The sequence below is a fragment of the Phocoena phocoena genome, chromosome 17, assembly GCF_963924675.1.
Source record: "Phocoena phocoena chromosome 17, mPhoPho1.1, whole genome shotgun sequence".
In the NCBI taxonomy this organism is placed as follows: Eukaryota; Metazoa; Chordata; class Mammalia; order Artiodactyla; family Phocoenidae; genus Phocoena; species Phocoena phocoena.
The window spans coordinates 61789036-61933214 of NC_089235.1; the positions used below are offsets into that span (position 1 = coordinate 61789036).

General features: G+C 40.5%; 1 protein-coding gene across 3 annotated transcripts; it reads right to left on the reverse strand.

Moving 5' to 3' along the window:
* Window positions 1-42200: 42200 nt before the first annotated feature.
* ENPP2 (ectonucleotide pyrophosphatase/phosphodiesterase 2) lies at window positions 42201-117888 on the reverse strand. 3 transcript variants are annotated; one of them, XM_065895407.1, is made up of 26 exons: window positions 117823-117888; window positions 117499-117601; window positions 107783-107938; window positions 103281-103406; window positions 101178-101238; window positions 98970-99067; window positions 98676-98755; window positions 97804-97923; window positions 90616-90671; window positions 85627-85692; window positions 84613-84685; window positions 77940-78048; window positions 74979-75104; window positions 71762-71793; window positions 70930-71057; window positions 67963-68050; window positions 67711-67798; window positions 66405-66589; window positions 63367-63418; window positions 56057-56131; window positions 54608-54744; window positions 53463-53598; window positions 52699-52776; window positions 49389-49521; window positions 47352-47508; window positions 42201-42801 (listed from the first exon to the last, which is right to left on the reverse strand). In XM_065895407.1, the coding sequence occupies exons 1-26, from the start codon at window positions 117853-117855 to the stop codon at window positions 42631-42633; spliced, it is 2667 nt and encodes an 888-aa protein (XP_065751479.1). In that variant the 5' UTR covers window positions 117856-117888; the 3' UTR covers window positions 42201-42630. The 3 variants fall into 3 exon arrangements, with proteins under 3 accessions (XP_065751479.1, XP_065751478.1, XP_065751480.1); XM_065895406.1 differs by lacking the exon at window positions 56057-56131 and adding an exon at window positions 80066-80221 and having other exon boundaries at window positions 42631-42801; window positions 117823-117855; XM_065895408.1 differs by lacking the exon at window positions 56057-56131 and having other exon boundaries at window positions 42631-42801; window positions 117823-117855.
* Window positions 117889-144179: the final 26291 nt, after the last annotated feature.

Consider the following 144179-nt stretch of genomic DNA (forward strand, 5'->3'; position numbering starts at 1 on the left):
AGTTGATCAGCGCATACAAAATTCTGTATGTATGGGGTAGAGGAAGAAAAAGTTTGAGAAAATACGTATTCCCCAAACGAGAGCTTCCTAAACTTTAATCATCCATGTTCAGGGCAGCAAACTGTGAAATCATCCTCTGTCCCTAACTCCCTCTATTGGCACCTCTCCCTGCTCTGTGCTCAGTGCGACTTACAACCCTCAGCTTCTTTTCATTTTCTCCATATTTTAACTTTCTCCTAGCTTCACAAGTTTTCTAACCCAAGCTCTTCCGAGAACCTTAGAATCCTTCTTCCCTCAAGTTTTCATTTAGCTTTCTTGTTAAATCCAAGATCAAGATGCTCCTGGGTTCCATTTTTCTTTTCAATTGTGGTAAGAATACATAACATGAGATCAAACCTCTTAACGAATTTTTAAGTGTAATCACAGTATCGTTATCTACGAGCACAATGTTGTATGCAGATCCCTAGAATTTTTTTTTCTTGCATAACTAAAACTTCACACCCATTAAACCACATCTCTCCATTTTTCCCAACCCCAGCCCCTGGCAACCATCATTCTGCTTTCTGCTTCTATGAGTCTGACTATTTTAGACACCTCACATAAGTGGAAACAACCTAAATGTCCACTAATGGATGAATGGGTAACAAAATGTGTGTATGCATAAATGGGATATTAATCAGCCATAAAAAAGGAGGGAAGTCCTGCCATATGTAACAACATGCATGAAGGCTGAGAACGTTATGCTAAGTGAAATAAGCCTGGATCCATTCTTATAGCTGGCCTTTGAGTGTGGAAACCTCCCTAAGGGTTATTACTCATCTTTGTGTACCCAGTACATAGAACACACTTAATATCGTTGAATGCATACATGACGGAATGAATGAATTTGGCTTTACTAAAATTCTTACCACCAGATTTCTACTAGATGCTACCTGCTTGTTGATAATCCCTGTATCTATCAGTAAACAGTTCCTTATGAAATGTCCACAGCAACTGCTCCAAATCTTTTACACATTCCTCACACCCTGTGCCATTTAAGTCCGCTTTTAGTCAACCTGTTCTCTCCTCTGAGGCTCCCCAGAGAGAACAATCCTTGCATGTAACCATTTAAGGTTATTCCTCACAACCTCCAGCTCCTCCCTGGAGTTTTCTGCTGACAGAAACCTTTTCCAAATCACACTATTATGATTAAGTCCACACTTTTTGCTACCGAATGTCTAAAACATATTTTGAACCACATGGAGCCATTTTTAAACCCAATGTTTTTTCACAGAGGTCTTTATTCCCCTTCATTTTACCAGCCTCTAGAACTTGCTTTATGAAAAGCCAAAGAAAAAAGAAAAATCTATGTAGATATATCAACCAGTTTTAGTCTGAAAAGATTTGCTTCTAGAAGCCTATCAATTTCAAAACCAGGCTATCCCACATCAAGAAATCTCACACATTCTTTCCGGACTCTAGATAACCTCCACTTTCCTAACAAACTGTAGAAGGACAGAGGTAAGATGGCGTCCACAGAGAGACACAGGGGTATCAACCCTGCTGAGCTCAGGTCAAGTATGAGACTGGCTTTCTCTGGGTGAAGGATCTCTGGTAATCAAGCAAGTTCCCTGGGGCCGTGTCAGAATGGAGGCATTCTGAACTGACTTGAGATAGAAAAAGGCATTTAGTCAGTTTCTGTAGGAATTATTGTTGAAAGATTTTGAGGAGTATTATTTGAGCTTGGGCCCTTTGTTAAGTATCTCATGTCTGGTTCTCTAGAAACAGGAATTGGTGTGGTCAGTAAAGGTGATTTATTTATTTATTTTGCGGTACGCGGGCCTCTCACTGTTGTGGTCTCTCCCGTTGTGGAGCACAGGCTCCGGACGCGCAGGCCCAGCGGCCATGGCTCACGGGCCCAGCCACTACGCGGCATGTGGGATCTTCCCGGACCGGGGCACGAACCCGTGTCCCCTGCATCGGCAGGCGGACTCTCAACCACTGCGCCACCAGGGAAGCCCAAAGGTGACTTATTGAAGGAATGCTTTTCAGGAAGAACCTATAAGGAAACAAAGGAAGAAGGAAGGCACCAAGAAAGAATATTAAGGTAAAGTCTAGTCTTGGCTTTACCCACAGGGTCCCTCTGGAACATCAGAGAGATCCCACATTAAAGCCAAAGTCAGTCTTTTGTCCTCCTGTGTCAATTAGTCATTGGCTCCATGGTGTGTACCTTCCTGGGCTAGGTGTCTTTCCTTGCCTGAGACGGGGGCAGGCAGCTGTGAGCTGCTAACAGTGAATGCTCACAGCAGCTGGGGACAGGTACACAGGAGAACAGAAGCTAATGTGTTCCGACCACCTTCTGCCAGGCACTCCCCTAGGTACTTCGCATATGTGGTCTTGTGGAATCTTTCTAAACCTATTATATCCCTATTCTATAAATAAGTTAAATGAGGCTCACATTTCTTCTATGTTCTGTAGTTGATGACCACAACCCAAATTTATGTTTTGTTATCTTTTACTGAGTGCAAAGCCATTTGTGTCAAAAATATAGTCAATATATTGAGAATATGTTCCCAACATATCATTAAAGATGCATCGGTAATCAAAAATCTAAAATCTGTAGATAGTATGTCTGCTTCTTCAGTTTTCAAATGATTCTTTCCCAAGTTCCTCCACAGGAGTCTTTCTTCAAACAAATTAACCTGCCAGCATATTGAAACTGTCTTCTATGTCTTGTCCTGCAAAAGAGCCCAGAGTTTACAAAAAGAAAAGCAAATGATTCCCCACACTAGTGGCACTCGGTCTCTCACGGCAGGTTGTAGCTTATTCCAAAGTCATGTTGATCTTTTTAGAACCTCAAGAAGTATTCATATATCACAATTAAAATAAGGTACTGTATCCTTTTGGGCAAAGTCTGAATCTGACTTTTAGATTTCAGTATAGATAAGTGAAGTCATCATCTAGGAAAATTTTATGAGAGAAAAAACTAAAACATAGAAAATTCTATCCATTAATTTTACCTCTTCTGGGATTTAGGAAACAACTATCATTTTTAATTATAGTGGTTGAAGCATATCTGGGTAAGGGGATCCCATTGCTTTTAGGAGCACGGCTCTTGAAACTCTGCTAAAGTGGGAGAAGAAAAATGTTAGGAACATTTTTTGGGGGGTGTGTGTGTAACATACAAAATACCTATGCATGGCCTCTCCCAGCGACTTGGGCTTCTCACAGTATGGTGCCTGGGTTTCCAAAAGAAGTGTCCCAAGAGTTGCAGAAAGCAAGACAGGGAACCTGCCAGACCAGATGAACCTGGGCTATATCTAAAGCTAGCTAGTGAGAGTGTTACTCTCACCATATTCTGTTGCTTAAAGCAATCCCAGGATGTCCTCAAATTCAAGGGGGTAGTAAACTTAATTCCACCTTTGATGGGAGGAGGGGGAGACAAGGTCACATTGCATGTGGGATGGGCATTATGGCTGTGGCCATTTTTGGAAGGTGTAATCCACCATGGTTATTATTATACATGTAAAGTTAAGTAACTTGCTTAAGGCCACAGAGGTAGTAGGTGGTGGAACCAGTCCGGAAACACAAGCCCTACACTCGAATGCCCATTTATGGCTCCAACACAACCGCAGTCACCTGCTTACCTGTCTCTTCCAGGAGATGGCTCTTCCTTGAGACCTCTGTCTAATTCCTCTTTGTGTTTTCCCCAGTGTCTGGTACAAGTCCTGTCACAAAGCGGTTACTTAATACATGCTTTGCTGACAAAATAAGTGAATCATACGTCACTCATCACTAGTTCCACCAAGCTCGGATGGAGTCATTTTCTGGAATGACTTGTTTTCTAGCCCCTCTGGACATAAATGATGCTGATGCCAAGGAAATTCCTGAAACAGATCAGCCCTGAACCAATCACTGCAGAGTGCAGACATGACCCTATACTGAAGAGTTATCATCGTTTTATTGTTTCTCATTGCAAGTGTTGATGGTAAAATTGAAGAGTTAAGAAAGGGGTGTCTGTGCTGGAGAACAGCCTTGCAAACTACTCTAGTCCGTGTGTATTAAATTTATACCTGAAATTACTATTTCCATTTTTTATTCACAAGTCCTGATCTCTTAAGAGGTGAATTATATGCTAGAGGACCGTGCTGCCTACTCTCCACTCTCTTTTTCCATCCTGCCCTGGGGGCCAAAAACATTGACCTTCATCAGCAGAATCACTGAGTCTTCTTTCTCTCCAGTTAGTTTTGGCCAATGGGAGTAACAACGGGAGATGCAAAAACAGGAGAAGAATGAGGTGGGGCATTTATCCTCCCAGAATTACTCCTCACAGATCATGCGTGGGTAGGGGCTAGGTTCCTCTAGTGAAGTCACTTCAGTTTTTGGGGCAGGCAGCCCTCTCACCCAGCTGGACCTCCCTTTCTAGATTCCAGTGTGACCCAGTCCTGTGCCTTCAGGCTTAGGGGTAAGATGAGGGCTCCTGCTAGCCTACTGCACTCTTCTACAGGATGGTTTCCAGTAATCAGCTCTTACCCTCATAATTAGTCCATTCATTAAACTCACCTCAATGACCTTGTTTGAGTGGATTTTCTGTCAGAACCTGACTGATAAAAATGGTATTAAGAACTTGAAGATTTGTAAATGCCTTGGAATAAACCCTCTCATGAATCGCTCATTACTTTGGTTAATGTTCTAAATCTGTGTTACAAAGAGAAATTAATTGAACAAATATTTTCTTAGTTGATACTATGTGCCAAGCATAGGATCAGGCTCTGAGGATGGATTTATTGATTAAACACACACACACACACGTTATAACAGCGTTATTGAAGTATAATTCACAGACCATACAATTCACCCATTTTAAGTGTAAAATACACCATAGTTTAGTCTAGTGAAAAAAAGCCTATTTTGCTGAGTTAAATAATGTGAAATAGCATTGCCTTCCACAGCAAAGAAAAGAGAATAATTTGAATGTCCATCAATAACAGAATAGAGTAATACAATAGTTGGAAAATTTTGAAGTGCATTCATATTTAGGGTCTACTGAAAAATAAGTTATATCTACAGCTCTTAATATGGAAATATATCAGTGATGTATTGTTAAGCGAGAAAGGACATTTGTAGAGTAATGTGCATGATATATTCTCACTTTTTATAAAAAGACACACAGCCAGGACAACTCTACACATGTGTTTGTACTCTTTGTCTATAAACAAGAAAAAAAGTGTAGAAAACGTTGAAGTGTTAACATTATCTCTGGAGTAATTGGGATGGAGAAGAGATGTATTAATATTTACATAACTTTGGATTGATGCATTGAATGTGGTAGGAGCATTTTCTGTAGGGTGTTCTTTTTTTAACAAGAGAAAGAGAAATTTAGCAAAAAAAATTTAGAGGAAAAACAAGACACATCCCCAAATCTAGAGCTCCTCCTGAAATGTTTTGATCAGTAGCAGTGACTCTACCAGCTTACATTACCTGCTTTGATGTTATACGGAACATGAGGGAAGAAACTCGAATCTATTTTCGTAAGTAGGGGAAGTCAGCATGCAAATAGGGTTCAATTGGTTTAAAAGAACGTAACCAACTTTCTCACATATAAACATTTCTCTTGATGAGTGAAAAATTAATAGCACTGACTGGATGACCGTATTTTGATCTTGCCTCCTGAAGAGGAAGGTGTAGCTGCATGTCCCTGTCCTCATCCATCACAAAACAACCACTGTTGCCAAAGATACCCATCTCCAGCTTGGCTTATGTACCAGCTGCATGTCCAATCCTGAACCAGTCACTATGGGAAGGGAGATGGAATTATGCTGATTGATGAAGCCAATCTGGAGCCACTCCTGGAGCTGCTGGAGTCAATCTCTTCTGATTCACGTGGCAACAACAGTGATTCATGGATGTATTCATGCCTAAGTTGGTCATAGTCAGGCAAAGGACTTCAGTGTGATGGTGAAGAGATTTCCTCTCTCTCTCTGGGATGTAAACAAGAAGACATTAGCTTGAGTTGCTGCCAGCAGGCATCTTAAACCATGAGGGGACTTTATAATGACGTTAAGCCCTTGGAAGGCAAAGCAGAGCAACAGAAAGAAACTGACGCCTTGGTTCCATCGTTGAGCCACTGGATCAAACCTAGCCTGAAGTACACAGTAACACTGGATTTATAGTTATGTAAATCAATACATTTTCTTTGTTGAGTACATCTGTTTGAGTTTATTTTTCTGCTTCGTGCAACCAAAACACCCTAAAAAGTATCCCCCCCCACACACCATCTGCATAGGTCAGATCTGTAAAAAATGTCCAAGTTGTATTTCCCTCCCTACGTTTTGTTACTGAGAAAACTGGCATTTTCTAAAGCACCTTAATGAAAGCACTCCACTACAGGAAAGCAAAGAAACCCAGACCATCAAAAGACCATGATGGTTTTTCTTGGTGATGACCCCCACAGAGGGCATCAGAAGAGCCGGGACGTGCTCTACACCCGATTTTTTATTTTATTCACTCATATCCTGTTGCCTGGCGTTTGCTTTTCTCAGAAGTTGACCACAGACACAGTTCTTTGTATGTTGTAAAACTCTTCAGCAAAGCAGACCCTTGTCTCCACTGCTAATAAACATGATAGCCTTTAGCCAGCCACACCACTCAGAGGGAGGGAAAGTCTATGTTGGTTAAAGTCATCTTCCTTTTGGCTTCCCAGTTCACTAAGCTTCACCCTATGTTTAGTCTCAAAAGAAGAGAGAGACCTACCCAGCTCTCCTGAGAGACATGGAGGTCACTGCTGCACAGCTGGAACTTGGAGATCATTTGGAAAGTTCTCCTCAGCAAGCAAGTACCTTCAGCAGCTTCTTGGTAAAGACAGTTTGGTTTAATGGTTAGAAGCGTGGTCTCTGGAGCCAGACACTCCTGGGTTTGAATACAGCCTTTGAGTCTTACGAGTTCTGGGACATTGGACACATTTCTTAACCCAGACATACTTCTACATCCTCCTCTGTAAAATGGAGATGATAACTAATACCCACCTCTCAGGGTTGTAAGGCTTGGCAGAGCTATCCCCATAAATCACTTAACACGGTGCCCAGCAGGCAGTGAGCACTAAAGAGATATTAGCTACAAAGAGGTAAGGCAAGCAACAGGAACAACTCAAGCAGCTCCACTGAAATGGTTAAAAATCTGGGTAAGGGTGATTTTCAGATGATGAATGAGGGAGCGGGGAGCACAGATGTCCAGGAAGTATTATCGGGACCTCCTCAGGCGTCTATACTGACTATTGCATTTTCTTGCCTAATGCTTTGCCAATTCTTCCACATTATCAATAATGAGTTTGCCTATCACATCTGTGAATAATCAGACCAGGGCAAAACCTTTCAGGCGCTTTGCTTCCCCATCAATAAGTTGAAATTGCTTTTCCAGTCCCCAAACACCACACACACACACAACACACACACAGCTTAGCAGCGTATTGAGGTATATTTTGTGCATGACAGTGGGCAAAAAGAAAAAAGAAAGTATTCCTTAAGATCAAACATTGTTTTCAAGTCTAGGTTAGCCTTCCTGGAAAATCCATCCACAGTAGTTTTCAGGCAGGTTAAAATGTCTGAGCTGTGATCACACGGTTTGCCAAGAACATGGTTGGCACATGAGGCTTGGAAAGACAGAGAGCCTTGGAAAACTGGAAAGGAAGATTTGTTTCCAAAAGAAAAGTGTAGCATAGTCACAGCTGGCATTCCGGCATGAAGGGCTCTTTGGGTAAGACCATGCTCTGGAGAGAAATAAAGGAGTTTTGAGCCTGGGGTCAGATCACTATCAGGGTGCAGCTTGCTTCTTCTCTTAAGAAGGACTCACTCCTCTCGCCTTCCTCCATTTTAAAGAAATAGCTTCATTATGGGACTTTTGCAATCACAGAAGTTTGTTAAATTTTTCAAATTTGAATCTGTAGAGGTAGCACATAAAAGCCTAAAAGCTTTGTGTTGTTCGGTTTTGCTATTTCTCCCTTAGTTGACTGTTGGATTCACATGACAGATGTTGTCCCTAAAGCCTATGAATTGGATGTACCCTCCAAACGAATATAGGCTTCTATTTCATCCAGGAGTTCTTTCAGAAAAGGTTAGACAGCTAGACAGAGGGACTGAGGACCTTTTCTCTTCCGAGAAGAGAGGACCTTTTCTCTTCCATCCCAGAAAGGAACGAGGGTTCAGATTCAGTAAACAGGTCAGGTCTTACCAACAAGAGGCATCAGCTAGAACTGGACCAATCCTCCCCGCTACCTGGCAAACCAAAGGAGCCTGAAATTCTAGGTTTTAACTTCAACAACATCAAATAAAAAATAGAGCGTGCCATTTACAACTAAACAAACAAGAATTCAACTCCTGGTTCTTCATTTACTAGCTGCGTATTTTTGGGTGGGAAGGTTACATTCCCTGAGTTTCAGTTCCATCGATTATAAATTGGAAATAATAGGACTGTATATATCAAACGAGATCATGTAGGTGGTTCTCCTTTGCAAAGCCAAACAAAATAAGCACAGTTAACATTAAAATGGTTATAATTAGTATTCACTACACCTCTACTTTGTATTACTGGTATCTGTTAAAACAGCTTTTCCCTTTGAGAATAACACTTCAGCCACACTGATTATTTACACTTAAATGTGAGTGAAAATAAAAGTCAGGAGGCAAGAGATGACTGAGGAAAGGCTCTAAGAAACAACAATGCTAGAATATACCACAAAAATAAAACAAGGGTCATCTAGGAGCCTTAGCATAAACCTTCTCTTCAAAACTTCTTCCACGTTGCTCCTGGTTTAACTCTTTTCCCCAACAGAAAAATGTAGAAGACATGGATTTTCAGTCAGTAAACTAGGATGTATTGAATGCCTGCTAAGTGCCAAGCACGGTGACAGGTGTTGGGAATGTAACAGACAAACAGACTTGTCAACCACCCTTCGGAGCCTCCAATCCATGTTGGTGGTTGACATCACCTAGAGAAGAAAGCCCAAGACAAAGCCTTGAGATACTCCCATGTCTAAGAATTGGGGTTACGTAAGAAACTTGGGAAAGAAGGAGAAGAAAGGTCTTTAGAGAAGCAAGAGGAGGTGAAAAGAGATGGGATCCAGAGCAGAAGTGGAGATCAATTTTAGGCAAAAGAAAGGTAGCCTTTCCATCTATAAAATATGTATAGATATATATTGGCACTTACTATTTCTTAGCAACTGGGCTAGGTCCCGACAATTCAGTTACCTAAAGGTTATTACAGATCGTGTTTCCCAGCAAGCAGACTCTGAGGTGGAGATCAACATGTAGGAGGTTTTATGAGGAATTTATCAAGATCAACACCTGATAAAGGGAGAGGATGGATGCAGGATTGGGCAGAGGGGGGAGTCAAGCTCCAATTCATGTTCAGTGTTGGCCTCAGCAAACGACATGGGGGCTCTGGAGCTAGATGGGCTCTTCAGAGTTGTCCCCAGTTGGGCTGAGACGGCCACATCCACCGTCAGTGGATGGGAACCATACTGGGTTGTGGCCTTGGGCAAGGCATCTCTCTACTGATGGGCAGCCACTGAGGGAACTGACAGCTAAAGGTTACTCCCAGCATCTGGGGAAACAAGTCCTTCGTGGGTGAGAGGTTTGGGGAGCACACAGAGTGCTCACTGCAAAGAATAGTACAGTTTCTGCTTCCTGGAAGTCATGGCGTCACTCAAGCTTACAAAAATGAAACAACTATCCAGCAGGTGGCAGCAGTATGATTCAGGTTGATGGGGCTAGATCAAAGGGTTTGTTGAGTCAAGGTTCTTGGATGCAAATAACCAAAACTGCGGTTAACTAAAGCACAAAAGGATTTATGGAAGGGCATGGATTAGCTCAGGGAATTGATGGGAAGTACCAAGAAACAAGCTCCAAAATGGAAAGGAATAGCAAAGAGAAGGTGGGAGTCTAGAATCTCAACCGAGGTCCTCTCATAGGAGCAGTGTGAATTGGGTGCCTCTTCTGTTGCCAGTGTGCATGGGTGCCACTACCTCTGCCTCTGGAATGAATTCTGAGTGTTCTCTGCTACTCTCCATCACTGGCTGCAAGTTCAGAGACTCAGCAGAAGCATCAGTTTGGCCAAGTCTAGACAGGTGCTCACATTCTAGCTGCAGGGGCTGAAGGTGAGGAAGCGTCTGGCTTTGCAGGCATCCTTAGCCAGAGGTAAGGACCCGTCTCCCACCTCAACTTGTGAACAAAACTATCCTCAGACATCAGAACCTCAGAGGGGCTTCAGACACTGGACTGATTTTTTAAAAAATTATAGATAGTGATAGATGATAGATCGATCGATAGATAGATAGATAGATAAGCCATGCAAAGCACTGACCCATCAATTTAACTCTGCACTCATGAGAAGGGGTAAATAAGGGTTATGCAGATGTTAGGCCCCCCGAAACATATGATGGGGGCAGACAATGGACTGATGAAACAAAACAGAAAAACACTAAAGACTATTCCATCACTTGGGCTCAGTATTCGTGAGAAGGAGTTAGAGTGATGCAGATGTTGGGTCCAGCTGGATAGATGTAGTGTTGACAGAAGGCCTCAGTCTCAGCATAATGGAAATGCACTCAGGAAACCAAGGCCGAGTCACGGTCAGAAAACAGAGATTAGAGAGAACTGAAGCTCAGAGAATGGGCAGACACCCATGGCCCATCCCCAGCACAATACTGGCAACAAGACTCATTCCAGGTTCTTTCCAGTGGTAAGAGGAGGACCCTTAAAATATGGTCACATTTGGCCAGAACTGGCTCAGGCCCCAAGGCAAGGCTGAGAGTCTTTGAGTTGAAAGTTTTCTGTTGCAGAAAATGAGTGGGGCCGGAGAGGGCGATGCTAAGAAGAGAAATGACCCAGAAAGAGACTTGAATAGCTTTCGTCTCTTTATCTACTCCTCCAGAGCCCTCCCCCAAACAAAGGAAAGGCAAGTAAACTTATTTATTGCCAACTATACTAAGCCCGTGCTAAGGGTTTTCATAAACATTCTCTCTTGAAAACCTCACAAAGGCTGTTATCCTCATTTTTACCAATGCAGAAGCTGAATATTATAGATGTTAAATAACATGAACCAACTCTCAGAGATCAGGATTCATACTGTAGTCTACCCCAAAACAGAACACACCCATTTTCTATGAGTTACACGCTCTCTGACCCCTACTTTATTTTAGATCCTTCATTCCTCACCTGACCCTGATAGACACTTTGTACTTCTTAGAGTCATGCTTCAAACGGGCATTTATATTCTCATTAATATAACACGTCTGAGGGTATCTGAGGTCACAGACTTAGAATGAGCACATTCCTACAATGACAATTTTACTTGAGGATTTTGCAGGGCTGGGATTACAGGTTGGGGGAGTGTGCAAAGTGGAATTTTTTTTTTTTTCAAAGTGGAATATTTTAATTGGTTAGTGTTTAAAATATTTTTTATGAAAGCAAGCACAGATGCAGGTAAGATATGAATATTTAAGACAAAATAAGCCATGTTGAAGAAATCACAAGCCACTTCGGGTAGATCCCTCTGAGATATGCATTCACATTACTCTGTCATTAAAGATATATTAATAGCAACTTTTAAGAAACACTAGTTATGAGGTTAAGAATCCGCCTGCCAATGAAGGGGACACGGGTTCAAGCCCTCGTCCGGGAAGATCCCACATGCGATGGAGCAACTAAGCCCGTGCATCACAACTACTGAGCCTGCGCTCTAGAGCCCGTGAGCCACAATTACTGAGCCCATGCACCACAACTACTGAAGCCCACGTACCTAGAGCCCATGCGCCACGACAAGAGAAGCCACCGCGGTGAGAAGCCCGCGCACTGCGATGAAGAGCAGCCCCCGCTCGCCACAACCCGAGAAAGCTCGCACGCAGAAATGAAGACCCAAGGCAGCCAAAACAAAACAAATTTTTTTAAATAAATAAATTTTTTTAAAAATTAAAAAGAAACACTGGTTATGAGGAGAAGACCTGGGGGACACTCGGTTAAGCTCACCACCGCCTCCCAAGCCCACCTGTGTGCAAACAATCTCCAGGTTTCATGCTGGAGTTTCCCTATATTGGGAGAAGGTAAAGAGCTGATGTCCATCTGGAGAAGCCAAGGCCCTGAGGAAACTCCCTGAGAGTGCCATGTCAGCCTCTGGAAAGCATGGAAACTTCTAGAAACAAAAGAATGAGTCAGAGGCCCATGAGTATAATGGAGGAACAATGAGATGAAATGAAACAAAGGCAAGCTTTGGCTTGGGGTCAGGACAATTTCCAAGCAGTAAGAACAGTTAGGTGGCCAACTCATAGAGGAAGAAAATGAGATTCCCCCAACACTTAACTCATCAAACCCAACAGGACTAACTCAGGCTGCCTTGTCTACAGGGAACCATCTGTACTGACTCCGGAAGGGCAGGATGGCCAAGCAGGTCATTTTCAGCTCCTATTTCTGTTACTCTATGGAACGGGGGTGATTCAAACCGTATGTCTTTTAAACCACTCTTCATTTTGGTGGTTTGGTTGTTTGGGTTCTTTTAAAGTACCACGTGACCAAGGCCCTTGTGACAAAACAAAGCACTTTCACAAACAAAGTTTGTTTCAAACCTAACTCACTTATCTTCTCTTCCCTGTGCATGTAAAGTAATGTGCTTTCTTTTAGAACTCGTTCCAGGCTAAACTGGATTGATGTTGTGCTTTATGTAAACCGTGAGGCCAAAGAACAGAAGAATATGAAAGATCCCACACTGGCTAGGATCAAATTTCAGGGCAGCCTGGGGTTCTGAATCTGTCAGTGGTACCCAGGGACATGTGGTTTTAAAAAAAAACAACAACAAAAAAAAAACACACTGGTTGTTGTTAACCTCAGAAAGACAGGGATGAGCCCTAAGCAGACAAACATGCCTATCTTGTGGGCAGATGTTTTATGACTGTCTTGTTCTAACTCTAGTCAAAACAGTAAAAACAGCCTGGCCTTCAGAATCAGATAAAACTGGATTCTGACATCCTGGCACACAGAGAAAGAGACTTTGAAGGGTGACTTTATCTTCTCTGAGCCTCATCTGTAAAATGGACACAATAAAAACTACCACAGAGCTGCTGAGAGAATAAAATGAGAAAATGTATGTGCCGTGGCTGGCATATAGCAGGTGCTCAATAAATTTTAACAAGTCATATGACGGAGGTTCTGTCTAAAACTCTCTTAAGACTATATGTTTTCTGAAATTGAGTTATTTGTAGTGAGGTGGATGGACTTAGAGTCTGTCATACAGAGTGAAGCAAGTCAGAAAGAAAAATAAATACCATATGCTAACACATATATATAGAATCTAAAAAAAAAAAAAAAATTGGTCATGAAGAACCTAGGGACAGGATAGGAATAAAGACACAGACCTACTAGAGAATGGACTTGAGGACACAGGGAGGGGGAAGGGTAAGCTGGGACGAAGTGAGAGAGTGGCATGGACATATATACACTACAAAATGTAAAACCGATAGCTAGTGGGAAGCAGCTGCATAGCACAGGGAGATCAGCTCAGTGTTTTGTGACCACCTAGAGGGGTGGGATAGGGAGGGTGGGAGGGAGGGAGACGCAAGAGGGAAGAGATATGGGGATATATGTATATGTATAACTGATTCACTTTGTTATAAAGCAGAAACTAACACACCATTGTAAAGCAATTATACGCCAATAAAGATGTTAAGAAAAAAAAAAGACTATATGTTTTCTCAATTTCTGGTGCATATGAGGCCCAAGCCATTATTATAATTACATTCCTCTAATGAATGATTTCCTACCTCACCGAGAGATACCAGCTGCCTTCCTAGCTGGAAATTGTCTTACTCTTTGTCTGCTCAGGCTGCTGTAACAGAATAACACAGACTGGACGATGTAATTACCAAACATTTATTTCTTACAGTTCTAGAGGCTAGAAAATCCAAGAGTGAGGTGCTGGCTAATTTGATTCTTGGTAAAAGCCCTTTTCCTGGTTTGCAGGTGACCATCTTCTGGCTGTCTCCTTACATGGCAAAGAGAGAGCAAGGTCTCTCAAGCCTAGGGCACTAATCTCATTTGTGAGGACTCCACCATCATGATCTGATTACCTTCCAAGTTTCCCACCTCCACCTACCATCACATTGGGGATGAGGATATCAACATGTGAATCTGGAAAGGGCGGTGAAGGGGGCACAAATCTTCAGTCCATCGCAGAAGGGAATGTTGGTATTTTGCTAACAGTGCCCCAAATTCAGACTACAGGGAGAGCTCTGCTCTGTTAATCCTTGGTCGCTAGGGTGGTCTTTACTGCTCAGACTTCCTTTCTCAGTCCCTTCCTGAATCCTAAGGGATTAACCTCTGCCTTACTTTCCAGATGCTGTGAGTTAACTTCCCCCTTTATAGGTTTACCTAAAGGAATATAACGCTTTCTAACATGTGCCATTTAAATAAGAGGAGATTTATTACTTACTTGTTGCAATGAGAATGTCATAAGAGTCAAGAAGAAATCTGTAACAGCTTGTGGTTGCCTTGCAGCTTGACCGGGTTTACCAAGCAACCTCTTTTCTTGCCATTGTTATGGTAGCCACAGGTCAGGCATAGAGCTTTGAGAAAGCATCTGAATGAATGAATTAGGTGACCGCTCTGATGGGAGAAGGTCTACGTTCTAAAGTTTCTGACTGCAGGATCCAACACATTTCTTTGTTCCTGCCAGTTTTTTAGCTGCTACAGAACTAGAAAGGGGACCTTTAAGCTGGCCCCGGGCCACTTGCTCAGAGATCAGCCCAAGTCCATGAAACAGCTATTCTTCAATTTGCTGGTAATCACTTATAAATAAACTCAGCGTTTTGTTCATTTTTAGGCAGTGGGGGTATCTGAGATGTATCCTTGCCAATGCAAAATGCCCTAGTGTCATAGATAATCATGGAAAACAGAGAGCAGAGAGTACAAGGAACAGAGTCAAGGCCAGTAGGTCCCTCTTGCTTCTATTTTCTGGGCTATCGCAGAGTCATTTCCTTCACTGTACAGACCCAGGCTGCTTAGGGCAAAGAACAGGAAAGTTGTTTCATCCAAGGATGTCAGTAGTGGAGACGTGCTTGTTTTCCCCTATTCCCATCTACTTTGCAGTGATTTGCAGTGCAGGTCAAGTGCCTGAACTCCTCAACTCCATTAGGTATCTGTGCTCCTAGGACTTATGAGTGCCCTGGGATATTCAGATACTAGTTAGAGTTTGGGATGTAAATTACAGAGACAGATTCTGGCTAAGTGACACAGAAAAGGAATTGACTGTACAGGTGTTGGACACCTTACAGAAATGGCAAGAAGATGAGAGAACCAGGTATGGCAAGAACCAAGGGAAACGGCCTAGAGATAGTCTGCCTATATTGCCACTGTTCTACATAGAATATCCCTCAGCCGCCAAATTCTTGCTATAGTGACACTGGACTCATGAATCTGCCACAGCCTGCAGGAATAATTGTGAACTGACCATGTTACTTGCTTGCATAGTTTCCTCGGCATTCAAAGTTGGATGCTGGAGAATCTGATTGACTACACGTGGGTCACATAAAAATGCCCAGCGACTAGAGCAAAGCTAAGGAGAGAATAGCCCTTCCCTTTCAGTTCTGTGGGAGAATAACCTCCCACCTCTCTTAGGACTTTCCCCAAAATACAAAGGACATTTTAAGTTCTGGGGAGCCAAAATGACTAACATCCATCACAGTCCTCCACTCTGGCTAACATCTCCCTAGATCCTTTTTTGCTTCGTAACATTTTCAAAAGCAGTGCTCCTGTCTAAACACAATGAAATGCCCCCCAGGACAACCAAACTCTCAGTCTTCTGATGGGAGCAAAACAATGTCTCATTTGGTACTGTAGCGAGCCCCAGTTTCAGGACCTTGCTCCTTCCTGATATTCTTCCACTTTGACTAAACTAAAAGTCATTCCCCAATAATACATGATATGTATGTCCATATAAAATGGGATAGAAAAAGCAGAAAGGAAGGAAAGTATATGCACATACACACACACCAAGGAACGAAATATGGGTTGAGGCTATATTCCTCATTTTTGTAATTGAGGTGAGGCTATAGCTGATGTTTCAGATTGGGTTCTTTGGGAAGAAGACTCTGAGGTGGCATTTAAATTTCAGGATATTTATTTAGGAGAGCCCTTGGGATCAACGCCTCTGGAAAGGTGGGGAAGGAAGCCGCGTAGACAAAGGGCAGAGTTAAGCTGCAAAGCGGGCCATTTGGAAGACCATGGTTAAGCAATGAGTGGGTGAGTCATAATTAATCCATTTCAACCCTCCTATCTCAAAAGTCTTTGGTTTCTGTCTCTACAATGAAATTGGCATCTTTTTCATGTAGGTCCAGATTTCAGTCAGCCAAGTGAAAAAACAATTAGAACCACTCCCAGATGTTCAAATGTGTACAATGAATCCAAAATAACCTGAAAATATACCAATATCAATAAATTGGGCCTGAAATAAAATGATCTTCTTCCATCCTTAATCCAACACCCTCAGCATCCATTCCTGAACACATAGCTCAGATTTTTGTTCCCATAAATTAGTAAATTCTTGAAATATTTCTAGAGTACAAAATTTCTCTTCTCAGATTTAATTTTTTAAATGTCCCCAACCCACATTTTCTAGGAGCAAACTTTTTTTTATGGACAGAGAGTCAGTGAGGTTGGTGGAGAGAGGACAACAGGAGAACTGCCTTTCGCCTGCAAGACTTAGGGAGTTGGTTACAAAGACTTCCAGTAATCTTGGAAAGGGGTGAGCTATTTCAACTGGCCATGGAGGCTCACTGCAGTTGCAAGTGTAGACATTAAATTCTCTCACATGGTCCCATTCTAATTTATGGGGTCTCATCCTATTTCATTGTCTTTTTTTTTTTAAACATCTTTATTGGATTATAATTGCTCTACAATGGTGTGTTAGCTTCTGCTATATAACAAAGTGAATCTGCCATACATATACACATATCCCCGTAACCCCTCTCTCTTGTGTCTCCCTCCCACCCTCCTTATCCCAACCCTCTAGGTGGTCACAAAGCAGCTAGCTGATCTCCCTGTGCTATGTAGCTGCTTCCCACTAGCTATCTATTTTACATTTGGTAGTGTATATATGTCCATGCCACTCTCTCACTTCGTCCCAGCTTACCCTTCCCTCTCCCTGTGTCCTCAAGTCCATTCTCTATGTCTGCATCTTTATTCCTGCTCTGCCCCTTCATAGGTTTTTCATAACCATTTTTTAAAAAATATATATTCCATATATACATGTTAGCATACAGTATTTGTTTTTCTCTTTCTGACTTACTTCACTCTGTTGGACAGACTCTAGGTCCATCCCCCTCACTACAAATAACTCAGTTTCGTTCCTTTTTATAGCTGAGTAATATTCAATCATACATATGCACCACATCTTCTGTATCTATTCATCTATTGATGGACATTAAGATTGCTTCCAAGTCCTGGCTATTGTAAATAGTGCTGCAATGAACATTATGGTACATGTCTCTTTATGAATTATGGTTTTTCTCAGGGTATCCTCATTGTAGTTTTGATTTGCATTTCTCTAATGATTAGTGATGCTGAGCATCCTTTCACGTGTTTGTTGGCAATCTGTATATCTTCTTTGGAGAAATGTCTATTTAGGTCTTCTGCCCATTTTTGGATTGGGTTGTTTGTTATTTTGATATTGAGCTGCATGGGCTGCTTGTATATTTTGGAGATTAATCCTTTATCAGTTGATTCATTTGAAAATATTTTCTCCCATTCTGAGACATGCCTTTTCATTTTGTTTATGGTTTCCTTTGCTGTGCAAAAGCTTTTAAGTTTCATTAGGTCCCATTTGTTTATATTTGTTTTTATTTCCCTTTCTCTAGGAGGTGGGTCAGAAAGGATCTTGCTGTGATTTATGTCATAGAGTGTGCTATCTATGTTTTCCTCCAAGAGTTTTATAGTGTCTGATGTTACATTTAGGTCTTTAATCCATTTCGAGTTTATTTTTGTGTATGGTGTTAGGAAGTGTTCTAATTTCATTCTTTTACATGTAGCTGTCCAGTTTTCCCAGCACTGCTTATTTCATGTCTTAACTTTAGAAAAAGTCTAATAAAACTTTGAATTGAACTGATTTTGTAATATGGCAAAGCCCAGAACCAAACTATTTGTTTGGTCTTGAGCCATCTCTGTCCTAAGCCTCCAAGAGATAAGATACTCTTTTTCCATAGTCATAGAAAATACCTCTCTTTCAGGCCATTCCTTGAGCCAAGAATGTTGTAGGAATTTGAGTTGGTCAATCTCTTGAAAGCTATCTAGTGTCATTAGAAGTAGCTGCCCTGTGAAAAATAGTCTCCATTTTCCCACCCTGACCTACACTCCATTATTTTTTTCCTTGCTTTTTGCCCCAAAAGAGTGATCTCCATGTACTGCATCAACAAGGTGAAATTAACCTTCCAGCTTCAGGTTGAGTCCAGCCAATGGGATGCGTGAGGGGGAGAATCAGATTGAAAAAGATAAGGGGAAATTTATTTCCTGGTCCCCAGACTGCCAGGCCATGAGATAGCAGTGGCTGGATTCTTTTACCAAAGTCCATAGTTCCTGTCGGAAAGCCTCATTATACAGCTACAGCTGCAACTACAGCTGTCTCTAGGTTCTGCTAACTACTCCTTCCCCTCGCTCTTTCAGGCATAGGGAGCAGTAAGGGATCTTGCAGTTCAAGTCCCTAAGCTGCTTCACCATCTTTTGTTGAGTTCCCTTAGCCCTGCTCACAGTATTGTAAATAAACCCTTTGTTAAACTTTCCTCAAACACCCCATTCGATTGTACCATCACTTTCCTGCTGACACCCCAAGTAATACACACCCCAACCAATAGCTCTCAGATCCTAGGGGTCTTTATTCCATTCTAGGGCATTAAATGACTCAGTCCACCAAATCCTTGCCTTATATATGCATTTTATTCCAGACTGACAGGGGTGATAGCTTCATTAGCAGACTCTCAACCGTGTGCCATGAGCTTCTGGATTGTCAAGCCTGAAGTTGACCTGCACTTCCATTGCTTTTCATTCTAATTGATTCAAGAAGCCTCACATTTCTCACATTTTCCTGAGATACACCTGCATATACTACAGCTCCCAGTATCTGCACTAGTCAAGTTCTTGTTTACAAATGACAGAAAGTAACACTGAACACATTAAGCAAAAACAGTGATTTCTTGGAAGAAAATTAGCAGCTCACAGAATTAACAGGAGAGCTGGAAAATGATGTTCCACGTGGAATAAAAGAAGATAAAATGTAATCAGAACACCACCACAGCTACCACTGAGGTCAAAGCCATAGAATTCTCACTGCCATCCTTGATGACACCAAAGCCACTGGACTTGAACCCCTCTGCCTTTGGCTACTCAACTCTACTGCAGCTGTCCCGATAACCTCTAACTTCATGGCAGTTCTTTCTTTAGTCCATTGGCTTCAACATTTTCACATCAGCCACAGTCCAACCCTGAAATTAGTGTCAGCGTGTAGTTTGGCTTTTTTATCCTTCTTGGACTCAGAGCTCTGCCACCTCGGCTTTGTCTGTTTCTCCTCCTATTATGCATTCTAATATAAGACATTTTCCTCCCTTTCTCTGAAAATAAACTGAAATGTAGCTTGAGTAGAGATTCACAAGTCAGATGTTCATAAATTTATTATTCCTATATAATTTCTTAGACTTCTTTCTTAGATCCATTCAGTATTCAAATGTCAGGGCAAAGTCCTGTTTCCGTACAGAAGGCTTATCTAAATATTTGTATCACACAAGGCTTTCATCTTTTTCAGTAGTCTGGGACACTTATATCAAGTTGCCTTGATAGGAAAACATGAATAAGTTCTTGGTTTCGCTGTGAAAATATGTTGAGGATATATCCTTTTGACTTCTCGTTTCCACAAAGAATCATTCAAAATGCCTCTCTTAAATATGTAAAGGTAAGGCAAGAGTTAATTGGAATCATTTTGGGGTATTTACTGAAACCCCCTCCTGAAACTCTTCGTTGTGGCAAAGACATTCCTGTGATTAGACGGCAAAGTTTGCATAGAGGTTAAGGAACTTTTGGATACCTAGGTGGTAGAGGCTTCAACAACTTCCATTCTGATATTCAACATTAAACCCTCTCTGATAGATTGGGATGATGTCAACATAAGTCCACCAAAGGCCTTCGAAAGGGGGCTCACAAAGTTGGAGCATAGACAGAATATCTAGGTTCAAGGCCAAGGTCTACTGTTTACAGGAAGAGAATGGATTCTAGCTGAGCTGGCCACTGATGTTGAAGTTCTTCCTGATCCAACAGCCATTGTGAGCACTTTGAGAATAATACCTTTACATGGGAAGAAACCAAAAAACTATAACAGTGGTAAGTTCTCTGGCAGCAGATCACAATGGGGAAGTCAGATTACTGTCCCTTGAAGAATCACTGTGGCAGGTGCAGAAATCTGGACCAGCAGTGTCTTCTACCAAAGCAACTTCAGATGCAATTAATTTGAATATCAAAAAAGTTAAAGTACCACTAAGCTGGTGATGCAGATCGTCATAGCTAAATGGAATTTCTACCCACAAAAGATTCCTGTTATAATCTCTCCCTATTCTTTGTAGAGCCTTCTTTGTATGTCTCAGGAGGAGGCACCTGGTATATGTATGATGATTTGGACTAGTGAATCAGCAAGACCACCATTGTGCTGACACAAAGATGCACCAAAGTCCAAGCCTTGAAGAGCAAAGCTATGGTCTTTAGTACCTTTTCTATCTTCATTATGCCTGCCTACCTAAACCTATGGTATGGACATTATCTGATGCAAAGACTGAATTATCACTCATTCATTGAGCGTGTTTAAAAATCTTACCAAGTAAAACCACGTTGTTAAGTATATTAAGCACTAGACTGGGAATGAGCAGACAAGCTGATTCCAAGACCTCACAAACATTTAATTATCTGTGCAAATGTGAACAAACGAGTTACTCTCTTTTTTTTTTTTTTTTTTTTTTTGCGGTACGCAGGCCTTTCACTGCTGTGGCCTCTCCCGTTGTGGAGCACAGGCTCCGGACGCGCAGGCTCAGCGGCCATGGTCCACGGGCCCAGCCGTTCCGCGGCACGTGGGATCTTCCCGGACCGGGGCACGAACCCGCGTCCCCTGCATCGGCAGGCGGACTCTCAACCACTGAGTCACCAGGGAAGCGCCACCAGAGAAGCCCAAGCTACTCTCTTTAAACCCAGTCCTCATCTGTAAAATCCATAAAACGGAAAAAAGTAAGACTGCTCTTGACTACAACCCAGAGTTAAAATGAAGATCCAGTGAGATAAAGTAGTGACACTGTATTGCAAATTGGATTAAACAATGCCGAAATGTGAGAGATGACTTAATTCATCTTCCAGTTTTAACTGGTACATTTGGAATTGGCAAGTACTCTTCTGAAACAACATTTCTCAGAGGAGTTCAGGGCCTCTCCATCATCAACTCCCCAAGGCTTTTAAAGAGAGGCTGAATCTCCACTGCCACATTCAGAGTATGAAAAGCCCATTTAGCTGTCATCCCCTGCTCTTGGCAAACTCTCAGGGAATGCCAGCAAAACGTCTGAAATTGGAATGGCAACCCACCAAGTACATCCAAATCTTTCATCAAACTGTGCTTAGTTTAGAAGCAATATTATATTAACATTACCCCCACTGTGGATTATTTCTAATGAAACCAATCTGCCAAGGTGAAATGAGAGTATGTGTCACAGAGAAGCATAATTGGATTGACCTGAAGACTGGCTTGAAAAGTAAATCTCCTTTCAATTAAAGATGAGCAAACAGATTCCAGAAAATATCAAGATTTCTGACCCCTTTAAATCTGTGGCCTGTCCCTTAGACCAAAATATAATCAAATCTTTTAAAGTTTCTGAATGGAATTAGAATAGAAATTTGTAATTCTGTTTATTGAGTCAGATTCTCCTGATGGCTAAACTCTCTTAATTGTAGCTTAGCAAACGTCAAAGGCAGAATCAACTCTTTCAAGCTGACATGGCACCATCCAGGATGCAGAAGGTACCAAAACAGTCTTTAAGTTCAACCTCTGCATGGTCATCATTTCCTTCTTCTCTTTCATGGCTTCATCATCGTCTACCTCCCTTTGTAGCCATCTCCTGCTACACCCCAGAATTCTGTGGTCGTTCTATTTTCTGGACACCATAATGGGCTCTAGGAATATAGAGATGAGTAAGACATGAGCCTTGACGTTGAATACTCTGTTTTCACCCCAATCACTTTCTTAGATCATTCTTTCACTCTCAGATCAAAGACCTCCTTTATGATGTTTACTTATTCATCCAGGAAGACTTAAAAATTCCTTCTTTATGATTTCACTGCTCTTTGAACATATGTCCATTCTAATTTATATGGTATCCTTTATAATTATTAATTTATATATTTCCTTGAAATCAATGATCAAGTCTTTTCATCTTTGTACCCCAATACCCCACATTGTATCTGGCACAAAATAAGTGTGAAAATATTTATTGAATAAGTGATTCCCCAATCCAATCATTCCCCAGACACTAAACACTTTCATTTCTACCCTCTTAGTGGTTCTTCTCTCCAAGTCCCTTTTCTTCACTACTTTTATTGCCCAACTTTGGCCGTTCATCACCTTTTACTATATCTGTTTCAAATAAGTTTTTCATATACTATTCTTACACATCTCAGATGCATTTTAAGTTCCTACGAAAGTTATCTAAAGTCTGTGTCCTACCATCTTACTCCATTCATCAAATATTCTCTCCTGGGCTTCCCTGGTGGTGCAGTGGTTGAGAGTCCGCCTGCCAATGCAGGGGACACGGGTTCGTGCCCTGGTCCGGGAAGATCCCACATGCTGCGGAGCGGCTGGGCCTGTGAGCCATGGTCGCTGAGCCTGCGTGTCCAGAACCTGTGCTCTGCAACGGGAGAGGCCAATTCTTTCCTAGATATACAGTAAAAATGTACTGTTCTAATTCTGCCCTGTCCCACCAAGTTCCTTTTGCTCCTAAATAATTTATGTACTTTTGATATCTCTGTGACATTGCTCATGTATCCCTTAAGCTAAGAGGGCCCTGCTACTCATGTCTTCCCATTGAAAATTTAACCTATCTTTAATGTTTTAGCTTAAAGATCACACACAAAAAATCACAAAATCACAGGCTAATAAGAATCTAGCCCTTCAAACCTACTCAGGTAACTTGCAACAATCACATCTAAAGGCAGAACTAAAGCAAAAACCTAAACTCCTAATTCCAGACCTCTTTACACTGGCCCTGCTGCCTCACCTGTAAACAGGATGCTCAGATCATGTATGGATCAATGTGGAACACCTCTGAGAGTTAAAGAGGGTACTAGTAATAATTGCACCATTCATAATTACACCTTGACAAAAAGCGTGAATGAGGACATATGGTCAACCTGCATAAATCGAATCCCCCTTAAACTATGGTCAAATTACATGGACCCTGTTCAACAAAGTGCTCAGCTAGATCTTTCTCCTAGTGACAGCTCATCGATAATTAAGACGATTTGAGCCTTTAACAAGTGATTTTGCACTCTGGTTCCCTATTTTAAAACAATAGCAACAATAAACACACACACACGCAGTGTGACTTGTGTTCTTTCCTTAGTAATTGCACAGCTGTTCTATACCAGGTATTTCTTGGATTCTAGAGTCAGACATACCTGTGAGAGCCACACAGCTCCATCCTTTATTGTATAGGCCTCATAGTGAAGACAAAATGAAGATAATGGGGCCTTTCTAATGGGATTTTTTTTTTTTTGCTGTACGCGGGCCTCTCACCGTCGTGGCCTCTCCCGTTGCAGAGCACAGGCTCCGGACGCGCAGGCTCAGCGGCCATGGCTCACGGGCCCAGCCGCTCCGCGGCATGTGGGATCCTCCCGGACCGGGGCACGAACCCGTGTCCCCTGCATCGGCAGGCGGACTCTCAACCACTGCGCCACCAGGGAAGCCCTCTAATGGGATTTTTGATTCATTCATTCAACAAATATTTGCTGAGTGCTTCCCAAGCATGAGATATCGTGCTGGATACTGGGGATACCATGAGCAGATCACTAATCTCCATTACAGTCTAGTCAGCTAGGAAGATATTAAGCCCAAATGAACATACTATCCCAAGCAAAGACGAGTGCTGTGAAACTACCCTACCACAAGACAACCCGAACTGCATTATGAAGCCATGAGATGCTTGAGGACGTGATGTTTATCTTGATACCTTAAGAGTATGTGCAAGGTAACTAGGCAGAAGAAGAAAGGAAGTTTATTCCAGGAATAGGGAATAGCATGTGAAAAAGCCTTGTGTCCATGTGGAACCCGGCCTAATCAAGGATCCCAAGAAGCGCCTGGGTGACAGGAGCAGACACAGTGAGGGAGAAAATGGTGGCAGATGAGCTGGAGAGGGAAGCAGGGACCAGGACAAGAAATGACTCCATCGGCTGTGTTAAGTAAGGGTCTCTGTTTCTTTGCAAAGAGCAATGGAGCGTTAAAAATTTTAAGTAGGTAGGTGACTGGTGGAAAAGATTGGTACCCACAATTAAATTTGCATTTGGAAAAGCCACTCTTATAGAATAAAGAGTGGATTAAAAAGAGGGTCAGAACTCATGCAGGGAGAACAAACAGGAAGCTCTTACCTTAGTGAGAAGCAAGAGTGGTTTAGACCAGGATGAAGACAGACAAGGTGTGAGAAGAAAAAAATAAAGAGTTGAAATTGACAGATTTAGTGATGGTAAAGCAAATTGAAGATAACGGCCAAAAGTGTTAAATTTCTGGCTGGATGGTGATGCCATTCACTGAAACAGAGAACACTAGAAGAAAAGTGGGTTTAGGGCAAGTTTATACATTATCCTGGGTATGACGAGTCTGAGGTGGCCTTGCAACATGCAAGTGGTGACACTGAATAGAAATTTGGATACACAAGTGTGAGGCTCTCAGGGGAGATCTGGACTAGAGACTGAGTTTAAAGTCATCTTTGACTTGGTGGTAATGACAGCCATGTACATCAAAGGGATTCCTGAGATAAAATACAGAAAGGAAGAAAATGGAAGAGAAGGGGGTCTAACACCAAGCCTTGAGAAGCGTTACTATTTAATGGCAGGTTAGGGGGGAAATAACATTGCAAAGAGAAAGAAGACTTAGCCAAAGATGGAGGAAGAAATCCAAGAAGGTGTGGCATTTTGGAGTGATCATGAAGGAGGCAGGTATCGGTGGTATAAAATACTGCTGAGAGGTCGAGAACTAAAAAGTGGCCTTTAGATTAAGTGGCATGAAGGTCATGCGTGATCTTAGTGAGCGATTTTGGAGGAGTGAGAAGGCAGAAGCCAGTTAGGGGTGGAGAGGAAATAGAGGCCCCACGTGTAGACAGGTCTTTTGAGAATTGGCTCTGAAAATTGGAAAGGATGAGAAGACTGTTTGGAAGAAAAATAGTTAGAAGCAGCTATAAGAGGACACAGGTATAATGTAGGGGAATTTTTTTCACAGACTGAAGAGAGATTAAATATTTATGGAAAGAGCCAGTTGAGGGGAGTCATTGATAATGGAAGGTCCCTGTGAAGACAGAAAAATGTAGAAACTAGAGCACAAGGAAGGAGAGGTTGATCTTAGGAGGAGAGACCTGCCAGCCCCCCAATAATGTAATAGGAGGTAAAGATGGGTTTTGCTATAGGGACAGGTATACACTTGCTAGTCTGCGTTTGAAGAACTTCTGGTCTGATGGCTTCATTTCCCTCAGCAAGAAAGAGGAGATGTCAGCTGCTCACAGCAAGGGGACATGTACCATGATCAGATGTCGGGACAGAGTGATGGTTGTTACTGTGGAGGGTGGTGAGACAGCTGATGGGCCATATGGGTGTGACCATGAACTTATTGTGATACCACTGTGTCCTACTGTGTGGCTTTCTCCAGTATCACCACGCTATTCAGATAAAAATCTAGAAAAGCAGAAAATAAGGTTAGGGTTTTGCCATATGAATGTAAGAACGAGATAGACAGAGAAGCAAGTGGTAAGTAGAGATGAGCAGGTCTGAGGACTGACACCGAAGCTCTCTCTTCACAAGTAGGTGTTACAGGCTATGGAATGACCCTTTCCCTGGCATCCCGGAGTTGCAGCTGAGGCCAAAAGCTGACGGCCAAGTTGCCACGTACAAGCCACATTCTAAAGGGAGCCTCCAACGCTGGCTGCCTACAATTAAAGCCTATGCTCACTCCCTTTCCCTTACTTCTACCACCAGGATTTACTAAGATGTAGAACAGGCCTTCTGACCACAGAACTTCACTCCAAAACCCCCATCACTACCATCAACTGTACACAAGCATCTACAAACACCTCATCATCATTTTAAAAAAGAAAAGACTGAACAGCAGGGGCATCTGGAGGATGCAGAAGTAGTCAGAGATATGGTCTTTGCTCAAGACCCGAAAGGGAAGGAAGAAGGGAAAGAGTCACTATGTGTTTCTTGCCCTGCGTGTTATCTCCGCCTTACACATCAGTTACTTTCACCTCACAGATGACCTGTGACATGCAGTTACCATGAGTTCACATGGAGAAAGTGTTGTCTAAGGACCTGCGGCGTTCGCTGAACAGCTCCGTCCGTTGTTTTTTTTCCATCTCTGTGCTGGCACCCCTCTCTCATGCTTCTCAATCAATAATTGGGCTTTCTCACTTCCCAAACTCAGCAAGTGGAGGAGAGATAAGGGCCTAGGGCGGAAAAGTCTGGCCAGATTCCCTCTGACAGCTGCTTTTCTGCTCCAGCTCACATTTGCCCAGACTAATCAGGAGACAGACACTACTCCCACCTCACTCTTGCCAACGTCCTGGGACAGAAGGCCAGGCTTGTCTCCTCTCTGTCCTCAGGGAATCGAGACTTCACTTCAAGGGCACAGCACCCTGGTCCTTGGAGACACAGAAAGTGTTACCATGGGGAGGCTCAGGCTAAATATTTTCTGACTGCAAGTGCGTCACCCTGCCCCTGAAATCTGGGAGACATGGCACCTCTCCCAGGCTCAGAAAAGAGCAAGGGATTCCTGCCAACGTTTCAGTCCCACTGGTGCAATGAGATCTTACCTTGGTGCAAATCCATTCCTGAGCTCCAAAGCAGTGACTTCCTCTCCCTTTTCCAAAACCAACACTTGACTGTTTGATGAGTCATTGGTTCCCTGACATTTGTAGAATACGCTTGAAATGCTCCCAGAGGGAGGAAAATTATACTGTAATCAAACCACACGCTTTCTCTCCTTTGCCCTCTCCAGCCTCTACAAGTGAGGAACCCACAAGCTTAACAGTGGAGGCCTCTGGAATTATGTCCCTTTCTCATCTAGTTCAGCTGAATGAGCTGGTTTGTGGGTTTTCAAAAAAAGAAATAAACTAGGTCTCCCCAGCCTCACACAGGATCAGGACACTTGAATTTATCCTTGTAACTGAGAAAGCTCGGAAGGGATAAGACAGGAACAGCTGTGAGGTGAATATCGGTTATGTATTTGTTCTTTGCAGCACTTAAGAGGTGCTGGTAGCCAGCTTAGAGTCTGTCAAAGACCAGCAGACATTAACAAGGGAGCCAGGCACTGGGAGGGAGCTAGTGAGGAGAGTGTGGGGACCAGGTGGGCAGGTAGGTTTGCGACCAGGTGGGACATAAAGGAGATGAATTAATGGAGGTGCTTGTGTGGCAAAAAGAAGTTGAAGCAAGACCTTTGAAACAATAAGGCTGATGATGGGAGGGGTGGGAGGGGTATGTGTGGCTAAGATTGTTTTCTAGGTTGTGAATGGGTTCATAGCCCTTAATCTGCAGAAGGAAGAAATGACCAGCTCTTGTGCAAGTCAGCATTCTGTCAATTATGTGCCAAATTCAAGCCCAAACTAACTGAAGCACAAAAGACATTTGCTGGCCCATGTTACCGAAAAGCTTGGTTGAAGTGTCTACCTACATGCTTGGCTGAGGCAGGGGACCCAATCTCTCTTTACCTTGTTCTGAGTCCACTGTAATACCCTAGACGTGGAGTAATTTTCCCTCCTGGAAGAAAGAAGAATATCATGGTCCAGCTTTACATCCTCCTGGGGTCCAGTCTAGTGGGAAGAAACATCTCCTTTCAGGACATTCCAGCCAAAGTCCCACTGTGTCTGGTTGGTCCTGATGAGGTCACATGCCATTCAGAGTCACTCACTACACCCAGGGAAAAGCAAGTCTATAATTGGTCAGATCTGAGTAGCCCTCCTGTAAAACTGGGGTGGATCTATATCACTCAGATTGCATGAACTCAGAGAAGGGTAAAGAAAGGTGACTTTTTTTTTTTTTGGCTGAGCCGTGCGGCATGAGGGACCTTAGTTCCCCAACCAGGGATCAAACCGTTGCCCCCTGCAGTGGAAGCTCTGAGTCTTAACCACTGGACCACCAAGGAAGTCCTGAAAGGTGATTTCTTAGAAGGAAATTGGAGTGCTGCTACCAAAAGAGGGGTGCAGTGAACCCCAGTGGCCAAACACACTGCAAATGTCCTTCACAGTTTACTGAGACTTTGTGATAATCTCTATATTCTGATGGCTTCAAAGAAGATCAACAAAATTAAATTAAATCTGATTTATGTAACAGTGTGAATTTTTCTGCAATAAACATTGCTAACCTTCATGCCAGGTTTATCTGAATTATCTTATATTATTCTCACAATGATTCTATGAAGTCCGTGCTTTATTACCATATTTTACAGACAGGAAAGTGAGACTCAGTGAAGTTATGTGACTTTTGCAAGGTGTCCTTTCTAATCAGCGCATGAGTCAATAGTCACAGCCAGGCAGACTTAGGCCAGAGAGGCTGCTTGAAAGTTTTAAAGTATTATAAAAACTGGCAGAGAGTTTTCACTTTAGAGATGATTAAGAAAAAAAAAAAAAATCCCTGATGAACAAAATATCTTGCCCATCGTCAGCTAGGGAAGATGCTTATAAGAATTTATATAAACTAAAATCACATACAGGAGCTGTGGTGCCCAGCTCACTTCTAAGAAGGCCTTAAATTTATTTTCTTTTGAAGTTAAATGAAAGCAAAGTTCAAAGGAAAATGTCACTGAGGTCTAGAATTCAGCCCATCTTGCTGGGTTATTCAAGTCTCTTCAAACAGCCAACCAGGGAACGAGAAAGGCCAGAAGAGTAGAGATCAAGGGGAAGTGTGAAGAGAGATGGGTTTAGAAATGCCCAGCCATTGGCAATGGCCCTGGGCAGCATAAAACCCAAAAGCCGCTTATGTTATTTTTGGTTAAGTAAGGTAATTTGATGTTCCTTCCCTCCCTCCGAGAATCATTTAAAACTCCGTGTTCTTATATTCATCTAGTCCTCTGACATTATCAAATTCTTGGTAGACACTAGGAATACACCAATGCATAACAGAGATTATGGGCCAAATATTTTATAACCCAGCCAGAGAGGAACCAGTGGCAATCAACTAACTAAAGAATATAGAGATAAATGTTATCTCTTCCTTGGTTAGACAGCAATGGGAGTACAAAGATGGGAGTAAATAATCTTGACTTTGGAACAAACTATTGGTGAAGGGCACAAGAAGAATTCTGCGTTTGAACTGAGTAGACAGATTTAGAAATTAGGAGCAGAGTGGGAGGGAAAGTTTAGAAATTCAAAATTACAAGATTCTAATGATTGCATTAATCCAGAGATCATCCAACTCACTCTCATTTTGCATGTGAGAAAATTGAGGAACAAACTGAGCAAGGTCCCTCCAAAAATTATTGACAGTGCGAGACCAGAACCCTGATTTTCAAATTCCTGATTTTACCTGGAGCTCGTCTTGCCGCTTAGTCCAATACTACTCAGTTAGTATGCTCTGCGTATCTACTGAGGTTCAAACATGGTGTTGAGACCTGACGGTGGAAGTGTCAACTTAGAAGCGGTATCATATGCTATTTGTCTTTCTCTGTCTGGCTTACTTCATTTTGTATGATAATCTCTAGGTCCATCTATGTTGCTGCAAATGGCATTATTTCATTCTTTTTTATGGCTGAGTAATATTCTATTGTATATATACCACACACCAAAAAATGAACTTGTTTACAAAACAGAAATAGACCCACAGACATAGAAAACAAACTTATGGTTACCAAAGGGGAAGGTGCAGGGGGGAGGGATAAATTAGGAGGATGGGATTAAAATAGACACACTACTATATATAAAATAAATAACCAACAAGGACCTACCATATAGCACAGGGAATGTGAAAAAGAATATATATATATATATATATATGTATAACTGAATCACTGTGCTGTATACCCGAAACTAACAAGACATTGTAAACCAACTATACTTCAATTTTTTAAAAAAAGAACTTAAAAGTGTTGACTAAAGCACAGTCCATGTTCCTGAGGAGCTTTAGAGTAGAGGCTACCCCAGAAAAAGATCAGTAAATATAGCTACCAGGGGGTAAAGAGAACCTGAGAAGGGAGTAGCAGCCAGCTACCTCTAGAGGAGGTGCTCCATTGAAAATTAGCCTGGGAAAGAAGAGACATAAGGATACTCCATGGAGAGATCAAAGACACACCTTCATCGCTGGAAATTCTGCTCTACGTCCTCTGTTTGCCCCTGCGTCTCCACTCTCCACTATTCTTCCTGTTTGGTTCAACAGGAGCTGTGGACTTATCAACCGGCTCCCCCGTCCTCCAGTGTTCAGTAGGGTCTGACCAATGGGAGACAGCAGGAGAGATACAGATTCACTGCGTTTATCTCTTTGGTCTCTCCCTTCCAGGCAATGGTTTGACATGGCTGCATCCCTCTTCTAAAGGTCACAGCTACCACTCGAGGACCATCTCTACAACCACAGCTCTTTCTCCAGGTTCCAATAACCTCTTCTTTCCTTGGCTTGTCAGACCAAAAGGCAGTAATTCCCCTTTGCTACCACAAGAGAGCTTCACTACCTCTAGCTGGTTTGCCTCAACCCTTGCAAACTGTGCCTTCATTTAACTCTCTTCCATCACCCTCTTTGAACGTGCCTTCTGTTTCCTACCAGACGAATAACAGAAACGAGTAATCCCCTCCTCCTCCCCAGGGAGAAATCGCAAAGGAAGACCTCAAGAAGACAAGAAGAGAAAGAAAAGAATGCAAACCTGGAGGTGACTTTCTTCAGTTAAACAAAATGCTGGCTTTCCATTTAGAAGTCAGCAATGGTTTATTTTGACATGTGGAACGTAGTATGACAGCTCAGGTATCATAAAATAAAAGCAGTCCTGAATCTTCCTCATACATTCTTGACTACAAAGATCTTACTGGTCACCCCAAGTAGAAATCCACCTTGGGTGAGACAGGAAGGAGTGTTATTGCCCCATCACTTATGGAAACCAAGGCCTAACCTAAACTAACCCAAGTCCAGCTCAGCTTGTGGAAGGATGGGTTAATTGGAACAGAAGCAAGGATTTTCTTGTCAACACATTCTCAAACATAGTTTTTAATAATATTTTAAAGGTAATGTATTATAACCAACAAGGATCTACTGTATAGCACAGGGAACTGTACTCAATATCCTATGATAATCTATAAGGAAAAGATCCAGAAAAAGAAAAAAAAAAAAAAAATATATATATATATATATATATATATATGACTCACTTTGCTGTACACCTGAAATTAACACAACATTGTAAACCAACTATACTTCAATTAAAAAATTAATAAATTAAGGTAATGTATTGATGTAATTATTGGTAAAGACAACAGAAGAAGCAGTGTAAAAGCAAGACGTGGAGACATAGAAAATGTAATGGAAGAGAGCAGCTTTTTCATGAGAGATTTTACTTGATACCAAAGTATAGGCCACTGTCCCCCACCCAGCCACACTCCAGGCTCCGGTCCCCAGGTGGCTTTGCTTTTTGGTACTCTGGAGAAAACACCATGAAGATTCGATCTGCTTCCTGCTTCTCCAGATGCTGCAACTCTTTGGAGCTCTCCCCAAAGTCACTCTTGTTTGGCCTGTCTCAGGTCCAACACATGAATGAAAGGCACATCTTATATTAGGGAATCCCAAGTATTACTCACCCATGGAGCATCTCCATTCACGGGCCTATGACAGCTGCCTTTTCATTAGTATTATTGTTAATAAATATTGCTCAGGAACAAAATACTGTTGAATTCAGGAAGGTTCATTTTACCCTCAAATACTTGGACTTTTGTCATGATGAGTGTGGATGCCACGTATACGTGTTGTCAGAGACGAACTGACATTTTTATATTCAGATCCTGTAAAACTATTTACATCTCTCTGGATAAGACTTCTGACTTGTAAATGAAGAGGAAAGTATTCTTTCCCCACATTTAGAGCAACAGAACTCCTTATTATGTCAGCAGATGTATGTGATGTGGATTTGTACAAGCCGCAGAGAGCTGTTTACTGTGACCTTGACAGAACGGAGCTTATTTTGCGCTTTTACTAAAAGTGTAAAAAAGAAAAGAGATCAGACTCCACCTCTGCTCTCACGCCCCACCCCCAGTTCAAAATGATTTCCCACCAGGAAAACAAATGTTTTCCTTCTGGTGTTAAATAAGGAATAGAACTCAAACCAGCCTTCCTTCAACCATCCCCCACCCCACCCCCCCAAAAAAAATCCCAGGCTTCTATGAAACCGAGTACTCAGCCAAATTCCTACTGAGAACTGACAGCTTAACTCTCTTACATCCAGTAGAGCTGGAGGAAAGGAGAAAGAGCCTTGGGTCACGATGGAGAACTCTGGACTGGACCTTGTACAGCTGTGGCTCGGGATCCCAGCTCTGCCACAGATGTACCATCTTCAGCAAGTTCCTTAAGCTTTAGCTTCTACATCTATAAAATGGGCCCACTAATACACTTAACTGATGGGCTTTTGGGTGACCGATTTGTCCCAGCGTGCCTGCGGCTGTTCCAAATGTTAGAGCTAAAAGTCCTGTGTCCCAGGAACACCATCATTCCCAGGACGGTAGATCATGTTATTTTTGTAAGGATTAAATACAATAAATCCTGTGAAATGCTGCACGCGGTGTCTGAAACACGGTACGTTTTCAATATATTAATATGATTAGTATAGATCCCCATTGTCACATCTCTGGGTTCTTCTTTTTTTTCCCATGGAGATACTAAATATTCATTGAACTAGGCATAACGCTAGGTGTTGCACATTCATTATGTGGATGAAGAATATCACCTGCCATATCAGTAGAAAAAGGATCTACTGATAGATCCATCAAGCCAGCAGTCGCTGTGGCGGCCCCCAGCTGTGCACTCAGGAAATCTAGGATGAAAAAAAACCAAAACAAAACAGGATACCAGTCTTAGACTTAGATAGTTAAGGTGCATATCAAAGGAATGATTTCAATGAGCCAGACTCTTGAATCTTCCCATACATAGAAAAGCACTGAATTCCTAAACTTGAGATGCCTGGTTTTCTTTAATGAACAGTGATCTTTGATGTTCCCACTACCTGGTTTTTGTTGCAAAATCTCCTCTACATCCTGGCTCCTCCTGCCTCTTCAGAGCAGTCCCCCAGAGGGATCTGAGAGGCTGGCCTCTTGTCTTAAGTCCTCAGAAAATCCACCGAATAACACATAATTCTCAACGTTGAGGTTGTGCATTTTTTTTCAGTCCACAATTATCTCTGATTTTCTTAAATATCCAAAGAGGTACATATAAGCATTCTTATTTTACACGTGAGCTGGCCACAGGTGAGAAACATGACCAAGAACTAGTACATGACAGAGTCCATGCTTGAACCTACATCTGATTTCAATGCCCCAAGGTTTTTCCTTCATGTTGCAGATTCAAGCTGTTTATGTGAAAGGGCACAGCAGAGGGATGGGCGTCATTTGACCAGGTGGGCAACTGAGTTTTACCAAAGTGGAAGAACAGGACAAAAACTGTAAGTCTCTGGCTGGGGTGTTATCATAGCCCAGGGTGAATGCTATCAACACAGAGAAGAAACACAGTTTTCATCTCAGGAGATGTGGGCCTCCGGATTACCATTTTATCTTCATCTCATCCTAGGGTTTCTCAGCCACAGTGACATTATCTCAGAGGGCTGAAGAGAGAGGAAGCCCCATCAGTCACTCAACTATCGCTTAATGATAATCAAATCTATATGAGGCACTAGGCAAATGTCTCTGAATATAATGATGAACAAGACAAGATCCCCTACTTTTGAGGTAGAGGAGATAAATATATTAAAGTACAACACTGGTTGGAGTTACTACTGAAATGGCAAACAAAGCCCTAGAGGAGAAAGAGATAAAAGATTATTAAGATTTTTAGATCAGTTAAGGAAACTGACAATGCATTTTCTGTGACAAAGTAGGTAATAGAAATGTAAAGTAATGTAAACATAGGGATATCTGACCAGCTCATCATGGTTTGCCCAAGGCTTTCAGGTTTTAGCACTAAGTCTGTCAGTCCAAGGCATCTGGTCACCCTACATGGGGGTCAAAAGTAAATCAATGCAGTAGGATAAGTACCAGCGCAATAAAACAAAATGGCAACTTGTACTACACCTGGGGTGGAAAGAAGGACAGTAAGAGAGGTATTAAAGAAAGTAGAGCCCATTCATTTATGTAGTGCCTATGGTTGCTTTCACTCTACAATGGCAGAATTGAGTAATTAGAGGCTGTATGGCAAAGCCTTTTACAGAGAACCTTTGCCAACCCTGTTCTAGAGAATGCTTGCCCTGTCTAAAGGCAACCAAATAGGCTTCCGCTGATGGTTGACAGGAACTATAGCCTATAAACAATGACTCAGTAAAAAACGCTTAATGTTTTAAGAGAGGTCAAAAATCTGCAACCCGTTGATTCTAAATTTTGGCATCTAATGTTTGTTTTTTTTTTTAAGAAGATGTTGGGGGAAGGAGTTTATTAATTTATTTATTTATTTATTTTTGCTGTGTTGGGTCTTCGCTTCTGTGCGAGGGCTTTCTCTAGTTGTGACAAGCGGGGGCCCCTCTTCATCGCGGTGCGTGGGCCTCTCACTATCGCGGCCTCTCTTGTTGCGGAGCACAGGCTTCAGACGCGCAGGCTCAGTAGTTGTGGCTCACGGGCCTAGTTGCTCCGTGGCATGTGGGATCCTCCCAGACCAGGGTTCGAACCCGTGTCCCCTGCATTAGCAGGCAGATTCTCAACCACTGCACCACCAGGGAAGCCCCTAATGTATTTTTTAAATATCACGTGGGCACAACAAAGCAATCTGTGATCTGTATCCAGCCTGTAGGCCACCATTTTGCAAAGTACAATGTACACCATATGTTTTAAGCTAACACTTATCCCAAGAGGAAATTATATTAGTTCCTTAATTCGAAGGCAAATCTATGACAGAGGACTCTATTCATTCATTGCTTTCAATTTCAAATTTGTTTATAATTCAGTTGCTTTACCCATGAGGGCCTTTCTAGGGTTATCAAATCTTCTCAACAGCCTATAAAAGCTTTCTTCCACCCTAAATAGCATGAAGTCCTCCCTCAACTCTACCCACCTCTTGCAATTATTGTCTATTTCTCCTACTTCCTATCTTCAAAGGGCAGTCTCCACTCACTGCCTCTTGTGTGCTTTCCCATTCTCTCCTCGTCCCAGTACAGTTTGGCTCTTTCTCAGTACATTCATGGAAGGTGCTTCCAGGAAGGTCATGGATGACCACCTTATTGCAAAATTCAATGGATTCCTTCAAATTCCTGTCTAATTTAACTTCTTTCTGGCAGCTGACATCACTGACCACTTCCTCCATCTTGAAAGTGTCTCTATCCTTGCGCTTCACGATACTCACTCTTTCCCCGTTCTCTCCCTACCTCTCAAGCTGCTCCTTCTATTAAAAGGAAAATTTTTTTTTCCTGGCTCATTTTTATTTAGACAATATTCTTGAACACCTGACATGTACCAGGCATGGTGCTAAGCATTTTCCAAATGTAGCTGGTATGTATCTCACTCCCTAACTTTATTTCCCTAAAATAAATTTCATTTCTAATCTAAGATCCCAGCTAACATGGCTTACATGATGTTTTTTGTTTTTGTTTTGTTTGTGGTATGCGGGCCTCTCACTGTCGTGACCTCTCCCGTTGCGGAGCACAGCCTCCGGATGCGCAGGCTCAGTGGCCGTGGCTCACGGGCCCAGCCGCTCCGCAGCCTGTGGGATCTTCCCGGACCGGGGCACGAACCCGTGTCCCCTGCATCGGCAGGCGGACTCTCAACCACTGTGCCACCAGGGAAGTCCTACATGATGTTTTAATTCAGTCTTTACGGAGAGTTCCATCTTCCCCTCCAGGTTACACCAGAATCTAGTAAATGGAGAACAACAGGAGAAGTATTGGGTTGGCCAAATTGTTGGTTCAGGTTTTTCCGTAGGATGTTATGGAAAAAAACAAACAAATTGTTTGGCCAAACCAATACAACAGGCATGGATATCTTCACTGTGTATATCCCCAGGTCCCTTGAGGTTTGCCCATCTTCTGTTTCCAAGCCACAGCCAGGACCTCCAGGACCAAGGGCTCCACCTCCCTAAAAGGATCATACAGCACATCCTAGAGTGTAACCACCACTCAGATCCATAGACTTCTCTCTGTCCTGAATCCCAGGAAAGTTCCCTTTCTCTCTTGGAACTCTAAAGACTATTTCTTTCCACATCTTCAGTGGGTTTAGGTTTTCACAAAAGAGTATACCTGCAAATCTCCAGCATTTATCCCACTGCCTAATATGGTCTTGTCTTCTCTCCTCTGCCCTGAAATGCTGGCATCCTTCCTCTATCTTGGTTTTTCTCACTCTGCATACCTTACAAGGATAGTGGGGCCCACATGTATTGTATTAACTGACACCTACATACCAGGTGTGCAGATTTTTCCTTATACTGAGTCTCCTACTTCGCTTGCTTCCTGGTCACTTTCGCCAAGATGACTTGTTCACACTTCCATTTCAGCCCTAATAAATGAATGACTTAATTTATTGTCTCCTTGTTACTCCAGCATCTTTCCACCTGTTCCTTTTCCTAGAATTTTTGGGTAATGGCCCCATCATTTCCCCAACTGCCCAAATTAAAAGCCTCTGAATTATGCTTATCCTCCCTCTTTCTGTCTATTGAACCTCCTATTTATCTGTCAGATTTTTCCCTGCTTCCCATCCCCCAAACTACTGAAACTGTCTGGGCCTTCATCCGTATACAGTAACAATAAGACTCTTTACTAGATGCCTACCCAAATTATGCTATGCGTTGAAGGAAGATGGAGCTTCCTAAGTCACAATCTTGAGTGGATTGGTCTTCACAGTAAACAGGTTCCATCAGGATGAAGCCTAAATCCTTTCAGCAAGCTCCTTTATTACTTGAACTCAGCCTTACCAGTCTAACTTTTAGTCTCCACACCCCAGTTCCAAAGCCAGCACAAGCGTATGCTCCATGAAACTAATTTCCACTCCCTGACAGGGTCACGATCGATCTTTCAGAATTCCTACTTTCGCAAATGTTTGCTAGAACTGCCTTCTTTCGTTTTCTCCCTGAAAGACATTTACTAATTCTTCAGGTGTCTTACTGCTTGAATGTCATCACTTCTCAATGTCTTTCCTGATCTGCTCTTCCCCTCTTCCTACCTGAAAGGCATTTTGGCATGCAGGAATAGCATGGCTCTTGGAGTGAGAGAGGGATTCAAACACTGCCTTTCTCCTCTTCACCTATGTGGCCATGGACAACTCGTTTTTCAGCAGTTAGCCTAATTTTTCTCAGCTATGAAATGTGGGGCTTTGTACGTACCTCAGGGCTGTTAATAGCAGTGAAAAACATAACATAGGTAAGATAACCAGCTCAGAGTCTGGCATATCGTAGGTGCTTAATAAATGCTAATTTCCACATCAAGGTAGAGTGATTCTTCCTTTCTGTTCTCACTAAATGTATGTTGCATTGTAACTATATTTTAACATATATATGATCCACTGTACTGTAAGACTTTTAAAGTTAAAACTATTTCTCATGCATTTTTGTATAAAGAACACTGCCAAGGGTCTCAAATGTTCGGCTGAACATTAATCAGCACCTGAGTTTCCACTGAAAGGCAGGAAAAGAACCACCTGGAGGAATTAGAGGGAACAGAGTCCAGGGGGAGTTAGAGGCAACAGAGTCCAGGCGGAATTAGAGGCAACAGGGATTGGAGTTTTGCCTGTTCCCAGGAACCAGAGTGCAAACTTTCATAGGACAGGGACACAATTTCCACTTTCATATTCCAGCCCAAACTGGACATCCCTGCCAGGAGTGGGGACAAGAGGGATCAAGGACATGCGCTTCCTAGAAGTACAGCCCAAACAGGAACCACTGCCGACCTTGGCTGAGCCTCTAGCGGCGCTCTGTTTACCCCAGCCTACAAACTCAAACAGCTAAATCTTGTTCCTCACCATCCCATACAATCCCTCTCCTCCTGGGAGAATTCCCGTTGCCTTTACCACTTCCCACCCGCAGGGCAGCCCCAGCCTGACTCGGCAAAGAGATAGGGAGAGACAGCTGAAGTCAGAGGAACACAAACAGGAGGGATGAAGACCTCATCCACAGCCCCCCTCTCCCCAGCCACCGCAAGGAGTAATGGGCACTGGAATCTGGGGCAAACCCGATTGACACCAAACACTGCTTTTGCTTAGATTTTTTTTTTTTAAGTCAACACTCCTAAAAACAATTCAGAATGTTTTTACCCTTGAGAAACTATGTGGCTGCTTTCCTGATTTATTTACAATGAGCTCGTGTTAGAGTCACCTTCTGAATCCATCCACTAGAACAGGACCACCGTGCTAGCAAGCAGTTGGCAATGTGCTCAATGAAAGCATGAATGGACCAAGGTCTCAATTAAAAAAACAAAAAAACAACCCCAACTTAAAATAGTCTTCCAGACCTCATTTTAATAGAGTTCCTGTCCATTCAGAGACTTTCACGAATAACCCCACAATTAATGACATGTGTTTATCGGCAAAACCACTCACTTGAAATATACGGTGGTCGGTATGGAGTTTATTTATGAGAAAGAAAGACTTGACCTAAGGATTAAAAATAGAGTAACGGTACTCAACTAAAATTGCAGCTGCTTTCCCCAAAAGCCTCAGGTATAGCCTATTTTTAGAAGAGTTCAATCTGAGGTGATGTGCAAATCTAGCTAAGCAAGGAGCTTGCAAATATTTTTAAAAAGTAGAATTAACACTTCTCTCTTGTAATGCTACTTTTGGGAGTATTAGTGCAGAATTACTGCACCTAATAGGTGTACCCTCTCATATCAGACATATTTTATGTGGAATTACATTTAGAGCATACTATGTAATTATTGCATATCCATGCCAATACACTGAAATCTTAAATTGAATGTTGTCATACCTTGGCTTGAAACTTCTCAATTATTTTCCGCTGCAGTTAGAATAGGATCCTCAGCAGGGCCCATTAGTATCTGCTGACCTATTCCCAAGCAACCCCACCTTTGTGTTTGGCCACACCTATTTTCTTTCAGACCCTCGCGCATCCCAAGATTTTTCCCCACCCCTAATCCTTGGCCCTGCTCTACCTTCTCATCCTTGTTCTTGAGGCCATTTCTTCTCATCCCTCAAGTGTTGGCTGTAACGTCGTCGAAGGCTCTTCTCTTTCCACCCCCTTGTCCCTCAGCACCTATTATCCTCTCACAGTACACATCACAACTAAACCCTGGGGTTTTTTAAGTGGTCTCGTTCTCCCGCTAAAGTGTAAGTTCTGCGACAGCAGGAACCATGTTTATCTTATTTAGTTTTAACCTCAACAGCAAGTATAGGTACTGGCATACAGTAGATGCTCAATCAATCATTACTGAATATTAAATCAATGACGAGTGATATCCCAATTCATTTCTACCATACTTTTGTTACCAAACCAGGTTTGTTTTGCCTGACTTGCAGCAGACTAAAACACTGAGACGCTGAGTTTTGCAGCAGAGAGAGGATTTATTTGAAAGGCAGCCAAGTGAGGAGGCATCTCAGAGCCGCCTCCCAGATGGCAAGGAGCTCGGGGTATTTATGGGATTAAAAAATAAAGAAGCAGGGCGGTCTGAGGCTTGGGGAGCACAAGGATTGTAGGGAAAGGTGACTGGAAAAAGGTGCAGTAGTCAGTCATCATTCTGTGCAGGGGTAACTAAGCCACAGGCCTCTGCACATTAAAAAGTGGAGGCACTTAGCACGATCTGAAGGCGGAGTTTTTGGCCCTGTGATGTCAGAAGGTCGCCGAGAGTGGACACTCGCGCGTGCCCAGTTGGAGGCTTGGTGGTCCTATCCAGTCTTAACCAGCTCAGCTCAAACTAGACAAAGCTGACTCCAGGTTCCTGGAAAACAACTTGGGCAAGCGTCCTATTGTTTAGGCTACATGCCACTTGGAGGACACGCAAGTATTTTTGATTCATGAAGGCCGGTGAAATGAATTTGACTAACGATCGCCCACGCTTTCACTTCCACACTACCTACCCCAAACTACAAAGCCCAGTTCAAGCCTTCTCCATTCCCAGCTTCATGCTTCCCCTTTCCATAAAATCTTCTCTGAGCTCCTCACTTTTCAATATTTACAGACAAAGCATATGAAGTGCCAGAGACATGCCTGGACTATAGCAGCTGCTGGATAAATACAGATGTCAACAGTATTACCATGTTCATTTCTTCCAGCGTATTCCCGTATCTGTGTTTCCCAAACATCGGTTTTTCTCATACCACCTTCATGATTTTTCGCATATCCCCAATACCATCTGTCCTACTTTTGTTATTATGTATTTTTTATTTAACACAATGTTTTCCCTCTTGTTTTAAAATAAAATTGTTTATTTATTTATTTTTGGCTATGTTGGGTCTTCATTGCTGCGCACAGACTTTTCTCTAGTTGCGGTGAGCAGGGGCTACTCTTCGTTGCCGTGTGCAGGCTTCTCATTGTGGTGGCTTCTCTTGTCGAGGAGCATGGGCTCTAGGCACATGGGCTTCAGTGGTTGTGGTTCACGGACTCAGTAGTTGTGGCTTGCGGGCTCAGTAGTTGTGCCTCGTGGGCTCTAGAGCGCAGGTTCAGTAGTTATGACAAACGGGCTTAGTTGCTCCACGGCATGTGGGATCTTCCCGGACCAGGGCTCAAACCCGTGTCCCCTGCATTGGCAGGCAGATTCTCAACCGCTGTGCCACCAGGAAGTCCCCACAATGTCTTCCTTCTTACGCAGATTTACTTTTAAAGGAGAATTTATAGAAATTAAAAACCCATTTCACTGACCATAAAACGTGGCTACTGTAAAAATTAACATGATGGAAAAAAAGTGCTGTTCTTTTTTTTTCTTATGGGAGATTACTAACTGTTAACGACATGGCAATACTAAGATGCAGCTTTCTCCCTGACACAATCAGAAGGACTGAAAATCTCTGAATGATTCCTCACTTTGTGCTTCATTATTACTTAAAGCCACAACTGGGTCAATCAAAAATCACCCCACCTATCATTCAGACCCTTCTGTCATATTGCATGATTACTAACACTTTTCACTTGGCATTTATTATGCTCAACTTTGATTGGTTAATTACACATTTATGTCTATATTTCATCCCAGTGTCTTATTTCTCTTTATATCCTCCCTGGTTTTTACATTGATACTTATACAGAATATAGCCTTAATATAGTCTCTTGTTGAGTCTAATAAAAGCTTTTTTTTTTTTTTTTTTTTTTGCGGTACGGGGGCCTCTCACTATTGTGGCCTCTCCCGTTGCAGAGCACAGACTCTGGACGCGCAGGCTCAGCGGCCATGGCTCACGGGCCCAGCCGCTCTGCGGCATGTGAGATCTTCCCGGACCGGGGCACGAACCCGCGTCCCCTGCATCGGCAGGCAGACTCTCAACCACTGCGCCACCAGGGAAGCCCTAATAAAAGCTTTGAAACAACTTGATCAGAAGAACCTGTTCCTCCAGACTTCAAGATATTTTTAAAATAGATAGGTGAGAGAGGATATTCAGGAGTTCTTCTGGTTCCTCTTTTCCTCAGCCCTTCTGATTTCCCATAGATATGTACCTCATCTATCTCATCCAGGCCACCACAGCTGAATATTAAGGATGTCCTTTTTTCTATGTGAACTACATCCAACTAAGAAGAGGGCCCAATACAAGAAATGTGTACATTTTATGCATGAACTATACCAGAAGCAAACACTCTAATTTATGTGAAATAAAGACCAAATAAAACCAGAAGAAAACTGAATGTGTGATTTATTATATTTAAGATTGGTCTATAAGGCTTAAATATGTCTGTCATAATTAACAGTAAGTGAATGCAACTTTACAAAATCAGTATTTCAATACAGTACAGGACTAAATGTAGCAACTGTGCATTGAAAACTTGATATTTCCTCAATGCAAATATCAAATGTGCAGGACCATTTAGAAGCTTCCACTAAAAATGCAAAAGCCGCAGTAATTATTACAAGCTCTACTCAGAACACAAGACTACCTATATCAAGCGTTAGGGGAAAACAGTGGAGTCATTCAGGCGTAATATGTCAGATTTGGTACAGGATTAAAATACTAACTTTTTTTAATGTCCTGGTTTCAAATTAATAAATACAAAAATAATATAAAAATATACACCAGTTGATAAGCCTGCACCTCAGAGGATCAGAAGGTTAAATCTCGCTCTCATATGTGTGCAGGTATGTCTTTAGTGTCAGAATTTCTGGATAGCTGCGGCTGGTCTTGCGGAAGAAATCCAGACTGGTAAGATGTTCAATGTCCCGCACCCGAGCCGTGTGCATCTTTATAAGCTCTTCTACCCATTTTGACTCATCCTCTGAGCTCTGCAACGGAAAGGGAGTACAGAGTCAGAATTTTCCAAAGGAGTTTCTCTACACGGTCCGTTTGCTCCACGTCCACAAATGACCTCTACATACTCCTGCACCCAAAGCCAAGGCGTGTTATTCCTTCCTGGCCTCCCCGCCTCTCTCCCTCAGTGCTGCTGGCAATGGGCCACAAATACTGGCCCTTGGCTGTGAACATTTTCAACAGCAATTAGCTGTACCAAATAAACCAGATGTGTGGTACGAAACGGCATTTGATGCAATATGTTCTCCTAACATAAATCAAAATTGGGAAAACCAAAGGCCCCGGAGAATTCAGTGATGTGCTTCTTTCCCCTGCTGTCAAATTGCAATGAGAAGTACAGAGCATGAGGAATTAGGAATGCTCCTCTGCCTCCCAAGGAAAGGAAAGAGCTTGTGCCCAATGCACAAAATGATGTGTGTGCATTTCTAGTCCTTCAGAAGAATGTGCTAGATCAAGGACATCATCTGTTGGACGGCAGTGAATCGATATTTGAATGAGTTCGACTCTGCACAGCTCAGCTGATACACCTGCACTTTGGGGCCCAAGAGGCCTGAGTTGGAATCACAACTCTTCCACTGCCTGGCTGTGAGACCTTGCTGAAGCTGCTTGACCTCTCTAGGCCTCAGTTTCTTCATTCGTTCATAAGAATAATAATGCTTACTTCAGCTCCCTGGGAAGGGGGAAGGAGAGGAAGGAAGAAGGGGAGAAAAATGAGTAAAGTAAGGAAACAACATCATGGGTTTTCCCATGATGGGAAGGAAGGAAATCACTTTCTGTCTTAACTACTTGCCAAAAATTGCCTCACTGGCACAAATTCGAGATGAAAGACATTTAAATGTCCCACACTAAACAATTTATTTCACATCTAAGTAGAAACAAAAAGGCAGTGCAGATAAAGCAGTCCTTTACATTTAAAAAATACCTTCTTTCACTTTTGAGGGAACTTGAGAGAAGGAACGAGATCCGAGAACCTTGAGAATATGGAGAAACGTCTACCTTCGTCAGTAGACATGGGGCAGGAGGGTCTTGGCCAATAATTTTATTCCCAAATGCCTCCGGAATTGCAATGGCTTCCAAAAGTCTTTCTACAAGTCGAAGGGTAGCTGTGAGTCCCAGGGCTGAGAATGTTCAGGCATGCCCTTGCCCAAGTCTTTGACTGCAAGTGGTCTCAATGAACGACCCATCAAAGCCCAAGAACCTGCACTGGGTTTTCTCAGAAAGCTCCAACCCACACGGACCTGGACAGGGCGCTCCAGCAGCTTGTGCCAGTGCTAAATATGTACAGGAGGGTGTTGGTTCAGAAAACTGATGCCTGGCCATCCCAGGCAAAATGAAGAAACAGGAAGAAATTGCTTTGCAGGCTGGGGGAAATAAGGATTTTAACCCTCCACGCCCCACCCTCCTAACCCAAGCTAACCAAGATCTCTGCGAGTCATAGGAAAGAACAGGCCTAAATATAACTCTACCCACAACGGTACTGACCAATCCTCAGTGTGACCATATAATTAACGAAGTAGGAGGTCTCCAAATGGGTCGGGACCCCCTCAGAGTAAGCAGAGTAAGCATGAAGTGATATTTTCGGGAGAATTTTCATATTCGACTCATTTATTTGATTTTTCAATGGTCAGTGAATCTAATGTTTCCTTTGTAAATGTACGTCATTTGAATGTGTGAACAAGAGATGAAAAGATTTTTCCTAATTTAAATAATGGCTAGCCGGGATTATACGAATTTGGGGGAAAATCTGTCTTTGGCTATTTCTTTCCTTGGGAAGTGATTTGCCAATTTCATTTGAGGGGCATTCTCTTCTGGTTCTCACAGGCTAAAATCCAGCCTCCAGTTAGTCAAAATACTGGGCTATGTTACACATGAAGAAAATGCCTTCTGCCTCTTGCTAGCAATCCACAGAAGTATTTGCGGCAGGAGACTCTAGTACAAAATGCAAAACTAATAAAAGTAGAATAAAAGTTCATGTGCTCCAAGAGAGGAAAAGAAAAACTTTAAAAATAAATTTAAAAAATAAATAACTTTACACATTAATGCAAACGAAAGCACAGTCCAGGAACTTGCTTAGTGTTTTTCTTGCTATGGACATTTATCCTTCACCTGCCTTTTCTCCCTAACTTCCTCCCAAGTGAATTTGTGAATTCAAGTCCCAGAAGTCTTAAGGTGGACTTTAAGGCAAGGACAGGTGTCTGCGTAGGCAGGGGGTTCTTCAATAAGAGGCATGCTGGCCTTGAACTCTATAAGAAATACCCCTAAGCTCTGTGCAAAGAGGAAGATGTATGAGGACATCAGTGGATTTCGTCAGCTGTAACATCGGGGTGAATAAAGAACTGCCTCTGAGCTGAGTTCAGAACAACGTTTTTCAAACTCCTGCATCACCAAATTCCCCTAATGACAGGGAAACGTGACCATACATCCCCCAGGAACTGAGGTGTCTCTTAAATGGCCTACTTTAAGTCTGAAATGTCTTTGCAGTCTCTGCCTTATCTTAAACATGTATGGCAATTTTGAATTTAACTCCATAAAATATGTGTTTCCTTTTTTACAAAAATTTTACCTTCCCACAACAAGATTTTAGTAAAACTGAAGTTCAAAAAAGTACATCATGCTATCCAGAGGCATTACATCCCTCTCGGGTATGCCATTACCTAGTCTCGTGGGCTGCGAACAATCAAAATTGAGAGAGTCGAGCCAATTAATTGAGGACAGCTCCTCTCTCACTTGAAGTTCCCTTGCTTCTCCACCTCCCATCCAATTATTTCTAAGATCTTATTTATCCTTCCAGTACAGTACTGCTGCCTTCCACCTTCCTTTAGAAATTTCCAAGACCACACCCAGTTCAAATTCTGTTCCCTCAATCCTGGGAATCTTGCCAAAGACCTTTGAGGACCATGCTTGATCCCCTCCAATTCAAATTTATGTCCCCAAAACAGAGTCTACAATGTTGTTCTTATGCGTAAACATTTTCCGTGGTTATCTAATGTCTGTGCAATGAGAAAAAAGTCTTAAGGCCCCAAGCTTCCACTATAGAAATCTGATAAATTTGAAAAAGGATGGGCTTTTGGAATCAGAGGCCTTGAATCTAAAGTTCTACTTTTCTACTGACGAACCAGTAACCATGTTACATACTTTTTCTTTATGAGCTACAGGTTTCTCAAGAGTTAATAAAAGGGGAGGGGGAGGAACTCATATATATCTGCCTAATGGGGTAATGAGATGTTCAGAAGTAATGAATGAGAGGACCTGCACAGTACTTGGATAGGAACATGGACTCAATCAATGATAACTACTACTACTATGGCCACCATGACTACTACCACGACTACTTTTACTTTAAATCTGATTCCGTGCAAACCTGAAAACCTTACCTCCCACTATGATCCTCATTTCCAATATTCTAGCCAACTTAATTAGCTTTTTCAGCCATATTTCAATTTTTTGTCTGCACCTGTTATTTTGTTTTGGATGGTCATAGCTTCAATCTTCACCTGTAATTGAAGCCATAGCCCCAAAGCTGCCTTGTCCGCGAAGCTGAAAATCTCTGTTGAAGCTATTCTTAAGGGTCTTTGCCTTTTAGTGAAGCAATTTCTGTGCTTGTTTCATTTACTTTCCCCCTTGAAGGCTGCCTGGAGTGTGACTATGTTAAACACGCCATCATTCTTCCCAGGGTACCTTACATAATTAAGGAATTTGAGTACTGATTCTTGACTAAAAATCTTCCTCTGTAGATTTTATCTCCTATTCTATTACATAAACAAAAGCATAGAGACTATTACTTCTAAAATCAACCTTGGAGCACAGGATTTCCATCACATTAAAGAAACCTGGAGTAATCATGTGATTTGTCCCTGAGTGCAGCATTACTACAGAGCCAGGAGCACAGAGCACGGATCCTGTCTGCCTTCCTGAGGCTTTTTTGCCACGCCATCCTCCTTTCACGTTGGAATAAGTGAATCAAGAGTCATCTGTGCTATTTAAGAATGGGGTGACCTGTTACATCTGCCCTCATAACTAGTAGCAAATGAAACTCTGATTTGTAAAGTATATATTCCTGTGTGTATGTCTTTTTTAAAAAGTTTTTATGAATGAAATTTTCAAACATCCACAAAAGTGGAGTGAATGATACAATGAGCTCCTGAGAACTCTTCCCTCATTTCAGTAATTACCAAAATTGTGTTACTTTTCACTTTTTACAAAATATCTATGTCTCTTGCAAATTGGAAAACATGTGGGCACTTCTATCATTTGCCAAAATCAAACACAGAAATAGAACAACATTAAATGCACACACATCCCACACACCCCTATGCTGAAAAATAAAAAGCCATTAGAGCACAAAGTTCCCAAGTGTTATGCAAAGTTTCCTTTGGATCCTTTCTAAAGATCCAATTTGTATACCCATTTGTGTAGTGCAAATGTTTTATGATAAGTATGTCCTAGTTCAAGGCTGGGAATATAAATTAAGACACCAAGATGAATTCTGTCAGCAAATCCTAAAGGACACTGTTCTTGAACTCACATTGCAGCTTTCATCATTGTCTGGTCTGTGAGGAAGGATGAATGAGGAGACAGAGAGGGGGCCGTCACACTTGTCGGCGGGCTGGGTGAAATCCAGGCAGCTGGTGATGATGCTGTAGTAGTGAGTTGGAACAGGAATAGAACTGCCTTCCACATACCTGAAACAGGAAGGCAAAATCAAACTATAGCCGAGGTAGTAGCTTTCTTTTTTAAATGGTGGCCAGGGAATATTGCCCAAGTCACTAAAATTAAATTTCACTCAATGGAGTCATTTTTCACTTACAGGTGTTAACCCACTTCTGTATCTTTGAATACCATGTTTTCAATGCCTGGAATCTCCTCTTTCTCTCAACCTGGTAGACTGAAAAAGATACTCCAGACAAAGAAAACAGCTTGAACCAATTCTCAGAGGTGGGACATAATGCATAGGTCAGTGGAGTAGAAATGTAAGTCCGGAAGAGTCGATAAAAGCCAAAGTAAGGGGGGCTCTGAGTGCCAAAGTTGTAGAGTTTGGGCATTATTTTTCAGGCAGTAATGCTCCACTGAAGGTTTCTGTGCTAGGAAGTGCCATTATGAGATCCATGTTTCAGGAAAATAACTTTCATAGACTTGTATAAAATGGACCAGAGGCAGAAAACACAGGAGCTAGGAGAGTGATAGCCCTTCCAGCCACAGTGAGATCCTGCACTTGGTACGGTTGGTACAGAGAATTCATTTACTAAAGAAAATTCTAAGAACTGAGTGCTACTGATGAGTTACAAAAGTAGAAAAAGTTATTTTGAGTAGAGCATAGTATAGAAATTCATAATTCCTTACCTGGTTTTCTATTACCTTAATTTTAATCATTTCAAAAGATTGAAATTATAATTGAACTAACAGTATAACTTGGGCTAAAAACTATGACAATAGTCAGCAATAAAATAAATGTACAAGTAGGATAAAATTTCTCTTATGGATGACTGGAAAGGGGGTAGGATAACACCTATTTTATTAGTTATATATATGGAAAAAATTAGCATTTTATGTCTGTCTGTCAATCACAATGAAACCCTCTCATATTTTGTGTTGCTCTCTAATTGTTTCATGCATGTATAAAATTAAATGAAGAGGGCTTCCCTGGTGGTGCCGTGGTTAAGAATCTGCCTGCCAATGCAGGGGACACGGGTTGGAGTCCTGGTCCGGGAAGGTCCCACGTGCCGCAGAGCAACTAAGCCCATGTGCCACAACTACTGAGCCTGCGCTCTAGAGCCCGCAAGCCACAACTACTGAGCCCGTGTGCCACAACTACTGAAGCCCGCGTGCCTAGAGCCCGTGCTCCGCCACAAGAGAAGGCACCGCAATGAGAAGCTCTCACACCGAAACGAAGAGTAGCTCCCGCTTGCCACAACTAGAGAAAGCCTGCATGCAGCAACGAAGATCCAACGCAGCCAAAAAATAAAATTTTTAAAAATTTTTAAAAGAGTTCTTCAAATATTAGGTATATCAGCTCCTTTAAAAAAATTAAATGATGACCTATTATGAATTTGTTGTATTTATATCTTCTTACTTTCTCCACCAGACTGCAAGTTCCTTATAAACAGAGTATGCCTCATCCTTTTATATCCCTAATAGCACCACAGAGAGGGATAGAAATGAGATTTGACCAAAGTTTATATGTAATTTCCTATTGAAATGTACTGACTCAGAAAACCTAAGGAATGCTAAAAGTCCCCCCCAAATAGTGAACACAAGTGAAAATTATCATCTTCCCACTAAAGAGTTGTTGAAGAATAAAGTTAAAAAATTTCTAATCTTTTGATACATTTTCTTTCATGAAAATGAAAAGTGCATTTATTTATCACAAATGCTAATTCCTTTCCAACCACCAATGCCTCGTTTAATCACAGGTCCAAAAGAACTGAAGAAATCACAAGGAGATTCGAAGAGCAACAGGTTTAAGAGGTATCAGCTCTTCTCTAGTACGTGAATATTTGAAAAATATTCTTGAGTGAGATCTTGGAATTTAAAAGCACACGTTGCGTGGGAATGAAAAGCTTACTGTTTGATTTTGTCTTGTGTGTCATGTAAGCCATCGTAGTCATAGTCAAAAATTGGTCCACTTATCACATTAACTCCATTTCTTTCTGAAGCATATTTCTTCACCAGAACCCTTTGGAAATAATTCCAGACTCCTGTACAAAAACAAAATCAGTTCTCCGTAAACAAAACTCCTTGCTTTGGCCAAATTCTCTCTTGGATGCATTAAACAAGCCAAATGTCACAAGCCAAGAAACAGTAGATCTGTTGTGATTCTTAAGAGCAATCCATCCTAAAGCATTAGCTGTGGGTGTGTCATTGATGAACCGGCCAAGAGAAAGATACGGAGACAATGGTAGAGGAGTTTAACGTAGCCCAACCAGTCAGGGAAGGATTTACAGGTGAAATGGTTACTAGGCTGAGATCTGAAGGACAAGTGGGTGTTTCTGAGGCAAAGAGGTGGAGACAACATTCCAGGCAGAGAATAGTATGTGCAACAGGGGAAGTATGGTGTTTGTGGGAAATTGAAAAAAGGCTTTAATCTACTTTCTCTTCTTTCACATGTCATAGATGCGCTAATTCTCAAGTTTATGTCTCTAGCCCTAACCTTTCCAGGCAACTCCAGACATGCTACCCAACCAGCCCTCTCATGGTACATTTGAAAACCTAATAATCATATCTAACAAAAAATTATCCAAACAGAATTCTTGACTTTTCTTCCACTCCTGATCCAACTCTTGGCTTCTCCATCATAGCCAGTGGCACTCGCATTCACCCCGATGTTCAGGTCAAAATCTTAGGATTCATCCCTGACTTCTCTCCTTACTTCATATGCATGTGAACAAGTCCTGTTAGTGCTACCTCTAAAATACATCCCAGTCTTCCAAATCTGACCACTCCTCACAATTTTCACTGCATCCACCCTGGTCCAAGTCACTATCCTCTTTGCAATGAACTACCACAAAAGACTACTTGGCACCTTGGGAGAAACTCTTCCTTCCCCATAGCCCATTCTCTTTGGAGTAGCCAAATGGATCCTTTTACACTATAAATGTGATTGTATCACATTTCCACAACACCCACCTCTAACACTCCAGATGATTTCTCACTGTAATTAAAATAAAATCCCAACTTTCCACCATGGCCCTTGCCTCCCTCCATGACTTTTCCTCCTATTCCTTTCCCCCTCAGGTACATGCCTTTCTTCCTGTCCCCCAACTCACTAAACTTGTTTCAGAGTAAGATTTTGCATATGCTTTTCCCTTCATCTGGAAAACACGTCCCCTGACTAGGCATGCCTAGTTTCTCCTCCGCTATTCATTTCTCACTTTCATGGTCATCCTCTAGAGAGGATTTCCTTGGCCTCGCTAGCTCCAATTTACACGATAGTCAATCACAGGGGAAGGAGAGGGGCAGAATGGAAAAGGGAAAAGGCAAAAGAAGGGAATAACAGAAGAGGACAGGAAAGGCAAACCAAAGAAGTTGGCTCTAACATGTTAGATTTAACTTACCATGCTCTATTCTACATCGGGGTTTTGAGGTTCAGGCTGTTATCATTTTTTACCTCCCCTTATTAGAAAATGCTTGGGCATTTTTCCCATAGTGCTTCAACTGCTGATCCTCTATTCTAAATGAGAAAGACAGAGCAGCCCACCAGAGCCAAAATACCATGGATAATTATTTGCAATAAAGAAATGAGGACAGTGGGGAAGAAGTTCAAATGTTAACTTAAGCGTAAAAATTGGAGAGCCATAGAGGGAAAGAAATAATAATGAGAACAGTCAAAAGGCCAAACCCGCAGAAATGTGGCATGCAAGAAAACCATTCCCCTAGTGAAGAAGGACAGCGGGCCCTCTGTGAAAGGCCTTTGGCCACACCAGCCTCAGGGTGGTACCGTGTGCTTCCTTCATTGCTGCTTGGTCAAAAAGGCATCAGTAAAGGATAAAGAAATCCAGGAAACCCTGATTTGTGGAAATTCAATGAAGCTGCATTCCATGTAATATTAGGACAAATGGATCTACGGGGGTTTGTGAAACCTTTCTCAGCTGGGGCTGAGAACAAACGAGGAAACCTCCTTTTAAAAGCATACTTTAATTTTTCACTCATAGGCAAGAGATTCTACCTTTGAATAAGCCTTTATTTACTAAATTAGGACATCAAATAAACATTTTTTTTTTTCTCTAAACCGTGTTGGCCATTTCACCAATGTCAAGTTGAGGAGGCTCGGCTCTGTAGATGACATTCCACCATCTCGTGTCCTATTTTGAGACTTTATTTCAGCCCTGAGAGTCATGTAACACAGCCCAATACTCCTTTAGAAAGTGGAGTTATGTAGAAGTGTTTCCTTTTCCTACCTTTCCTATAAGCATATATGTCTGCTCACTGTAAATAAACTAAAGGGAGGTCAAAGCTACTCTATAATGCTTTCTCTGTCTTTGAATACATGGATGGTTGGATGGATGGAGGGATGCATGGATGGATGGAATATGGATGGATAGGCAAATGAATGAACTCTTTGTTAGCAGAAATAGAAAATGGATTGTTTTTGTCATTGGACAGTTAAGTTACAAATCCATATAAGCCATAGAAGTCATGCAATCAAATCTCATAATTTTATAAATGACAAGCTAAATGGCATTTCTATGATCACATAGCCAGTGTTCACACTCCAGAGATCAGAACTCAGTTTTGGGGCTGGGGCTCACTGTGCCTATACCATTCATTTCATCACTATCATCCACAAATATTTATGTCATATACAAAGAAATTATGAGTGTATATAATTTGCACAGCCCTAAAACCTACTGAACTTAATTCTCTGATGATTCAGGAGACCCTTTAAGCTCTTGCTGGGTTTCGGGGTCAACATTCAGAATACATCACCATCCCACTAAAGGAAAAAGGTGTTAGTGGCTTTTACTGTAACATTCTATAAATAAATACAGATGCTGTTAAATGTCAGGTAGCCTCCAAAATACAGAGAAGACTCTTTTAAACCACTGAGCATTGAAATAGAGAGAACACCGGATTAGAAGGAAAGCACAAACTTGGTTTAGCTCAGCTTCTGCCATTCATGGGTCACTTCTTGTGACTTCAATTTCTTAATTATAAACAAGGGATAAAAAAACCCTGCCAAGCTCCCTCACTCACAGATTCATATTTTGGCTTAGCAGTAGAGCATTTACATTAAAGTTCTTCAAAAATTATAAAGGCTAAACACATGAAAGGTATTATTATTATTAAAATGAATAGAGAGGTAGGAAAGGTAAGTGGTAAATTTAGAAACATTTCTTTCCACAAATAATAGTCTACTAGGTAAATATTAGACTTACGTTTGAAAGCAGGATACATTGGAACCATATTGGTTACGAGGAATGCATCATATTTAGTTTCTGGCAGAGAGCTCAGATCTAAACATTGGGAAAACAAATAGTGCCCATTACATAATAAAATCGACATCAATAAAAAAAGGAATCTTCTAAAATGGTCCAAACAGCATGAAATGCGTGGATCTACCCTTTTATTCCTACTTATCCCATTCTTTATATACCATTTCCTACTTCCCTTCCCACTCAATCTCTTTTCTTCACTCAATAGTTCTCCTTAAAAACATTTTTATGATTCTTTTTCTTCCTACTTAGTCTTGCGTCTACTAAGTATTTTATAAAAGAATTCTTTGATTTTACTGGCATAATTTGGACTTTTAAAAAAATGTCATCAAGGTAATGAGAGAGAATTAAAGGGCTTCATGTATTCTTAAGAGATCACCTCTATAGTATTATGTAAAAGATTTATGTCAATAATTTCCTATTTCACTTTCAGATGCTCATTTAGTGATGTCAGGTGACACACAGAATATTCCCTTGCATTTTAGAATTCCCCGGGAATAGGATTTGTGAAAGCTGGTCTCTTTTCTGGCTGCTTTTGGAAGGCTCCCAGAGAAGTTCATCTCCTCAATCTCTTGAGCGCCCCTCTGGCTTTTAGGTTTTTTAGAAAACCTAAAAACCACTGAAATCCTAAATACCAAGTTGCACACGCCAGACTCCACAAAATAACATCCCTCTAGAATGGTCAGATCCTGCTATCTGTAACTTACAAGGAGGAAAGAGGAATCCATAGGACATCTGTTTATCATTTTTGTAGGCCAAACAGCTCTGACTGAAACTCGGAGAAACACGGACATCAGGCCGGACGCAATTGGTCAGGTGTTCAGGGATGCCAGAGACCTCAGCCTGTATGGTAGTCACAGGTAGTCAGCAATGCCATGGCAGAGACAACACCAAACCAACAGGGAAATGCTGAAGCCAGATTGTTTGGTTCCAGACAGCCAGAATCAAAGCCCCATTAGCTTTTACTATAGCTCATATTCTGATATTGACTCTTTTTTTTTTTTTTAAGGACCTCAGTTTTAAATGTAGTAAGCTAGTAACTTTTTAACTCTTATGTTTTTAGTAGCAGGACTCTCTTATCAGTCCTAGGTGAAACAATAATACGCAAGGCAGAAATCTCACTGTTGATATAATGAATGAGATTCCACATAAGACAGCTTAAAAAATAATATTCTGAGAAATAATATAGACATATCTCCTATTTTTTAAAAAAAAGACTATATATGTATTGTATGTGCCTGAGAACAAATTAATAAGAAGCTGTGTTTGGGGCAGTAGAAGTAGTCATTTGTATTCAGAGTTTAAAAACATAGTTCAACTGCCCAATGAATTTTTCTAATTCCTGAAATAAACTTTCTTACCTCATCTTTACCAAAACTGAAACCCCAACATAAAACCTTCATTAAAAAAGAACAGGATAAAAAAAAAAAAAAAAAAAAGAACAGGATGTTGATAGTGGGGCAGGCTATACATGTGTGGAGCCGTGGGTATATGGGAAATTTCTGTCTCTCCCATTCAGTTTTGCTCTGAACCTAAAACTGCTCTAAAAAATAAAGTCTATTAAAACAAATGGCCAGATACTGGTGGCTTCTGTAACTAGTGGACCATGTCGAGCAGAGTAAGAAAAACTAAAAGAATTAGTATGCTATGCTCTTCCACCTATTACCATGAAGTTTTTAGAACACTGCAGAAAGTCTAATTCAAAATATTTTACAACAGATCCAATATAGGATTTCTTTCATCAGGAAAACTTAAAATCTTGTCTAAGACAATTCTGTTCAGCAAACAATCATTATATTAAGGCAAGGAGCGTAATGACATGAAGAACATGAAACCCAGTTTTCTCAATGACCTGTTTGGAAACAGTGTACGATGTCCAGAGTGGCATTAGGAATATTTCACTATAACTGCTTTCAAAGTCAGTGTGATACAAGATATCATATCTAGTCCGATAAAGCACCGCAGGCCGTCCATAGAGGAGGTGTCTCTCTAGGAAAGAAAAAAATAAACTGTCTTAAACACATATTAAACTGTACATCAAATGTTAAAGAAATATTGGAAGAGAGTCAAATTGTCCACAATTTGCTTGCTTACTTATTAATAATGTAGCTCCTTCTTCTTAATTTAATCAGGTTAGTTTTCCTAACACTTCTGTGGTTTATTTGATCACCTAAGCGTGGGTCAAGGCTTACAGTTATCAAAACTGTAAAGTAAATACCATATTTATTTTAATGGTTTTTTTCAGTTATAAAGAATTTTAATCTGTCTGGGTAAGACAATTATTTATTAAATTTCGAAATGATTCAGCTGACTGGGAAGTCAAGACAATTAGATTTTTATAGAATTAATTCATTTGACCCTGGAAAGGCTCATCAAATTAACCAAAGATTTAATTAAGGGGAAGGTACTCTTTGATCATTATTTGTAAACTGCAACTCAAATATGCATTATTTCAGCATAAAAAGTGAGTACTAATGAGCATTTAAAGTAAGTAGCTTTGTGACATGGAGGAAAACTCTTTAGGTAAGAACTTAAAGGAACATGTATAGATAAAATAAGTGGCATTCAAGGGGGTCCTTTAAATACAAAAGGGAGGTCATCGGTTACCAAAGAACTCAGTTAAGACCCCAGAATGTAGATTCAGACCCCTAAGAGGAAGCTCTCCTCTTAGGAAAAAATAAAGGTTTGAAACTTTATTCTTCTAAGAAGAAGACATGGGAGATTAATGTGCAAACCTTCATTCTACGCCCACAATAAATGCCTCAAGCTTGATCTGCCCATTTTAGACAGGCTAAAGTCAGAACTGCCATAGATTCATAGAAATTGGGGTCCTGCAGACCAAAATATTGAGAGACTGAGGCTTTGGCAATTCACGATCCCCTAAGTGATGATCCAAAAAAATTGTTTTACTATGATTTCTATTAGAAAAAAGTCAGTTCTGGCACTTACTAAATTATGTATACATGTTGCTTTAATTAAAGTATTACCATTCTACACAAGTAACAGAGAAAACCCTTTGTAGATTACTTTGCAAGACCCTCCCAAGTAGAACTGCTGATTTGAGGCAAAACAGCCCACAGTTCACAGCACAAGCCTGTTCTGGGTAGCTGGGCTTTGTCAGCATTGCAGTAAATGTAGAAGTCTTGATAAAGCTACCAAATTTGGGGACCCACCCCTAAGAATTAGAACATAATATGCTAATATCGTATAAATGAAATATAATGAAAAGCCAGCAAATCATAACAGTAGTACTTGGGGGCAGTTTACCAGGTCAGACTTTCCTTCAAAACTCAAACCAAACCTTTTCTAGGTTCAAAATTTCCATTAACGTTTTCCTTGATTTCATTTTTGCTGCCTCTGAATTTCCTGGTTTCAGCTGGAAGCAGAAGTATCAAGATTCTTTGAGAAGCTATTCTCTTTTTATCATTCAAGTTTTAATGCTTACCCAACACATTCCTCCAAGCTCAGATGCAAACCTGGCATATTATCCAATCTATCCCATTAAGAGGACAACAAAACAGCAGCCATATTCCTCTATGCAACACCCCTCTTTAGAGCAGCCATCAATCAACACTCTTAGACAATCTATAGACTCCACCAACTCTGGTTCCTCCTTATTTCTCACCATTCCTCAACATAGCACTCCATTCCATGAAGGCTGATTGATTTGTAATACTGCTCATAATCATTGTCAACAACTCTATGCTATTATATATATGACTCCTTTTCTCTCTACTGGGAATAACTTCTCCACCAGTCCTGTCACTTATCTCCCTCCAAATTTTTCATTAATGTATTCCCCCCTCATCAAACATATACTGAGTACCTTCTTTGTGTCAGGCCTTGGGCTATGGAATAGAGATACTTGGTAAAGACAATTAAGATAGAGCTTTTGGGCTTCCCAGGTGGCGCATTGGTTGAGAGACCGTCTGCTGATGCAGGGGACACGGGTCCATGCCCCGGTCTGGGAAGATCCCACATGCCGCAGAGCGGCTGGGACCATGAGGCATGGCCACTGAGCCTGCGCGTCCGGAGCCTGTGCTCCACAATGGGAGAGGCCACGACAGTGAGAGGCCCGTATACCGCAAAAAAAAAAAAAGAGAGAGCTTTTACCCTCAAGAAGCTCACAGTTCAATGAGAGAGACAGACATGGCATAAATAACTAAAATGCAATATGCTGCTCACTATATCAGAGATATCTACATAGTGGAACAGGAAAACAGAGCATGAGGCATGCCACAGATGGGGATGAGGTGGCATCAGTACGGACCTTACAGAACTTATGAAGCTAAGCCAGAGTGACCCCACATCCCATTTATGCCTGTTGCCCTGGCATAATTGTCCTTCTCACCTTCAAAAGGGGATGACAAATAATATGGTCACATAGCTCAGCACCCATGAAAGAGACATGGGGGGAGAGGGAGGAAAGGACAAGAGGGGAAGAGACATCTTAAGAGTCACTTTCTCCTGAAAGATTTCTCCAGTTAAGCTTCTCAATCTCTACTCATGCTTCTGCTCTGAGTTTCTGTAGAAACTCAATTTTCTTTTGAAATGTAGGTGTCATAGCTCCCAAGATATGCACAACTGCAGTTTTTGGCACACAGTTGGACCCCAAATATATCATTATCTGACTGACTTTTTCTCAATTGTTAACTGAGCATGTATGACATGAAGAAAAAAAAATGTAGTGGCTTTGGCAGTCTCCTAATATCCAACCAAGTCCCCCAACTGACCCAAAGAATCTACTTGGGTCTTCCTGTTGCATAATAGCTTCATCTAAGAAAGAGGTGAAATCATCTTTGCAGTAAGAAACATCTTAAGGTCCAGAAACAAAATTTAGATTTCCCTTTTTCAGTTTATCAGGGTATCAAACAATCACAGGTTCTTGGTCACAGCCTGCTATCCCCTATGACATCTTAGACAAGTCACACATTGCATCTCTGTTTAGCAAAAAGTCCCTTGTTGAGCCACAAGAGTGTACTTGAAGCTCACTCTTTGGACACATAAGTGCTTCATCTAGAGACCAGCCACCCTGGAGATGAGCCTGCAAGCTTCTGCTTTTGAAATATGTTCCTCGTGATTTCTTGATACGGATCTAGTATAGCTTGTGTCTTCCCAGGCTGGGTTCCTACTCCGTGAAATTCCAGACAGAGCCTCCATTCCACACCCTAGCTCCCTGTTTACAATGGTGGCTGGCATTTTTGGTACATGCCACGGTTCTCCTCCAGATACCACATCGGCAAAATACTGTGAGGCAAATCTTTTTAAGTGGTGTGGACTTCCCCAGCGCTCATTCTTTTTGTCTTCCAAAACTTGGTCATCCAGACTTGAGTGTGTGTTTCTTTTCCCTCTTCAGCTTCCTGATTCATATTCCCACAGATTAGCTGGCTGACTTGAGAGCCACATGAAATCTCTCCTCTTTTTTGTTTTTGTTTTAAACATCTACTCCCAGAATAATATGCTCTTACATTTTACCACAAAGTTTCAACCCAAGGTCTTCCCTTTTCCTACGTCCTTTCTCCTCCTTTGCCTTAGAAGTGTCTACTAGCATTTACTGCCATGTCAACCTCCTCTGGGATTAGATTTGATGCCTCTGGTAGGGTCCTGTTCTTTCTTACCTCAACCCTTAAAACACTACGCTGGGGCTTCCCTGGTGGCACAGTGGTTGAGAGTCCGCCTGCCGATGCAGGGGACGCGGGTTCATGCCCCGGTCTGGGAAGATCCCACATGCCGCGGAGCGGCTGGGCCCGTGAGCCATGGCCGCTGAGCCTGCACGTCCGGATCCTGTGCTCCACAATGGGAGAGGCCACAACAGTGAGAGGCCCGAGTACCACACACACAAAAAAAAGTATACCACAATAATCCCAGGGGGAGGTGATTATTCACCTTCTTTATCCTCAAGAGGTCCTTCAGAACAAAACTGAAGGTTATGCATTTCTGTACAAAATCTAAAATGGGTTTTCTTCTGCCCAAAAGAAAAAGATGTTGGTTTTGTTTTAAAGGCTACCCTTAAACCAAACTTGAAAACAGTATATCTACAATCTCTCATTTGGAGGCTATAAACAAAAGGTAAAGAGGATCTTAAAAGTCAGGCTGTAAAGTTTGATGTTATTTTGTGTAATGAGGATTTTTTCCAAGGAGTTTCTGCATTCTAGGACCACAGCTACTAAGTAAGTGACTTTAAGAGAATCCAAGGGAAACCCTAAGGAACAATCAAAGATAATACCCGAAGACTGGGTGACTTGGGCAGATCTGTGAGTGTTATCACTATCAGACAAGAAATATTTACCAAATTGATGAATCACTGCAACAAGCATACTAACATGCATACTTAATTTTTAAAATAGACTAAGATTTTTAGAAACCATAACTTTCAGGTGGCAATGGTGTCAAGAAACAGCACTCTCGGGGCTTTCCTTGTGGCGCAGTGGTTGAGAGTCCGCCTGCCGATGCAGGGGACGCGGGTTCGTGCTCCGGCCCGGGAAGATCCCACATGCCGCGGAGCGGCTGGGCCCGTGAGCCATGGCCGCTGAGCCTGCACGTCCGGAGCCTGTGCTCCGCGACGGGAGAGACCACAACAGTGAGAGGCCTGCGTACCGGAAAAAAAAAAAAAAAAACACTACGCTGTAATTCATCAACTGGCTAAATCTCACAATAAAATAATAACTTAATGAGGACACGGATTTTATCTATTTTGTTTACCATTGTAACTCTACCTCCAACAATGCCAAATATCTATGTGGATAAATAAATGATTGTTTTATTTTATTTTATTTTATTTTATTTTATTTTGCGGTACGCGGGCCTCTCACTGTTGTGGCCTCTCCCATTGCGGAGCACAGGCTCCGGACGCGCAGGCCCAGCGGCCATGGCTCACGGGCCCAGCCACTCCGCGGCATGTGGGATCTTCCCGGACCGGGGCACGAACCCGTGTCCCCTGCATCGGCAGGCGGACTCTCAACCACTGCGCCACCAGGGAAGCCCTGATTGTTTTATTTTTTAAAAAATACTGTTCTTTATGACTTTCAAGAACTGGCTTTCTATGTATAACCTGCCTAATATTCCCCCTCTAGCTGTTCAGGACTGCTTTAAAGTTAACAAGAATTACTAGTGTTGAAGTCATTTTTCTAACCAAACTAATTTCTCATGGCGCGTGATAAGGAGCCAAACACATAGGTGTTAAGATGATGTTTAATTCCCTGTCTCACAAAGATGATAGTGAATGGCAACCTGACTAAGAAAATACAAAACATGGTTTAGCAATGCTAGTAGAGAAAAGACTAAAGTGAAAATAATAGTGCAATTATTCTCACAGTAAAAATTATACCTGGCGCAAGTGCCAGAATTGCTTGCTGTGAGAAATTTAAATATTTCCATTTCATTCATTCATTTATCCATTGATTCATGGATTACAAAATAAAAATTCAGTAAGTTTGCCAAGACATTACATACATGTGATCCAGAAAAGCAGCCATGCAATTAAGATCCGGAATTCACTACAAATGTAGAAATAGTAAAGCTTTAGCAAGCAGTTTAGATCCCAGTTTTTGAAGCTCATATCTGTTCTTCCCTTCATTTTAGTACAGGACTTGATTCTGTAAGTTTAGTATTCATAATAAAATAAAGCCTAAGATTAATTTAATATACCACTGTTTTGTTACCTCAAATTTACCCTGGGTTGTTTCACTGTTGGAATGCATAGCTTTTACATGTGTGTTTGGTACAGATGTATGAGTGGTTTTATGTCATGTGACATTAAAACAGTTACATATGAATGTTACAAATGGAATGGGCAGGGCCTGTGGTTTATTCTGAAAAAATCAGCTACCTATAGGTGTATTTTTTTAAAAAACTAGGCAGGAAAATAATACAACTTTACATTTGTATAGAACTTTAGGTCTACAAAATGGTTTAAAAGCCTCAATATATATTAAAGATAGCCAGAAAGGGGAAGTGATTGCTCTGAGCATAACACATACAGCGCCTCGAATTCACGAGGTTCTACTCCAGCAGAGCAGACGTTGACTATTTCCAGTGGGGGACTAGACTTATGACCCAGGACTCACCATAAAGGCCTGAAAGAACTCAGACCAAGAAAATGTCACTTTGCAGCTGAAGAAATGACTGAGACAAGACGCTTAAGGAGACAGACACCAAGAGACAGAGAGAGAGAGAAAGAGACAGGAGAGAGAACACCGAGGCTTACACGTATCCTAGAATCTAAATGAGCAAATGCTTTGCACATAATAAGGCAATGATATATAATTATTTGAACTTCATGTAATAGTTTTAAAGTCTATCTTGTATCACTCCAGCTATTGGCAATTGCAAATAGCCATTATTATGCACACATACAAAACAATACTGTATAAACTTAAACAACCTTACCAAAAGCCTATTGAACATTAAACTGTTAATTATAATAAAAATAAATAAAGTCTCTCTTGTATCATTAGAGACTATCCCATCAGGCCATAAGCAGACCAAGAAGGTGTGCTACCATGATCCTCCCCTAACATTTTATGTTACCATTGTGAAGTTACATGCTGGAAACTATTGGTGACACAGCTGACAGAACCAGACGTCTCAGAGAAATCAGCTCCCAGCCCAGGGTAGGCGCTCAACAAAAACACGTGAGGGTCCATTTCCATGAAAGTATATAAACTTTAAGCCTCGGTGACATAAAATCATCTAGAGATAAGACACATATTCAACTCTGAGCAGAGCAATGGTGCGGTGAGGTCAATAACTATGGCTCTTTCCAGCCCTGAGAGTCAGTGATTCACCTAGAAGATGCCTCTTATTTTCAAGCTCAGAAGTTTGAGGCCACTGTCTACGCTGACTTGTGGGACTGGTTTTGTCCTATGAGCACACTGCCACGAAAAAACTAAATGAAAGATTTTTTTCCCAGATGGAAATGTTTTAGGACCACGAATAGTCAGAGCTTGAATCAGCAAAAACATTAGAGTCCATTCAAAGTTATCATAATTAACTATTTCATTAGTGACTTTTAGAAGAGAAACATCTCAGTAATATTCCTCTGCCTTGGTGAGTGAACATTTAAAAAACTCAAGTCATGAGACTCCATCCTCCTCGATCCTGGCGGCATTGTAATTTTTCCAATTCTAATGACACCGCAGTCCACTAGAGGTTTGATGTCAAACACTTCAAATCACTTCTAGATTTGTGAAGGATTTGTGTACCTTCCATCAACTAAGTCCTATCTCAAAAGCCGTGTTCATCCAATTACATGCCAAAGAGTCTGTGTGTTCTATCATCAAAGAGAGAAGCGGGAGGGTGGTGATGTAGGAAGAGAAGAAGAAAAAACATGAAGATCTTTATAAAGAGGGGAAATAAGTCAAGTAAATAAAATATTCCACTGGTTTCCTCAACCTTTACTTAATCAGATTGGAAATGGCACGTACGATAAATAGAACCATATGTAAGCTAATAACTCATGTAATGCTCTCCAGAGAATTTGACTACGTGCATCTTTACTGCATGACTTGGGCTGCTGTGCTTGATTTCTGTCTTCTTTTTAATACACTTTTGGTCATTCCCTTGCTGTTACAAGATGCTATCCCACCTGCTGTAGTAACCTGTGTAGGAGCCTTTCCGTCTTCTTCTAATCTCTTCTAATTTTCCTGGGATTTCAAAACCAGAAGGAAGAGCTTATGTGGTAGATTGCATTATTGTTCCTAATTATTTACTGCTCTTTTGTAAAGGATTATATACTTCTACCCATTGCCAAGTGACTTGTAGGACAGTGTCCTTGTGGAAAGAATATACTTCCCTACTCCACTGGTTTCATGTGCCCTACTTTCACCAATGAACTGGGAAAGGAAGTGACAGATGCCTCATCAAAGCAGAAGTGTTGAGACCCATTGCCTGGTTCTGCCATTCCTCTTTTCCCTCTGCCACGAGAAGGGCATGTCCCAGCTAGGGGCTGCTCCTTCAGCCTAGATTCCAGAATAAAAAGTACACATGGGGCAGAGCCACACTTGGCCTATAGTCAGCATCCTGAAACATGAACAAGAAATGCACAGCCCACTGAGATTCTCTTTTTTCATCACAAGCTTGCAAAAGTTGACTAATACAGGAGGGTTATTATTGTACATAAAATAAGAGGAGAATGAGTTAGGGCTCAAGATAATCCTTCTTTGAAGAGAGATATCTGATTTGGTTCCTTCTGTGCATCCCTTCCCATAAAATACACACTGACTCTGCAGGTAAGCTTCAGTAGAGGAGCCAGCTGTTACCATTTATAATTGTGACTTCCATTCCCTTCATTGAAGTCCCCATAAGCACCTTAACTTATGACCCATCAGATGCACAATGGTATATTTAATCCCTCTGCTTTTCAGAGGGCTTAAAAGCTATTAAGGGAAAAAAAAAGGTAATGGAAATTTTCTGACTTATTACACAGCTGGCATCCTGTGTACATAGAATAAACTAATACCTTTTGCCAGATGGTATAAAAATCACTTTGCAATCCAAATTCGAATTTTAAAAAATATTGTGCTTACACTATGAAGTAAATAAGAAGTCTCTCCAATTTTTGGAAGCTAGAAAACAAAACTTATCTGGTTGTTTTTTCCATCAACTCCTTACCTTCTGTAGACCCTTTTATATGAAGGCGTTTGTTGAGTTCATCCAATTTGTTCTTCATGTGTGAAAACCAAAAAAAAAAAAAGAAAGAAAGAAAAAGAAAAGAGAAGAGAAAGCAAATCAGAAACGTTTTTTCTTTCCAGAACCCTTCTCTCTATTTAGTACCCAGCTAAATTCAAAACAGGATCCTAAACTTCATCAATACCATAAACTCTGCAGAGTATTTACTACTTTATCTCAAAATGAAATTTTGGGCTCCATTTCCTAGTGATTTATGGTCACGAATATGTTATTTAATTTCTCCATGATTTTGTTTCCTTTCCTTAAAAGTGTGGATAATCACGGTACCAACCTCCCATGTCGACAACGATGATTAGGGCGTATATATGTAAATTAATTCGAATATTGCCTCAATATTTCGGATTAATCTCTAGGTACACTAAAGTGATTCCCAAACCAAGTTATGAAATTGCTTTTCCTAAAGTTAAAACATAATGACTCAGCAGTTCTGAAAAGTCACGGCTCAGCAACTCCATCTTCCACTATATATTCTAGAGACACTCTAGCATACGTGTACAAAAAGACATTTGCGGTAATGTCTACTGCAGCATTGTTTGGAAGAACTAACAATTGGAAATTACCAAATGTTCTCAAATAGGAAAATGAATAGAATCGTGATGGTATAATTATATAATTAAATATTAATTATTAGTGGTAAAAATGAATGAGCTAAAACTTCACATATTAATATGCATAAATCTCAAAAATACAAGAATGAACAACTAAATGCAGGATACATATAGTATAACAGCATTTACATAAAAATATAAGATATCCAAAGCTATCCCATAGGTTATTTTAGGGAACTATATACTAAAAATTAGTTAATACATTATTTAAGAGATACATATGTATGGAGTGAAAGTATAGAGGCCTACACGACAATTATATACACTATACTCAGGATATTAGTTACCTTTGGGTTAGAAAGGAAGTGGGATTGGGGTGTGGGATGTCACATGGAGCTTCCATTCAATCTGTACTGTTTTCTTTCTCACAATGTGTGTATTGAAGTATTCATTTTATTAATCTCTATACCTTTTCAGTATGTCTGTATTTATTTTTTAAGAAAAGGAAAATAGTCTTTTGGAGAAACCCATTGAGAAAGTAAAGATGATCTAGAACCCCTCTAAAATGGTTTAAGATAAAATAACCAAAATACTTCTTGCTTCCCAGAAGAAACGTAATTCAGAAAACAAGATACAGCTAATAGATGCCTCTAAAAATATAACTAGAATTCACTTCAAAGACCACTTCCTGTTGACTTTGGCAACTCAACTCCTCCAGCTGAGGTCTTAGAATTACCTACTTTATACTAATAAGCCCTGTTAGTTCTTATCAGGAGCTAAAGTAGGAAGGATTAATAAAGGGAAGGAGGTAGGGAAGAAGAGCAAACTTCCTCCCATGGTGGGCCTCCCACACTGTGGCTCTGAGGCCCCAAGGAATCCTAGAAGGTAGCAAATGGTAGGGGAGGGGGATAGACCAGTGGGAAAATTATTTTCCATTTTTATGAGGTCTAATAGAAAGATCACACATTTGCCTGTAATAAAACCACACAGGCAGGGCTCCCCTGGTGGCGCAGTGGTTGAGAGTCCGCCTGCCGATGCAGGGGACACGGGTTCGTGCCCCGGTCTGGGAAGATCCCACATGCTGCGGAGCGGCTGGGCCCGTGAGCCATGGCCACTGAGCCTGTGCATCCGGAGCCTGTGCTCCGCAACGGGAGAGGCCACAGCAGTGAGAGAAAACCACACACGCAAAAATAAAATTGCCTTGCTTTGTGTTGGAACCCTCTCAACCACTAACCAGTGTTAGTGGTAACACTGGTTGTATCTTGCTGTCAGAAGCACTGATGGGCAACTCTAAAAGGTCTTTGATCAATATAAAATTCAGTAAGCAAACCATTACTGAACATGTGTAGTTTGCTTGTTTCAATAACTGTCCAAACACGAGGTGCTGGGTGGTCCCTATCTGCACCCCCAACGCCTGCCCTGCCACACCCTTCCTTACCCTGCTCTGTGCCCTGGGAGACTGATCTCTAGGGACTCATCAGAGAGCAAGCTTGCCCTCTAGCCGGGCTCCAACAATGAGAGGTACCAGCGGGGGATTGGGAGGGGTGGATTTACTCCCCCAGCTTCCCCTCTACCAGGTTGCGTTAGCTGCACCCATCTACCAAATTCCGTTGTTCCTTCCTATATAGCTCTTTCTCCATGTGCCAGTAACTGCTCCCTCCCTTTATTGCTGAGACCTAGAATTGGCACCCTATTAGCCCCAGGGTACTTCAGCATCCCTCACTGATTTCCCTCTACCCTGCCAGCCTTTGAAACAGTCTTCTCATTAAATGTGATTGAAACAATCTCTTTAAGCCTTCTTTAAAAACCTCTTCTGCATGGGCCATCTGTTTCTTATTGGGACCATGACTGATACACATGTGATCCAGGTTGAAAAAAAAAGAAAAAAACATTTTGGTTGGGAATTGTGATTCCACAGAATAGCATTATGAATTGTATTATTTTTTTTTTTTTCTTTTTGCGGTACGTGGGCCTCTCACTGTTGTGGCCTCTCCCGTTGCGGAGCACAGGCTCTGGACGCGCAGGCTCAGCGGCCATGGCTCACGGGCCCAGCCGCTCCACAGCATGTGGGATCTTCGCGGACCGGGGCACGAACCCATGTCCCCTGCCTCGGCAGGCGGACTCTCAACCACTGCGCCACCAGGGAAGCCCTGCATTTTACTTTTTGTTCTTCATTATCTATCCCTGGGCTGTCCAACATGGTAGCCATGAGCCACATATGGCTCTTTAAATTTAAAGTCACTAAACGAAATTAAAAACTTAGTTCCAGTGTTCAAAAGCTCCATCTGACCAGTGACTACCATTCTGGACAGTACAGATATACCATTCATATCATCACAGAAATTTCTATTGGACAGCACTGCCCTACACCCAATAGGCTCCTCCATGATAAACATTAAAAATTATTTCTACCTTTGGCTCTACCTTATCATCACAGGTACAGCCCAGGTCAAAATCAGACTGAAGGTACATAATCCCTGGGTAATTGGGTCTGGTAACTTCCTCTGGCATGGTTGGTCTGAAAGTGTTAGTACGCAGGAGATGGTTCAAACTTCCATGAGTCCCATTATTAGGAGCTGGTTTCAATCCCAGGAGATCTGACGAGAAGAAAGAAAGGAGCCAGGTACTTTGTAAATATTTTTGATGAGGTATAGGGAGAGTCAAAGCCATTCACCTTCCAAGGGCCTGAAAACTTGGAACACAAATTAGAATAGCATAAAACCAAATTTAGACTGTAGGCTCGCTTCTTACTTCCAAAATCATTCTTGTCTGATCATGTCTTGGCAACAGCTTTCTGAAATAGTATGTTCATTGCTTGATTATAAAGAGAGACATTTCCAAAAAGACAGAGTGAAGAGATAGGGCCTTACTTAGCTACTGCGTATGTCTGTGATAGTTACAACCCCAGGACCATCAGCCTCAGTACCATTGCCTTTCTGCTTCTCTAGAAGTCTAAGGAGACTTTTCATCCCGAATTTTGAAGTGGGACTTATAATCAATAAATAACCTCTAGTCTGCCCTCTCATGCACTCCACAGAAGTACGGGGACAAGAGGAGGTTTTGGCCTTGTGCCCTAAAGTGCCGCTGTGAAATGAACAGGCTGATTTCACAGCAAGTGAAATGGCTGCCAAGCGAGCATACAGTGACTTGCCTAAGCTGGGAGGTGGGGCAGGGGAGAGCCAGCAGCCAAGATGGGAAAAGAACCCAGGAGACCCGACTTTCAGACTCCCCCTCTAACCACCAGACTGGCACTCCCTTACTAAATAGGAAAAGTTGTCCTCATTCAGCAACTAGAAACTCAAGGAAGAAAAATAATTAGGCGTACATAAATAGCTGGCCAGGATACAAGCTGGCGAAATTTTAACTGGGCGGCAATGGGAGAGATGGAGGTGGGAGAAAGCTCTGTGTCGAACTCTTGCTTTACCCAGCCTCTGACCATTGGTGTCAAACTGTAATGCTATGTTAGATCAGCCAGAGACTGCCAACAGCAACACTATGAAAACTCCCCGTTAGTCAACTGTTGAAGGAAGACAAAGAAGCCTTAGAAGGGGATGATATTCTGTCTCTTGAACCACTGGGCAAATTACAACATTTTTTGTGTGTGAAAAGATGAGGTGATCCCAGAAAACAGACACCTCATTTCTTTCTCCGACATTGAAAGAAGTTCATACGTTAACTCAAGATTGTTTTCTTGGTTTTGATGAAATAAATGACTTACCACACATAACATTGTAAAGTTCAATGTTTTCAAATGGAGGCACTTTAGTCTTGTACTTAAATGTTGGGCCATAACCTACGAAAACAGTCTTCGAAAAGAAAAGAAAACAAACAAAACAATTAGGCATTGCTAATATCCAGTAGCAACCCTTCCTTGATTTATAAATGCTTTGCAAGCTTCACTCACACCACCATTCCCATCCCTTCCTGGAGTCACTAAAACACACTTCGATTCACAGTTCCAGGAGCATACCTGCATACTGTTGACCTTGTTATCAAATCCATGGTCTCCCTGGAAAAAACATTTTCCCGATGGTTTCTTATAAACATCCAAAGGTTTCCTAGAGTGAAACAATTGTACAATCAGTCAGGATTTCTCATGAAATCATTCTGATTAAACAAAGAAAAACCAAAAAAAACAATGCACAAAAAATATCTCTAAGGAGTGGATCTTACAAGTATCTTCTTCTCGTTGTAATTGCATCACTCCTGTGGTGACGAAAACATGATGCTGTTCTTTTGCCCCAAGTGCTTTTGCTTTGACAATCAGCCCAGGACAAATTGGGACCTGAAGTCCTGGTCCCCTCATGCCTCGTGCTTGCACTGAGCAAAGCCCTGGTCACAGGTATAGACACACCTTGTAGATACTGCACGTTCGATTCCAGACCACCACAATAAAGAGAACATCACAGTGAACTGAGCCACATGAAGTCTTTGGTTTCCCGGTGCATAGAAAGTGTATGTTTACACTCTACTATATTAAGTATGCGATAGCATTATGTCTAAAACAACAACGCGCGTACCTTAATTTAAAAATAGTGCTGTCAGAAAAATGTCACCTATAGACTCTCGATGCAGGGTTGCCACAAAGCTTCAACTGTCTGCCTATGTGCTTCACTAGCTCCAGGACTGTAAGACCCTCCACTCTGGGGCCGTGTTTGTCTGGTTCATTTCTACATACCCATCACTACGCTCCATGCTAAGCACACAGTTGGCACTTTAAAAATATGTGATTTTAATCAATGAATGGAGATCTGTATTCTATAAAAATGTTTGCGTACAAATTTACCTGTCAACAGATTTACCTAGTAATACCACTAGAGAACATAACTGAGTCATAAGCTTAACATATGTAATAGTGGCATAGCTAAGAAGAGCCAAGCCTCACCTAGACAGTACCTCTATTTAGAAACAGAAAACGGAAACCCTGCTCTCTAGACATCAAAAGCATCTGAGCTTCCTTGTTGAGACAGGAAGATGCCTTTTGCCTAGAGTCATGCTGCACTTTTCCAAAACACTTTCATGTGTATTAAGACAAATATTTCCTAAGTACCTATAGGTACATTGCACTGAAGTAAAGTGCCTGGGGGAAAACAAAGAAATTAAACTTTGGGGTCTTTGCTCTTAGGAAAAGTACTTTCCGCTTGGGATAATAAGATATGTGCATATAATAACTCAACGGTGCAAGACATAAGTTGAAAAAAATTACTGCTGATTAAAATGGCTGGCTTTGGTCTACACTAATTTGCTCAACTATCTTCATCTTTTACTTAACTCCTACTCAACTCCCAAGTTTTCTTCATTGAAACCTACAAACGGTACAAATTTGCTCATTCTTCCAAGCCATCCCATACTCAGCCAAGCCATTTTGGTCACAGTTTTGTAACTTTTCCTTGAAGACTCCCCATGTCTGTTCTAAATGATCTCAATAATTTCTAGTTTACATACATATCTCTTCACAATCCTACATATTTCACTTTATGCACCCCCTGACAATTACAGTAGGATATTCGTGTATTTGTCACATGTGTCTCTCTAGATGGTCCATACTGATGCAATCTCTTAGAGGACACACGTTTTCTTGTTATCTTCTCTCCCTTGTAAATTCATTCAAGTTCCAAGCCAGAGTACATCTAGTAGTTGTTCAATTATTACTAAGTTAATTAAGACTGAGTCTCAGCACTTTTTTTTTTTTGCGGTACGTGGGCCTCTCACTGTTGTGGCCTCTCCTGTTGCGGAGCAAGCCTCCGGACACACAGGATCAGCGGCCTTGGCTCACGGGGCCAGCCGCTCTGCGGCATGTGGGATCCTCCCAGACCGGGGCACGAACCCATGTCTCCTGCATCAGCAGGCGGACTCTCAACCACTGTGCCACCAGGGAAGCCCTCAGCACTTTTTTAAAGGAGAAAGTCAGAGCAAGAGTGAGTGGGGGACTTCCCTGGTGGCACAATGGTTAAGAATCCGCCTGCCAGTTCAGGGGACACGGGTTCGATCCCTGGTCCGGGAAGATCCCACATGCCGCGGAGCAACTAAGCCCGTGCGCCACAACTACTGAGCCTGCGCTCTAGAGCCCGTGAGCCACAACTACTGAAGCCCACATGCCCTAGAGCCCGTGCCACAAATACTGAGCCCGTGTGCTGCAACTACTGAAGACCCCGCCTAGAGCCCGTGCTCCGCAACAAGAGAAGCCACCGCAATGAGAAGCCCGCGCACCGCAACAAAGAGTAGCCCCCGCTCACCTCAACTAGAGAAAGCGCAGGCGCAGCAACGAAGACCCAGCACAGCCAAAAGAAAGAAAAAAAAAAAAAGAGTGAGTAGGAAAGGGCTACCCCCAGGTCTGTGTGAAAGTGATTAAGCTTTGGATAATTAACTCTTTGGAACTGGTCAGAGCTTCCAGACACATCCTACATCAGATTCAAGAGCAAGGAATAGTCTCTTCCATATTGGAGAGTCTTTTGTAGTTCAAAACAAGGCAAACATCTGAAATATTTAAGGCAATGTAAAACACGCCTCTGTTCAGTAACAGAGTAACAGAGGTTTTAAGATTAACAACATTTTCTGAACTCTTCTATAAATGTCGCTACAAGCTGAGTTTCGTCAACGGAGGCCAAACCTGTCCAGTGTGGTAAGGCGATGTCCCAGGCGTATGTTTGACTTACTCAAGTAATAAGAATAGAATGTAAATTTGAAAAACAAAACAGAGAGACAAACACACAAAGATGCACTGAGAGGCTACAAAGAGCCACCAAGATGCTGAGACCAGGAACACAGAGATGTATTGTCTCGGGGCTAATTGTTTATCCAGCACACAAACTCTTTGCAAACGATGAGATTTCCAACTGAGATTTCTTTTTATAATGGCTAAGGACCTTAAAGCACTCCAGCTGCCAGAGGGGTGGTTATGAAGATGAGAATCAGGGACAGCCTATCCCCAAGTTACCTTGCGACGTGCCATCTTCGGTCCACCAGTAAATGGATCTCCTCAATTCTTCTGTTGTTGGCATAGTGCAAACGTTTGGGAAGGTGCTGTTTCATGTAAGGCTTGAAGTGCTGATCTGGTTTTTTACACTGAAATAGAAATGGATATTGAACTTCAGATGGAGTGTCTTCTAGAAGAGTCCAAGACATTCTCTCTAGAAAGAGGAAGGAGGTTTTAAGTCAAACGAAAGGCTAATTACTGAATAAATGGCATCGGTCACCCCTATCAAATGACAAAAGCTGAAAACAAATAGATTCAAAGGGGATTAGATAATGTTGAAGAAGACATAGAAGGTTGTCAGAGGGGAGTTAGTAATTGTTAAGATACATTCCTGACTCGCGAGACCATCATGAAGAGCAACTCAAACTCCAAGGCTTTTCCCAAATGCTTCAAATCAAGGGATGGGGAGGTGGGGTGGGAAGGGAGGAGAAGGCATGTTCAGGACCATGTGATTACAGTCTCATGTGCCTTTAAGGTCTCTATCCCGGATGGGAAAACTATGGAACAGGGTGGTGGGCAGATCTGGTTCAGAAAGAGTAAGGATTTGTTTAATCATGAATGAATACTTTTCAGCCCTAATGGCAAGGTCAAATACTCTCATTTTGTTTTGTTACCAAGACCATTAGGGAGCCTGCAGCTGTCCATGGGCCAGAAAGCTCTTAGGGAAACAAATATACAGGATGGCAGGGCAGTGAGGAAAATGTTCCTCTCAGCCTACGGGGGAGTTGAATACAGGAGATGAGTGTGTGGAAGCTACTCCAAGGGCAGAGGCCTGGTGACATGCAATACTTACCGTGAGATTAGCAATAATGACTTTAGGGTCATCTGTTCAAAGAGAGAAGGAGAAAGATTTCAAAAGAGTTGACAGTAATCCCTGAGAGAAATCATTTTTGCAGCGAGAGACTCGATTCTTTTTTTTTTCTCCTAGAAGACCTATCACTTTAGATTTTGTGTAAAATATATGTAAAACTGTGTGTGGGTATTTAAAATTTCAGTAAGTGAAATGTATCTAAATGAGAGGAACAATTCCTATGGTAAATGTCCCTGCTAGGTCCAAGTCAACCTTTCCGGAAGGGAATTCCTCCTTCCAGAGCACCGGGGTATTGCTGGGTAAATTGCTTTTTTAAAATTCTCCCAAATGGTCCCTCTGGAACCTGGATTGAGTTTATTTGAAATTTAACATCAGGAACCACACTGGGCATTTGGGGCTTTTAATGTAACTTCCTATGTATCTGCAGATCTTTCAAACAAGCGATCAACCACTTTTAAGATGAATCTTCTAATCCATTATTTTTTCCTCAGTAATATCACAGGTCTAATTACATAGGTGGCTGCCCCTTTCCAGTTGCAGACACACACATGTATGCACCTTCTTTACTTTCACTACCAGCAAACAAAGGATATTTTAGTCAATACCCTGAACTAGCTAAAAGCAAAACTATGTAAATGATGGCTGTGTATAAACTGTGGACAGGATTATATTATCTGAAGGTCCCTTTTTGGCGGGGGTGGGGGGAGAAAGAGGAGATTGTAGGTTGGTTGCATTTTGTTTTGTTTTCCAAAAATTTGCTTCAGCATGTCATTATAGAATCAGCAGAAAAGGAAAGCAGCGTTCAGAAGAGATACCGACAGCCATGAGGCAACCGTCCCTGGACTATAAACATCAGTGGAGCAGGTCATGTCTCTGTCATTTCCTGCTGCGTCCCCAGGGCCTGGTAAGCACTCAATAAACATTTGTTAATAAATATAAATAAATATTTGTTCATGTTTGGTGCAAATGCATGAATAAGCTTTCCTTGCAGCATAAATATACACTCTTCAAAGACAATGTTCAGCATCTTAGTTCTAAAGCTATGAAATTCGAAGCTAAAAAAATGTGGATTCCCTTCTCCTTAAATTGGGGTTAAAACTGAGTTGCATCTTTCAATGACAAGAAAATAAGTAATAATGGTAGCGGTAATAATTAACCCAAATTGTGTCCATACCACGTTCGGTCTCTGTAAGGGCTTTGCAGGCACTGTCTCCCTGGTCATTCACAACTAGTCTGCTGGAATGTAGGTGCGATCAGAATCCTCACTGAGCCAATTGGCATTTAGAAGGTGGAGGCGGGGGACGAGGGGAACGTGCACACTGGGGCCCTGCTGGCAATCTGACTGAGCAAAGCCATGCTGTGAACCTCTACATTCAGTGACCTCATCAACCACAGTCCTCAAAGGGACCAAACAGAATGAGTTCATGTTCTTCGATAATGAAGAAAAATAAATAGGACAGGGCAGTCTTGTGCTCAGATAAATCCCGGAGAACTTCTAGGAAATAACAAATGCCTGAGTCCACGTGTGGGACACCAATCCTTCAATTCTGAAATACTCAGCCCTCTCATGCTAACAGCTCCCAGAGAGCAGGGGAGGCCCCCAGGACAGGGTAGTGGTTAAGAGTCAGTTAAGCATCTGGGTTTAAATCCCCGCTCTGCCGCTCACTGACTGTCGTCCTCTTAGCCGGTTACTTCACCTCTCTCTGAGCCTTGATTGCCACTGTTTATAAGAGGAGAGGATAATACCTAACACACAGGCCATTGGAAGGATTCAATAAAATGTGTATACATCTGGCTGAAAGAGTGATGTGATGAAAACATCATCGTCATAACTACCATTTATATAGCTTTGACTACGTGCTAAACACTCATCTAAGTGAGATGTAGAGAATCTCTCATTTAATCTTCCCCCAAATCCTTACGTTACAGATGGCAAATATTTGAACCCACACATCCTGCCACCGTTGTTTTTGCTCTTAAACACCTCGCTCTCCCATCTCTCATAAAATGTATGAACGTGTTTTTTAAAATACAAGACATTTAATTATTGGTAGTTATCATTTCATTAGCCTTAGGAAAGTTTTCCTTCCACCCCTAAAGCAACCTCCCCATTACTTTTACTGATGTTTTGAAATACTTTTCAAAATAGACAAAAACTTTCTTGCATAAGCCCTAGAATGCAAATACTAAATCAAGAGGTACCGTAGTGACTCTGCAGGCCACTCTGGCAAGGGCCTGCCTCGCTCAAGGGAACAGAGAAGACAGGACACGGAAGATAGAAAAGGCATGGAAAAGAGAAGGCAGAGACACCAACGTTTTGTTTATTTCACAGCGTTGCCTGGAGCTGACCTTGGAACAGTTCCCATTTCTGTTGACTCAGTAACATCGTTTGGGGAAAACTTAATTTTCCAAAGCTTTATGCTTGGTGCCAATGGTTTCTTATTCCCAAGGCTAAAAATGCGAAAGGATTTTTTTCTTCCCCAAAATGCAGCATGCCTCCGATAAAACTATACACTTCTCCAAAGCTAGGTGGTTGGGCAGCATGTAAAACATCTTAGCCCATAAATCAAAGTTCTCGTCAGTGGCATATCATAACCCAAATGTGTAAAACAGAAGTGATAAGATTATTCCTGTTTATTTCATTTCTAATCTTTCAAAACAGCTGCCACTTTCCAAGGACTTAAGAGTTTCTCCTGCTGCTTTCTGTCATCACCTTTCTAAAGGTAAAGAGTTCCCTTCAACCAGGCTCCTAGGAAGGTTTAGGGTCTGAGGGCACTTTTGCCAACCCTGTCATGGACTCCCTCACTTGAGCTAAAGAGTAAACCTGAACCTCTTGTTGGAAAGTTTGTCTCTTGTAAGCAGAAGTTTATGGTTATACACGTGACTCAAATTAAGTGTATTTTTCACATGATAAAAACAAGAGCAAATATTTACATGATGCTACCAGGGGCCAGGAACTATTCTAAGTGATATACATAGATTCATTTTCACAACAACCCTATGAGCTCGTTGTTATTTATCATCCCTTTTTTCAGATGAAAAAAACTGAGGTTTAGAATTTCAGTGACTCATTCAAGTTCACTCAGCTGAGCAGCAGAGCTAGGATTTCCACCCAAGTAGTCTAGCTTCAGAAAATAAGCCCTTTCTCACTCCACTAAGTTACCCTTCTAACAATTTAGTATTTTAAGAGTCAACTTACATTTAGCATTATTGCTAAATTTGGGTCGAATTCTTCCTAGAGTTCCTGGCACTAAAGTAATGTCATCCACATTAGTTAGGTAATTGCTCAAGAATTCGGTTCTATCACATGTGACATCTTCCATTCCTATGGGGAGGGAAAAGAAAGTATTTTCAGGCAACTGTAAAATTAAAATCTCCACACAGACACTAAAGGTAACATTCAGGCCTCTCCTTAATTCGTTTTTCACAACTTAACATGAGGATCCCTCTCTTTTGAGGTTTCTTAACTTGACTTTGAATTGTTGAATGTTTCATTATATAATCTTTTCATCAGACATTGCTTTAGTCATATCATCTTGCAGCACTAGAAGGCTGAAAATGCATCATCTCAATTATACTTTAAGTCATTCAGCAAGACCAACAAGATAAAGGAAGTAACTGTGATCTTAAAAAAAAAATCTATTTACACTGTCATTATGTAAAAGAGCTATTCTTTAAAAAAAAAAAAAAAATCCCAGATTGCTTTAAACCCTTCCCAGCTAGGGGTGGTGTAAATAGCTGTGTCCCTTTTACAAAATGTCATTTTCCAACTCTCTAATGTATCTAGCGACTTGAGTACATAATCACCAGTCCTCACCCTGCCTTCACTGGTGGCCTTGGATGTTACTGACAAAACAATACTGGCAACAAGAGAGAGAAAGAAAAATGTCAGCCCCAGTGACCACCCAAACTGAAAAACAAAATAACGCTGAAAACAAGCTGTAAACAATATAATCAGTTAAAACTGAAAGCTAGCAACTAGAATATAAAAAGGGTCTTGGTAGGGAATTTTTTCACCAACAAATATTGCCCCCTCCCACCCATGATTTGTTTCCTGCCTCCCATCAAGGAGAATTTCTTGATCAATATTAAAAAAATAAATAAAAACAAACTCAAATCTTAGAATCACAAGTTATGGAGGCTGAAAGAGAACTTTATTGTCATTTCAGAATTTATGAGATGAGATGAAGCTATAAAGGTTTAATATATTGCTTTGTATAATCCAGTATCCAAATATTTTTTAAGTGGGGAAACTTAAATGATTCTGTAAAGGATTCCCTAAGGTTTTGGAACAAAGAAATATAACTCAGAGTGGCCCAGATATGGTGAAATTCAAATGATCACCTTCTGGGATCCCAGATTCAGACCCCTCTTTTTAAAATATAAATTGGAAGGAAGAGAGAGAAAAACATATCCCAACATAGCACAAGGGTTATAGATCTTGCCTTTTAACATTTAAAATCTCAGGAGGAGTAACTGAAGCAATAAACAGCTGTTACGTTCGAGTACAGTGTGAATCCAGGAAGGGGAAGTCTCTAAATACATGTTAATGGAAGACTAGAAGACTCTTCCATTTGCTGCCTTCCTAAGTCACTTAAGCCACCCCAGTGGTGAACCATCTCTCTTGCTTTCAAAGTGCTTCTCAAGCATCATCACCCTTCACCCTCCAGACCAACTCTGTGTTGGTGGTATTAGTGTTCTCATTCTACAGACCAGGAGGCTGAGACTTGGAGAGGCTTTTAAGTGGCACAGTGCAATTTGAACTCCATTGCAACTCATTCTTTCTCCCAAACCCAGGCTCTGGAACACTAGACAATGCTACCTTTTAAGAAAGAGATGCTGTGCCATCTATTCATCTCAGAAGCCTGTACACTGGCAAGACCAGACTGGAATCCAGCCAAGACTTTTACAGTGCTCCAGCATGTGAGTCACTGGAGCCCATCTACTTCTTAGACATATGGCTCCACCATGTAAGCAAGTGTCCTTGACACCTCTGGGCAACTTAAATCAAATCAGCTGTGTCACAGGCCCCCCATTCTCTGTCTTATCTGCAGCTCTCCACCAAGTCAAACTCATGGAACGTGATTTTGCAGATGGTTACATTTAGTCCCTGCAAAAGAGCATATTAGTTCTAGGGTTTTCTTTGTTTTGTTCTTGTTTTAATTTCTTATAGATCTTCTAGAAAATTCTATAAAGAAAACTTCAGGCCCAGAGCAGAGTTTTGATTAGGGAGAGTTATCTGCCCTTCTTAACAGAACTACCAAGTCAACTAATTTTCTTCTTCCAAACCCTCTCCTAGAAGGGAGCAGCCCCATATTCCAGAGCCATGATTTCAATTTGCTGGTTCTGGAAGGCAGAAGGCACTCTCAGTCTGCACACCTGTGAAATAAGAATGCTCTCTGCTGTACCCTCCCACCCCAGCTCTACAGACATATATGTTTATAATGCTCTTAATCCATACATTTTTCTACTTTATACAGTGATTTAGAAAACAGCTTCCTAAACTGCTTCTTCCTCTCTTAACAGTCTTCTCTACTGAACCAGGGTCCTCTGATTTGGGTCTTGAATTCGCTCAATGAACGCATGGAAATCACTTTTCTCATATGCCACTTCTTTGACAAGAAGCCCGTGTCTCCACCTTTTTTAAAATCATATTTAGATTTATTTTTTAGCCACATGAACTCTGTGGGCTCCTTTTGGGGATGTGGCTAGGAGGGATATGTCACATTCACAGAGGAAGCTCTTAATATCACAAGGGAATTGTCTGCAATCTTTTTTTTTTTTTTTTCGTCATGCTGCACAGCATGAGGGATATCAGTTCCCCCACCAGGGACTGAGCTCAGGCCCCAGCAGTGAAAGCGCCGAATCCTAACCACTGGACCGCCAGGGAATTCCCTGCAACTTTTTAATATGCGACAGATTTTTGTAGGAAGGCTTTTCCTGCGAAGAATAGGAAGATACAGGAATTCCCTGGTTTTGATCAAAATGTATGCAGGGTCATCTCAGGTCGTCTCATAATTTTGAGTCACGGCTCGATTTCTTTCTCCATCCTGAAGAAAGGCGGAAGGAGGAAGAAGAATACAACCTGGGATTCTGAGAGCAAGGGTTTCCCCAGCACATCAGAAACGTTATCTATCTGGATAAAGAAACAAAGCTTTACCATGGTCTCCAACAAAGATGACATTTGCACAGCGATGCAGCTTTAGTTGTTTCAGTCCATCCATTAATTGCCCCACTGTTTTGTCAATATCCCTCAGAGGATTTGTCATCTGGAAAAAGGAGCAAATTAGTCCCTGAAGGTTTTTTTTTTTTTTTCCTTTCAGTATCTCATAGATCTTCTACCCCTAAAACATTCTGGAAAGAAAACTTCAGGCCCAGAGGCAGAGCTTTGTCTAGGGAGATTTTCCTGCCTTTCTAAATGGAAACATGGTCTAAGCATTTTTATTTATATTCTTTTAGGAATGTAAAACCTCTCCTCATTCAATCCCTTTCAAGATTCTTTGATATAAAAATAGAAAAATTAAGGGCACTTCTTTTTTTAGAGATAAAATGGCCTTTCTAAAATGTAACCATGTTCTTTAAGTCCAAGAATTTTGAGAGTGAGTCAGATGGACAGTTTAAGCCTCTTGTTCCCTATGTGAAATCACCTAGGCTTTGAACCATGGCAAGAAGACGGAGGCTAAGTGAATCAAAAGCAGTTCTGAGGTTAAACGCTAACCTTCCACTGGATGCCAAATTAGAGCATCATTAATACAAAGAGATCCATCTAGTGTTCCAAAAAACTTACTGTCAATTTCTGACAACAATAGATTCTTAATAGAAGGACCACTGCTAAGAAGCAAGCTACTACTTCTCAGTTTAGTCCCTTTCAAGCTGATTTTGAGTAAAATAAAAATCTACAAGAGATCAAACTTCAATAGAAGTGAATCATTGAGCTTGTTCTAGAACGTTTCTTATTTAGCCTAACGAAAACTGAAAACTCAGTTCTCTGAAGAACATTTCCAAAGCATAAGAATCATAATCCATCTCTCATGTTCTTGTTTCAAATGGAAGTTTCTGATAGCAGGAATGCCACCACCTACTAGAGATTTCCTTCTCCCTCTCATCTCTGTGCAACGGAAAGATTTTCAAGAAACATCCCATCAGACAAACACTTGACAGAACTTTAGCTGAATTTGACAGCTTAGCTACAATCACACATATCCACTCAAAATGACAGAGATAAGAACGGAAGGGACCGGCATATCTTTTTCCCTCAGACACATAATCTTATCTTCCATTAGCATCTTCTCAGATGACTCTTGACCTTTCCTCATATCATGTCATCAGTAAAATCAGGTGTAAATTTGTTTTTCTTCATGACAGGAGTCAATATTTCAAATTCTGTCCCAAGGAGTAAGTCACAAGTGAAAGTTTCATAATGATGTGTGTGGCATAATCTGAAGAGACTAACAGAGGGCAGACTTAGCGGTATTTGCTTCTGAGTAAACTGTGCTCTCCTCTAAGACCTTCACCTGGACAAAGAAATACCAAATGCACAACCTATGTCAACCCTTGGCAACAAATTCATTCTCTTCAGTCAGAAAGATGACTCAGGTTAAAATCCAGAACCTATTTCTTAGTGATTAGTTCAAACAATCATAAATAAGATAGTCCCTCGGAGGTCTCCGGAGGTTTCAAGAAAAGTAACAACCTATAGGCTATTCTGAATGTAATGAAAAGAGTACACATTGCTCGTATCTCTATAAGAAAACACACCCAACTCTATCTACCCCTTGTTTTCTCTCTCCTTCTGTCTCGGCTCTTCCCTTGCCTATCATCTAAGACCTCTTCTGAACTTGGAAGGTACAGACCACTAATCTAGTCCAAAATACTATTGAGTTCTAATCTATACCGTCTCTCAGGATTTCCCCGACTACCTTGCTGGGTTGTTCTCAAGAACCAAGGCTACAAGAAACTGTGACAAATTCTGTGAAAAAGTGCAAGCAAAACCAATAGCTTTCTTAACACTCATTCAAGCCTAAATATTCATACTAGTCTGGGGCAACTAACTTTAAAGAAAGTAGAAGTTGTTTTTTTTTTTTTTTTTTTTCTGGCCGAAAGATCAAGAAGTCTTCACATCAGTGTTAACCTCTGAAGGTGCAGATTCTTCTGGACTCAAAGCCAAGGATGACACACCAGACTTTTTCTTTAACATATTCAGCTGATTTTCAAACCAAGGCACTGAAGGAAACCTTCAACTCAGACCTGCCCGCCACAAAGCTTTGGAACAACAGATAAACTTACTTTGTCCTGACGAGTCTCCGCAGCATAATGCTCCATCCTATGTAATTTTCTTCTTCTTTTCTTTGGAGGAGTAACTGGTCTTTCCTGTCTCCTCTTAGGGGTAACCTTCCTCTTAGGTCTCTTAGCCGGAGTAAAAGGTGAACCATAACTACTGTCCTGTACTGGCGGATAGAGATGTCTGGACTCAGAAGTCGTCTGTCCCTCTGGGTCAGATCATAAAGCTCACATTTTGCCATCTGGGGTCAGCAGAGTCTTAGTTAAAAAAAAAAAAACTGACTCCTTAAGTGAGAAAAAGTTGGTATGAGGGATGATTCGGGGAACTCTACAGAGAGAAGCCTCCTAGATTGATCTTGATGTTGCTGTTACAGCTTCTTCACTGAGAACAAGAATATAATTTAAGAGAATCTGGTCGTGTGGGTCTCTTTTGGCTGAGGGGCCTACTGTGGATAGACCTGAAGGTGACACAGAATTCTGCATTCCATAACTCCTGCCTTACAGAGAGACTGGTCCTTGGCTATGAAAAGCTCTCCATGTATAAAGTACTAGCTGAAAACTAAATGGAATGCTAGTCACTTGGTCGTTTCAAGGTGCTAAAGGATTCACGGAGGTGGCTCCAATTCAGATTCTAACAGGTATGTGTTCAGAACACCAACTATATCCAAGCAACTGTCACCTTCATCGGAAAGGATCAGGAAAAGAAATTTTAAACCAGGGATGGAATGAAACATAAATACTAAGCAGTCCTCCTTGGTCATGAATGTACTTCCACAAATCAGCAGAGAGAACTTCCCACTGATAATTTAGGTTTCTGGTAGAGAAGAACTCGGAGCTAAGAGGTAACCATAAATAGAACTGTCTTTTTAAAAATCCTCTTGTAAAATTAGGTCAAATGTAAAAAGTCATCGAGACCTCTTCATCTTGGTATACATATATATATCAAGAAAGATTCTACTTATACTCTTTCTGTTAGACATTCCCCTTTTAGCGGTGGTTGGGGGGTAGTGGCTGTACTATGCATTTGTTTTGAAAATCTAACGAGCAGTAAAGGCTGACACGTAAACTGTAGATGAGGAAGGTAACCTTTTGGGACTTCCAAATGCTGGAGAAAAACAGGCCCCTGATTTGCTGATGGTGCAAAGGTGAATTAAAGCAGCAAGCCCTGCTGTCTACCTAGCTGATTTCTCTCGGTGGGACGGTTCCGAGACCCATTCGAACGCAAGAAGGGCCAGGAGGAGGAACGATGTTAGTGTATCCAAAGAGGAGGCCATCTGCCATGCGATTTCACTGTTTCCAGAGCAAGCCACTGCAAAGGCATCGCCACAGCTGTCTCATCCTCTCTCTCCGGCAGAGCGATGGAAAGACAGCCCCACGGACTCTGGTTTGGTTTGTTTTTTTTTTAATGCCTCTAGTTTTAGCCAATTCCCCATGAGATGAGAAGCAAAAGGAAAAAGGAGGGTTTACCATTTCATGGTCACGAAATTCATTCAGCTAGTGCTCGAGTCTGCCCATCAGACACTCGGCCATTTGCAAGAGACCTCAACATTCCGAAGGCTCCAAAGGTAGCCCTTCTGATTGCAGCAGGTTAGAGGGGCGGCAGGAGAAACAGGATTTTAGTCAAAATGAGTTTTCATCCAGGGATTATATTGCATGGATTTCCTTCTTTGAATGTTAGAGGTTGACAATAGCTAAGTTTTCACTGACCAGCCATACTTTAGTCTGACTTTAGAAGATTTAGCCTGAGGTTATTAAAAGGATGGGAAGGAGAGGGGCAACTTTCCCTGCTTTTCAGGATACTTTGCCATCTGGAGGTAGTAACTAGCCAGCCAAAGCTCTGCCTCTAGGCCTGAAGAGCAGCTGAACGGAGAGTCACAGGGAAAGCATAGAAGCTCAGAGAGAAAAAGGTTGCGCCAGTAACCAAAAGCAAGCATATTTTCTGAACATTCACCATTACACTGTGAAACCAGGAGCAATACGCCATTTCTTGAAGCTATTAGCCCAATGTTTGCGAATCGTCCTGAAAAAAGTATACTCAGGTATTAAGCGGATACAGCACAGACTTCGAGTGTGTTGGAGCACACAACATTTTGCCAGATTGAATCATTTCGATTAAATTTCAAATGCAAGGTGTAAAAGATAACATGTTACCGATTTTAAAAATACTATTTCAGCTGCATGCACAGTAAGTGTAGATGAGGGATATGTAGGTAGATAAACCAATTTGTCTACCACAAAAAATAGGTTTTGCTGGCTTTGGATTCATGTTTTAAACTGTTTTGTTTTTCTTTCAGTAAAAAATAAGATTCCTAGAACCAAATGAGAAATCGTTGAAATCTGAAAACATCCCTTGCTTTTGCGGGAGAAAGTGACCAAGTTCTCAGGTTATCATAACTGAAGATACATCGTAAGTGTTTTACCCCGTAGATATATGAGAATATCCCAGTTATAAGAAGCATTAACACTAAAAAGAACATAGCACGAATACTTCCAACTCTTAATTCAAAAATACTCAGGAAAAAATGTTTGTATATTTATGAGAGTCCTGAACGTAGAACCATCATTACAGCAAATTAAAGTGTCCTATGTTATGCTTCCTTTATCACTGCTCAGGACTTTAAAAGAACCTTTTAGTTTATTTCTCGATCAAAAACACACTTTCAAGTAAGTAATTATAACTGACCTACACATATTAGAAATCCAGAGATGTTAATGAGTAAAGAAGATTCATTGCTAAGCCATATAACTTTTAAGGAAATGAAAATTATAAGAATTATACCTCCTCTGTGTTGTAAAAAGCCAACTTTTGACATAAAGAAAACGTTCTGTGTGGTTTGAACATAGTTATTAATGGACTGCTTTGCTTAACTCCTGGACTAAAGGAGAGTTAAATTATTTCCTAGTCTGGGAGTCAGAAGTTCTGTCTCCAAGGTCGCTTACCAGCTGAGCAACTGGAGTACCTCCTAACCTCTTAAAGTACCAGCCTCTGGCTTTTAAAAGAGCGGCTATAACAAGCGCTGTTGGCCTATGCCACAGGGTCTTTTAGGGGATACTATTATCCAAGCAAAATTGAACCTTTAAATAGGGTACATGGAACTGCTTAGGGTTTGGGTTTTTTTTTTTTAACACCTTAATAAAATGAGGTTCCTACTGTTCGCTTTAGATTAATCTCAAATAAAAACATCCTAAAGATAAAACAGCCACGCTTGCTCTGGCAAGAATAAGATTTGTGTTTCATGTATGCAGATGTCTATCTCATTTTATCATTTGTGTTTCATAATCATGCACCAGTGGTTAAACATCAAAGGAATAGGAAAAAGAGCATGAGACTTATATGACTTCAACGATTTAAGGTAAACTAGGAATGGGTTCACACAGCCTCTAGTTTCCAGTGCTTAAGGAAATCACCGCTGAATTGATGTTAAAGCATTCAGAAGTATTTATGTCTCCTTAGTATTTACTGTCTTTGTGTAAACATGCTGCATTTTGGTCAGAAATACTTAAACCAAGACACACTTATCTGGATTTCCTTAGCCATCCTTATGCTGAACATAACAAACTGAATTATAGCCAACAGTGTTGCCATCGGCTATCAGAGAATAAGAGGTAGTTCCCATCATCAAAGAGTTTATGAAACAATTTCTCATCCAAAATCAAGTTTTATTATGTTGATGTAGACCTCACCACCCTAGTAAGAAAGAGAGGTGGAAAACGTTTCACAGGTTAAAAGATTTAGATTTGCAAATCCCAGCATATTTTAAAATGATCTATGCTGAAACACTGGGAAAATTTCCATCTCTCGATAAAAGAGGAACATAATAAAATATCTCCTTCCCTTTCCCACCTCCTGAATTTGAAGTTATACTGGATGCTACCTTATAGACAGATTGTTTTCTACTAAGATCCCCGAGTGATACAACGCTGTCACATTGCTCTGCTAAACAGATTCATTCAACAGTGTATTTCTCCCAATTAAGAATTTGTTTCACTTCGGGGCGTGATGGATATGTTCATACTCTTGATCGTGGTGATGGTCTCACAGGTATATACCTATGTCAAGATTTATCAAATAAAAAATGTCCAATGCCATCAAATATTCCAGGTTGCTTGTACCTGCTAAGGTTAGTGAGCTGACCTACCCTCTCTGAACAGCATAACCATTTTAAGGGAGCTGAAATTCAGTTGCAATGTTTTATATTGCAGGTTTCATCTCCAGATTCTTTTCTACTCCTATCCCAGTGGTGGCAAATGCCAACCATTCCCGATCCTTCATCTTTTGACTGATGCCTGCAGGGCTGGAATACATTCCTTCCTATGAACACCAAGTTTAGGATATGTTTGAATGGCAAATCAATCTGAAATGAAGTTCCTGTAAGAAAACCAGGCATGTTTAAGATTCTTTTAAATGTTTTTACTCTTGTAGTTCTTTGACTCTGTATCCACTTGGCACATACAAACACCCTAAGAGACTTTGTACAAATCCTGAAATAAGGTCAGTAGATTAGGCGGCCCAGGGACACAGGTTCTTCTCAGGCAGAAGATAAGCTACTAACCTCAGGGCCAAAAGGGCCATATTTGTGTCCAGAGAAATCAGGTTGTTCGGAATAGAAGGCATAGACTGAAGGCCTACGGGAAAATTGGAAGGTTCAGAATCTCCCCCAAACCACACATGACAAAGAACATCAAATATCCCTACACATTACCAAAAAATCCTCTCAAATCAAGTTAATTCATCGCCCAACCACTGTTAGTCTTAGCATGAAAAAAAGTCTCTTTCTTGTTTTTTTCTACAAGAAATAAAACCACCCACCACCCCCTACACCATCCCCGCTGGGGTAACTGCCTGGTTACTACCTTCAGGAATAAAAAGTCATGAGGAAAATCTGAACGCAAACTCTGGTCTTGGATCCCCAAAATAATAGAGCCCAGTGATAATTCACAGGGGCCATGCAATCTGCAGCCTGAAAGAACAACTCCATTCAAGTGAAAAGTCAATCTTCTGGACTGGGAGCTTGGGATTAGCAGATGCAAACTATTATATATTGAGTTTATAAACAATAAGGTCCTACTGTATAGCACAGGGAACTATATTCCACATCCTGTGATACACCATAATGGAAAAGAATATGAAAAAGAATGTATATATACGCATAACTGAATCACTTTGCCGTACAGTAGAAACTAACACAACATTGTAAATCAACTGTACTTCAATAGAATAAAATCTTTTTTAAAAGTCAGTCTTCATGCTTCCCCAATCCTTGGGATGCTGCTGGTTTATTTATCAAAGCCGGGAACTCCCTCCAGCTCTGCTGCGGTGACCAGGATTGATAGCTGGAGTAATTCATGTAATTAAATGGTCCTCAATAACCTACGTCCATTGTAACCTAAGTCCTTCTTAGGGAAGCCACGTTTAAGGCTCAGAACCACAAAACTTGTAATAATACAAACAGTGGCTGTGCTTCTATTGCATAGTCCGTCTGGTTATTCACCCAATTCCGACCTAAAGTGGAAATGTACTAAAGAAAGAAGAGGGAGAGCCAGGTGGGATGGGGGGAAGCAAATACCTTTCGTTGTCTGGCAGAGTGAGCCACTGCAGGATGGTTAATATCCTCCGCTCATGAGGGATCATCCTGTAGGGTAGCAACCGGCAAAGCGTGAGGTTAGGTTGCATTTCTACCATCTCCAGCCTGATGAGCTCTTACTCCTGCACCCAGGCCAAGGGCTCTCTATTTACCACCATGTGTTTTCACTTTGTCGTAGTAAAAGATCCCTTTTCCAATTAGTGTTTAAACGTCCATTTCTATTTGCCACATGTCATGCTGCTCGGCCTCTGCTACAGAAGACAACACTGGAAACTCTGATTCACAGTCAAATGAAGAATCTGCCATGCGTATCAGAGGCTCAGCTACAGGCGGAAAGGACCCCACACTCAGAATCATTGCTATTTAGTGGGTAAAGCCATTCGTTGTAGCCACCGAGGGGCCAGGACTTATATCCCCAATCTGCCTCTTGCTGGTGCGACCTCTCTTGACCTCTATGCCTCTTGACCTCTCTCAGCTTCAGTTTGCTCGTCAGTAAAATAAAGATGATAGCAAAGCACACTGAACAGCTTGCTTGTAAGGAGGAAATGAGACAAGAAAGGCAAAAGGCACGTACAGTGCCTAGCACATAGTGAGTGCTAAAAATAATCCCTATTTTCATTAACGATCATGATTAGTTATCATTCGATCTCTAAGTAGCTATATGACTTAAGAAACATTATTTAATCTGAAACTTTAAGTTCCTCGTGTATAAAATCAGGGTTTAGGAAAGGTATTCTTGAAATTCTCTTCTAGCTCTATAAAAATCTATCAAGAATAGGCACATATAATTATGAGACTGACAAAAAGGGTATAATCTTCATCCACAATGACTCTTGTGTTTAAGTCTCATTCCTCTGTTGAAATATAATTACCCTCAATCTGGCACTCATTTCAAGAGCTCTCGGCTAACATGATAGCCTTGTATCATGGGCTGAGTTACATTAAGATGCTCACAAGCTGAGTGATGTCTTTATTTGTGGGGAAATTCGCTTATTTTTTCCTAACAAGGAACACAACATACTTTTCTGCTTCCCCATCCAAGACCAAGTATTAGAGCATGTTTATGATGAACTTAAACTGAAGCAAGCCTAAGTTTATTTGTAGATAGTAAAAATTACTGTGGCCAAGAGTGAACCCTAATATAAACTATAAAAATTACTGTGGCCAAGAGTGAACCCTAATATAAACTATGGTCTCTGGGTGATAACGATGTGTCAATGGAGGGTCATCATTTGTAACAAAGGTACCACTCTGGTGGGGATGTTGATACTGGGAGAGGCTGTGCGTGTTTGGGGGCAGGAGGTAGACGGGAACTCTCTGTACCCACTGCTCAGTTTTGCTGTGAACCTAAAACTGCTCTAAAAAATCAACTACTAAAAATTTATTGTGGGATGTTGGGTGAGCCATTTCAGCTTTTACTTTTGGTAGACATGAGCATGAGAGAGGTAGGAGGAAAGACAAACCTTCAGAGCCATGGTAGATGGCTAGATTTGGCAGGGACTCTAATCAGGCAGCCTCCCCCTATTTCCAATAGGTAAGGGATTTGTCATTTTTCTCTCTGGCGCCTTCTCTGTCTAGAACTATCCTACCAGCCCCAAAAAAGTCATGTTTACCATAAAACAAGTTCTCATTTAAACAAATTCCAATGCTATTGAATAAATGCGATCCTGTCTATTATAACCTATAATTGAATTTGAAGTAGGCATAGCAAAGCCAGGTTAATCGCTGAAGGTATTTAATTCTTCAGCCTTAGAAATCCCCTGTATCTGAACAAAATAATTACATATTTTGAATTCTTTCCTAACTTAAAAAAAAGTGAATGTTGTAGCCTTTTCATTTTACCTTACTTCACTACCTACCTACAAGCTGCTTTATTTTATGTAATTGGTGTTAAGTCACAAGAATGGATTCTGATGGACTCACTTGACGCTAATGGAAAAATACAAATTAATAGAATTTGTTTCAAGCTCAAAATGTTCACCCTTTAATGCCTTCTTTGGATGGGGTACTTGACAAGTAGGGAGCAGGGGAAAAAAGCATCAGCTCTGAGGCCAGATGCCTGGGTTTGTGTTGGATGAGACTTTGACAAGTGACTTAACCTTTTAGTGCCTCTATAAAATGAGGAGAATAATCATCCCTATCTCATAAGGTTGTTGTATGGATTAAAAGAGACAATACTTAGAATAGTGCCTGACAACATTGAAAAATGTTAGCTTTATGGGAGTTCCCTGGTGGCCTAGTGGTTAGGATTCCGGACTTTCACTGCTGTGGCCAGGGTTCCAACCCTGGTAAGGGAACTGAGATTCCACAAGCCACGTGGCATCCCCACCCCCCAAAAAAGTTAGCTTTTATCATTATGTACTGGATTCACAGGCCCACAGATATAGTACACTCATTCACGAAATATTTTTTAAAAGCGTATTACGCTCAAGGCATTTCTGTGAATACAAAAAAAGGTACAAGATACTCCTACCAAAAAAAAAAAAAGCTATTACGGGGAAGTCACCATTCTCTGTTTGGAACGAGAAGCAGGTAATTGCCATTTTCTGGGCAAGGGATGAATACGTGTGTGTGGTAAGAGCATGAGTACTTTGGAGGCCTGAGTATCCACTGTAACTGTGGCCTTGGGTACATTTTACCTCTCTAAGCCTTGGCACTCTGATCTCAAACGTGAGGAGTCAGACACAGTGGTCTCTAAGTTTCCTACTCATTTTAGATTATCTTTATGAAATAACCTCAGAGACCAAAAAAGACATGGCCCTTAGCCATTAATGTTTAAAATTTGAAGCAGACACGGCACAAACAGATCTGACAAAGGAAGAATGTATTCCAAACAGAAAGGGAAATGGGATTCATGCTGTTGCCTTTACCATTATTGATTGATATAGAATTTCTCATGACACCAAGTACATTAGACATGTTTTAGAAAAAGAAAAGGAAGTAGGAAAAATGGAAAATAAACTCGATGAGTTTCAATAAACCAGATGAGTGATTTAGTGCTAAAGGGGAACAAATTACCTTAGGTCATATATAGCCATTGTCTGGTCATTGTTGAAAGAGGTGATGTGAATAAGAAAACAGGTACCATTTATTGGCTGTTCTCTATGTACTAAGTACCCTACGAAGTACTTTAAAGAAGTTAACTCATTCTACCTTCACGATACCCTATGATGAAGACACTATCATTCCTATTTGAAGATGAGGACATTCATTTATCGAGAGATTAAATCACCTGTCCAAGGTCAGCACTCTATTACGTGACAGAGCTGGGATTGGACTCAATCTAGACACCCATATATAAAGGGAGTTACTGCCTTTGAACATGAATTGACGTAAAAGAATGTAATGGAGACTCAGCTGAAGATGATTTTGAAATGAAATGCTATCCTTTGAAAAGCTAGACTAATTCTAGGTTGCAATATGGAACCAGGTTAAAAAGATGACCTTTAAAGTCTAAGTCTATGGCTGAATCTGGTTTTAAATTTTAAAATTTTCACAATCTATGACGTGTAGATTTCCTTGACATATATTCCATTAAATACCTGGAAGTATGACAAGTTTTTTTAAGTTCTAAAGAGATTTTTAAAAAAGAAAGAAAGAAAATGAATCCAAGTCACTTCCGGGATATAGAAATAAAAGAATAGTCTGAGAAGCAAAGCAAACTATAGACATCTTTGGAGCAAAAAAGCTACCTTCTTATAAGGTTTGAAATGGGTGGAAAAAATTGCCATTCAAAACCGGAACACTAAGCCTTTTCAATGAAGCTCTGCGGCAGTTTCGGGGGGTAAGGGTGGGGACTAGGTATTAATTATGCTTTTGGCACCTCTCCATTCTACCAGCCAAATATGTTGTGGAGCAGAAGAAATCACTTCTATAAGCATCAATGACAATCAAAGGCTAAAAAATGTAATGCAGAAGATTAAATTGGTAAATCTACATGGCATTTCTAACATATACTTATTTCTCAACAGAGAAAAATCTCTTTTTAAAAAGGGGGGGGAGACTTTTAAGGGACACTCTGTGTTAGCTTCAAATCACCAAACCCAATTTCAATTTAGCCCTTCAAATCTGAAGAAGCTACCTTTATTCCTGAATTTGGAGAATATAGATGGTACCATTCTGTGTTAATCTGAACCTGTGATTGCTCTCAGCACACTACTATTACAGAATAGTCATATTTTTGTTACGGCATAAGAGGCAAATATGGAAACAGCTTTGGGTGGTTAAAAAAAATAAAGATGGAAAGAACATCTCAGTGGGAACAAAATCCCCATGAAAGTTGAAACAGATTCCTTTTCTTACTAAGGAGCCTCAAAAATAATCAGCATGTTGACACTTTTATTAGGTAAGTTTCATCTTAAGGCTATTTTATGAACATTAACTACTAATCCCCCCATCACCTCTGCGGGGAAGAGAAGTAGTTCCTTTTTTCTTATTAGGGAAATCCTGGAGCTCAGTGGGAAAATGGGGTGGAAACAGAGACTTCCTCTTGTCTCCTGTCTGGAGTTTCCAGTCTCTAGCCCACTACATCAGCTGTCTGAGACCATATTCGATTTTTAAAGTTGTAAACCAAAATAAATATAGAATATTGTAATATATTTATAGAAAATGATAATTCAAATCACAGCAATAAATAGCCTGAGAAATATACATTCCCTAGGTGCCAAGTTACCCAAAACCTATAAACAGGGACAGAAAATTCTAAAGGGTGACTAGATGTAGGAGAGAAAATCTTCCTTACATTCTATTAAGAAAAGATGGGGGAAAAGAGAGAGAGAAGAGGAAAAGACAATGGAGATGGAAAAAGACAGAGAGGATCTCTTAAAAAAAAATGGAGGGTTATTTTGAATCAGAAAATATTCATACGTTGGAGTATGTTAACATTTAACTGAAGTGAAATCAAATTGAATGAATGTTTCTTAAATGGAATCATAATTGTAATTTTACATTGACAAAATAGAGGTAACTTACACAGACCAGAAGAATGTCCCAGCTTTCACCCCTTGCTTGGTGGCTGTAATCCATAGCTAATGAGGAAAATATAAGAGGCTTAGAACATATTCTGGGTTTGGGTCAAAGAAGAAAAAGGTTTTAAAATATATTAGCTCAGATATGTTATACTTTACCATACCCCACCATAAATTTCCCAATATTTGCAACCTTTTTTTTTTCACATCTGGAAGTCAGAATTATTCTTTCCATAAATGTTATTCAATACATTCTCTGCAAAAGCTTTCAAGCTCTGCTATGATTATAGTGGCTCTTTTTAAAAAAACTTTTATTTCATCTCAAGAGTCTCTTCTGTACCTGTCTTTTCTGATCATTGTTTTGAACATTTCACTTACATGGCAGAATTCTGCTCATCAAAGGACCCCGAGTGACCATATGTTTCCTTGACTGTTGAAAGCCTACAGAGGAAAACCCCAATTTGGCACACAGATGCCAGGATCTCAGAACCTAGCTTTGTCTTGTTTTGTTTTAAATGAGGTGAATGAAATGGGGAAAAGGGGCTATTTTTTATTCTGGTTTTCCCCTTGTACCTTTTACTTAGCCTTTTTGTAAGTGGAATTTTAGGAATAAATTCCTGGGATAAGTTAGGTGAACCAAGCATGTCATTAAGGCTTTTAAAATATTCTTTCCAGGGACTTCCCTGGCTGTCCAGTGGTTAAGACTCTGCGTTTCCACTGCAAGGGGCATGGGCTCGATCCCTGGTTGGGGAACTAAGATCCCCCATGCCCCGTGGCCAATATATGTATATTCTTTCCAGCTCATGCTGTTGGGAGGTAGAAGATACGGCAGTTAAGAACCTGAGCCCAGCGACCAGCTAGCTGCATTTTCAGCCTTGCCTCTGTCACTTACCAAGCCATGTGATCCTTCAGCTAGTTATTTAAGGTCTCTACATTCCTTTAAAATATAGATAATATTACCTAGCGCATAGGATTATTCTGAGCTTTAATGAGTTAATACATGTAAAGTCCTTAAAAACAGTGTTTTAGCATTTGGTAAACACTAGATCAATTTTCATCTTAATTATTATGCATTAATGGAAATAAATATCATCCAGTTATTTTCAGGACACTAAAAACAACTTAGAATGGCCAGTGTCCCATTGAATAGAAGTCCGTGAGAAGAAACCCCTTAGCTTTAGGAGGCAAACAGGAAAAAGAAGTGTAGCTTGGTTTTTTACAAAACAAAAATGGTCTACGAGTTGCAACCAACCTCCTTTCTGGTTTCTTTGTCTCCAGAATTTGATAGTGCTTTACTTACTCCAGTTAAAATCTTTGTTTTTTGAGGAAAGGGGCAATTTGGAGGTGTGGGGCATTCAGGAGCTTGGCCATGGCCTCAGAAAGGTCTGGAACGCCTGGCCTGGGAGAATTCTGCAAGGATTCCCAGGCCCCTGGGGAGGACTGGAAACCCCCAGCTCCAAAATCACAGCTGCTGCAGCTGGCAAGTGAGGGATGGGGCAGGAGAGCATACAGCACCTTCCCAGATTCCTGGAGGTCTGAGCTGCCAGCGGATGTCATTAGCATGGGAAAGGTGGAGTCCTTGTCCCATTAGGATGGACCAGAGAGATCAGGACCTCAGATTGCTCTAAGCATCCTACCAGGGTTTGGTCCAAAGTATCCTTCTGCTTTACAGATAAACTCTGGCATTTCTGGGTATCCTCAAGCCAAGGAGGACTCAAATGGGTCCTGGAGTTTCATACAGTCTTGTGTCAGCACCTCCTTTAGCAAGAAGGTGAACTCAAACCGAGCCCTGGATACCCTGCAGGTGCCTCAAAGCCACCTCAGATCTCAGAGAGATCAGTTTCTTATATTAAGTGATCTATTTGCATACTTATTTTAGTTTCAGAGACACAACCTTGGTGCATGCATAGCCAAACAACTTCCTAGAAACTGTGGTGCCTTGACATTTCCAAGCAAGTTGTATTAGGCAATATTTGGCAGATATGAAATGTAAAATCAATCTGGGGTTTTCTAATGGAAAAATTTTTAATACAATTTTGTCAAATGATGACCCTACATTTTCAAAAGTTATATTGTGGAATACATGCTGATGTTGGCATTATCAGAGCAACAGGAAGCCCTATAAGTAACTTTTAGCTTACTAACCCTCAGGGGGAATGATCACCAAAGGAGTCTTTGCAATGGTATAAGGAAAGAGCACTAGGGGATACGACAGATGTGAGGGTGCTAAAATTATCCCAGTGGCAAAATCAGAATCATTGTTTTTTTGTACTTGCCTGTACTTCCCCAAAATTTTGTAGTGACAATTAACATCTTGGTAATCAGAAAAAAAGAAAAACTAACCAGTTGTAAAAAGCAATGTGAACTATGAAGACAAACTAAAGGTAAAATTTTTTTATTTATTTCTTCCAAAAAAGATGCAAAAAATTTCTCCCTGCTTCTTGGTACAAGTCGTGTTGGCCGCATTTTCTAAAAGAAAATTGGGAGCATGGTCAGAAAAGTGCAAAGAATGAACAAATAAGAGAGAATACTTGGAATTAGAAAAAACATTTTAAAATCTCAAAGGAAAGGACCCTAGCAGTAATGAAACTGGTCGGTCAAAGGTTTGGCAAATGGTATGAAACTGAAGCATGAAGAAAGATTCTTAAGTTAAATCAGATCATGAGCAGTTATAAAAGTTCCTTTGCAAGTTATATATTATATTTCAGAACTCTAAAGTTAAATCTAGTAATTACAGAGAAAAAAATGCAGTAAAATATTGGTCCAAAGGAAGATAAATGAAAAGGAGCATCTTGGTCTATAAAGTGGAGGAGGCGCAGGGGAGGGAGAATCATAAAACAGAAATCATAAAACTAGTTTCTTGTTAATTCAGAGAAATAGGAATTATAATTTCCCATTCTGAATTTGAATGTAATCTGTATTTCCTCAGCGATGGGCCAAACAACACAGCTAAAAAATAATTAGCTAAGAAGACACTGAGTCTGGCCTTCCCACCTTTAATCCCAGTATTTCGTCCATTGCTTTCCTTTATCTAGAGGCAGAGTTTTCAACATTTGTGTCCTAGATGCTACATTTTGAAAAGGGGACAAATGGAAATAATATTGTACCTTCTTGATATGTTATCAGGAATAAAAAAAAAAGAAAAGAAAACTCCCACTGGGACCAGGAACATTTAAATGCGAAATCCAACACTTTCTCAAATTCAGGAGAATATGCAGCTGTGGGAGAAGGGGAGATGTTTTAAAAAGGAAAACATGCAAAAGAACATTTTTGAAAACCATGAACTACTATTGTAGTCTTCCTAGCAGTTCTCTGCAGGGAAATTATTCCTTTGCATTGTAAAGCACAGAGGTAGAAGAAATAGAATTCTGGGACACCAGAGGAATGCACGGGGCCCTAGTATCAGCAGGAGTAAATCAATCACTGAGATTCAAGAGTAGGAACACACTAAAGATGTGAGGGTTCGGGGATGCAGCAGAATAGATCGTGAACCAGTGTGGCTCTTTCCAGGTGATTAGGGCCAGAAGAAAGTGAGTGATGAAATCCAGGAGGAAGTCCAGGCAAACACGCCTCAGATGGAGCTGTAGAACAGTTCAATCCAAAACATAATAAATGGACACCTAAATGTGTTAGGCTGTGGGTTAGGTCCTGAGAATAAAGAGATAAATAAATCAAGTCTCTACCCTCATGGGGCCCATAGACGAAAGCAGATTATGTGAATAATTTCAAATGACATGGTCACAATTATGATAGAAATAACAAGAAAACCCAAAAGTGGGTCCCTGAGCTTAGTGAGGGCTGAGGGAGCTTAGTGAAATCTACTTAGAAAAGGTTGCTTACAGTGAAATTTGAAAGAGAAGTGAGCCTGGCAGCAAAGGGACCAGGAGAGTAGAGTCTATCCTAAGTACACTATGATACAGTAAAATGAGAAAGAAATATAGATTTATCGCAGTATATGGAAAAGAAACACAATAAAGAAAAGGTAAAATTTTCCTGGAAAAAAAAAAAAAGAAAGTCACCTGTTAGACAAAGTGGTAAGCAAAGACTAACATTTTCCATCAGGCCAATCCCTTTGGCCTGGAAGTTCACTCCTACTCTAATGTCATTCTTCTTCTCTTTGCTATCTCTTTCTTGAACCTGCCATCTTTCTTGTGTTCTTACACTACAGTAATTCACAGGGGTGGTCTCAGGACCAACTCACTGCATCACCAATGCTGGCCGAAAACCACCATAGGCCCAGCAACTTGAGAAGTAATAGGAATGCAACAAACTAGTAAATAAAACAAAAAAGAAGCAGACTCACAGATATAAAGAACAAACTAGTGGTTACCAGTGAGGAGAGGGAAGGGGAAGGGGGCAATATAAAGGTAGGGTAAAGAAGGGGGGTTATTATGGGATTATCTGATATCATGTGTGTGAAACTTTTGAAAATTGTAAAGCACTATAGAGTTTAAAGAATCTTTCATTCAATTAAAATTTTTTTTTAATTTTTAAAAAGAATCCTCCTTCCTCCAGAAACTATGGCTCCAGAGGACTTGCACCATGGTAGGGTGCTGGACTCATCTCTCAAATCGCCACACGTAGTGGGCCCTGTGGAGTCTCATTCGCTCTCCACCTCTCTGAGTCCAGCTTTGAACGGAACAGGTAATTTCCTCACTGAGTTATCTTAGTGTTAGAAATTGCAGGATTAGAATGGAGAGATTTTTCAAAGAAACAAACACACTTATGGCACTCTGTTAAGAGTATGGAACATACTTTTGTAATGAGAAAAAAGTAAATAGCTTCAAAACAACAACATGAAAAGGAATCCCATTATAATATGTAGGAGAAATGTAGGGTCGCACAGTGAATTCTGAAGATTAACAAATTAAAAGCAGACTCAACTTTGCTAAAGTGGCTATATCAGGGTTTTAAAAATAAAATTAAATTATAGAAATTATTTTTGGAAGTTGAATGGTGCAATTCAAATTGAATGGACACTACAAATGCCTCGTGTCATATATAAGATTTCAAACTAGAATAAGAATGGTTCTTTTTCACCATTTAATAGGACTCATATATTATTTAGCCAAATGTCTTTCATGGTTTAATCACTCAGTAAAAAATAAGTTGTTTGACTTAATTACCTGTTTAAGACTTTTATAAATATTTTCTCTACTCCAATTATTTTTTCACTGTGAATTATACAAGCCTCTTATGCTTAAGGAGTATTTATTAAGGCTCATCTTTTCTTATAGCACTTTTATAATTTCTTATACTCATACTGTAGTTTCTTATAGTTCCTGTCCATATATTATTCCTATGTGCCAAGTTTCTATAAAACATGTTTTTAAATGATATCTACTGTGCTCCTTGGATTTCTTATGGTGGCATCTCGTTCAAGAAGATAGACAGAAACACAAATCAGTTTCAGTGCAAATCTCCGTCAGCACTAGGGAATTAATAAACTTAGTGAAATGTGTCGACTTAGAGAGTTAGTGAGGAAACAGGCAAACAGGGTTAAAACAGACTTCACTTCATCGAGCAGGTTCACAGCTTTCCGTCTGCTCTGTTTCTGCAGGAGTTAGTGAATATGTGGACTCATCTTCTGAGTCATGCCAACCCAGAGGAAGCCTAAAACCATACCCAGTGGAAGTTGATCCAATTTGATAAAATTACTATTTATATCCTTTGTGGTTCTTCAAGCAAGTTTGCTTCCATGACAAAATTAATATAAAACACCAACTAGCAACAGCTCTTGACAGAACTCAAATTTCAATTATTTTATTTATACCTAAAATCTTCCTCTATCATAAACTTTGTTTGGGAAATCCACATTGTAAACAAATTTCACTTTGCTTACAGTGTAAGACATCACAGACTTCTGGGAGTCTAGCCTGAATAAAGACGGCAGAATCAGAACCTCTGACAGAAAGAAACACTTCGACAGATATACAAGTCTTCCAACTTTTTTTTAAATGAAAAGCCCATATTTAACCATGCATACTGATTATGCAGTATGAATTTTTTTGTCATAGATGACCTTTTCTCAAAGAGCAATACCATTTTTTTCATACTTTATATTCTCTATTTAGCTCATAGACTGAAGCAAACATTTCCAGGTAGGAGATCATTTGGGGATGGTAGGTACGTGGATATGTGCAGACTGCCCACTCTTCATGCCATGGCAGATTGCACAAAAGCCTCCCAGCCCCTCTTCCCACTGGTGTTCCAGGGAGCCGTGGCCCCCAGTCAGAGTAGACATGAGATGGAACCATTGGCCATCCTTCTTCTACGTGTTTCTGATCGACTGTGTGTACTGGGATGTGTTCCTACGGGGATTCGGATCCTTCTACCCAGGGTCACGTGCACTTAGTTCAATTCTGCACATTAAACAGCTGTGGATTTATGTTGCTGCTTTGCTCACCTCTGACCGTACACATACACACAGTCACAGGAAAAATATTGTGCAGAAAGCCACCTATATCCCTTTTTACTTTCTGCCCAGCCATTTGATCTGAAGTAAATAGGATGATTTCTTTCAAAGTATCAATCTGCTGGTCCAGAACCAAGGTAGATTCCACTTATACGTAACTTCCAAGATTTTTTTTAAAATGGATTAAACAGAAGAATTCATAAATTTACTGTGGGTTTCACTGAGATTTTTTTTTTCCCAGCAAGTTTCCCTGTTCCTGATCATATGGCGCTTGGGCTAAATTTTTGTGGCAGTCATGTCATTCACTTCTTTTTCATTGTGTCCACAAATCTAGTAAATCAATAAGATCTGAGTATTCCTTCTTCAAAATATTTCTGAAAGTTACCCCTATGTCACCATTTCTACCACTGTCACCCTAATGGAGATCCTTATCATCGCACACTTTTATAATAATAACCTCACATACACATACACACATGTATAAACATAGACACATAAACATATGTATATACAGTATATATACATTGCATACACACATATGTTAACACATACGTATATATATACATAATACACATGCACATACATATTATATGCACATATAGATACACATACATTATGTACACACATACACACATATATATATATATATATACAATATCAAAAGACAGAAACATTGCCAAGTATGAGGAAATTAAATGCATCTTTTCAACAGGTAACAAATTTGGGGGTGGGTGAAATGTTTCAAGGCACAGACACACAAAAAAATGCAAAACTCACCGGTTGACCTCCCCACCACCTATGATTAAATTTCTCTCGCCCTCGAAGATGGAAAGTGGCATCAAATACAGGATCATACATTGAATTGCCAACAATTCCATGTGATTCTGGATATAGCCCCTTTGTGGAAAAGCAAATTTATTGTCAAAATAATCCACACATAATAGTTCTATCATAAATTTTCTTATCATAGAAGGTTTTATAACAATATTTAATTTCCAATTTTATATAAGACATATATAACCTCTATACGTGTCTGTCTTAGCAAACAGGAATATTATCTATGGACTAATTATAAGCCATCTGTGAAACTTGACATGATTATAAGAAATTTAATATTGGGATGTTTTTTAACTGTTGCATTTAATAAGATGACAATAATTTTTATTACAATAAATTACCCCTTAGAATGAAATTTACTTATGTGCCTCCAAAGTTTCTAAATACACTATTCCTTTTTCCTAGGTTCTATTTCTACTCCAAACCAAAAATAAATAAATAAATTATATTTTTTAAAGAAGAAAGCAAGGTAGAATTGGGAGTATCTGAAAATTTAAACACAGCAGCTCTGAAGTCAACATATTTTATTTGAAAATTCAGAAAATAAAGAATAGCTCCTGTGGTATTTGAGAGGTTGAATGTATATATGCAGACAGAACTGCAGCTGAAAAAAAAAAAAGGTTTTAAAATTGCAATGAAGTTCAGTCATCTACAAAGTTGTAAAAGGCATTTACTATAAACAACTGATACAGGTAAGATGAAAAAGAGAAAGATTTTCTTTGAACACTAAGGAACATGTTTTTTAAATCTCTCTAAGTCATTTCAGGATGAAATCAGCGCTTTGAATCTACACCACTTGAAAAAATACTTACAGTGGCCAAAGTGTATAAGTTAGGGAAAGTTTTTGTCGGGTACACGGGCCTCATGTAGGGAGAGTGAGTGCCACAAGACCCTAGAAACAGAATTCAGGTATTAGAGCAAGAGAACAACCAGGAATCACCTCATGTACGCAAATCCATTCTATAAATGAGCAAAGACATGTGCTACCTTCACTTTTGAACTTCAAATGGTAAAGTCATGTGTCCATACATCTCAAAACCGACAGCTAAGTGGCTACTGGGCAGATCATGGATTACAGATAAGAACACAGTATGAAAATGACTTACTTAGTTTTTCAATGTTAGGCATGACCTTGCTGCCTTTCTTCATGTACGATGCACGGAAACCATCCACAGAGAAGATGATTAATGGAGGGCGAACAAACCTTAAACAGTAACACATTAAGCTTTAGAAAAATTATTGTCACAGCTTTGCTTCATGCCTAGTCATTCTCAATAATTGGAACCAAGGGTTTCCAAGATGAAACTTCAAGTGAGGATATCTGTACAAGCCTGGGCTTCTAGCCACATAACATTTGTGGCAACTTAAGTGCAGAGTTAAATGACCAGGGAACGGACTGGACTCCAGATTTCCCCTAATGTACTTTCTCCACTGCTGCCTCTTGCACTGCAAACAAGGTTTTTCACAATGTAAAAAGCTGCTATATTTGCCTGGAATATTGATTCTCCCGTTTGCTACCTGAAAAACTCCTATTCATTCTTTAAAATTCAGCTTAAGATTTCCTCTTTCATAGTATTAGGTGTCATGCTTCTAAATCCTTTTAAGATATTAATTAATACCTCTTTTATCATTCGTATATACATTATACTATATTATATTGCTATATTAACATGTTTACCTTCCTCACTCGTTTCAAAGCACAGTTTGTGTCTTATTCATCTTTTTATTTTGTGGACCCATAGTAGGGCTTCAACAAATATTTATCACATACAAGAAAAAAGGAAGGAAGGAAGGGAGGGAGGGAGGGAGGGAGGGAGGAAGGGAGGGAGATGAAATTAATAGCAGTAGTACTCCTGTCACTAGAACTAAATACTTATACAAAAATTATTTTAAGTTTAATTACAAAATAATTTCAAAAATAATTTAAACTGTTGAAGATCTAAAAATCAATCAATAAAGGATTAGACTATCCACCTAACTAGGGCAGGACTGATGAAATAGGCCTTTTGTTATATTCTAAAGATACAGTTGTTTGATCAGACTTGAGAACGCTAAACTATGTGCAAAACTGTTTCTAATAGTTGGAAGATAATTCAGCAAGCACGGGCTTGAATTTACTTGAAGCTACATTTCTTATGAGGCATTTTAAAAACTATTTATTTATTTATTTGGCTGCGCTGGGTCCTAGCTGCGGCACGCAGGATCTTCATTGCGGCATGCGGGATCTTTTTAGTTGCGGCATGCAGAATCTTTAGTTGCAGCATGCGGGATCTAGTTCCCTGACCAGGGATCGAACCCAGGCCCCCTGCATTGGGAGCATAGAATCTTAACCACTGGACCACCAGGGAAGTCCCAGATGAGGCATATTTTAAACGACTCATTTAAAATAGAGTCACATATAAAGAACTTAGAACAATACTATATGAGTTCATTATTATCATAACTATTATAATTTAACGCTTCTACCACATAGACTGCTTTCACCTCCAAAATAACTGAACACATTTTAAACATTCAGAAACTATTGTCATCCCATTCTAAAAGTCCAAAGAAGTTCAAGTAGCTCATGAAAGTTAAAAAGGAGACAAAAATAAAAATATTTAAATTCTTAGATTTTGTGTCCCAGGCTGTGCTGCCTAAAACAAAAAGACACTCGATCAAATACATTCATGAAAACACATTTGTAGAACATTTTATTTTCTGCCAGGCATTTTAAGGGTCCATGAATTTGCAACAGTTTCCTGGAAGGCGTAATAAGTGTCTTATGCTGGTCCCACTTGAGCTGTGGGGTGTCACTCAAGTTTGGCTGTAGCCCAGCAAAGCAGGGCTGTAGTGGTTTGTCAAGTTTCTGTAGCATCTGGTAGGAGTTACCATCGTGGATAATATTTTCGAGACATTCTGTAGTCCTCCCTTCAGCCACCCCACCACCACTACCGTCACCAAAAAAAACAAAAAGCAAAAGCAGCACTTCAGGAAAAAGCACAGGAAAACAAACCAAATCACTGCCAGAAATGTTTCTTTTCTTCTTCAGCATTATTTATATATACTTCGTAAAATCTTCAGCTAAGGTGAGATACAGAGGATATTCAGTCTCTGATATGTGCAGGTGATAGGAGAAAAAAAATTTTTTTAATTCCCTACTTCAAGATGTACATTCCAGCATTCGACTGGTAAATTACTCAGAAGTACTCATAAGTTTGCCTATATAAGAGGATTTCAGTTTTACATTGTTTTTAACCATTTACCCATCCATAGCCTGTGATATTTTATCAATAAATATTTAAAACTGTATAATATTCATAAAATGCACTCACCCTGCAGGACATTCTGGGGCCTTTATTTCCTCACAGTCATCATCTACCCAATGTGACTCTCCTGTAAGGAAAAATGGGTAGACTTTTTGATGAATCTAATTATAAATATCATCCAGAGCCTTGAAGTGTCTAATTGCAGGACCTGTGTCCCGTTTGATACTCACTGTTTATGGGACGCCATCTAAAAAGAACTTCTGAAATAAAGCCTAGTGTCTGTTTTGGCTTACTAAACTACACCCATACATGATGGGAAAGTCTAGATTTAATAACCCCAAGTGGTGTTTATTTGAGCCTTCCGAGTCTAAATGGTTTGTAGATAAAAACACCAGTGGCGTCAGTGAACAAAATTCCGTGTTTGTTTCCCTCCAGAAATAAACTGTTTGGTCATTAGACAGAACATTTTTTCCTAGGCCACCAAACATCTCATAGTCGTAGAAAACATGGCACAACTTCCCTTTAGTTGGGGAAAAAGATTTAGGCTACTCAGAGATGATAGATGGAATATTGCAATAGAGAGGTTATTTGCCAATGGATCCGTGTACAGCCCTTGCACTTAGGAATAAAAACCAATGCTATCTTTCACTTTTATCTTCCACTAAGATCTGGAAGCATAAAGCTATGTCTTTCTTGAGTTACTCCCACCAAGAACAGAGAACAGAAAAGAGCTTAGATACAAAATGAAGCTTACTTTGCAGAAAATGAAAATTATCAAAAAGCATTTGCTTTAAGTTCTCCTAAAACAAAAAAAAGCATATGTCTTGGACATAAGTAACATTTGTGACCAAGACTTTGGAGAAATTGCTCCCATGTAAAGAGCACTGGAGATCTCCCTGGTCAATAAGAATCTAACTATTGACAATTGTTTAAGTACCATGCTCCTTAAAATAGGGAAGCTTTACCACACGTGTAATAACCCAGGCGTACACATGGGCCCTACAAAAGTACTGCAACTAGAATTTTAAACCAGCAAAAGCCAGCATTTCATGATTCAACGACCAGTGATACTTAGGACTTTATTTTCTCTTCTAATAGCCTTTGTGGCTTATTGGTACATTTACTAGGGAAATAAAAGGGAAAAGGAAATAAATTCTCAACGAGTTTTATGCTTTATCAACAGTTCGAATAATCATCTGGGGCAGGAAAAATTTTCAAACTCAGCATTCAAGCAGTATGTCTTGCCATAAATAAACACTATGCATATTTCAGAACTGATTTGCTTTTCCCTCAAAATATTTGAACAGAAACTCTATTTAAATGTTCCATGTCACAGCTAGGAAGAGGACTTAATTTAGACACTAAAAAATGACTTGCAAACTTTACACAAAGATCCTTGGATCCTTCCATTAACTTTAGAAGTGGGTGCCATGGTGACTTAAAAATCCTTAAAGACAGAAACTGCATATTTTTATATGTTTGGCAGTCCATTGAGTAGTATTTATTATTGGAATAAAACCATCATATTTGACACTCAGCCACACAAAGTCAGCACATATGCATGTATGGCTTTGGGGTATAGCAGGAGCCATTGGTGTCCCATCCCCTTTAGCAGCTAGTACCCCCATCCCCATGCTGCTGCTGGTGCTCTGCCTTACAGCTTACAGCCAGTGAGTACAAAAGCCATGCCCCTTGCCTCAAAGGTAAGGACTCTGGGATTTACTTTCCAGAGCCTGCAGTAGAGCAGACCAAGGTGAGACCTCCCCTGAGGCCACATCCTTGCTTGCTTTCCCCTCTCCCACATCCCCTGCTCCCTTATATGGTTTTCTTGCAGGGCACTCTTCCAATAAATTCCATACACAGAATTCCTGTCTCAGGCTCTGCTTCTAGGAAACCTGACCTAGGACCAAGGCAGGAACTCTTTTAGAAATCTCCTCATTATTCCGGCTGTATCTAATTATGGAACTTGGGGTTATTTCCTTGTTATTTCAGATCAGTGAAATGCAGAGAAGCAAAACTAAGAAAGAAGCATGAGAAATTAGGAAGGACAACTCATTCCTGCCTCCCAAGCCCATATCCAAGGTGATATATCCGCAATATCCAAGGTCTCTTCAAACATCTCCAGTTTTTATTCTTTTAAAGATCAAGCCAACCCAAGGAAACATGTACCTTTGCAAACCACTTGGTAATTAGTACAGCAGTCTCCCCTGGCCAAGCAGTCCTCTGAGCAGTGACAAGCATTGTCTTCATTTCTTACTTCTCCGCATCTGTCCTTAGTACACTCCCAGCCGCCAGCTGAAATCGGCACAACAGAACACTCACTGCTTCACACAAACCAAATAAAAGAGGCCACAATTGCTTACAACGTTTGCCAAGAAAAAGAGCTAAAATCCCACATCATTTAATCTGCTTGTGAAATTAGAGTTGGCCTGAGGCCTAGATGATATTTGGAGGACTTACAGATAGGATGGAGTTTTAATTTTTCAAATCAGAGTACAAAGCCAAATGCCACTGGGCTCCTTTGGAAAAATGAAACCCTTAACCATTTGCCAACTGTCCTAAATGACCCAGTACAATGTATAGTGCGTAAGGTATGTGATAGAGATACCTACCATTGTAGGCATAGTTGCTATAGCTGGACTCTTATTTTCCCAAGTAGCTTTATTTAAACTTTAATCAGCTTGATTTAAATACAAATGATAGTGCAACAAGGACCTACTGTACAGCACAGGGAACTCTGCTCAAATTATGTGACAACCTAAATGGGAAAAGAATTTGAAAAAGAATAGATACATGCATATGTATAGTTGAATCACTTTGCTGTACACCTGAAACTAACACAACATTGTAAATCAACTACACTCTAATACAAAATTAAAAGGTTAAAAAAAAATAATAGTGCAACTAAATGGCCTCTACCTGCTATAAGATGCACTTGGGGGTTAAAGTCCTAAACAGATATGACGAGTATAAAGGTATACTAAAAACGTTCACAGCTCTAAGCATTGACCAAACTGTGGCCCTACCCACAATCAGAGGTCAGAGCCCTTTTTTCAAGGAGGTCAATCGCTAGGTTACAGATTTCTATCTGAGCATACTTGATTGGGAGCTCACACTCAACTCTACCAAGAAAATATCTTCGGAAAAGTAATATTTTTATTTTAAAGAGTGTGCTGTACTTTTTGTGTGACTTTTCACCTGCTAGACTGTAAGCCCCATGGAAGGAAAAATCACATCTCTCCTTTCACCGCTATATCCCCAGTACCTGAGTCTATCTACCTGGCACACGCCAGGTAGTCCATGAACATTTATTCAATCTAATTGAGAATTACCATGAAAATAAAATATGACTCTTTAAATTTGGGGTTGCTGTATTGAGAAAATTCAGAGTTAATTCATTTATTCAATAAATACATCTACTATATTTTCCGTGTTCTAGGTGCTGGGGAGGTAGTGAAGAACAAGGTCTTGTCTTCATGGAGCTTCCATTCCAATTGGGAAAGACAGACCATAAGCAAGTAAACTAGTCGATGAGATGATTTCAGCGTGTGCTAAGTGCTGTGAAGGAAATAACAGGATGGCGTGGATAGTGAGTGACAGGGGTGGGCCCGGTCTACTTGACATAGAATGGTCAAGAAATGCTTCTCTGAGCTAAAGGACACTTCAGGTCTTCACCTCTTAAAACATGTCATAAGTGGAAAGCAATGATTTTAGAAAGCAGTGCTGACTGACATCTATACACTAATATGTATAAAATAGATAACTAATAAGAACCTGCTGGGGCTTCCCTGGTGCTGCAGTGGTTGAGAGTCCGCCTGCCGATGCAGGGGACACGGGTTCGTACCCCGGTCCGGGAAGATCCCACATGCCGCGGAGCGGCTGGGCCCGTGAGCCATGGCCGCTGAGCCTGCGCGTCCGGAGCCTGTGCTCCGCAACGGGAGAGGCCACAGCAGTGAGAGGCCCGTGTACCGCAAAAAAAAAAAAAAAAAAAGAACCTGCTGTATACAAAGTAAATTAAATTTAATTTAAAAAAAGAAAAGAAAGCAGTGCTGCTCCTTAATAATATTCTACCTAGAGATACTACAGCTATGTGAATAAATGGATAAGGGGATAATAGCTGCCATACTAGAAAACAACACAACTACTGTCTAGTTTCCATTCTTTTAGAATTACCTTTGCATCCTGATTCCATTCTCTGATTTTTTTTTAATATCCCCTATTTCCACTGCCTTCTCTTCCCAACCAGAATAAATGCTTGGAATTCTCTCGCCCAGGGTATGCTATTCCCAATGGTTAGCAATTTTCCAAGGTTACTTTGACTGATAGAGGTCATGCGAGTCCTTTTCCTCAATTCAGAGATAACTCTATCAAACAGTATTCCTCTCCTAGCTTATTCCTCCCTAGTTCCATAAGAAAATCCCTTTGCTCACAAAACAGCATCACTATTAACAAGCTAGGTTTATTGAGAAATTACTAACTTTGGATAAGAATGAAATTTTTAAAAATTCAGTGAACTACAAGTAAGGTATGATTCAGTCAGCTGTATAATTTTCAAAGCAAATATGGGAATAAACACAAAAAACACTGAACTTTATTGGATAACAAGAAAGCTACCTATCAGAAAAATATTATTTAAAATGAGAACATGCTGAAAAGGGAGTGCTGAAAAGCTCTTGTGCCCTTTGAGAGAAATATCAACTTTGAGAAGTGTAATTCTGTAATATATATTTAAATTTTAAAAATGCATATATGCTTTGATCCCCAAATCCCATTCCTCAGAATTTATCTCAAGGAAAATAGGCAAAAATACGAATATGTATGAAAAATATTCATTGATACATTGTTCATAATAGCAAAAATTACCAGACCATAAATGCTGATCAGTTACTCAATGAAGTAGGCTGCATCTGTCCAATAGAATACAATGTAGGCATTCAAAAGGGGGATGTGTACAAAGGTACACAAATACAGATACACCTCACACAGGCATAAATACACACATGTATAAATGTGTACACACATTCTAAACACACACCCAGTCTCAGAGTTTACATTGAAACATTGATTGTGCTTATCTCTAGAGAGTGCTGTGTCAGCATAGTAGAATCTCAGAGATTTCTGTTTGCTCCTTCAACCTTTTGTTATTATTTTATATTTTATTCTTCCACATTTGGCCTTGTTCATTTCCACAGGGAAACGAACTACTTTAAAGTGTTATTATAACCCATATTTATTAAACTTGGGAAGAAAGGCATGAGCTACATTCAGAGAGAGCTAACCTAAAGGCAGGAGATCCATTAAACTTTGCAAGGAGCTCCAAGATCAGGAATCTGGAGGGCTGAGATGACGTGTCGGGGACAAGATACTCAAGGTAGAGAGGAAACACACAACATTAGTTAGTTCCTCAGTGCCAAGCAAATACAGACCGCTTGTTTGAAATAACACTTTAGAGCCAAAAACTCTCCTGGAACATCTGTTCCATCCATATATTCAGGTTACAAGCTTCTCAGCATTTAAGTTTATAAACCCACAACTAAGGAAGCTGGGAGAAGTTCCAAAGGAAAGTAACCCAAAAAATGGCCAAATGTTTGGAAAATGTATTATGCAAAAAAACAGCCTAATAAAATTCTTATTATCTGGGGCGGAAAACAAACAAATCAGAACTAGTAAGGGGGTTGACGTAGGTTTTCATGTAAATCAGCGGCTATTTCTTTAGTAAAGGAGAGTAATGTCTCTGTTTCTCATGATGTCATTAGAAAACTCAGACTAATGTTAATGATAATATAAGTCAGATTTTTGAAAGAATTATCTAACCATAAATGTCTGCAAACAGGTAATAATTTATCAAGAGAGCTGTAGAATCATTGTATCTAATGGTGTTAAGAGCAGGGTTGTTCATCACCTTTCCCAGAAAGTTTGAACGTGATGTTGCCCAGAGGCATGATGGATAGCCTATAAGGTATCTCAAAAGTCCCCTCTAAAGTGTTAGGCTTCGGAAACAGAGCAGGTAGAATGGCAGGAGTCTCCAAAGTGCTTCTTCTCAACTCATGTACATTCACTCAGAGGCCTGTATATTCTACTGACTCTTCCAATAGGGAAGAAATGTAAAGAAAGGTCAGGAACCTGTAGAGGAAGATCTGAGAGCTGCCTTGAGCACGCGACCCTGAGTAGAATTCCATAACAATTTTCTACTTGCACTGAGAACAGGGAATGACATCAAAGTAGTATAGTAGTAGACTATAAGATGAAATAAAACAAACGTTAGAAACTGGGCAGGCAAACGAAAAAATTAAAGTTGAAACAACAACAACAAAAAAACCCCAACACTTTAAGAATGTGCACAGTTTCAGCCCAGGTATCCTCGCAGTGAATGAGGGAATTGACAGCAAGAGACAGAAATGATAAAGATGAAAAAAAAAAAAGCCGGCCACAAATACTTCCAAAACTAGCAAATAATGACTGCAGCTGCAAAGAACCATCATTGGGTGGGCGTTATGTGGACACAACAGTCACATAGGGTGTGCTCATAATAAAACTGATAATCATTCAAGAAACAAAACTAAAACTCACGGTTTGGTTTGGCCAAAGCAGAATGGCAATGGCAGGGTGTACAACAGCAGGGGGTCTTAAGCCATCTAATCAAGGCTAGAGAAGACTCAAAAGTTACACACCTGTCTTCAGACAAAGCTCATCAAAGTCATGGCAGCAACTGCTGTAGCTCTTACACAGGTTGTCACACCGACAATCAGGGGGTCCAACCTCTTGAAGTTCAAAGCATCTGCCCTTGCAAGATCCAGAGGTGTTGGTCCAGGGGGAGTCTGATAACACTACAAGATACAAGAGACAAAGGCAATGGGATTAGGGAATGGGTTATGTTGCTATGGAGGGGTGACCCTGTGTAGCAATACAATGCGGTGATGCAGTCAGGCTCTGACTGAGCAGCCGGATCCATCACCTGCCGTCTATGTACCTTCAGCAGGTTCCTTGTTCCAGTTTCTTCATCTGTAGAGTGGAGGATTAATAGAAGCAACTCGAGGTTACAATGAGAATTAAATGAAACAAACCATGCAAAACACTGAGCAGGGTGTCAGCCATGTAGAAAGTAACAAATGTTGGCTATTGGTTTTACTACTGTTTACAATGATTATTACCACAAACATGAGGGTTAGTTTCTCTGTGGATGCTGTGATGCCAACAGAGAACAGAACTTTGAAGTATATACTTAGAAAGAAGAGTTCGTTCCCCTATTCAAATATCCATAGCTTTTGTAAGGAAAATTGAGCCTAAATGTTCTGAGAACAGTCTGAACAGATGGGATTGGAATAGAAGACTCTTAAGATCTCTTCCAGCCATAAAATCTACACCTATTACTAGGGTTACACAAACACAAACTCTACAGTCTCGGCTTTTCAAACATAAATCCTCCTACATTATCTTCATATGATATGATTGTATATCTAGAAATCTCAAGAACCGACTAAAAATTTTAGGAAAAAATAATTCAATGAGATAAAAATTCCACAAATTTGTAAAATACAGGCAATATAAGTTCAAAAATTAAATGGAAGTTCCATTCATCATAGTACCTAAAAGGTAAAATATCTAGGTATAAATTTAATAGGATGTTTAGAACCTACATGAAGAACACAGTAAAACTCTACAAAAAAAGATATTTTAAAAGATTTAATTAAGTGGTAAAACATACCATCTTGGAGGTAAAAATATCAATATTACAAAAATGTCGGGAATTCCCTGGTGGTCCAGTGGTTAGGACTCTGTGCTTTCACTGCTGAGGACCCAGGTTCAATTCCTGCTCAGGGAACTAAGATCCCAGAAGCCATGGCACAGCCGAAAAAAACAAAAACAAAACAACAACAACAACAAAATGTCAGTTCTTCCTAAATAAACTTAAAGATTCAATGCAATCACAATAAAAATACAGAAAGGAATTCTTGAAACTTGAGAGGATATTAAATGCTTATCAAAAATAAATATATGAAAACAAAAAACACTGAAAAGAAAGTAAAATATATTCTGAAGTTAAATAATTAAAACAGATTGGTTACAGAAAATAAGTAGATCAGTGCTGGGCACGAGGATGAGAAATAGGACCAAATATAAGAGAAGTGATTTTATAATGAAAATAACATTTTAAATCAGAGAAAGAAAGAAGGATTAATCAAGAAGTGAAAAAAAGATTTATCAGTAAGTAGTGCTGGGCTGACTGGAAAAATTAATCTGGATCCTCATCCTAGCTTACAAAATAATTAATTTCTGACGAATGGAAAGTATAAGCAGTGTCATACCTGTTGCTAGGAATGAAAATTTTTATTAAAAATTTTATACAATTTGGAAGTATCTATCAACACTATTAAATGCATATGAATCTTTCACCCAGAAATTCCACTACTAGGAATTTATCTCTCACATATATTTGCAAAAGTTTGCCAAGATACACGTACAAGAAAGAATCACTACCTCCATAAATGGAATATTGCCCAGCCCTTATAAAGAACGAGTCAGATCTGCATAGGCTAATATGGAAAGATCTACAAAACTGATAAACACATTTTTTTAACCAGCAAAGTACAGAAAACTGTTATAGTAGTAAATAGTACACATAATTGATATATTTTGTGTTAAAAATAGAGCCAATAAGGATAAAGATAAATATAAAATAAAAACAGAGGCCAGAGCTCGAGATGAGACAGAGGGTGAGAACAGAGGCATTGAGACACGGTGCCAGTATGAATAACCATGTTATCTTCACTGTAAGAAACTCCTACAGGAATTACCTTTGGGGAAAATGAGAAAGAGAGAAGAAGGAGACTTCTTACTTTTCTGCAGTTTGAAACGTCTAACATTTTACAAATGTCCTTTTGGGTTTTTGCTTGCTTACTTCTCTCTCTCATGTAGATATGTATACATGCATGTGAACATATGTGTATAAAGTATATGTTATATAATATTGATATATAAATATCCTAACAAATGTTATTTAAAACATGATATTTGTAATTTTATTTCCTTATTTACATTTACAAATTTTTCATTTTTTTATGATTAGTATTCATTACTTATAAAATCAAAACACCAGAGGCAGGGAGAGAACAGATGTTAAATGACATTTCTAGGTTCACCGAAGCCATTTATCTGAACATCCTGTTCATCCCTTAGTTCTTTGTCCTCTTTAAAGACAGAGTCACCCAATCCTCACCCGTATGGCATTAGATCAGTTCAACTAAAGCAAACAGATTCACTAGACCATGAGATGTGAAACGCTTTTGCATGGTTCATTCTGGGATCTTGAAATACATACAAAGCACACCAGTTCGGTTTAAGAAATAACGTCAGGTTTCCAATGCAATGCCTTACCTCTGGTTCCTAAACCACATTTTTCTATTGACTTTGGCCAACCAATCAACAGTGCATGCTGGACCCTAAGAAACTATGAGGGGAGGAGGGTTGAGAAGTGGAAAAAGGAAAAATAGAGAAATCCTATAGTAGAGATAAGAAAAAAGATAAAGATAAGAAAAATGCTTATAATTGAATTATTCCTTTTTTAAGGGTACTGCTTAGACAGAATCATTCCAACAGCCATCTAATAAATTCTGAGTAGTATTCATGCCTATGAGCTGCATACATAAATATGCTTGGCTACACTTATAGCTGAGATAATCAGAAGAGATCCAAAGGCACATTGTTTGTAGTTGTTTACTTGTCCTGGCTCCTCTTCTTCATAGCATCCCAGCCTGCATGTGAAATTTTCCTCCATTCATGCCCTTTGCTTTCCCCTCATCATAATCTCTTTCTTCTTTCTTTCTTTCCTTTCAAAATATCTGTACAAAATTTTAGCCATTTTAAACCTTTCTTCATCCATTCTATCAACGTGATTTTTACTCTTTTCTTACAAAGTTGGTTATTCTCTAAGTTTATCCCTTACTTTGTCTTTGAAAATAATTGAATTTCCCTCAATAGCTTGCCCCTGTCAATTATAATCTTCCTTGCCAACCCTTAAACTGAAGACAGCTTTGTTAAGAAAGATTTGCCCTTACACTCATAATGCAAAGATACATCTCATAAAAGTACTCAAGATTGGGTTACCAACAGCTTTCAGATGAGAGTGAATTCCTGGGCCTATGTGGATTAGGGATACATATGACAAAATTCATTCTTGGCTGACTTGGATTCAGCTGACAATGGCAGGAAGAGAAATAGGAAGATAAACAATTGAGCCGTATACTTCTTCAAGTCCTATGAGCCCAAGAACTGAACTGCCGCAACTTTTCTAAGAAAATAAAGGGATAGAGTAGAACAAAGTTCGCTTTGCCTTTCCAGGGTCTATTCCGTCCCTGCCATCTTCTATCATAACAAGTTCTAGCGCTGCTTCTTTCTGTAGTTCTGTAATTCTTCCCCATGTGCTGGCTTTTTCATTTCATGCCGAGGTCCCATGTCCTTCTCCCACACCAGGCTAAGCACAGATTTTAGGACTTCTCTTTTTATTATACCTGATTGAATGATCAAATATGGAAAGATTCTCTGACTTACTTTGCCTGAATTCTAAAATCTGTAAAGCCTTCCTTTTCCAGACCTAATAAGCTCAAAACTAACAAGAAAGATAATGACAACATGAAACAAACAAACAAACAAAAAACTTGAAAACGATCAAGTCAGAAATCTGTGCTAGGTGCAATGGGGGTTTGAAATTTTGTATGAGGCATTTGCCAATTTAATAACATACTTAAATGGTGTTATTTTACTTCAAAGAAACTAGTCTGTTCCAGAATTTAAAAAATAAATGTTACAGATCTACACAGATGGAAGTTTTTTAAAAAATAGGGACTTTAAATTTTAAAATATGTGTGTAATGTACATGTATGATACGCATAAAACAATGTTATACATTTCTTTTTTTCACAGAAGCATAATTTCATGATTTAGGAAAAAAACACCAATATAAAACCTGATTTATTTCATTCAAATTCATAATTCTGAGAGAAACAAGTGAAATTATTTTTATTTCTTTAAGTAAAACCTTATTTCTAAACCATTCCATCTTACCGTATCAACACAGAGGTAGCATTGTGGAATTCTGGTGTCATTTATATACAGAAGAAATACTATTGATAATTTAATTAGACTATTGGAAAGAACCTAATTCATGACAAGAGTTGTGACCTAAACATTACTTCATCCTGGAGTCCCAATCATATTTCCCTTCTACTCTCTCTGCAAAATGGAAATTTTCAGATTTGGATGATGGCCAGTGAAGGAGGCTGTATTTAAGTTTGAAAACATTTAGCTCAGCATAAAGCTGGATGATTCTTCTAAGTTTTGTCTGCTCCTGCATTCAGAGTTTGTGATATGACACCCTCTCTGTTCCTCCCATCCTCCATGGTTCCCAGCCCTAGTATTTCCTGACAGTGAGAATAAAAGCTTGAAATGAAACAGACTGGTTATGTCGCCTCCTTTTCAAGGGCATTGAAACAGATCTGGTTCTCCTGTGTCTTCCTGCCCTGTCTGAAATATAAAATGCAAGGAAAGGAGGCAGACAACGTGAATGACACTCAAGATACCACCCAACTCCAGGATTTAATACTGTCTGATGCCTCTTCTGGAGTATATGATTCGTTCTTTCTGGTCATACCTTCCTGTACTGAAGTCATTTTTTCTTTTTGTTGTTTGTTTGTTTCTCTTTTTTTTTAATTTTTATTGGAGTATAGTTGCTTTACAATGTTGTGTTAGTTTCTGCCGTACAGCAAAGTGAACCAGCTATGTTATACATATATCCCCTCCTTTTTGTATTTCCTTCCCATTTAAGTCACCACAGAGCAGCGAGTAGAGTTCCCTGTGCTATACAGTAGGTTCTCATTAGTTATCTATTTTCTATGTAGTAGTGTATATAGGTCAATCCCAATCTTCCCAGTTCATCCCACCCACCCCTTCCCCCCTTGGTGTCCATACATTTTGACCTTATCCCTTAGAAAGCAGCACTTACAAACAGGCCTACATGTCTGCATCTCTTCTTCCTAAATACATCACTTTCTATAAATACCTATTACTTAGGCATCACTATTCTCTCCTCTTCACAGCTTCCGAACCAGATTTCATAGACAAGTTTTTAAATAAATAGGTCCACCTGGGAAGTTTTCAAACACCCGTACTTTCAATGTGTTTTTAAATACAACATCCTCATGTAGAAAGACCTCATAAACTACAAGAAGACAGATTTCTAGATGACTTGAATGAAATTTAAGACTTTAATTTCACTTATAAACCACTCAAATAGCATTTATGAGAGTAGTCAGTAGTGTAAGTCTGAATGATTTACAAATCTGCTACCAAACAATGAAACATCATTTTATATAGCAGGTATTGTCAACTTGATAGGGTAAAAATTTAGACACTGACCTTCAAACAAAAGTGGAGGTAAATTAAGTGTATCATCATATACTTAACACTTTATATTCTCATCAGTCTTAGCATGGCATTTTGTTCTAAAAAATCTTTTCGGATAAAGAGGCAACATTACCCCCATTTTCCTGGTTGGAAGAGAAGAGCTCTAGGCCTAACTTGAGTTAGCAAAGGCCTAGCTGCAATTTCAGATCATCTGACTATAACTACAATGCCATTTTCATTAACAAAGGATTTTTCAAATTATGTACATAAGTTCTGAATTTTAGATGTTCTTTTTAAGACATGATCTTGGAAGATATATTCTATTTGAATTCTATTGAAGATGGAGATTTCAGGTTAATGCAACAAGATAGAAGATTCCGTATCGTTTTTAAGATAAATGAAAAACCACTGCACCAAAGCACCAATTAACAATGAACTGAAAAATCCATGCCCTCCTTAAATTCTAATTCAAATTATTTCATTCCATTGACTTAAACTCCCTCTGATTTCTACACTAGATTTAACATAAAATCCCATGACGTGATAGTCCCCTTAATTTTCCTTGCAGAGTAATGACTGATATATCTGTCAGCTTTGCAGTTCCTACATGCTGCCACCCTATCATTTAAGTGACTTTTCATTGTAGAATGAGGACTGAGCTTCCCAGTCCGTATTAGCCAGTTATTCACAAGCTTATAAACTTCCCTTTGTCTTTCAAGTATTAACTTGCTTCTCTCAGAGGATATCCCATTTCCACCTGGAGACTGGAAGAGTACGTATCACCAACTTCAGTGAAATAGACTCTACCACCACACCACAAACATACACATATGCACATTACATGAGTGCGCACACACTTGTATACACATAAATTCGCTTGCAATTTTAAAGGTAAATCAAGCTGGCTACATCAGATGTATGTGACAAGGATGTCAAACTGAATTGTGCATATTCTTTACATTCTCTTTGAAAAGTTATTCCAGCCATCTCATTTACCTGATGGCCCATTACATTTACCCAACAGAATTATAATTACCTCTGCTCATTTCATATCTTCTAATAAATCTATAGATCTTCTATGATCTGGTAGAAGAAATCCTATTCTACCATGATTTCCAGTAGATCCCAACATCCTAACAAAAAATCCAGCTAACAAGTATGCTAGTTAATTAATTATAACAGTTGGCACTGCCACAGCCTTGAAACTTAACACCTCAGTCTGTAGTACGGCAGCGAGGGTGTGTGTGAATATAAAATATTCTCAGTTACGGCTGAGGATTCTGAGGACCTACATTTGCTCAACAAAAAACTGAACGCTTGTGAATGAGAGGTCTTGCTCCGGTCAGTCTGAAGCTGGCCATATGTCAATACCCTTTATGTTCCTTCTTTTTGGTGGAAAGATCTCGAAGCATCTAGCTTCCCAGGATTTCTCTGGAACATGAAAGCATTGTTGAAGATAAGCATAGCAGCCTTTCCTCCTAGTACCTTGTTCTAATACATAAGTAATCGTTCACCCAGTGTTTTCCGATGTGTAGGCTTTGCTGACAGAATAACCAACTATATGTGTCATTTCAGGCACATATAACATTTAAAAAGATGAAAATGCTTAAATTCTCTGCACTATGCTCTCACTCAGTTTCCAAAGTACATCTTGGTCTTTATTCAGGAGAAATCATCCACAGTGCCTAGACAGCCGGTAAGCTATATCAACAGAAAATTTAAAATAAAAAGTGTCAGGTACACCAAAATCCCAAAACTCAGACTTAAATGGCATTGTGTCCCAAGACTAATACTTCTTAGCCGTAGAATTTTCACTAATAAATTTTTTTAGAAGATACCATAAAGGCTGAAAATAATCAATGATTTAATTAAATAATTCAAGAAGCAAATATTTTGTAGTATGTTTAAGATCACTTCGATTTATAGATGATAATTCAGATTATATTATTTTTCCAGAAGTAGCATTGATTCATTAGTTCTTATAGTTGTTCTTAATACTATATGGAGATAATTTATTATACACAAAATATATTCAAGGATTAGTAAATCTGGTCTATATTTTTCAAGTTCTCCTGAAGAGAGCACACACATTCAAAAGGCAATGAAACAGAGTGGACAGAATCATGGGCTTTTTTTTTTTCAAATCCAGAATGAAAATTAAAAATCATCTAGGCCTGTGCCTTGTCGTACAACTAAGGAAGCAGAATTCATAAGTGACTTCCCCAAGACGGCCCAGCAAGTGATACAGATCCGGGGTGCCAGTCCAGGACTTTCATGACCATTTTCCAAAGAAGTCAACTTTGAATATAATGGGTGACTTGATTTTACAACGTTCATCAGGGAAATCACTTTTAATATCAGTTTTAGCCAAAGTAATATATTAATGCAATACAGGAAAAAAGTTCCTTTAGGGTCCATTGGAAAGAACCAGCAGTGGGCTCTCAAGATGTTAGCTTGCCCACGTGACCAAACTAAGGATCCAGTTCCCCCCTTCCAGTCTGAACAGTTACAGTCAGTGTGAATGGGAGTTATACTTGTCTGGAAAAGAAGTCTTTGAAGAGAGCATTTGCTATCAATCAAAACAGAATTCTCCAGCCTAGTGATCTACTTTCCTCCCCTTCCCCAACAGAAGACAACTCATTCTGTCCATTTGGCTCCCTGGGGGTGCAAGTTTTTTTTTCCGGTACGTGGGCCTCTCACTGTTGTGGCCTCTCCCGTTGCGGAGCACAGGCTCCGGACGCGCAGGCTCAGCGGCCATGGCTCACGGGCCCAGCCGCTCCGCGGCATGTGGGATCTTCCCGGACCGGGGCACGAACCCGTGTCCCCTGCATCGGCAGGCGGACTCTCAACCACTGCGCCACCAGGGAAGCCCAGGGGTGCAATTTTTTATGATCTATTTTCTCACTTTTCACCCCAAGCACACCCCACTTGGACTCACTAAACTACTTCTAATATAATTTTTTCACCCTTACTCGAAAGTTACTTGCTTGATGTAAGGAAGACTCAGTATTCCATCAATGTATGGATCACGACTTGGCTAATAAGTGCTCATGCTGGCTAAACAGAGACAGGTGAGAGTCTCTTATGAGTCAGGTCAAGAAATACAGTGCAGAGAAACACAAAATGCACAGGAGGGCCGACGAACCTGCTGAGATGTCAGGAAGAGTCAAGAAAAGATTGCCCCATAGAGTACCCATGACTTCATATGTGATTTTTATTCATAAAACCATCGGCAGCTCCAACTTCCAGGAAATTAACCAACTCATTACTTAAGACCTGGTCAGTTGAGCCCCTCCATCTGCACAAGGAGCTCCGTCATAAGAATTCCCACACTGCTTATGGCACAGTGTATTGTGAAAGAGAACTCTCTCACTTCAGCTCTATTACTTAAGTCAAGGCACACTATTAAAACTTACCCCTCCTCAGTCCAAAAGAAAAATCAGTGAGTGCAACTCAATCTTGTAAGCTCTTCTAGGCACCTCCTCTCTTTTATATTTTTCCTGTTCTAGGTAAATCTTAATCTCATAGCCCTGAAGTTTCACAAAGAGAGTTCCCTGCCTTTTTTACTTCCATTCCTATTTTTCTCTAGGTCAGAACTTTCTGGAAGCAAATACTACATCTCATACCACATGACGATCAATCAAATTCCTGTATCTTTAATATTAAGCCAGCACCTGTTCTCACCACTTCTGTTTCAGCCTTGTCAATTCACAAGAGCTTTAATATTATCTCAACATTTAGAAATTTCAGAGGACAGAGATTTAAACAGCCAGTGATCTAGCATGAAGAGATCATAAGTGTTCTCTCATTGAACCACATTATCCTATCTGAATTACACACAGAGCTGCTTTTATTCCAGAGACATCTAGGACTAAAGTAGTTACACTTCAAGATCAGTTTAAAGATGAATTTCTTAATGAGCTGACATCGATGACCCAATGTATAAAATTTTTTAAAGACTGAAAATGGGAATAGTTGCTACACTTACCTGTAGGAGGGCCTTCATCCCATCCTTCTGCCCTCTTAATTCGATTTGCTGTGAATCCTAAGCAGAGATTGACCCCAACAGCAAAAGTGAACAGGGATATTGCCTAAGGGAATAAAGAGCTCAAATTGTCAATGCAGCCAGAGAAGCCTAAATCAGATTCCAGGAAGGCAAAATGCAAATGCCTTCAACATCACCACCCAATCTCACAACTTCCCAAAGGCACCATACAGCGCTGTCTTCATTTTAGAAACAAAAAGAAAATTCAAAATCAGGAAGCAGCTCTGAAAACCAAGGCTTGCCCGTGGCATTCTGTCATTCTCCTACCTGATAAAGCTTGCAGGAGTTTCTCCTGGCCATGGCAGAGGGTTCTTGGAAAGCCTTTTGCAGTGTGTTCTGTTTGCCTACACTGAATGCACTGCTTTTTGGGGCTCTGAGTCCAGTCTATTAACTACAAGTAATCCCACCTGGGAGGTTGACAGGCTCCTCTGATTTGTCCACAGCTTGATTTCATCACAGTTTGTTCACAAATCGCAGCTCTGAGCATAAGAAGCTTGAAATATCCCTCTCCTTCTCTCCACCCCCTATCTGTCCCTCCCCTGACACACAGATACTTTCATGTGGTTTCCTCCGGTAACATAAGGGTTTCTTATGTCGCTGTAGCCAATAACACTGCATGTTCATTTTTCTTCCCTCCTAAAAGCATGGTTTTAAAAAAAGAAACCAAATGCATTTTATCCGATAAAAATGAAACAGAGCCATAAAAGGGTTTCTACCCGCTCTAAGCTTTTAAGGTTTACAATGTAGTCAACCCCACGACTTCATTTTTTTAAGGAACGTTTTATAATTTATAAACCTAACTTCCTCTGTCTTGCCTATTTATTTATTTTTCTGGCCGTTTAAACGACCCTGTCCCTTTTGCCACATTCTCAGCTCCTCCCGACTCCTCAAATATTTCCCACGATGACATCTCCCACGATTGTAACTAAACACAAGAGATAGCACTGTTTCCCCATGCCGTTGTTAGAGTTTAGAGAAGTCACTTTTATCAAAATACTGGGAGTGTCAAACTAAGCAACACAGTTCTTCTGCCCGGTGAGGAGGGACAATATAACTTCACGTCTCTCTGCCTCTTCCTCCCGAAAAAACTGTCAGCTTGGGTTTGGGGTTTTTTTTTTGGGTTTTCTGCTTTTGTTTTTGTGTGTTTGGAGGGGTGTGGGAGCAGCAGGGGTGGGATGGGAAAGCTTTATTAATGATTGAATTGAGGAAGGAAATCTCAATGGCAACAAGAATTTAGCTTTAAAGAATTGCTTCCCTAGGCTTTTCCCAGATAAATTATCATCTAGCCACCAAACACTGTGCCCTTTGATGCTATCGTGAGCATTAAAGTCTCTTTACTAACCTAGTTGGCAATCAGGAGACTCCTAAAAGAAATCAAGGCCTCAAAAGCTGAGAGCTCTTTAAATACTGTACACTTTTAGGATTCAAATGAGGGAGGAAAGCTTATCTTTGGATTTTCTCTGGCCGGACCCGGTGACCATGGTTCTTACACACAGCATATGTGTGTATGTAAACAAATACGGCGCTTACCATGCAACAAATTACTGAGGAAGCAGTGGCTCAGCTCAAATAAAACCTGATAGCACAAAAGCCAGAACTTGTTTATGGTGGATTGCACACTGGTCCTGGGTTTCATTAGATATTCTAGAATTTAGTAACAGCTAATTGAGCAAAAGAAAAAAAACACAGTGCCAAACTTTCAGCTGCCTTTCTAACGTCCTTTTCATTTCGCAGTCTTGCAGAGATGGCAGGCTTATGAATTTTTCTATAGAAGTCTCTTGCTTTGGTCTGTGTGCCATACTGAAATGATTTGGGGTCCTGCATTTAGCAAGGCTTATGAAAGATGTTAACCCCACGTAAGATGTTTTTTACTCCTTATGTTCAATTTCAAGATGCAGGCTTGCTTTTACAGAGGACAACTCTAAAGCTAAAAGGAAAATTTCAAGGCAGCCCTGTGACTGCGCTGTATGGCACAGCGTTCCAAAGGCGCTCCCCTGCCCTCGCCAATTTCCCCAGCCCTCACCGGAGTCCAGCAGATTTAGAATCTGTCTGACATTTGAGGGTAGAAATCCAGCATGAGGACAGTGAAGGCTCCCCTTGAAAAAAAAAATTAGACTCAGAAGCTGAACATTATCCATTAATTTTTTTTGACATGCAGAGTAGCTGTGCAGGGGGGAAAAGTCTGAAGTGTAATAGCCAGGGTGATCCAGAATTGGCTTCTGTACAGCACTTGTTACCAATTATCTAAGAGGATTGAACTCGGCCATTATTTCTGTTAACCATCTGCCAAAGAACTTTATCTTCTACCAGGTCATTGTGTGCATGGAACACATTCACACAAACACGCACACACACCCCCCATCTAACACAGTTACACAGGAGTTTACTAAAAGACATCATTATAAATTAACTGTCAGTAGCATGACTAAAGTCCCTATCTTGGGCATCAAATCAAACACAAAATAAAATTACCCCTCATTATCTAAAATTGAGAAACCCTGAAAGCCTGATAACGCATACTGCACGTCCAGAAACTCAACTAAAATGACTGAAATATAGTCTAAAGCCTTCTATAACAAAACCGAATCAAGAAAGTTCACCTGCTCTGGTATTTAAGATTTTTGGTATAAGGTCAACCATGGTTGGGGTCAGTAAACAAGAAAGTGTATGAGAAAGACTAAAATTAACTTTCAGCTTGGTTTATTAATCCAGCCATATCTCAGAGAACACTGCCCCCTGGCAGAAGAGAACCCAAACAAATCTGACAAGTCTCAGGCCCTAAAAATCATTCTGTGGTTCTCAAGTTTTATTGGGCATAAGAATGACGCTGGGGACTTGTTTAAAATGTTGATGCTTATGGTCTAAACCCCAAGATTCTGATTCATTAGCTCCAGGAGGTGGGGAGAAGAAAGGGGGTTTAGGAGCCAGACAAGAACTGACGCAATAGGCTATTCTGATGCAAGCAATGTAAGGACCACGTTCTGATACAAATCATGTAAGAACAGCAGAGCATTAGAATAAATTACTCTGAATCAGTTAATATCTGCCCTGAATGTTGACTTGCTTGATCTAATTCATAATGTAATTTTCATATAGCATTCACTACTAATTGGACATTAAAGTGTCAATCTCAATGACAAACCGTGGCTATTCCTCCATGGGGATCACCTCCAAACGGTAGGCAGCGGAATAGTATTTTATTTACTTTGCTGTTGGTACGAAGCAGCCGTGTGTGTATTGCTTAATTGCAATACAGTAGTTGCATTTATACAAATGCACAGTCCGTCTTTTCATGAAACGCTTCTGTGAATCCTTGTTCCCAAGCCCTGATTACAGTAAGAGGGCTTAACAGTGAGATTTGAAAGATCTGTAATTGAGGGATGTCATTCTTGCCTCCTGCAGTAATTATGAAGCATTCATGAACGGATTCAAACTTTATCAATGTCCAGCTTCTCATTGTGCAAAATTAACTGCAATCATGGTGCCTTGACGACTTAATTCTAGTCCCAGGATACTTCTAAGACTATGGTGTTAGACGGTCACTGACCACCTTGATTTTCAGGGGTACCACTTAGCAGTCACTACAGCACACACACCAGGAAAGTAAGAAAACCACACCCGTGTGTATTCTTCCTATCCTATTTTAAAACTCTTTAAGTCTTGTTTTTCAATTCTGCTGTGGTTGAGGACTATTAGAAAATTCAGAGTAAAAACCGGACAACAGTCTCTGCAAAAGGGACTTGCCAATCTAAATGGAGCAAAAACTCATGACAGCTAATAGAAAAACAAGCAGGCTCAATCGCTCCCACAACCCAGGACTGCCTGTATGTATAAAGTAGACACCACTTAAGAGTTTAAACCACAGAGGCAAAGTTTTATGGGTAATCTATGGTCCCAGGGGTTTCTCCAGTGGAGAAATAGCATACGCCGATTCAAATGAAAACAGTACTTGTGTTATTACTTATTACACAATTGAAAGCTGAAATCAACACTGTCACCTCTTTCAATGACATCAACTTATATCATACACTTCTATGCATTACATTTACTCCCAATGGTATCTAAGCATGAGCCCCTGCAACTGGAACACACTCTAAGAATATGCATTCATTGCACAAATGTTCATTAGCTCCTACTGTGTACCAAGCACTCTTCTGGGCACTAGTTCTATACGAGGAGCCAAACCAAACATAGTCCCCTGGCTGCATATCAATCAAATAGACACAGAAATAAATGTAAAACTGCAGCTGGGGCAAGCATAGACGTAAAGAAGTCTATGATGCTATGAGAACGTGTAATTCAGGTTTGATGGTCACGGAAGACTCTGAAAAGTGTCAGATGAGCCGTGATTTGAGGGATAGAGGGCAGTAACTAGATAAGAGAGGAGAAAAGGATTCTAGGTGGAGCGAACAGGAGCCGCAAAGGTTGTAGCCTGGAGACACCAGGCATCCACTAGAAGAGAAGACAGCCCGTTTGACTAGTTCAGGGAGATAAAAGGGAGCCTGCAGTGAAATAAGACTGGAGAGGTTAGTAGAGGTCAGTCCCTGTGGGGCCTCATCAGTCTTGTAGGGTGGTATAGTCTTTATCCTAAAAGCTTTGGAAAGCCTTTAAAGGGCTTAAGTCGGTGGAAGCTTAATTAGATATGAAGCATTAATCTCTGTACAGTGTGGTTATGAATTGGAGGGAGTCAAATGGATACAGTAGATTAGTTTGGAAACGACAGCAGTAATCCAGACAAAAGACACTGAGTGATATTTTGCACCAAGAAAATTATGGTGGTGGAGAGGCAGAAAACTGGGAGAGTTATAGGAAAAGGACTTGTTAGTGCATTGGGTATGGAGGTTGAGGGGCAGGCAGGCGTTAAATGTGATGACTCCTGAGTGAATGAATATGCAATGATCGTGATGACCAGTAAAGTCACTTCTTAAATTTTAATGGGATTATAAGAAAGACTTAGAGACATGTATCCACTTGCTAACACTCTAGAATTAAATAGTTAACATAAGGGATCTCGCTAATAGCTTTAAAACGTGTCAGTAGTCTTAAAAATCTTCTAAGGCAGTGGATTTAAAGTAAAGTTATAGTAGACTTGAAAACTTGAAAATACATTTATTCATAATTGAGGTTAAGAAGAATTACCCCCCAGGAAATAACTCAGCTTTGTTCCTAACCCTAGCTTATAATAAAACATTTTAAATCTCAAACTCAATTTAAGGCTTTTTTTTTTTTTTTGGCTACTCTGAAACGTGCGTGTAAAAGTCCAGGTGAATGAAAGACGTTTGAGTCTACTTTGCCATGTGGACTGTGTAACATCTGAGCACGAATCGGTGGGTATGTGACTAGAGAAAATTGTTTTGCTAAAAGTATCAACACAAGGTTGAAAACGTTCAGCTTTTACCCTCCAGTCTCACACAAGCAGGCTGAGAAGCTGTTGCCAACTCCACTTGTAGATAAAGAGATGGAGGTAGGTGACATCTCAAAATGGTAGAATGAGTGACTGAGTTTCTAGAAACCACGCCTCCTAAGCCAGTTTGGTCCTCTTCCCCCTATAGCGTGATGTCTCTCTATGAGACCACACGAGGGCCTCAACTCGACACGTTCAAAACACAGTTACCTTAACAGCCACCCTGCTGTCCAACTTCTTTTCATGGAAACCTTAAAACCACTTTTTGTTCTACAATCCTTTCATCTCTTGTTTCTAATCAGAAACCATGTCTGCAGAGTCTCATTATTAATTACAATTATTACTATCCTTTATCAGAGCCTGCTGAGTGCCATTAATACCTAAATTATCTTTCTGTGTGATTACTTTTAGATTTATCTCTTCATCTTCATTCTTCTGGACACACATTAGAAGTTCATCTCATAACTATTCTTCCTGTGTGCCTTCTCTTCCCCCTCCAAACACCATTTCACTGAGGTCTCTCTTATCCAACTTGTAATTCACTTCCATTCCTTACCCAGAGAGCCCTGCATAAAATACAGGCAAATCTGATGATTTCCCCCCAAGCTGAAAACCTTCCAGTAGCTTCCTATCACAGCAGTTCTCAAAGTGTGATCCCCAGGAGGGTCCGAATCACCTGGAAACTTGTTAGAAATGCAAATCCTTGGGTCTTACCTAAGAAACTCAGGGGTAGAGCCCAGAACCTATGTTTTAACAAGCCCATCTGGTGATTCTGCCGCAAATTTGAGAACCACTGACCTAGAGGATCAAATCCAAACTGCTTAGCAAGGTGCACAGGACCCTAAATCCAAAATTAAGCTCCCCGGACTCATATCCCAGCTCTACCACTGTTTAACTGTGAGACCTTACATGACCCTTAGGTGAATTACTTCTCCACCTTAAGACTCAGTTTTCTCATCTGTATCCAGCTCATAGGATTCTTAAGAACATTACATGAAATAATCCATGTAAATTGCCTAGCACAATGCCTGACACAGGAGAATGCTAAATAAAGGGTAAGTTTTCTTAATTTGAGAGCTATTTGCTATTCCCTGATTAAGCGGTGCTTTCCTACATCTTCGTTCTTTAATATACCTTGTTGTTTTAGCCTAGAATGCTCTTCTCCGCCTACTCTCCCTGGCAAACTCCAACATATTCGTGAAGATTCAGGTCAGGTGTCACTCCTCTGTGGAGCACCCCCTGATTTTTCCCTTCCCGTGCGGAGCAATGGGCCTCCCATACTGTCTATAATCTCTTTTTAGGCATCTCTATCCCTTGTGGTCCTTCAAATGCAGGGACCAGTCATCCTTGCACTCCACAGAGCTTTGAATCTTTCCTGGGATATAACAAACAGACAATAAATGTTTGTCTAATGAAGCACTTGGCATCATGAAGTTTAAATTGGAACTTGAATTGAACTTGAATTCTTGCTCTCTTACTAACTAGCTGTGTCCCTTTAAGCCCATATTTATTCATCTGTAAAGCAGGATTATTGGGCTAACTCAGTGGTTTGAAACACTTTTTTAAGCATTAAAACCTTATTTTCAAATAAAATCTCAAAATGAATACCAACATCTAAATTTGGAGCTGCTCTAGTGCGAGTGGGAAGCCAGGATCCCATCTAAGCAGCCACCTCCCTTCTCTCTCTGGCACTTTCTCAGAAATGTGGAAATTCAAGGAGTACAGTTTGTAAAAACAAACAAAAACAATCAATAAGTAAGTTAATTCCACTACTTAAATACTTTTCTAAACCCTATCCTTTGTTGTAGTATTCACATACCTACACACACACCAAAATATGACCCAAATTACCCCCAAACCAGATCTTTCATTGATAAATGACAGAAACTTCACTCTAGTCAGACTCTTCTCCCCAGAAGTCCAAGCTAATTTCCACACTTCTCCTTATGCTACTTCTCAGCCCTGCTCCTCTTTCCATTGTGCTCATACAAATCTTAGTCAATCCATTCCTTTCCCCGAGGCTCAGCATCTTTACAAGAGCCCTCCTCACAAATGCAATACCCACTGTGCTATCCTCAAGAACCTATAGATTCTACCCAAAACATTTATCTCTTGTTCTTTAGTATTGCCTGCTTTATTTAAGTATTTCCTGTCTCAGCAATAAGAATATAAATCCCCAGAGAGCAGGGGAAAGAAACAAGAGTCTGGATTCTGGAGTCCATCCAACCTAGGTCTGCCACTTTTAAGCGTGAGACCTTGCTTAACTTCTCTAAAACTCAGATTTCTTTTAATAAAAATAATAATAGTTCTCATCACACAGGGGTGATATGAAGACCAAATGATATAATGCATGTTAAGCAGGTAGGTCAGTACTTAACATAGGAAACATACAAATATTAGCCATTATTAAATACAGGAGGATAAAGACTACATCATCTACTATCATGTTCATGTAACCAAAAGTGGGGTCTGGCTGCTCTCTGCTCAAAAGCCAATAAAGAGGCAAGGCTGGTGGAAAGGAAAGTTTGCTTTATTTTGGATGCCGGCACCCGGGAGGTGGGGGGAGGGCAGATGCCGGTCCAAAGGCTGACTCCTCCCTACTCCCCGACCATCAGGGGGCAAGAGCTTTTATAGACAGAGGGAAGGGGCTACATGCAGAAACAGCACAGTCAGCTCTGACAGTCATCTTGAAATTGGTCACTAGTGGTCTGACCAGCCTCATCTTGATGGTTTTAGGCATAGTTAATCTTCAGTTCCAGGGTCAGTTTGTTTCCATTTCTTTGAGGCCAATCCTCAGAATGGTGGCAGCTCATGTCATTGTTATAGTCATGGCATAATGGTCATCCTGGAGTTAACTTCTTCCACCTGGCAGGGGTTTCAGTATCTATAAGACAGCTCACAGGATATGGCTCAGAATATTATCTATAGCCCTTGAGAAGGAACTAAAGGTCCTTGACTATGCTTAATGACTAAACTATTATTATTATTTGGTCTCCTTTGACTGTTTTCCTTTGTTTCTGCATTTTCTCACCTCTCTGATTAAACTTATTCTTTGGCTAAAATCTTTCCACAGACAAAAGGCAGGCTGAGGATATGGGGGGAACAGACCATAGGGCCCTGCTCCATTTCATTCTCAGTAGGTAGCAAAAGGCTGGGCACATGATAGGTGCTTAGTAGTGACAAAAGTTCTAGGAGAATTCCCTTTACTTATGGAGAGATTACATGTAGGTTTAAGTGAGACATGTTATAAACAACTTTTTTTTCACATTCTCTCTAACCTCAGGAGAAAATAGGCAGCACTTATTTGGAAAAGGGTGCAGTGACTCTGGAGACAGCTTTGAAGGTGCAGGTTTTAACTACAATAATAAAGACCTTCTATTTGAATTGGAAAGTCCCGAGAATTTGAGCTTCAACTCAAGAAAGTTGTTGAACTCAAACCTAAAAGGAAGTTTATACTTGCTAATGGAATGGCATCATCACATGCTTAGAGTACAATGGTACCCTCTCAGGGAGGAAGCAAAACTGCCATTTCTGTGATTCCCCTTGAAATCAAACAACAATTAGTGACATTCAGCAAAGTAGGAATAGAAACAAACTTCTTCTGCCTGATAAAAGATTTCTTCGAAAAACTCACAGCTAACATCATACTTAACAGTGAAAGACTGGATTCTTTCCCCCTAAGATCAGGAGCAAGACAAGGATGTCTTCTGTCACTAGTTCTATTCAACACTGAACTTCTAGCCAAAGCAATTAGGCAAGAAAAACAAACAAAAGGCATTTAACTTGGAAAGGAACAAATAAAACTATCTCTATTCACAAATGACATAAACTTGTACATAGAAAATCCTAATGAATCTGTTTAAAAAATATTAGAACTGGGCTTCCCTGGTGGCACAGTGGAAGTGTGCCACCAGGGAACACTTGGGAGTCCGCCTGCCGATGCAGGGGACGCAGGTTCATGCCCCGGTACAGGAGGTTCCCACATGCCGTGGAGCAGCTGGGCCCGTGAGCCATGGCCGGTGGGCCTGCACGTCCGGAGCCTGTGCTCCACAACAGGAGAGGCCGCAGCAGTGAGAGGCCCGCATACCGAAAAAAAAAAAAAAAATAGAACTAATAAATGAATTCAGGAAGATGGCATGATACAAGCTAAATGTTAAAAATCAGTTGTATTTTTGTACACTAGCAATGGGCAATCTAAAATGAAATTGAGAAAGCAGTTGCATTTATAATAGTATCAAGAAGTCTAAAATACTTAGTCATCAATTTAACAAAGCAAGTGTGAGACTTGTATTCTGAAAACCAGACAGCATAATTGAAATATATTATAGAAGACCTAAACAAATGGGAAGACAATCATGTTCGTGGATTGAAAAACATTATTGTCAAGATGGCAAGAAAGTGAAAAGGTGGTCCACAGAATGGGGGAAAAAATGCAAATTATATATCCGACAGCGGTCTAGTATCCAGAATATGTAAAAAATTCTTACAACTCAGCAATAAAAAGACACATAGCCCAATTTTTTAAATGTTCAGAGGATTAGAATAGACATTTCTAGAAAGAAGATATATAAGGACATGAAAAGATGCTCAATATCATTAGTCATTTGGGAAATGCAAATCAAAACTACAATGAAATATATACTACTTCACACCCACCAGTATGGCTAAAATTAAAAAGACAGAAAAGAATAATTGTTAGGAAGGATGTGGAAAAATTGGAACGCTCATATATTATTGATAGGATTATAAGGTGGTGCAGCAGCTTTGGAAAACAATTTGGCAGGTCCTCAAAGTGTTAAACTCTATGTTAAACATAGTGTTACCATATGACCCAGTAATTCCACTCCTAGGTATATACCCAGGAGAATTGAAAACATAGTCCACACATAACCTTGTACACAAATGTCCATAGCAGAATTCTCAGCTGATGAGTGGAGAAACAAAATCTGGTATATCTATACAATTAAATGTTATTCAGCTATGAAAAAGAATCAAGTCCTGATACATGCTAAAACATGGATGAACCTTGGAAACATCATGCTAAGTGAAAAAAGCCAGACACAGAGGCCACATACTGTATGATTCCATTTATATGAACTACCTAGAATAGGCAAATCCATAGAGAAAGAAAGTAGATTAGTGGTTGTCAGGCAATGTGGAAGTGACTGCTTTTGGATATGAAGTTTTGTTTTGGAGTGTTGAAAATGTTCTAAAATTACATTATGGTGGTGTTTGCACATCTCTGTGAGTGTATTAAAAACCACCGAAATGTTCAGTTTAAAAGGATGGATTTTATGGTTTATAAATTATATCTCAAAAATTGCTGCTAAAATAAAAGAGAGCTAGTGAGATTATTCTCACAGTGAAGCAAATTCCAAAGCATCTGGACCCACAGAAAAGGAATATTAATTCTGATCTGCAGCTTGGGTCAGTGCCTTCAAAGCTGTCTCCAGAGTCACCTCAGTTACCCTCCAAACCTGATAATTAACAGGAAAACTGAAGCATTTTGAGTTGTGGTGTGGATCTATTTTAACTAGCCCCGATGTGTGATGAAACCCTCTACTTCCCTAAAAATAGGAGGATTTCCTGGGACTCCTTTAGAGCACTTCAGGGTCTCTGCCATTCTGCTTCATCAGTTTCCTGCTTCATTTTACTTTCAAATAAAGTAGCCTAAGAAGAAAACCTAGGGCATTGTAGCCCAGTCATTTCACCTACAGATCTCAAGGGGCTTGAATTTAATGGCAACAAACAGTAACCAGAGTCTGTGGGACAGTTGTGGGGATTTAAGAACAATGACTTTGAACAACACGGATGGTCCTTGAGGGCATTACGTTAAGTGAAATAAAGTCGGACAAAGAAAGACATATACTGTATGTTCTTACTTATAGGAGGAGCCTAAAAAAAAAAAAAAAAAAGAGCTCAAAGATACAGAGAAAGACTGATGGTTTCCAGAGGCAGGGGGTTGGGGAGGGCAAAATGGATGAAGGGGGGTTAAAAGGTACAAGCTTCCTGTTATAAAATAAATAAGTCATGGGGATGTAATGTACAGCATGGTGACCATAGTTAATAATATTGCATCGCAGATTTGAAAGTTGCTAAGAGAGTAGATCTTAAAAGTTTTCATTATGAAAAAAAATTTTTGTGACTATGTGTGGTGATGGATCTTAACTAGAGTTACTATGGTGATTTCTCAATATATACAAATATCGAATCGTTGTTATACACCTGAAATGACTATAATGTGATATGTTGATTATATCTCATTTAAAAAAATTTGTCTTAACATTTAAAGAACATTTCTTTAAAAAAAAAAGAGGGCTATGAGTTAGAAGAATTAAGGCTTACTCAGTCTTCCCACTTTGCAATCAATAAAACTGAAATGCTGCTCGTAGGCAAGGTCACAGAGCTAAAGTAGCTCTGGTTGGGATATCAGGACAGCTCAGGACTGGGTGAAGGAAAAGGGAAAAGCAAGTATGCATGAGCGGTACCATACCTGGCATGGATCAGACACCCCCTAAGTGCTAGTATTTAGTAAGTGCCTGCCTTTTGCCCAGCAACATAACTAGAGATATTTTTATATATTGCCTTATTTAACCTCATAAAGCCCTTCAGATTATTATCACTGTCAACAAGCTCAAATTGGGCAACTTGCCCAAGTTCAAGTACATATTAAGTGGGGGAGTCCTCTTTTCTCCATGATTTCCCAATGAAAATTACAAAACTAGCAAGATCTAAAAGGAATGGGAATTTCAACTATTTTCTAGAAGAAACATGATTCTATTAAAAGCAGAGAATCTGATAAATGTCTGATAAGTCTTGATACTTGATAATGTTTCCTATTTCAGAACATATCAGAAGCCACAGATTAACTTCTATTCTAGACTGACCCCCAAAAAAGAATCAGTTGGTAATGAGGAAGTGATCAGAGCCATGGGCATCATAACCGTGTCATTTCTAAGGGATCAGAGAGAATGCAGGTCATTGTCAGACAATGGCTCTAAATTTTGGAGTGTGAGAGTTTTACAAATTCATATAGTGTTGATTCAACACAGATTTAGTAAGCATTCCCTATAAAAGAAGCTAATGCTTAGTGAAAGCTTACTCTGTGCCAAGTACCATGTAGTATCAGGGATACTGACGTAAAAAGCACGTTTTCATCGGAAGAAATGGAAGTCAACTCTTTGTTAAACACACTCTGGTGAGTTCCATCGTAGAGGTATGCAAGGGTTATGTGTGGAAGAGACTGAGAACTGGCTCCTTCAATCTCTACTCCACCCCACTTCCAGGGAGCCCTCCTGTCTTGCAGGCTTTTTGTAGGATGAGTTATAGATACAGTTTATAGACTCTGCCAGTTATGCTGCTGAGATTGTCTTTATGTACATGAGATTTGGATAGCAGAATGAAGACAGGATCTCTCTTCCAGCCCCTTTCAGCTGCTTCTCTGTGCAAATAAGATTGTGGAAGTGGAAGGTTTTCTGAAACATTATTTCAGTGTCCATTCTCCAGCTTCCTATGCCCTAGGAGACATCTGCGGGGGTGACAGAGATGGTAACTTCTTGATTCCTGAATCATGGATACAGGGTATGTTCTTGAACACAGTATTCCAGCAACAGCTAGCTGCCACGTACTACGTACCATGGACTGAATCGAAATTCAAAAATATCTTGACAGGTTGAAGTCAAAAGATTTTAGAAGAAATAGAGACAGAGCCAGATCAATCTGTCTGGGGTAAGATTCTTGAACTAGAATACAAAATTCAGCTATAAAACTTCACACTAGGAGAGACCAGAACTGAAAACAATCCTTATAAAAGAAAGCTGGGAATTTTTGTTACCTGCAAGTTCTATAGGAGCCTATGCTTGACCACAACTCTAAATGACCTCATTGTACCTTAGGCTCCTCTAATAGACAATTACCGCTCAGATCCAGGAGAGAAAAGTTCAGCTGAGCCTGGCACTGCATGGACTCCGTCTGGACTGTTTTCACTTCTGGATATCTCATTTAAGTGACCACTTGTTTTAGGTCACTACAGAACCAGACAGCACTGAGAGAGGCAGGACCAAGATGATGAGCAGTCCCTATTACCCAATCCATTTATTAATTCATTCATCTATTTGTTCATTTATTCAACAAACTTTTATTGAGCACTTTGTATGTATCTAGCACTGGAAATGCAAAGCGAACAAAACGAAACTTCTGCCTCATGGATCTCACATTCTAGTGGGCAAGAAATATAATAATGTCAGGTAATTAATAAATGATAAGGAAAACAGAGCAGAGCAGAGAACAGAGAGTAATGGGAGGAGTTATTTTCAATTGGGTGGCAACAAAGATCTCTCTGGAGAGATGACCTCTGAACAAAAATCTGGATGGAGTGAGGGAAGAACCAGGTGTCTCTTGGGAGAAATAGCAGGTGGGAAGGCTCTGAGGTAGGGACAGCTCAGTGTGTTCAGGAAGGCCCGTGTGGCTGAAGTGGAGCGCAAGATTGGGGAGCAATTTCAGAGGACATCAAAGACTGGATCAGGTGCTGGTTTATGTAGGACCACCCAGGTCACAGTGAGCCTCTATGTTTCATTTTGGGTGTGCTGAGAAGCTACTGGAGAGATCTGAGTCAGGCAGTGACATGATCCGATTTCTGTTTCAAAAGGCTCACTCTGACTAATATTTAGAGAATGGATATCTAATGGGCTCCCCTCATGGCCCATGGCTGAGGAACCTGTGACCATGCCTCCCGGGTGCCTTGCATGGATGATGGGAGAAGGTGGGTGTGGTTGTCTTTCTCAGATATTTGAAGGGCACTGCACTTCCTTGAGCAAAACTAGAAGATACAGAGAAGCATGTTTCGTCTCATAATAAAATGAACTTTCTAGCCAGTCGTGCTGCCAGAGTTCTCTTATAAAAAATGAACTCATGGTTACGATTCAAGAAAAGGTTGGTCTTATAAAGTATCTAAATTCAAAGGAAGATTGGCTATACAACATTTATGGTCCTTTCCAACTCTAGGCATCTATTATTTTTCTCTCTTCTTACAACTCTCTTAGGGAGCTGAGTTCTCTCTCTATATATAATGACCAGCAAAGAGCTACTCAATTAAACTAAATAAACAGAACTTGGTTTTATTTTTCCTGAGTAAATCCAAAGGAAAGCTAAGGATCCTATACACACCTTGTTCTTACTATTTCATTTCCTGAAGGAAATATACATATAGATATAGATAGGTATAGATAGATATATAATACCTATGGCATGCACAATGTAATTTATGTTAATTAAAGGGAACACTGTCAGGAGTGGGCTAAGAAAAGGAGGAACACCTTTCACAAAATCATTTGATGGACTTAAGATATGAAGCAATCTACTTCTGGATGGATCTAGAAGACAGGCATAAGACAAGCTGACCTTATATCGCCTCTAGCAGCCTTATAGGTCTCTTACAATCCTTTGTAAACAGAGAGCCACTGAAAAGTTGAAATCCGATAACCCCAGCTTGCCACTAGAGTATTATGCAAGAGAATGCAGAAGTCCTGGACCTTCCGTCGTCCCGCTAAGCTTCTGCTGCTCTTATGAGAGATGTTATACAACTTGCTAATTACGAAAATCCTGGGCTCTCGGGCTTGGTTAGAGTCCTGACTCAGATGCTCACTAGCTGTGTAGCTTTGACTAAGTTAGAAAACCTCCCTAGACCTCCATCTCCTCATATGTAAAATAGGAAGATCCCCTTACCTTCTCATAGGGTTACTGCAGAATTAAGCAAAATAATCCACGTAGTGTTCATTGTTAATAATAACAGCTACCATCTATTGAGCCCCTAGAATTGCCGGACATTGTACAGGAATGAACTCACTGGATTCTCTCAATCTTGCAAAGTACATATTGGTTTCTCTTTTTGACAGAGGCTCACAGAAGTTTGAGTAATTTGCTCAAGTTCACACAAGTTCATTCAAACTCGGGTCTGCCTAACCAGAGTCCAGCTTCTAAGTATTTCTTGCTATAGTCCACTATGCTATATTTTGTTTTATTATTTTTAAAAGAAATTCCTCTGATCTCACACTTGAAGGGCAGTTGAGAGTTTCTTTTCCTAGCACCTTTAACAATTCAGAAACAGAACAGAATTTGTCAAGGACAGTTTCTCACTTTGGCACCAACTCCAGGCTGGGGCCATTTACCAGTGTACTATCTTCGTGTCATCTGACCGAAGCAGCTGCTTTGCATGCCTTCTAGGTTTGGAGCTGGGTAAGTCTCAGTCAGAGACTTATAGCCTATGGTCCCATGTGACAAAACATTTTGCTAAAGATGCTATTTTCTCCTTTTCCCAGACTTGCCTCCCTTGCTGCAGCTGTTTCCCCTTCTTCTTGAGAACTGATAAAAATTCTGAAACTCTTATTTTTACAATTAGTCTCATGTGACCTTACTATTGACAATGGCCCGGTTGCTTCTCCCAGCTACAACACAGTTGATAAGATGCCAGTGCTAAGAGCAAAGATCACCACCTGACAGGGCCGGGAGCAATCTTTCTGTATTGGGTCCTGGCCTGGCACGCACCATATTCCACCCCTAGTAATGACACTAAGCACAAGGACAGGTCCCGTGTGCTGGGAGCCGACAACTGGCTAAATATTTAACCTAGAAGTTAGCATTCATTCACTTGCTCATCCATTTACACAGTAAATATTTTATTGAGAGCATATTATGTTCCAGGCATTGTATTTAGGCACAAACGACACCGGCAATTAACAGAAGAAGCCAGATCCTTGCTGGAGCTTACATTGTTTTGGATGGAAAAAGACATAAAATATATAAATATGTCAACGAGTGATAAGAGCTACGAATAAAGAATAAAAAAGGATGGTAAGAGTGATGAGAGAATGCAGTTAGCTCTTGAACTACACACATAAGGCCATTAGAATTATCCTATTTTACAGACGAAGATTTGAATAGTTTGCCCAAAGTCACTCAGTGTTAGAGCAGAATTTGCCATATTCTGATACTAACAGTAACAAATACAGCAACAGTGATTAATAGTCACCATCTATTAAGGTAGTTACACAATGGCATGAAGTAGTTATAAAACCCCATTTTATGAATGAAGAAACCAAGACTCAGAAAGGTTAAATAATTTCCTCAAGACTACATGGTAATGGTGGAGAAAACCCAGACTGAATGGTTCAAATTCCTGATTTTTTTCACCACACCTTGCCTCCTGGGTTGAGTTTGTTTTGTCAGAAATTCTTCCTACTAAACTGAAAGTTCCTTGAGGACAGGGATTGCCTCTCCATCATCTCCTGAAAGTTCCACAACATCTGGCATAGAAAGTGTTGAACTTCCTCCATCTGGACCAGCCACATTCCCCAAACAGAACTCTAAATACCCAAGAAATATGGCTGCCAATTCTAACATTCAGACCTCCTCAACCTCCCTTGGCAGTGAGTTGCAGTGTGTAATTAGCACTGCAGGCAATATCACCCTTGAACCCCAGAGTGCCAAATGACATTCAGAGTTCACAATGCAATGGCAACCTGCTAGCATTAGTCTAACCTCCCCAAAATACCCATCTTCCCAAGTGGACTTATGACCTGGACACATTTGTTTGCCTCTTTATTAGACTTGTGTTTGTCTAGGAATGAAAGGAATAAGCAAGTGGGATGCACATGCCTTGCATTTTAATGAGGGCCAGGATCCTTTGGAGCAAAGAGGGCATTGTGATGCATTCGAAGAGCATGTGGACTCTGGCCGCATCACCCCAAGTCCGGCTAACAATGCTTTCCTCAACATCCCTTGGTGTTGGTCACAGCTGTGCTTTGCACTTGCATACACATCGTGGCTAACCCATGGGAATGATCAGATTGGGTGAAGGATGAATGATTTCTCTCCTTACTGTTGTTCAAGTTGCTTCATGGGAGGACAACACAGCTAAATGTAAACGTTTTGGGAGCAAGTATAATTCTTTCTGGGTTAAGATTTAGTGAAGAGTGGAGAATTCTCAAAGTCAGGCAAACCTAGGTTCAAACTTCAGGGCTACTGCTCACTAGCTGGCTGTGTCTGGAAACAACTCATCAGACTTTCCTGCTCTGACTGAGCCTTCAGTTCTCAGCTCAGAGAGAGGCCTTCCTGACCCCATCCACACCCCTCACACACACACACACACACACACACACACGTCATCATTCTCTTTCTCCCCAATCTTTACGCCTTGCAATACTTACTCTAACTGTAATAGGGAAGAGCCTTCGTATTCTATTACAAGTTAATCACTAAAGGGATGTTGCCTATAAGCTTAAATTATAGATAATGGCCCATCTCTGGGAACCCTGCTTCCCAGGTAATGAGCATTAAGCTAAAATACCTTTGTTTAGCTCACAGGAAACATCCTGACCAGGTCCACCTGTGAATGACTACAAGGAGGAAGAAATGAACACATCCCCTCCGGAGGCTGATGGGAACCAGGAAGTGTTTGACTTTACTCCCTCCCCTTTTAGTATAAAAGGAGCCTGGACTCTAATTCGGGCAAGTCGGTTCTTTGGGGCACGAGCTCACCATCTTCCTGGTTGGCTGGCTTTCTGAATAAAGTCATTCTTCCTTGCCCCAGCAACTCGTCTTTCAATTATCGGCCTGTTGTGTGGCGAGCGGTATGAGCTTAGACTCGGTAACAGCTTCTGGCACGTGTGCCTCTCCCACTAGACTGTAAACTCCATGAGATTAGAAACCCAGTCTACGCCTCTTCTCACTTATCCCCAGAGTCTGGCAAAGTGCCTGGCACACAGAGACATTCAATTAATGTTGGTTCAATGAATTAACAAAGGAAGAAGATTGTGAAGAGAGAGGAAGGGAAATGTAACCAGAGTGTGGAGGATCGAGACAGAGGAGAAAAGGGATGAGGCAACTGCCCTGCAGCTTTATTCTCTGTAAAATGGCGGCAGGGTTGCTGGAGGCTTCTCCCTCCACCTCCAAGGCTAGAGTTCTCAAGGATTTTCTAGGTCCTAGAGGATGGCTAAGCCAACCCTAGAAAAATAATGCTACTTACTTTGCTCCTGTTTCCGCGCACCCCAGGCACGCTAGGAAATTGCAAAACCCTGCTGATAATGGCCATGCATATGCTCACGCCACTTCACTTTTGCAAAGCAAAGTCTCCAGGAGTCTTGGCCATGTTTTTAATTTCTACATATTGACTTAGCTCTTGAATGGTTTATACACAATATCGCAGATTTTTCCAGTCTTTTCAAGTCTTCCAATTCCGTTACTCTCAGGGAACAACGTTTATCTCCTAATCTCCTCAAAAGATCAAGGCTATTCTAATATATTTAACAGGGTCTACATACAGATTTTATTCACAGTGACTCCATACACAAAATATGCTTTGGAGGGTGAGGAATACTGGTAAAAACTGATTTTTTTTTCTAGTTTTTGCCTAAGGATTAAATTATAGATTGAGGTGTTTCTGAGGACAATTGCCTGTCTTGTGCTATTTAAGAAGGTTATTCTCCAGCAGCCTGGCTATATTTTTAGTCAATTTGGAGCCACTGGGGGTGGATATTAGGGCTATAAATATCAGAGGTAATAGTAATAAGGGGTTTAAGGTCCAGTGAGCACTGGATGAACATCCTGTAACATCTCACAGCACGGCTTCCCAAGGCAAACACGGCCAACCAAGGACTAAAAGACACTCTCAGAACAAAGACATCTCTTACAAGCTCACCTCAGAGATATTACGGGTTTGGTCCCAGACCACTGCAATAAATCAAATACCACAATAAAGCAAGTCACGCAAATGTTTTAGTTTCCCAGTGCGTATAAAAATGATGTTTACACTATCCTGTAGTCTGTTAAGGGTGCAATAGCATTGTGTCTAAAAATCAGTGCACATAACTTAATTTAAAAATACATTATTGCTAAAAAATGCTAACTGTTGTCTGAGCCATCAGCAAGTCGCAATCTTTTTGCAATAGTCACATCAAAGATCACTGATCACAGATCACATAACAAATATAATAGTAATTAAAAAGTCTGGACTATTGCAAGAATCACCAAAATGTGACAGAGACACAAAGTGAGCCATTGCTGCTGGAGAAGTGGTGCCCGTTCACTTGTTCCATGCAGGGTTGCTACAAACATTTAGCCTGTAAAGAAAAATGGAAGACAGTATCTGCGAAGCACAGTGAAGCAAATAAAATGAGATATGCCTGTATAAAGAAGCCAGACAAGCATCTTTCTGTGCTGTGATCTGACAAGTAGGGGCCACTGTGCTCTCTGAGCTTCCTGCCTGAACTGTTCTGTCAATCAACCACGGCAGATGTTCCCAACTTTTCCAAACTCTTTATTTTACCCTTGCTTTGAAATAGTCATTTGAAATAAAAATAACAAATGCCTAGTGGACCACTAGGCAAATGCTCTTCTTTTTTTTTTTTTTTTTTTGCTCTTCCCGTGTTTTTAGACATTGTCTCACTTAACCCCAGTAACAATCACACATATAGGAATTATTATCATCTGCCATTCACAAGGGTGGAAACTGAGATATAGAGAAATTAAGCAGTAGAGCTGGGGCTTAAGCATTGTGGCTCCAGAGCCTGGGTGCCTAACCACGACCCCATTCCTTCTGCCTCATCTTTTGGATGGACAGTATTTAATCAGAAATCAGAAATCAGTTTCTCCATTATTAAACCCATTTAGGATAAATGTAATTGACCATCAGCCTTAGGGTCAGCTGTAGTCAGAAGTTTTGGAATTCAACAGACCTTAGTTTGAACTCTAAGAGCTGCGAGAACTTACCCAGTTTTTTAAACTGTGGGCCTTCATGTTTTCATTCTAAAAATGGGAATATAGGTAACTCCTTCAAAGAGTGGGTTTGAGCAAGTGTAGGCAAACTTTGCTTGCAAGGGGCCAAATAATAAGTATTTCAGGTCTTGTGAGCCATACAACAATCTCCTATCACAGCTACACACTTGCTGTTGGAGCATGAAAGCAGCCACAAACTATACAGAAACAAACGAGGTGGCTGTGTTTCAACAAAATTTTATTTACAAGATAGGCAGTGACCGGATCTGGCCTGCAGGCTATAGTCCTCCAACCTCTGATTCTGAGGATTACATGAGATAATGCATGTGCTTTGCATGATCCCTGGAACACAAGTCATCAAAAACGGTAATAAAGTTATGGTTTCAGCATGAGATGACAGTGCTTTCAAGTTGGGTCAAAAAAATCCCAACCAAAATCAAGGAAATTTAACATTTTCAGGAACCTCTGAAGTCTTACTTGTGTAAATGTATAATTTTCATAACTTTTGAAATATTGACAAATTATCAACACTCTACCCCCAATATAACCTTATAGGTAGGGTTGCCAGAGACAATACTTTTTTAGTATTTTCAATATTGGGGACATAATTATACTAAAAAAGTATTTCTTGTTTATTTGCCATTGAAGTTAAACTGGGGCATCCTGGAGGTTTTACTGTTGTTGTGTATTTTGGTTCCCTTGCCTGTTTTTTCCTAAATCTGACGACCCTACCTACAGATCTCTGTGATTCCACAATTTGGGAACCACTGGTTTTATCACATAACAAGAATAGCCCAACACAAGCAACATTTTGTTCTTTCAGGGAGGGAAAGAATTACATTCTTATGGAATTATCCCTAAGGTTCAAAACTAATAAGTCCCCTGGGTAGAAGCCACTGAAACGCTATGAGACAACCAGTGCTCTGTGTTCACGGGTGCCAAGAACAAGCTTAGGTCACCCAAGGAAAAAGTGCAATAATCTTGCATTTGTTCCTGCTGATTAAAGTCAAGCAGCTTCCTGGAAATTGCTTGGCGCCCCTCATGTCACTATGTTGAATTAATATCTGAGCAGAATTAATGATGGAAAAACTCAATTATATCCAACACATCCAAAGTTTCGCAGTTGGATTTGTCAGTAATCAAACTGTGTCCTGAGAAAGCCCATTTTGTCAGTAAACAAAGCTTCTGTGTGGAGAAGAAATAGTCTGTGCACATAAACACGGTGCCTAAATTCCTGATAAATATTTGATAACGAGGACGTGGATGGAGTAGGTGCCTTCAGCCAATCAGAGATCTTCCAACAAGTAGGATTATAAAATCATTCTCAGGGGATTTAGGGGGAAAAAAAACACACGAAAAATCTGGCTCAGCATGCCACAAACGTGTCTTTCAAATTTTAAAGAAGGAAGATGACATTTGACATGTCCATGAAGGTGAAAAGCATTGTGTTTTCGTTAAACTAGTGTGGTATTTAGTATCCAAAAGCCAATACTTGAGTTTCAGGTCTACCTCTTCCAAGCTTTGCAACTTTGAATAATTCACTTAGTCTCTCTGAGCCTGTTTCCTATCCCTAATGGGCATTCTTACAGAGATGTAAGAATGCCCATCTCTTAGGCTTTGATCAGGGTCAAAGGAGATCACGGTAATGAAAATATTTGCTAACTGAAACAGCAATATATCGTCAGCTGTCATTCCTAGGGACAACACCATAATCTCTGGTGACCAAAGAGCAAAATAATGTTGTATTGTTACCAGCTGAAGCCACGCTAAGGGAATTATGCTCTCATGAAATCTGTATTAATTCAAATCTGTATTAAGCCATAAGAAAGTATCACAAACTGGATGGCTTAAATAACAGAAATGTACTGTCTCTCAGTGCTGGAGGCTTAGATGTCCAAAATCAAGGTGTCAGAAGGGTTGGTTCCTTCTGAGGGCTGTGAGGGAGGGATCTGTTCCAGGCCCCTTTTCTTTGGCTTTGTAGATGGCCATCTTCTCTCTGTGTCTCTTCCCATCATCTTCCTCCATGTCTCTGTGTTGAATTTCCCCTTTTTATAAGGACACCAGTCCTATTGGATTAGGGCCCACCCTGATGACCTCACTCTACTTTGATTACCTCTGTAAAGACCCTATGATGGTTAATTGTTATGTGTCGATGTGTTTGGGCTAAGGGATGCCCCTATAGCTGCCAAAACATTTCTGGGGGTGTCTGCGGGGTGTTTCTGGAAGCGACTAGCATTTGAATTGATTGAGTAAAGAAGATCACCCTCGGGACTTCCCTGGTGGTCCAGTGGTAAACAATCCACCTTCCAATGCAGAGGATATGTGTTCCATCCCTGGTCGGGGAACTGAGATCCCACATGCCGCGGGGCAACTAAGCCTGCCCGCCACAACTATTGAGCTCACACACCTCAATGAGACAGCCCATGTGCCGCAAACTACAAGCCGCCACAACTAGAGAGAGAAAACCCGCACACCACTAGAGAGAAGCCTGTGCACCACAATGAAGAGACTGTGCGCCATAACGAAAGATCCCATATGCCTCAACAAAGATCCCATGTGCCGCAACTAAGTCCCGACGCATCCAAAAAAATAAGGAAAGTAAACAAAATAAATAAATTTTTTTTAAAAATCACCCTCAACGAGGCTGGTGAGCATCATCCATCCCACTGAGGGCTTGAATCGAACAAAAAGATGGAGGAAGAGTGAATTTTCTCTCTTTGCTTGAGTTGGGACATCCATCTCCTTCTGCCCTCAGTATCAGTGCTCCTGATTCTTAAACCTTTGGACTCAGACTGGGACTTACACCACTAACCCACAATTCTTTGGACTCAAAGTGAATTACACCACCAGTTTTCCTGGTTCTCCAGCTTACAGACAACACATCAATGGTCTTCTCAGCCTCCATACTCGTGTGAGCCAATTCCTATTATAAATCTCTCTCTCTATCTCTCTCTCTCTCTCTCTCTCTCTCTCTATATATATATATATATATTATATACATATATCTATATATAGATATATGTACATAGTTGACCCTTGGACAACTCAAGGTTGGGTGCTGACCCTCAGAGCAGTCGAAAACCCGTGTATAACTTGATAGTCGGCCTTCTGTACCCACAGTTCCGCACCTATGGATTCAACCAACCTCAGACTGAGTAGAAATGTAGTACATATTTATTGAAAAATCTACGTATAAGTGGACCCACACAGTTCAAACCTGTGCTGTTCAAGGGTCAAGTGTATATCCTATTGATCCTGTTTCTCTGGAGAACTCTGACTAATATGGAACTTATCTCCAAATAAGATCGCATTTAAAGGTATTGGGGGTTAGGACTTCAAGGAGTGGCAGATAGATACAAATCAACCCATGACAAGATCTTTCATTTATTTTGTTAAAAAGTCACCAAACTGATTCACAGTGTTTCCCAACCAAGGCCTGCTTCTCAGATGAAACATTTCACTCTACAGTGGAGACCTACCTGCTCCTTGAGTGTCTAAGAAGATGAATTATTTACTTTAGAATAAAGATCTAAGGCCATGGCCAAATATCTCCTCCAGACACCAGAACATTAGGCAGTGTCTCTCTTTTCAGAGAATTCTCTTTATCCTGCAACATACATGTCATCACTTTTCCTTATATTTAGCTTGGAAACAAAAATTTTTCACCCTGATACAGTCACTGAAGTTTTTAGATTTCAAACTCAATTCATGCCTGGAGGGGTGAGATGAGGAGGGTGGGAGGGAGGGAGACGCAAGAGGGAAGAGATATGGGGACATATGTATATATATAACTGATTCACTTTGTTATAAAGCAGAAACGAATACAGCATTGTAAAGCAATTATACTCCAATAAAGATGTAAAAAAAAAGAAATGTATTCACTTGTTATCTCTCACTTCTGCATCAAGCCCACAGATTGTTGATACCTTTTCAAATCAGATACCTTCATGAAATTAGAGAATTAATAAGTGGAGACACACACATACGCATGCACATAATATTCATATATAATAGATTTATATAACAGAATAATAGTGAAGTTTTTAAAGTAAAATTAGACCTTTTTTAAACTCATGCTTTCTTAGCAACTCAATATCAGATTTTGGTCAACTATCTTGCAATTTTAGAAAATGTAAATGTCCCATACAGATGGATATATGGGTACATGGATGTATGTCTCAGAGGGTCATCAAAGCATTATTTGTAACATCAAAAGATAGAAACAGCCTGATGTCCACCAGAAGTTAGTTAAACAAAGCATGAGACAGCTACAGAATGGAACACAATTCACCACCCCCCAAAGACCACGTTTTTGAAAAATATATAATGACATGGGGTAACACACTTGGTATGTTTTAGTGAAAAGCAGGTTACAGAAGGATATGCATGGTTCCAATTTTAAGACTACATGTGCATAAAAGAATATAGAAGGGATATTCACATGCTTATCTATAGGTGCTACGATTGTAGACAATTCTTTGTTTCTTCCTGGTGCTTTCCTTAATTTAAACTTTTTCTACAAAATGCATGAATCACTTTAAAAATGAAAATGTGACTTTTTCTAATAAATGGGAATTTCCTTCTGAAACGTTACTGCCTTACACATTGTACCATTCATACCACTGGCTGACTATTTTTCACAGATCTTAGTACTGGGCTTCTAGGGGATAATAGAGGGAGATCAAATATTTATAAAAATAATTATATACTTAGCACTTTAATGCGACCCACGGTGTTATAAAAAGGCCTTGATGAAAAAGTATATTCTCAATGAAGTATGCGGAATGCACAGAGGAGGAGTATTCCTGACATAGGAAACGGCCTAAGTAAACAAACATGCAGCAAAATGCCAGGTTTCCTCTGCGAGTAACAAAAACTTCAGTATGAGTTGTTTGTAAGGTTTCTAACAGAATGCCAGGGCATGAGGCAGGAACATTAAGTCAAGGGATGGATGATCATAAAATTTATTGTTCAAACTAGGACCTTTTGAGAGTGAACATTGAGTGCTCATAATAGCTACTAGGAGACACCAGGCATGCACTAGGATTATACAGGGAAACCAGGACCTAAGACTTCCCTACAAAGGGCTGGGTCACAGTGAGCCTTAAATGCCAGCTTAAGTAAGATATTTGAACTTCATACAGTCTTGGAATCCTGGGGTTGAAAGGAAATGTCAATGCCCTCCAGCTTGGCCACCCCATCCCTGCCTGTCCAAATTTTCCAAGCATATTTATCAAGCCTTTGTTTAAATATCTCTGTGACAAAGAATGCATTGCCTTGGAACAGCTCTGTTAGAAAATTCTTCATTGTATTGAGCTGAAATTTATCTCCCTGTATCTCCCACCCATTTGGCCCAGCACTGCCATCTCAGAGAGAAAAGCACGATACTAATCTCTCTTCCCATGGAGATTGAAGGATGTAAAGACAGATACTATAGCTCTCTAGACCTTCTCCTTTGCAGGTTAAATGTCCTACAGACATCCTTCCTACAGCATCCCTGAGGTTTGTCACTATTTGCTTTTTTTTTTTTGGTGCAGTACGCGGGCCTCTCACTGCTGTGGTCTCTTCCGTTGCGGAGCACAGGCTCCTGACGCGCAGGCCCAGCGACCATGGCTCACGGGCCCAGCCGCTCCGCGGCATGTGGGATCCTCCCGGACCGGGGCACAAACCCGTGTCTCCTGCATCGGCAGGCAGACCCGCAACCACTGTGCCACCAGGGAAGCCCTGTCACTATTTGCTTTGTATCTCCTAATTAGCTTTTAAAATGTTCCTCTCTTGTCATCTCCCTGCTACCATCTTTGTTGGAGCCACCATCCCTTCTTGTTTCTACTATAATAACTCCTCCTATGTCGTTTCTCTCCCTCTCTCTCTCTCTCTTTCTCTCTCCCTCATTGACCATCCCTCCAATGCTCTGTCCATATTGACCTTTCCAAAACACAAAACTGATTGTGACACTGCTTTGCTTACGACCTTCAATGGCTCCCTGTTCTTCTCAGGATCAATTACGGCTTCAGAGCATGAAGTTCTATCCCCGACCACCACTCGAGTCTCATCTCCCTCATCCCCTCTCCTCTGTGTGTGTATCCCTTCTCTCAGTTCCTTGCACAGGACTTCTGCCCTATGGAAGTTACTGTCACCTGCACTTGGAACCCTCTTCCCTATACCACCTGCGCCTTGATAAGCCCTACTCAGCTTTTGGGTTTCAATTTAAACATCACTGCCTCCGGAAAGTCTACCCCAATTCCATTAAGTCTGGATTAAAAACCCCTTCTTAAGGGGTTCCTCAGGGACCTAAGCTTCCGCTATTATACAAGTAAAACATTTAATTAAAATCACCTGCTAATTCATCTAACACCTTTGCTATATTGTGAACTCTGAGAGCAGGTCTGCTCTTTTCAGCACTGTTGTCATGTGTCTAGCACAGTGATTGGCAAATAGTATGCATGTGTGT

What these genes read in the sequence shown, in the direction of transcription:
- ENPP2 (XM_065895406.1), bottom strand. Translation starts at nt 117,855, where the DNA reads ATGGCCAGGAGAAACTCCTGCAAGCTTTATCAG. An exon ending in GGGACATTCTTCTGGTCTGT is followed by an intron (nt 85,693 to 90,615) that starts GTAAGTTACCTC and finishes GCTACCCTACAG; the next exon opens with GATGATCCCTCATGAGCGGA. An exon ending in ATTTAGCAATAATGCTAAAT is followed by an intron (nt 71,794 to 74,978) that starts GTAAGTTGACTC and finishes CTCTTTGAACAG; the next exon opens with ATGACCCTAAAGTCATTATT.